Source organism: Ahaetulla prasina, chromosome 3, assembly GCF_028640845.1.
Source record: "Ahaetulla prasina isolate Xishuangbanna chromosome 3, ASM2864084v1, whole genome shotgun sequence".
NCBI classification, from domain to species: domain Eukaryota; kingdom Metazoa; phylum Chordata; class Lepidosauria; order Squamata; family Colubridae; genus Ahaetulla; species Ahaetulla prasina.
In genome coordinates, this window is record NC_080541.1 from 189,186,580 (window position 1) to 189,320,971 (window position 134,392).

At 40.7% G+C, this 134,392-nt stretch overlaps 2 protein-coding genes across 6 annotated transcripts; one reads left to right on the forward strand and one right to left on the reverse strand.

Annotated features, from left to right (window-relative positions):
• Positions 1-4,658: 4,658 nt before the first annotated feature.
• MYBPH (myosin binding protein H) lies at positions 4,659-30,848 on the forward strand. 4 transcript variants are annotated; one of them, XR_009154298.1, is made up of 11 exons: positions 4,661-4,901; positions 7,209-7,349; positions 12,164-12,331; positions 15,505-15,593; positions 18,214-18,412; positions 19,628-19,767; positions 21,334-21,493; positions 23,350-23,486; positions 25,489-25,675; positions 29,413-29,570; positions 30,115-30,846. XR_009154298.1 is itself a non-coding variant. In XM_058176122.1 (11 exons), exons 1-10 carry the CDS (start codon positions 4,754-4,756, stop codon positions 29,421-29,423), a joined length of 1,380 nt encoding a protein of 459 aa, XP_058032105.1. In that variant the 5' UTR covers positions 4,662-4,753; the 3' UTR covers positions 29,424-29,453; positions 30,115-30,827. The 4 variants fall into 4 exon arrangements, 2 of the variants coding, with proteins under 2 accessions (XP_058032106.1, XP_058032105.1); XR_009154297.1 differs by having other exon boundaries at positions 29,413-29,566; positions 30,115-30,845; XM_058176122.1 differs by having other exon boundaries at positions 4,662-4,901; positions 29,413-29,453; positions 30,115-30,827.
• A 14,976-nt stretch (positions 30,849-45,824) lies between these two features.
• On the reverse strand, positions 45,825-101,384 carry ADORA1 (adenosine A1 receptor). Of its 2 annotated transcripts, XM_058176125.1 has the most exons (4): positions 101,146-101,384; positions 99,526-99,824; positions 96,738-97,114; positions 45,825-47,237 (listed from the first exon to the last, which is right to left on the reverse strand). In XM_058176125.1, exons 3-4 carry the CDS (start codon positions 97,073-97,075, stop codon positions 46,628-46,630), a joined length of 948 nt encoding a protein of 315 aa, XP_058032108.1. In that variant the 5' UTR covers positions 97,076-97,114; positions 99,526-99,824; positions 101,146-101,384; the 3' UTR covers positions 45,825-46,627. The 2 variants fall into 2 exon arrangements, with proteins under 2 accessions (XP_058032108.1, XP_058032107.1); XM_058176124.1 differs by lacking the exon at positions 99,526-99,824.
• Between the last annotated feature and the right edge of the window lie 33,008 nt (positions 101,385-134,392).

Here is a 134,392-nt window from a genome sequence, read left to right on the forward strand (position 1 = left end):
GTTTGGGAAGGGAACTGGTCGTGAAAGCTTTATCAAAGATTATGCTTAGTGGTTCTGCTATATTAGTGGAAAGTTTTTTAAAGTATGCACATAGTCCATCGGGTCCAATAGATAGGGATGGTTTCAAGTTATGAAGAGCTTTTCCAACATTATCTTCTGTGAAATCTATATGTGTTAAGTCGTCATACTCATTGCTGGTACGATTTGGGAATGTCGGATATGTGTCATCGCTGTTAACAAAAACTGAGCCAAAGAATATGTTGAAGAGGTTTGCTTTAACTGTTTCGTCATTGCATTCTTTGCCGTTAGAATCTTTTAGTGGTGGGATGGATCTTGAGTCTATAATATAATATAAGAGAGCCTACAGAAATGTGAATCAAGTCTTTTCAAATACAATCTGTTACTGAGTTGAATGAGGGGCTCTCCCACAGGTTGCTATGAAGGAATGAAAAAATGACTGAGTTTCCTATTTTCTGAGAGTATAAATTCAAATTGTTTTTAAAAAAATCAAGGTTCTTTTCCTCCTATGCAAGATACTTAGATTAGTAAAAACCAATAACTATTCTTATAGTTGTGTATACTCAGTTTAGTTGTGTATACTCGGCTTAATTTTAAATGCTCTACCTATATTTCCTGTGTTATTTATTTACTACATTTTCCTTCTTTTTTGGAAGTGGTTCCTGTTTAAAATATTTCATCTCACAGAAGTCTGATTACAATGCATACAGTAGGTACAGTAGTAGCCAAAACTGTGGAAACCTTTTGGGAAAAGGTTTAATTTATTTATAATTAAAAATTAAATAATTTTTTTATTTAATTAAAAATTTAATTAAAAATTAATTGTAATTAATTTATGGACTATAAGTAAAAGAACCCTTTTTCAACAGCAACCACTGCATGATAGACTTTTATTTAAACATACGCCCTCGCATAAATCGTCTCAACATTAGTACTCCAAACTACAATTTCAAAAAAGCCAACTATGACCTTATAAACAATGATCTCTCTTTTCTTGACTGGCATAATCTATTCTCAACCTGTATCACTACAGAAGACCACTATAAAGTATTCCTACTTGAAATTAATAAAATCATCAAAATATATGTACCACAAATCATCACCAAAATCAAAAGAAAAGCAAATTTCCCATATCAATAAAAAAGCTGCAATCCAAAAAAAATCCCTCTGGAAAAAAAACAAAAAAGGCTATGTAGCAAACTTCAAAAACCGCTACAAAAATATTTGCAACCAAATAAAAACAGAATGTAACACTTACCACACTAAACAAGAAGAAAACCTTCTACGCACCAATTCTAGTCGTGCTTTTTATAATTTTGTGAACAATAAACTAAAAGAAACAAGAACCATTCCACCACTAAAAGAATCTAACGGTAAAGAATGTACTGACGAAACAGTTAAAGCAAACCTCTTTAACACATTCTTCGGCTCAGTCTTTGTAAACAGTGATGGCTCATATCCAACATTCCTCAATCGTATCAAAAATGTCAACAACGACTCAACACATATAGACTCCACAGAAGATAACAACGACCTAACACATGTAGACTTTACAGAAGATAATGTTGAAAAAGCCCTTCACAACCTGAAACCATCATTATCCATTGGACCAGATGGACTATGTGCATACTTTTTAAAAAAAACTTTCAATTAATATAGCTGAATCTGAATAAAGCATAATCTTTAATAAAGCCTTCAAAACTAGTTCCCTTCCAAAACTCTGGTCTCTAGCCACAGTCATCCCTATATTCAAAAAAGGAGATCCAAGCCTTGTTGAAAATTACAGACCTATCTCTCTATGTTGTATCTCATGCAAAGTAATGGAATCCATCATAAACCAATCCATTACATTCCATCTCGAAACAAACAACCTTCTCTCTAATAAACAATTTGGTTTCAGAAAAAAAATGTCTTGTAACCTACAACTTCTCCACTGCAAAAACATATGGACTACCAACCTTGATCAAGGAAAAGCAATAGATGCAATCTACATAGATTTCTGCAAAGCTTTTGATTCAGTAGTACATGATAAACTACTCCTCAAACTAAAATCCTACAACATTTCGGAACCTCTTCACAATTGGATAAATGTCTTCTTGTCAAACAGACAACAAGTGTTCAAAATTGGCAACGCTATATCTAATCCTGTTCCTGTCAAAAGTGGCGTTCCCCAAGGTAGTGTTCTTGGACCAACACTCTTCATACTATACATAAATGATCTCTGCGACCTCATCTCAAGTTATTGTGTTCTCTTTGCTGACAATGTCAAACTATTTAATACCACTAATAATACTTCTACCCTTCAAGAAGACCTCGACTTAATTTCCGATTGGTCTAAAACTTGGCAACTCCAAATCTCAACCAGCAAATACTCAGTCTTACATATTGGAAAAAAGAACCCTAACATCAAGTACAAACTTGATGGACATTACCTAACTGATGACCCCCACCCTGTCAAAGATCTTGGAGTTCTCATATCAAATGACCTTAGTGCCAAAGCTCACTGCAGCTACATAGCGAAAAAAGCCCTAAGAGTTGTAAACCTAATTTTACGCAGCTTCTTTTCCAAAAACTCTACACTACTAACTAGAGCTTATAAAACATTTGCCAGACCTATTCTTGAATACTGCTCATCCGTCTGGAACCCATACCACATCTCTGACATTAATACAATAGAAAGAGTCCAGAAATATTTTACTAGAAGAGTTCTTCACTCCTCCAAAAACAACAAAATACCCTATACCAACAGACTTGAAATCCTGGGATTAGAAAACTTACAACTCCGTCTACTTCGACATGACCTATGTTTAACACACAAAATCATCTATTGCAATATCCTTCCTATAAAAGACTACTTCAGCTTCAATCGCAATATTACAAGAGCAAAAAATAGATTCAAGCTAAATGTCAACCGCTTCAAACTTGATTGCAGAAAATATGACTTCTGTAACAGAGTTGTTAATGCTTGGAACTCATTACCTGACTCCATAGTCTCTACTCAAAATCCCAAAAACTTCAACCAAAAACTGTCTACTATTGACCTCACCCCATTCCTGAGAGGACTATAAGGGGTGTGCATAAGAGCACAAAAGTGCCTACCGTTCCTGTCCTATTGTTCCCTTCATCATATCAAATTGATATAGTTGATGCATATTTTTTTACATATATGTATATATTTTCTTCAAAATATGTTGTTTTATCTATGACAATTGTTTGTGTATACTGTTGTGACAAAAAGAAATTTAAAAAAAAGTGTATTTTTGAGGTTTGATGGCTAATAACACCACTTTTTTTTTTGAGTTTCAAGATAATCATATTTCACTGCTGGAATGGCCTGAGAATAGCCCAAACCTTAACCCAATTGAAAATCTATGGATCCAACTAAAGAAACTTGTTAGACAGGAGCAACCCAGCAATAAAACCCAGTTAATAGAAGCAATCATTCAATCTTGGTTTCACATTATAACAGCTGCAGAACTAAAAGACTTGGTTCATTCCATGGGAAGACATTGTAAGGCTGTAATTCGTGCTAAAGGTTACCTAACTAAGTATTAACTGACATGATAATTTTTGTATATCTCGTTTTTTCTATGTGTTTCACTTTTCTTCTTTATACTGTAACTGCTATTCTAATAGCAAATCCTTCATAAAAGTTATTGCATTACATTCTTGATTAAATTATCTTTCCATTGAGATATAATTTTATGGTACTATTCCCCCACAAAAAATGGTGTTATTAGCTAGTTTTAGAAAATACACTTTTCCCAAAAGGTTTCCACAATTTTGGCCACTACTGTAACTGTACTATTAAATATAACAAAGGCAACCAATGTCTGAAAGCCTTATTTAACTATCCCATTGGACTTGGTAAATTCTTTTAGACAACTATGAAGTTCCTTATATTTCAAGTTATTTCACAAAGTACATTATCTTAGCTACCACTCATTTCCGGTATTTGTTATTCCTAAAAGAGTGGCAATATATGAACAAAGTTAATAAATAAATAAAAGCTCATTCAAGATTAAAATATTTGCTGTGGCTTCAAATACACCATTTGTGCCCTGCTGGCTCTGTGGAAAGAAACTGGTGTGTTTGTGACTGAAGCTATGGCTGAAGACAGGTGTGTAGGTAGATATTTATTTTATTTCTTAGAGTTATACCTCAGCATTCGTCCAGAAGATCAAGCAGCTTATGTAACATTTAAAACGCTTCCAGTTTTCCACCCAGCAATAAGCCTGACTGGCCCAAACTTTTCCCAAGAATTTCCATGGCCCTGGATCCCTCCACCAGGTCTGGACGGTGATTGCCTTCACCATTTTATTTCCTTCATGAATTTTTATGTGAAACTTCTGAAGATCCATCAAGCCTAAGAATTTCAGAGCAGAGGCTGAATTTTCAGAAGAGGGTGGAAGGCTCCATTCCTTCCCTTTTAATCCCCCAAATTTCCTCCCAACGGATTGAAGAATAGATACGTCCATGCTTAGAAAACTGCCCTCGTATCCAGCAGCTACTCCTGCGGGGAGTAACTGAGTCCGCAGCTGGCAGCTGCCCGACCCTCTAATCCTGCAGACAGGTGGGCCGACGCCGGGCGAGGAGGGGGCGGTCCGGAGACGACTCCTGGACCTATAAACCAGCCTCCTCCGATAGGAGCAGGAGCACCCCGGGAGGGAAAGCGCCCACAGGAGCTCGTTTCCGCGAGCGGGAAACTGGACCGCTTGAACACCTCCGCCCGTCGATGTCTAACCTCGAAGCTGCTCCGGCGGCTCCACAGGTCGACCTGCCCGCGGATCCGGAGGAATCCCCGACAACTAACCTGACCGGAGCGAGAAGCCAGCCGGCGCCCGCTGCAGAGCACGCCCTGCCCATCAAGAAGCCGGAAGAAGGTGAGGGAGGCAGACGGGAGGCGGTGAAGAGAAGGGAAGGAGGGCTGCGTGGCCCTCTTTCCTCCAGGCCACCCAGCCAGGTGATGCGATGATGGGTGGCGTGCTGGGGGAATGGAGGGGTATTTCCCCCCCAGTCGACGTTCAAACAGCAATGTAAAACACTCATATTCCGATCATTTCCTGTGATGCTGGTGACAACACTCTTTTTAAAAATCATTGTCTTCCATGGGGAAAGGGGGAAAGGGTTATGGTAGGCTACAGCTTCCCCAAAGCTAAATGAAGATGATAAGCATTGTAAATGGGATGACATTAAAACGATGACAAAGTGCATTAGGAGACAGGCGCACAGATGCTGCAAATAGATGCTTATGTTAAGACATCTGACACCAGGACATATTTCATAGCATTTGTTTGAGTATGTCAGTGGGCACATGTCATTTGCACCCACTTCACCCACAGATGCCCATGATCTTCGTGCAACATGCTTGTCAAGTCTTTGATATCTAGATCAGCCTGCCCCATCCTTGAACTCTGTGGATAATTTAAAACTAGAGCTTTTAGATTTTGCATTGGCCATTCTTGGGAATTCTGTCAAGGGGCTAGAACCATAACTTCTAGAACCTATCAAGCTGGGGAAAACTGATCTAGGGAAAGCATAGATCTCGTTAAATAAATGTTTGCACATCAGTCACTCTTTAATTGCAGATATTAATGTCTGCTTTTAGTGTGGTGCCCAAATAACTGGTTGTACAGTTGAAAATGAGAAAGAGCCTATTATATGAAGTTTTAACTTTCTGTATGGAACGTTCACCCAGTGGGAAACTCAGCACAGGTAGATTGTTTGGTTCTATGGAAATCCCTATGCATGGATATGGGTTCACAAGGGCCCCTGGAATTTCAGTATGCATTGTCAGTTGGAACCCAATGATGGCATAGTTCTCTACTCATAAATTCATCTGAGACACTGATTACAATTAAAAGTTGTGTGCAACAAGTAGGGATGTGTTTATGTTAACCAGCAAATATTCTCAGCTTGTCCAGCTAAGCCATTCAGGGAGAACTGTGAGTTAATAGTTCAGCATTCAATACCATCATTCCAGACATTCTTCTAACTAAGCTAAACCAGCTACAGATACCGGAACAGACTTGCAAGTGGATCACAAGCTTCCTAACAAACAGGAAGCGGCAGGTGAAGCTAAGCAAGATCACATCAAATACCTGTACAATTAGCACAGGGGCCCCCCAAGGCTGTGTGCTCTCCCCACTTCTCTCTGTATACCAATGCCTGCATCTCCAATGATCCATCTGTTAAGCTACTGAAGTTCGCAGATGACACAACAGTGATTGGTCTCATTGGAGACAATGACGAATCCGCATATAGACGAGAGGTCAAACGTTGTTGTGGTGCAACCAAAACAATCTGGAACTGAACACACTCAAAACCGTAGAAATGGTGGTAGACTTTAGGAGAAACCCTTCCATACTTCCACCTCTCACAATACTTGACAACACAGTATCAACAGTAGAAACCTTCAAATTTCTAGGTTCTATCATATCGCAAGATCTAAAATGGACAGCTAACATCAAAAACATCATTAAAAAAGGACAACAAAGAATGTTCTTTCTGCGCCAACTCAGTAAGCTCAAACTGCCCAAGGAGCTGCTGATTCAGTTCTACAGAGGAATTATTGAGTCTGTCATTTGCACCTCTATAACTGTCTGGTTCGGTTCTGCAACCCAACAAGAAAGACAGACTTCAGAGGATAATTAGAACTGCAGAAAAAATAATTGCTACCAACCTGCCTTCCATTGAGGACCTGTATACTGCACGAATCAAGAAGAGGGCCGTGAAAATATTTGCAGATCCCTCGCATCCTGGACATAAACTGTTTCAACTCCTACCCTCAAAACGACGCTATAGAGCACTGCACACCAGAACAACTAGACACAAGAACAGTTTTTTCCCGAAGGCCATCACTCTGCTAAACAAATAATTCCATCAACACTGTCAGACTATTTACTGAATCTGCACTACTATTAATCGTCTCATAGTTCCCATCACCAATCTCTTTCCACTTATGACTGTATGACTATAACTTGTTGCTGGCAATCCTTATGATTTATATTGATATATTGACCATCAATTGTGTTGTAAATGTTGTATCTTGATGAACGTATCTTTTCTTTTATGTACACTGAGAGCATATGCACCAAGACAAATTCCTTGTGTGTCCAATCACACTTGGCCAATAAAAATTCTATTCTATTCTATTCTATTCTATTCTATTAATGCTTCTATATTTATAGTGGCAGCATCTTTCAGTGCACCGCTGAATTTGGCAGTGGAGGATGTGACTGACAGCTCTGTGACCCTAACATGGGATGGTCCTGAAAATGTGGGCCCTTCTGGTCTGGACGGATATGTAGTGGAGTACTGCAAAGATGGAAGTAGGTTTAGTTTTATTCCCTTGCAAGCATGAAAAATTGCAGCATTGGCATATCAATTAGTATGAATGCATTGTTTCTCCTCTTGATAGTTGGCAGCCACAGTCAAAGAGAATAGTATGGGAGGGGAATAGATTTGCTGTAATCTTCATTGAAATCTTGAAAAGTGTTGCTCGGTTGTTGTTTTTAAAAAATGAAATTGTTACTTCTGCTAAGTAGTAGCACAGTTGATCACCAAATTACATTCTTTCTCTTTCATGCCAGGGGTGAAATCCAGCATGTTCTGACAGGTTCTGGAGAATGGGTAGCAGAAATTTTGAGTAGTTTGGAGAACCGGCAAATGCCACCTCTGGCTGGCCCCAGGGTGGGGTGGAAATGGAGATTTTGCAGTATCCTTCCCTTGGAGTTGAGTGGGAATGGAGATTTTGCACGCCCACCAAGCTACACCACACCCACCAAGCCATGCCCACAGAACCGGTAGTAAAAAAAAAATTGGATTTCACTACTGCTTCATGCTATATAGTAGATAGGGTGGAACAACCACTTTATAGAATTATAAATTTATCTAGAATTTGACATGAGACTTGCTCTTGAAGAGTGTAAGGTGGGAATATATTTCACAGAGGTAAATTCTCCTCTGCAAGTGTTGCACTGGTTCTGCTCAACTGACAAGTAATACAGGCCAGAAATCATGTGCAAACATCCACATGAGTAATGTGGCATTACTCAAATAAGGGAAAGCAAGATATAAAAAATTTGGTTATTTGCTACATTTTTGTTACATCTTTGGAGCATGATTACACCAGTGGTGGGATTCAAGTAATTTAACAACTGGTTCTCTGCCCTAATGATTTCTTCCAACAACCAGTTTGCCAAACTGCTCAGAAAGTTAACAACTGGTTCTCCCGAAGTGGTGCGAACTGGCTGAATCCCACCACTGGATTACACCCCTGTTGAAACCCTGTTTCAAATAGAATTTTTGTAAGAAATCCTTATATAAGAATGTTAGATAACATATAATAGAAGCTGCCAAAATGTCCCACACAGGTATGCCATAGTTCAGGGGTGTCAAACTCACGGCGTCACAGCAGCATCACATGATGTATCAGGACTTTTTTCCCCTTCGCTAAATTGGGCCTGGGTGTGGCCACCAAATGATGCATCTGGCCTGTGGGCCAGGAGTTTGACAGCCCTGCCATAGTTGCTCTAAAAACACTCAGGTTATTTATTTATTTTTATTTATTTATTTTTCAAATTTATATACCGCCCTATCTCCCTAAGGACTCAGGGCGGTTCACAGGCAGTTAAAATACATATAAATACAGATTAAAAAACAATTAAAAAACTTATTCTATTGCCCCAAATTTAAATAGTATAAATAATAAAAACCCTTAAAACCCATAACTTTAAAATCTAATCCAGTCCCGCGCAGATAAATAAGTGTGTTTTAAGCTCGCGACGAAAGGTTCGGAGGTCCGGAAGTTGGCGAAGTCCTGGAGGGAGTTCGTTCCAGAGGGTGGGAGCCCCCACAGAGAAGGCCCTTCCCCTTGGTGTCGCCAGACGGCACTGCCTAGCTGACGGCACCCTGAGGAGTCCCTCTCTGTGAGAGCGCACGGGTCGGTGAGAGGTATTTGGTAGCAGTAGGCGGTCCCGTAAATAGCCCGGCCCTATGCCATGGAGCGCTTTAAAGATTGTCACCAGCACCTTGAAGCGCACCCGGAAGGCCACAGGTAGCCAGTGCAGTCTGCGCAGGATAGGTGTAACACGGGAGCCACGAGGGCTCCTCTATCACCAGCGCAGCTGCATTCTGAACTAACTGGAGCCTCGGATGCCCCTCAAGGGAGCCCCATGTAGAGCATTGCAATAATCCAGGCGAGGCGTCACGAGGCGTGAGTGACCGTGCATAAGGCATCCCGGTCTAGAAAGGCGCAACTGGCGCACCAGGCGAACCTGGTGGAAAGCTCTCCTGGAGCGGCCGTCAAATGATCTTCAAAAGACAGCCGTTCATCCAGGAGAACGCCCAGATTGCGCACCCTCTCCATCGGGGCCAGTGACTCGCCCCAACAGTCAGCCGAGGACTCAGCTGACTGTGCGGGATGCCGGCATCCACAGCCACTCTGTCTTGGAAGGATTGAGCTTGAGCCTGTTTCTCCCCATCCAGACCCGTCGGCTTCCAAACACGGGACAGCACTTGATAGCTTCATTGGGGTGGCCGGTGTGGAGAAGTACAGCTGGGTGTCATCAGCGTACAGCTGGTACCTCACACGAAGCCACTGATGATCTCACCCAGCGGCTTCATTTAGATGTTGAACAGAAGGCGAGAGAATCGACCCTGCGGCACCACAAGTGAGGCGCCTCGGGGCGACCTCTGCCCCTGTCAACACCATCTGCGACGGTCGGAGAGATAGGAGGAGAACCACCGATGCGGTGCCTCCCACTCCCAATCCTCCAACCGGCGCAGCAGGATACCATGGTCGATGGTATCGAAAGCCGCTGAGAGGTCTAATAGGACCAGGACAGAGGAACAACCCCTATCCCTGGCCTCAGAGATCATCCACCAACGCGACCAAAGCCGTCTCCATGCTGTCTCCGGGCGGAAACCGGACTGGAGCAGGTCTAGATAGACAGTTTCATCCAGGTGCAGGGAAACTGATATGCCACCATACTCTCTACAACCTTCGCCGGCGGGTTGGAGACCGACGATAATTACCTAAGACAGCGGGTCAGGAGGGCTTCTTGAGGAGGGCCTCACCACCGCCTCTTTCAAGGCGGCCGGAAAGACTCCCTCCAACAAGGAGGCACTCGTAATCGCCTGGAGCCAGCCTCGTGTCACCTCCTGAGTGGCCAGCACCAGCCAGGATGGGCACGGGTCCAGTAAACACGTGGTGGCATTCAGCCTACCCAGCAACCTGTCCATGTCCTCGGGAGCCACAGGGTCAAACTCATCCCAGAAAATGTCACCAAGACCACCCTCAGACGCCTCATCTGAATCGTCGCAATTTTGGTCTAGACCGTCTCGAAGCTGAACGATTTTATCGTATAGATAACCGTTAAACTCCTCAGCACGTCCCTGCAAGGTTATCACTAGGTGGAGCAAAGAGTGAATATTTGTTGCTATCTTTTAATGATCATCAACGTTTTTCAGCTTATAGAGGAGGCGCCTGTTTGCTTTTTTAAATTTATTTACATTTATATCCCGCCCTTCTCCGAAGACTCAGGGCGGCTTACACTATGTTAGCAATAGTCTTCATTCTATTTGTATATTTATATACAAAGTCAACTTATTGCCCCCAACAATCTAGAATAAAATGTCCAACAACAAAAATGTCCAACAACATTTTACCTACCTTATAAAGGATGGAAGGCTGAGTCAACCTTGGGCCTGGTGGGACTAGAACCTGCAGTAATTGCAGGCAGCTGCTGTTAATAACAGACTGCATTAGCAGCCTGAGCCACTCAAGGACCCATCATGTTACCATCATGATGGCCATAAAGCAGGTCACTAATGTGACTGACTCGATTTTAGAACATTTTTGTGGCAGTTGTTAAGCGAACCAATTGTTTGCTATGGTTTTGCTGAAAACTGAAAATATATGCCGGTTTTCTGCAAAAATATTGTAATGAAATCTGCTTTGGAAAACCTGGTTTAGGACATTTCATTTATGAACAACTCTATACAATAAGTAAATGATATATTGATGCCATCATAACAGAGTGGATTTTTTTTAAAAAAAGATTGTTTCACAACATGTTACAATGACAATAAATAATGAACAAAATCTGTTAAATTCATCTAGCATTGATGAGGTAGCAGCTGATTATTTCCCTTTTTTTAATTTGAAAAGCAGATGGTTTACAAAGATTGATTAGATGGGGTGTTAGAAATACAGGAGGATAAATAACTTCATATAAATACATTACATTGAATTTAGCTGTTGGCATTGCTTGCAGAGTATATTCTGTTTCAAACTGTTTATGGAATATTTCATTTTAGCCAGTTTCAGCTTGTATGACTATATTACTGTATTGCATAGCCACTTGATGTGTTTGGAGGGCTATTATATTTGCTCCCTGATTATATTTCTGATTGATTACAAACTATTAATCTTGAATCAAGTAACATTTTTGTCAACTTGATAAAAATGTCCACAAAAGAAGATCTAAATAATATCTACAAGTTTTCATGGTAACAATAAGGAAGTTGAAACAATAGGGAGGAAAATTGAGAGCTGAGATTCTGCACAGTGCGGTGGTTAAAGTGTTGGACAAGGAGCAAAGACACTCAGGTTCAAGTACACCCTTGGCTGTGGAATCTCACAGTGTAATTTCCAGCCCATCATTCTTGGTTATTTGAGGTCACAGGGTTGTTGTGTGGAATAATTGCAACAAGAAGTGCTATAAGGAAAATTGGAATATATCTATTTATAAATCAGTTAAAATATATATACTGTATTTGATCAGAAGTAAACAAATTATTAGACAATATGGCTTTTTATTTCCATGTGATAAATAATTTCAAAGAGCCACATCTCCTCTATACTGTACCTAGTTGAAAACATCTTCTTCTATGCTCAGTAGTCATCTTCAGTTTTCTTTTTTAAATAAACTGAGAGAACTTATTCAGTATTTCCAAACCTGGTGATTTCCATCTTCCATTATTCCCAAACCATGTCAAATACCTCTGAAGAGAATCAGACTTCAAAAGGCTACTTTTTTGGAAGATAATAAAGGTCTCAATGTTCCTGAACAGATTTTTAATATTAGTTCTTTGGTACAGAATTACTTGCTGCTGATCTTTTTCCACATTTTTGTTTTAGCAACAAACTGGGTGACAGCCAACAACAAACCCTTTCTTTGTATTCGTTACACAATCCACAATTTAATATGTGGAGATAAACTTCATATTCGAGTGAAAGCTGTGAAAGGTAATGCAGTTAGTCAACCAGCATTTCTGGACCAGCCGCTTCTCATCAGAAAAATTCTTGGTATGTATCTGTAAATGTGTGTGTGTGTGTGCATTGTGAGCACGTGCATGTGCATATACAAGATCAGTGCTTGGGAGAAGAAATTGCCATAATTTTTTTAGGTAAGTTGTCACTTGACCCACTAAGATAATCATTCTTTTCATTGAGTTTAATTTTTAAAATGGCATAGAACATAAAACAAAAACAAAAACACCTTGTTCCATGTCAATCAATTGTCCTCAAACTGGCAATCCATAGTTATGCATTTCAGTTTTTAACAAGCCAGAAGATCTACCACAGATTACCAGCACAACAACATTGACTCTTTATTGCAGCCAAAGGTCAGTCCCTTAAAATAGTCTGCAAGTACTAAAAAATCCAGACAATAGAAGACTACATAATAAAAGAGGTAGAGAGGGTGCTACAACTGTTGAGACAAATGGATTACCATTTTGTTGGCAACTATTCTCTGTCTGCAATGTTTCTTTGTCTGGATCTGAAAGAATGCAGTTTAGGATTTCACTTAAAACATTGACTGTATTAAAACATCACATTTATGTTGTCAGAGCTGAGCAGATGGACCATTTTAACAAGACGTTCTAATGTGAGCAAATGTCCTTATTCCTATTTTTGACAAACAATATTTGAAGCTTTCAGTTTCATGCTGACTTAGAAAAATCATAATGTGGGCGCTGCTTGATATAATCTAATACATGTAACTCATATTTTGTCACTAATAATATTAATGTTTCATCCGAACCAAGATTGTAGTGATCATAGTCACAATTGGATGTCATTTTCTTGCTCCCTTAGGATTCCAGGTTAGTTATTTGGTATATTTATTAAATGTGTATAAAACGTTTTTCCCAGTTTAACATGGTAATTTATAAAAAAACAAAACCTAATGCTGATGGGAGATTTAAAAAGGTAACTATAATCCCACAGTAAGCATGCAATGTAAACTTGATCAACTGCAAATGCAAAGCATCCAAGTATTTATTCCTGCAATTTCTATGCCATTTAGTTCCAGAAAAGCTCTGAGCTGTTTTCAAATGATATGAAAGTAAAATAGAAAGAATTAGAGCAGTGGTGAAGTGTAAAATTTGTTACTACCGGTTCTGGGCGTGGCTTGGTGGGGGGGTAATGTGACTGGGTGGGGGTGGCCAACTTTTTTTTTTTTTACTTTTAAAAGCATTTTTTTCTACAACCTCTTTGGCCGATGTCATCTCTTTGCAGCTGATAACGATGAAGACTGGTTTTCCAAAAACTCTGATAAGGCTATCCTGCAGTATATATCACATTGTTATATGCTTGTACAGGTAGTCTTCCACTTAAAAAAGTTTGTTTAGTGACCATTCGAAGTTACAATAGCACTGAAAAAAGTGACTTATGATCATTTATCATACTTACAACTGTTGTGGCATGCCCATGGTCACGAGGTCAAAATTCAGATGCTTGGCAGACTGACTCATATTTATGACAATTGCAGTGTCCTGGGGTCATGTGATTACCTTTTGGGATCTTCTGAAAGCAAAGCCAGATTCAGTTAACCGTGTTACTAACTTGACAACTGCCATGATTTATTTAACAACTGTGGCAAGAAAGGTCGCAAAATGGGGCAAAACTCAGCTAACAAATGTCTCACATAGCAACAGAAATGTTGAGCTCGATTGTGGTTGTAAGTGGAGGACTACCTGTAATTTAAGTGCTACACCATTTGCAAACAGAATCCAGAGCAAATTGTTCTTGCATTTGGCTGTTTGACTAATAAGATTGCTTTCTCTATACCTCTGGGAACCAATTAATGTAGAGTGCTTGCATTCTTCTATAGCAGCAATTAGGACCAACTGTGATGGTATCTTAAACCCTAAGGATTTTTTTATATATAATTAATTTTAAATTAGCTTTCTAATAGTATCATTTTTTAGCTCAACTAGGTGCTCTGGTTTTCAATGCCCAAAATGACAATAATGCTAACCTCATTGCAGTAGCCTATAATTATTGCTGTCTCCAAGTCCCAGCTTTTTTATTTGTTTATTTAATCCTTTTAAGAAAAAGAAAATCTTCTGGCAATGTAAAACATAAGAGTGGCAGATGAGAAAAATTAAATGTTAAAAATTAAATGTTCCAGATTTTCTTTCATTCTAAATCTCTCCCCCCACCCCCGCAAGAAGAGGATTTCTCTACATCTATGGGAAGCTTCAATGTAGAAATTCAGTTTGAAGACATTTCAGTCAAATCACTCCTTTAAAATGAATCTTTGAATCAACTTGGTCCATTGAATCAGATATCTTTGTACCAGCTTGAAGATTTAGCAAACCTTAAATCAATTTATATTAAATCAATGTATATCACTTTATAATGCCTTGGTAAGACCACACTTGGAATATTGCATCCAGTTTTGGTCACCACAATATAAAAATATGTTGGGGCTCTAGAAAGAGTGTAGAGAAGAGCAACAAAGATAATTAGAGGTCTGGAAGATAAAACATATGAAAAACAGTTGCAGGAATTGGGTACGTCTGGTTTAATGAAAAGAAGGACTAGGGGAGACATGATAGCAGTGTTCCAATATCTCAGGGATTGCCACAAAGAAGAAGGAGTCAAGCTATTCTCCAAAGCAGCTGAAGGCAGGCAAGAAGCAATGGATAGAAACTAATCAAGGAGAGAACCAACCTAGAACTAAGGAGAAATTTCCTGATAGTTAGAATAATTAATCAGTGGAAAGACTTGCCACCAGATGTTATGGGTGCTCCAGTATTAGAGGTTTTCAATAAGAGATTGGGTAACAATTGTTTCCTGCTTGAACAGGGGATTGGAATAGAAGAACTCAAAGGTCCCGTCTAACTCTGTTATTCTGAATCACAATCCTGAATTGAAAAGATTTGATGAAAATCATGTCAAAATAAATCTAGCTGATTCAATAATTCAAACTGACTCAGAAATTTTAGCTGGATCAATACTTCTCTATTTTTTTGTGTGAAAATATGAAAAACCATAGAAATTTCATAACCTGCAATTGATGGTACCTATTTTAATGAGAAAGTATAGTAAGTATTGATCATAAGGGGGAAAATCCAGAAGCAAAACAGGCAGTATCTTTATTGGGCCAACTAAAGTTGTACAAAAGTGTTGTTCACACAGCAGACTCCTACAAAATTAGTAACATATTGGTATCATTTTGCTTTGTCCAGAGCAGCCCAAGATCCGACTTCCACGCTACTTAAGAGAATTGTACCTGAGGACTGTGGGGGATACGATAAACCTCTTGATCCCATTCTGGGTATGTGAATTAGAATTTCTTTGCCATTATCTCTGCTCTTTTGGTCTTGTTTGAGGAAGAGTTTTTGAATTCTGTCATTTATTCTGGAGCACAAGGCAACACACATGGTGTTTCCTGCTGTTTTCCCCAGAAAGCTATGATGCGGTATTTGGAACAGAGAGAGAGACAGAGAGACAGAGACAGAGAGGGAAAGAGAGTAGGAGGTCCAAGGTCACCCAGTGAGCTTCTAGAGCTGTGGATGGTTTTAGAACCTGGGTCTTCCTGATCCCCGTCAAGCATTTTAACCATTATATCTCATAAACATCACTTAAGAGGCAAATGTGAACAGATAGTAGCATCACCTACATTGAAGTGAGTTGTAGTATACGGGATTTCACTGAGCAAAACAGAATTAGAGAAGAAGGAATTGACTTGATTTAAGTTTTGAAAGAAGTCTAACTGCCCTTGAAGATGTGTAGTACAACTATGGTAATATATGTGAAATTAGCTAAATGGAAAATAAATTGAAAAGAAAGTATATATGAATAGAAAATCGGGGCTGCTTGGACACCAGTAAGGGAGAGAGAATGGAAAGAGGAGTAGAGGGTAGCTAAGAGGGAAGAAGGGGAGAGAGGAAGAGAAGAAAGGGAAAAGGAGAGGAAGGAAGGAAGGAGAAAATAAAGTAGGCAAGAAGGTTAGAAAGGAGGGAGATATATATGTATATATATATTCTTTAAAAAAATGCGTAGGATGATGAATGAATTAAAATGAAAATGTAAAGAGTATATAAATGATTAACAATGGATAAGAGACTATATATGCATTTATAATATCTCTATGTGAAATAAAATAAAAAAACTTTTTTTCAAAAAAAAAGATGTGTAGTCGAATGAGAGGAAAGCTAATAGGTTTAGACAAACGGAAATACTAGAATTTAGAGGAGCAAGTTAGAACTACAGACAGAATGCTACACGAGCCATGAAATCCTAAGGTAATTCCCAAATTATTCTTTTTGCAGTCTGAATAGTTGACAAGTTTGGAGTTCATAAGAGCATTTGATTTGCATCTTGCCAGTCTTGTGAAAGCAGCTGATCGCTGAATACTGAAATGTATCCTCTTTTACCTAACAGAATCTCTTTTGTTAAAGGGAGGTTGCTATCTACATTCAGAAAGAACAAGCAATATTCTTCAGTCCAGTAATGGAGTAGAAGGTTGTAGCCCAATGTCTAAAATAGCTCTCTGCCAAAAATAGTAAATCATGTGGATTAGCACAGAGAGGCATTTCCTTGTTTCTTGGATATTTGCAGACTGGGTTCTACCATGGACCTCAACCCCTCCCTTCAAAGAGCAGCTGGAGCTCCAACTTTACTGGAGTCACATTTGTATTACTATTAGCTTACCTTAATTTTGTTATTAGTGTTGTTCTTCATAGCTTAGAATGCAAGAATTTTAGGTAAATGTTTTTTCACCATTATTTATTTTATCTAGATACCTATTTCAGAGCATGATACAATAAGAAAAAGAGTTTACCCAATTTTATTACAATCTGTCATCATTATTATCAATGCATAGCACGCGTAAAAGTACAGATAAAAAGTTTATCGCTTATTTGCAGATAATCTGCAGAAGTCTCTTGGTAGGCTGTATAAATTAATACATTAGATATAGCTATAACATTTCTGTAGTATCAGGTTGCTTTATACAACTCATCCAAGCAATCAGGAAAGGGTAATAAAAATACATATACCAATGTAGAATGCATATTCATGGAAAACAAAAAAAAGTTTTGGTGGTTCTATAATCACAGTAACAAATATATTCATTACAATGGGTGTTGTTAAATCTTCTGTCAACGAAGTAAATTTAAGACTTTAAATCACCAGAAATGTTTGGAAAGGTGGTGGTGTTGTTTTTCTATAAAATTGAAAAACAATACAAAAGAAAACATTTCTGTATTCTCCATGCTGAATTTTGCAACAGAGGCAGCTGTTTATTTATCTAAAGCAGGGATCTCCAACTTTGGTCCCTTTAAGACTTGTGGACTTCAATTCCCAAAGCTGGCTGAGGAACTCTGGGAGTTGAAGTCTTAAAGGGACCAAGGTTGGAGACCCCTGATATAAAGGGGCTATGAATTTCTATGAACAAGTCCTTCCCCATTTCCTGACTCACATACAGAAGTTTAAAACAAAAACAATGGTTTTCAAGTGATATTATATCAAAAGCTACTGACATCATAAAAATGGAAATATTCTTGCTTAAAACATTCAAGACTTAGATAATTCTAAAATAAATGCCTTCCTGTAAATGATCCACCTCTGAAAGAGTTTATGGAAAATGTGATTCAATATTATAGTTAAATCACAGACAGAGACTGAAAGCAAATTAATTTTCATTTTTGGGTAGAATTTGAATGTATTTTCCCCATGAGATTTTTAGTCTTCTAAAGTAGATTGGCTTCATCTTTGAAACTTGGTCTTAGATATCCTGCTCATTGGTATTTTAATAAGCACTGACCTATTGTTAATCCCCATGAAAAGCCCTAAACTGCATAATGCTGTGATAGATTAAACTTTGTTTGTAAACCTTATCTAAATACAATAATATTTAATATGATACATTCATTTTCATGCCCATTTCTTAGGGAAAGCCAAAGCCACAAGTGACCTGGACCAAAGAAAGCCAACCTTTGGACCCCAAACAAGTTGTTGTACGCAACACTGAGAAGGATTCTGTATTCTTTATTCGTGCAGCACAACGCAAAGATTCTGGAAAATACCAAATAAGTGTTAAGATCTTAGATGAATTTGAAGATGTGGCTACCTTTGATCTCCTGGTGATTGGTAAGGACAATTATTAAATTGGTGCCTACCATCCCTGTCCTATTGTCTCCATCTATTTGTATCCATTTCCTATATTCATAATAATGTTTATACTTACATCTGCTATCTTATACATGTTTGACAAACTAACTAACTAAATAAAATAAATAAACAATAAACTCTATGAGTTGATAAAGTATCTAATATTTAAATGGCATAGATGTTTCTTCATTGAAGCAAGCTTCTCTAAAATGGGAATCCATGCAGTACAATTTTTCATGGTACTATCTGGTTCTAGTATAATTGGACATTGGAGGATTGATTGTGATATAGTCCTTCTATTATATTCTTTCTTCTATTTACATAATTATTTAAATGAAAGTTTTAGAAAGAGTAAGAGCTGTTTTTGCTTGTATTAAAGCTATACCTCCCAAAATGGTTGAAGATGCAGAATCTTAGTTTGAAAGAGACAGGTATTCAGAAATTCTTATAGTCCTCATTTAACAGCCACTCATTCAGCAACCATTTGTAGTTACAACAACTGAATGAGTAGTACTTATGACCAGTCCTCAAAGTTCCAATCTTCTCAGCACCCCTGCAGTCACATAATGGTGATCTGGGCGCTTGGCAACTGACTCACACATATGATGGTTGTAGGGTTCTGCTTCATACAATCGTCATTTCCAGTCTTCCTTGCTGGCTTCCCACAAGAAAATTCAATGGGAAAGCTGGCAGGGAAGATTGCAACTATGCCTCTTCCCCCACCTAGCAGCAGCCACTTACAGTACCTGCCTGGTGGCCTGCTTGCAAACCAACCAACAAGGACCAGCAATCCTTGTTTAACAACAGCAACTAGGAGCCTCAGAATTGCCAGTACTAAACGATATGGTTATGGGATGTTACGCTTTACAATGGCTTCACTTAGCAATGGAAATTTGCATCCCAATTACCATTGTTACCTGAGGACTTTCTGTAGAGTATTTTGCTTTCTGTTAGAAAGTGAAGTGAAAGTGAATGCTAAAGCAGGCAGGAAGTTCCATGTTTAATCCTCAGCATCTCCAGAAAGGATTGAAAAAGATTCTTGACTGTAACTCTAGAAAGCTGTTTCCAGTCAACATTAACAGTATTGAGCTAGATAAATCAATGGTGTGACAATGTTTTGTCTTGCTATTTATTCTGTGCTTCAGGAGAGGTATGGTTATACTGTGTGTGTGTCTCTCTCTCTTTTCTTTTTAGAGAAACCAGGCCCTCCTGAGAATCTAAAGGTGGTAGACACCTGGGGCTTTAATGTTGCGTTAGAATGGAACCCACCCCAGGATAAAGGCAATGCTGATCTCAAGGGCTACACGGTCCAAAAAGCAGATATGAAGATTCAAGTAAGAGCTATTCAGTGTACAAAATGCAGCCTTTTTTAAAAAAGGTGGGGGGGGTTAGAATGGGGAAAAATTGAACTAAAAATCTTGCAAGCATTATGGTGGTTCTATAGCCATTCTCAATGAACATGCTTCAATGGATTTAGCTAACCTATTACTATGCCATTTATGATATGTTTTTACCTTAACCAAAACTTGGAATATGATTGATCAGCTGGTATAAGCCAGCAAATATCATTTATCTTTCAAGTAATATTCTTCCATTTAGTCTATATCTGCCTAGTCCCTAATTTGGCATAGATTGAGACTAAGGGAAGGAACCATTCTAGAATATTAGAAAGACTTTGGTAATACCTTCCTTTCATTACATAATTTTATTCAAACGTTATACAGGTAGTCCTTAATGTATGACTGCAATTGGGATCAGAATTACCGTTGGTAAGCAAGGTGGTTGTTAAGTGAGTGTTGTCCGGATTTACAACCTTCTTTTTTTTGCCATGCTTGTTAAATGAAACACTGCAGTTGTTGAGAATAATGCGGTCATTAAGTAAATCCAGCCTTTTTTGGAATTTCTTACTAGTCTTGATTTTGTTACCATCAACTGATAAGATCATCTTTGGTGTAAAATTAACTCCCACGTACCTACCATATATAGAATTTGCCCCCAGATGGATTACGGGGTGAAAATGAGGTTAGGAAATGAATAAGAGTAATATTACGTTATGGAAAATCCCTGAATAGTTGTTTTAATCTTTTAAAGATACAGTTAATTGGGTCAGTACCTTGGTATGGAAAATGAAGGTAAATCATGGTTAAAAAAATAGTAGTTAAGCTAATCAACTATATAAGTAATTTTATAAAGTAAAGTAAGTAACTTTATAAATCAATATCTATTCAGTCCAGCAGATACATTTCCCTTGAGAATCTTTTCTTCTTCAGTTCTCCAGAAATAATAATACGGCAATATAATTTGCCTTTTTAAGAGACATTGTTGCTGATTGTCCATTCAAAATCCCTGAAACAGACTTGGTTCCTCAACTGTTGGAGCATATGCACCAAGACAAATTCCTTGTATGTCCAATCACATTTGGCCAATAAAAAATTCTATTCTATTCTATTCTATTCTATTCTATTCTATTCTATTCTATTCTACTCTACTCTACTCTACTCTACTCTACTCTACACTACTCTATTCTATTCTATTTATTTCTTTCAACCTGGGATTGTGGCATGTTTGGTATACTTTGCAATATTTCTATTCATGTGTATGTCTTGAGATGTAGCATCATCTCACACAAAAACATAGATATATATATCATACAGTTAGCATATATATATATACACATATACATACATACACACACACACACACACACACACACGTACTTCTAAGTAGTAACATGTAACAGTTGTTTTTTTCCACCTCTATATGTAATTTGGGGGTCAAGGCTAAATCATTGTGCTTGCCTTTTTTAGGCCATGCAAAAAACATAACTATTTTGTGCAAAATGTTCAATTCCCTAAACTGGGTGCTTTAATGTTTAAGGGTCTTTCTGCTTTGTTCCTCAGCAATGGTTCACAGTTTTGGAACATTACAACCATACAAGCTGCACAGTATCTGATCTCGTCATTGGCAACAGTTATTCTTTCCGAGTTTTCTCAGAAAATCCTTGTGGTCTAAGTGAAACGGCTGCTGTCACAAAGAATGTAACGCACATAACAAAATCAGGTAAGGTTAATGAAGCATGATAGAAAAGTAGAAAAATACTTGTCGTGTCCCACTCCTCCTCTGACGGCCGGGTCTGGGAAGTCTGTATCAAGCGTGGCCACGAAGCCTCTGCAGCTTTGCCAAATTCCTGTCAGAGTTCTCAGGGCAGGCAGGAATCCAAGGTGTGACTTCAGCAACCAGATGAGACTTTGCCTGACTCAAGGAATGCCAAAAAGCAGATCCTTTATATAGGCCATGGGGTGTGGCTCCATGACTCAGCACAAATCCAGGCCTGCCCCACCCTTCCTTTTGCTGATGTCGCCTCTCCATTCTCCGGAAGCGGGGATCTGTCCACTTTTCATTCTCCTGCTCAGCTGCTGGCAATTCTAGCTCATGGCTGGCTTCATGCTCACACGCTGTAGGGAGGTTTGTTTGCTCAGTCTGTCTGGGCTTGGTGCCAGGGCTGGGGGCTGGAGGCATGCCAGGCCGTTCTTCTTCACTATCAGTCTCTGGCTCAGATAGCAGGAGATGGGAGGGGCCCGGCTGAGGAGAGGAGGGCGGGCGAGGCACAACAATCCTGCTCTTTCTTCATCACAGATGTGGGCAACTTGAGACCTCAGCGGTACAAGTGGCTCTCTAAACTATTCAAGATCCCAGATCTTCCCAGGCCAAGCCACCTCATTTTGGGAATTCGCAGTACTTTCTTATTGTTTTGAAATGAGAATCAAAAAATATAGTAAATCATTAGATATTAGTCCTTCGGGATAGGGCAGGTCATGGCTGGGTTAGATATTAGCCCAAGGATTACAGACATGCTACTTAGTTGTTGTAGTATGTAATGTGTGCTAATTTAAGGGTGAAACAATGTTGACTGGCGACCCCCAGGGGTAGGGCCTTCTCTGTGGGGGCTCCTGCCCTCTGGAACGAGCTGCCTCGCCAACTCCCCGATCTTCGGACCTTCTGCCGTGAGCTGAAGACTCTTTTATTTCATCGAGCTGGGCTAGCCTGATTAAGTAATTTTAAATGGGGTTTTAGTTTTCTGTATTATTTAGTTTTTTAATATTTTGGCCACTATTTATATAAATTTTTAGTCTGTTTTTAATGTGTATTTATTGTATTTTTAACTGGCTGTTAACCGCTCTGAGTCCTTTGGGAGAAGGGCGGTATACAGATGTAATAAATAAATAAATAAATAAAGGGTGGCAAAACATGCTTACGACACTGCCTTTATTGCATCTGGAAATGACTGCCCAGCAGCCCTGTTTTAGTAGACCAGGATCTTTTTGGGTAGGGAGGATTTTGACAGGTTGCTGTGAAGAATAGTCATATCATCTACCACACAAAGTCATTTGATTTTACTTAAACTTGGAATATGGCTAGGCAGATTCTTTGGAAATGAGATAAAAGACCTGTTATACAGGATGAGTTCGAGCTGGTTGATCCTGAGAAAATGGACAGGATCCTCATGGCTGAGAGTTCAGCCACCTGCAAAGCTGGCTGAGGGATTCTGGGAGTTGAAGTCCACAAGTTTTAAAGTTGCCAAGGTTGGAGACCTCTGCATTATACTACTGACCCTTATATTAAACTGACTGGTTATTTTGAATTTCTTTTCCAGGTCTGACTCTTTCTGGCCTTAACTGTTCTTGTGTACCCTTTTCAAGGTTATCTGTGCACACTTCTAAGTTAAGGAACCCCCCAAATTCGTCCGCAGAATCCCCAATTCTTTAAATATTTTGCCCCTTCATTATGAGTGAATCATTTGTTCTCATGTTTACATTGTTACCCTCATCCTCAATGAAAGATTATCTGCCCCTACTTTCTGTTGAACTACTTAATGATTCAAAACATCTCAAAATAAGGTCTCCTTGTTTTTGTAGGAATTGTGTACAAACCAGAGAAGTTCCATAGCCGGGATTTCTGTGAACCTCCCAAATTCACTCAGCCACTGATAGACAGAACCACCACACAGGGCTACAGCACCCAGCTCGTCTGCTGTGTCCGAGGCTTCCCAAAGGTGGGTCCTGTTGTAGGATGTGATGCCTACTAAACTGCAACAAGATAGGATACCATAGTAGGTAATAGGAAGAGTGGTAAATTGAGATAACTAATCTCTTTTTCCCTTAAAAAGAAAGAGGGATCTTTGTTGTGACCCATGTTCCCAGACTCGGACTCCTGGAGAAGGATGATTCAGAGAGTGAGCTGGCAAGGCCTGCTTCCCCTGGGCCCTCTCCCTCCCTGGCACCAACCCAGGAGGAGGAGGAGGGGCTGCAAGGCCAGATTCCCCCGGGCCTACTTCTGATTTGGCAATGCCCCAAGAACAATCTTGGCTTGAAGCGAGACTGCGCAGACGTGACCGGCGCGCGCAGCAGAGGAAACTTTGAGACAGGCTCAGGGAATGATGAGTCATGGAGCGACATCCACAGGGGATAAAGCAGGAGGCAGAGCTTCTTGGCTTTTTGTGTTGGACAAAGTGAATTTGCGCGGGCAAACTGTTTCATGGATGGAAGAATCTGTTCGTGAGTGACTCTTGCTTTATCTATAATCTTCTAGTTATCTTCAGAGATTTTGGCAGGCACGTGGGGAGACGTGGCCAGAACATCTCTGTGCCAGAAGTAATCCAGCCAAGTGTAAATAAACTTGAAGAAGGCCTTTGACTGACTTTTTGTTGGGAGTATTGGGAGGGGGAAACATTCTTTCTTACTTCTGGTCTATAATGCTTTGTCTTGTATTCAACATGCATTTCCATAATGGTATATTTTCTTTGTAAAGTTTTTTGCGACAATTTGCATTTAAAAATATCAACCTTTTTCTCCCCAAATATATATTTCTAAGTATTTTTCCTCAAAATACATCTTTTTCAATATATCTAAATTATATAAATAAATCTTGACAATACTTTATTGAATTGATACTGACTGACTGTATCACTGCAGGAAAGGTAATAATAATGGATAGCTATATTTAGATCTTCAGATTAGACTATATCCCAGGGGTGTCAAACTCAAGGCCCGGGGCCTAGATCCGGCCTGCAGGTTGCTTAGATCTGGCCCATGGGGCCATCCTGGAAACAGCAAAGGACCATCCCACGAAGGGATGGGTTCTACTTACCTTTACTACCAGTTCGCAATGGGACTGTGCGCTTCTGCGCATGTACAGATCACCAAATATAATGTCAGTGTGGGTGGGCGGAGCCTTCCGCCATTTTTACTACCGGTTCTCAAGAACTGGACAGAACCAGGAACAACCCACCACTGATCCCACGGCACCTCTGCCAGGCAAAAACAGAGCTTGGGAGGATTGCATGCAACCCCCCCCCCCCCGAGCTCCGTTTTTGCTGGCAGAGGATTGCAGGAGGCCATCACAGCTGAAAACAGAGCTTGGAAGCCTGTTTTCACTGGCAGACCGCTCGGGCCACCATAGGTACCCCCCAACATGAGTGATGTCATGCTGGCCATGCCCACCCTGGTAATACCCACCCCCGCCCGCAAGGTCAAACACAACCCTGATGCGGCCCTCAATGAAATCAAGTTTGACACCCCTGCTATATCCTCATGTTCTTCACATCAGACCTTGCAAAAGTCAAATTTCCCAAGCGTCAGCTTCCAATTTCTTTTTGCAAGTCCATATTTGCTTACATTGAAAGTGATGCATCCTACTTTCCAACCACAAATTCCACCTCTTCTAAAATTTTATGAAGCAAAGTGAGGCAAAAAATAAATTCAACTACTTGTAGACAAAATGTCTGCCTCCCTGGATACCTGACAGTTTCTCCAGAAATATAGTAGCTATAGAATTCAGATAGATATGTAGCTGTTACAGAGCAAATAGGGGAGGGATGATGCAAACTACAACAATACTGGCAGAAAACTTGTATAAATTAGCCTCACTGAATGCAGACAAGGGAGTTAAGAATAGAAATGTAATGAAGAGGAATAGTTTATATACCTATGCTATCTTATCCTGCTGAACTATATTTTGGGATATTTATGCACTTTCATGTCTTGTCTTTATTTTAGCCCAAAGTGATGTGGATGAAAAACCAAAGGGAGATTCAAGAAGACCCAAAGTATCTAGTACACATGGACCAGGGGATTTGCTGTCTAGAAATCCGCAAACCTAGCCCTTTTGATGGTGGTGTCTATACATGCAAAGCTGTGAACCCTTTTGGTGAAGCCTCTGTAGATTGCAAATTGAATATAAAAGGTATGCATGTATTTTATCTCTTGTTTGTGTTTCAATGCTTTGTTGCAATTCTTCCCCCCCTCCCAAAAAAGTTGTGAAACCTCTGAATGATTTCCACAGAAACTTACAATTCCATAAATTGTCCATGAATTATCAAAAAAAGAGTGATCTATAAAAAAGGCTACACTAAATAGTGATTATATAGTGCAGAGGAAAAAAACCCTAATAGATTATAATAATTAAATTGAGCCAAAGGAATAAAATGTCTTCATGCTTCCATTTCCTATAGACAGGTCGCCAATTCAAAGAAAGAAGCAACTTAGAACTAAGGAGAAATTTCCTGACAGTTAGAACAATTAATAAGTGGAACGACTTGCCTTCAGAAGTTGTGAATGCTCCAACACTGGAAATTTTTAAGAAAATGTTGGATAACCATCTGACTGAGATGGTGTAGGGTTTCCTGCCTGGGCAGGGGGTTGGACTAGAAGGCCTCCAAGGTCCCTTCCAACTCTGATGTTATGTTATGTTATGTTAATGTTTACTAGATAGAATTGAAAATAGATCTGCCATCTATTTATTTGATTCCTGCAATTATTTCCTTCTAGGTCATACATGGCAGATAGTAGTTCCAGGAGAGATGACCTCACATACAAAGAATATTATTTAATTTCCCAAGGAAGCAATACAGGGGAAGTGAGAGTATGGAGTATGGTGATATCCTTACTATAAAATAGGAGTGGTGCCATTTGTTGCCAGCCAACTAAACAAAATTTAACTTCTTGCACAACTCTTTCAACTATTCTTTTAAAGTGCTTTATGGCGGAACAGAATGTTGGACTCCCTCAACTACCTCAATTATTTATATATTTATTGATTTGGATTATATGCTACCCTGTGTCCAAAGACTCCAAGAGGTTTAGAATATATCAACATAATAAGATTAGGATTTTTAAAAATCATAACAACGGACTTAATTTAGTGTGCTGCTATTCAGATTTAGCATGATCCTCATTTATTTCCAGATGCCTTTCTGAAGAGCCATGTAATATAGCAGGAAAGAAGTTTGGTCCAGATAGTTGGAGGATAGGCTGTTCCAAAAGAGGACCCTTCTCTAAAAAGTTCAAATATGGTCCCTTTGTATGATAGTCTTCCATAAGGCCTCTCTGTCAGATCATATAATATAGTTATATTATATATATATAATTAACTCATAGAAAACTAACTTGGAAACTAACTTGTAGCCAGTGCCGCTCCTGTGGTACATAATGGTGTTGGACAAACTTTGTGTGTCTCTAACAACCATTTTCAGAGCGTATTCAATGGGAACCCCATGCGGATCAAGTTACATCAGTACAGTTGTAACTTGCTCTGCATAGGTTTCCAGTCTGCAGCTGGTGTACAAGATGTAATTGTACAAACCATCCACCCCCACCCCGTCATGATCTCCACTTGCTGTTCAAGCAGGAACCTTGATTTCAGAAGGATCATTAGATTGTGAACCAAGTTTTTCCAGTAAAGCATAGCTTTAGATTCATCTGGCTTTCAGATCCATAGCATTTGCAGGATTCAGTGTATGCCTATTTCCACCAATAGTTTCCAGGCACTGGATCAAGACATCAACTGTATCTCCTATCCACATTAGAGTGGAAATATATAACTGGATATCAACCACAAATGATGCTACTTCATCTGATAGCTTTATGTAGGTATCAAACAATGGGAGGGAGAGGACTGAGTCCTGAGCATTCCATAATAGATTATTTGAAGGTTTTCCCTCTCCACATCATAATTGACTTTTAATATAGATGGCACTTGGAGTTGTTTTTGAAAAAAGTAGATAGGAGAGTGTGAGTGACTTTCTCTAAACGCTTTATGACTCCAAGTATTAATTGACATGCCGTATTTTTTGGAGTATAAAATGCACCTTTTTCCCACCTAAAAGGGGGTGAAAATTTGGGTGCATCTTATACACTGAATGTAGCTCCTCCCACCCACTGGCCCCCATCCTTTGGCCTCTGCCTCACAGCAATTTATCTCCTTGCAGCAAGCAGCAAAAAGAAACAGCCAACAGGGATTGCCATTGCCTATTGCTGCGTGGGCCTCTGCTGCTTGCTGCAAGGAGGTAAATTGCTGGAAGGAGATTTTTTTTCTTCTTCTGCTAATCAAGCTATGGTGAAAACGAAAATGAAAGTAAAGCAGGCTGTTTGCTGTTTGCTGCAAGGAGGCAAAATCTGCAGAGGCAGATTTCTTTTTCTTGATTTCCTCACCGAAAAAGGTAGGTGCGTCTTATACTCCGAAAAATATGGTATTTTATGCCAAGCAGGCAGATTCGGGTAATCTGGTTCATCCAGATTTTTGGAACTATGACACTTGCAAGCCTTAACATTTGCCAAGATTAAAGTGAGTTGTAATTCATAGAATCTGGAGGATACCAGATTGCCCATTCCTGCTGATAGGATTGGCACAAGATGTCTTATTTCTCCTCCTCTCCCATCTGTTTTGGTTTCTATCATCTAAATTGCTTACAGCAACCATAACAGCCATCTCATTCACCTCATCCCCAAATTGGAATTACTGCTGCTGTACAAATAGAGACCAATTTGGATATACTCCAGGGACTTTATTCACAATCCATCATTCTAGGAAAAAGAAAATGAAAAATAGAGTGGATGGTTGTTTTCTAAGTAGTGGATCAGAGCACGGTGTAGTATCTTTTCTGATTTGCTGAACGAGCAATGTGGCTTGCAGTAACTTAACAGAAGGCTAGTGTTGATGTCATATCAACTTGGTTCATGGTGTTCAACTAGAATAGAGTAGGTTTTGATTAAGTGTCAGGAAATTCCGTTTATGGGCTTCTTGAAGCTCTCTAAGCCTGGTTGGTTGGTTGCAGATATTTTATTAGGTAACATCATCAGGCACTGATGATGTTACCTAGTTGGGTAATGAAGTGTCTGTATACAAATACAGGCTCAGAGAACGCAAGAATGCCAGAATTTAATTCCACAGTTCAACCCTGAGCTATTGATATTCTCTTCTACAATATTGAAATCCCATCTAGCAAAGAAGAATATCAGAGAAAGGTGCTAGCTGGGAAACGATTTATGATCAGTTCTTTGTACATTTTGAAGGTATCTGTTGGCAATGTGTTAACTGTGTTACTGCTTTTGTGTCAGGTTTCTCTACAGTTGAAACCTCAGCCACTATGTACAAATGCACATATATTCACACATGTATATACAGCAATATACAATAATATTTTCCAGATAAGATAAAGCATGTGCATGTCTTCTTTTGGGAGACAGAATAATGAAATAACATCTTGCATCTGATCAGATTTTCAGTGTAAGGAACGTCGCAGACAAGTGTTTCACTAGTAGGTTCCCTTTTGTCTAATTATGCAATTGATTTCTCTAACATTCTATAAATGACAAAGAAACTCCTATCTGGTGGTTGACTGGCCTTCATCTATAACAGCTCTAACTCAGTTCAATATTTCCAATATATTACCAGCATGTGATTTCTTCTTTCAGATCTCTTTCCTTTAACCCCAATTTGAAAAGTAAGCATCTCCAAGTGAACACCTTTATGATATCTTTCCGCATAATAGCCTCTGTATTTTTCTAGTTCTTTTTATCTTTATTAAAGACAAGCATGTTCTGTCATTAATATTGCCAGGAGGGCAAAAGACCCACATTGTGTAAAGGAATCTGAATGGATAATTAGATACTAGTTCATGGTGTTTTTTGTTATGTTTGCAGTTCCAGAATGATGATATCTGGGAAATCAGATGAAGAACAAGGTAGGATAAACTGCCACTTAAGTCTGTTGGAGAACATTAGATATCAACCTGAATGCAAGCTTCAAGAATCCATCTTAGACCTGATTACAATCCAGGACCACTAATGCACTTATGTTGGTACATTTTCTCAATGCAAAATAAGTATATCATTTTAGATAGAATTAATCAAAGGCTACTCCCCATCCTGGGATATGACTGAAAATCATAAAGTCCTGAGAGCATATTTAGCTACACCATTTGCCAGTTGTATTAATTTATAAAACAATGCTCAGCCTTCTGTTGTCATTTTAAAAACAGATCTAGTTCTTCCTTTTTGAATCACATGGTGAAATATTGTGATAAATCTCATTTATCAAGATGAATTATAGTCTTACTATCCTTGTTTACCGTCAAGAAAGATAAGTGTCATTTTTTTAATGTAAAGACAATCAGATCTAAATTCTTTGCTTCATTTTTTTAAGTATAATAGCATGAACAGATATTGGAAGGAATCTGGATTACGTCTGTAAGTCTCCTTATCTCATAAAAGGATCAAATTTATTGTTTATGTGCATGTAAGAGAGAAAGATTTCAGTTAGATCAAAAGCATGAATGTATATTTTTTTGGTGATTTTGGTGTGAGTTATTCCTTATCTGAACTGTTTCCTTACCTCTCTTTCAGCCAGGTCCTTGCAAAATTCTCTTCTGGGTTCTCAGCTCGGGAGAGTCCTTCACGGTTCCTAGGTGGGATCTGGAGCTTGGAAATAATTTTATCACTGTGGCTTTTCAAAAGCAGAAAGTTCACCTGCTGCTGCACTGGCTCTATAAATAGCAACTACCATGTTTCCTGTAATACCAAGATTGTCATCTATGCCTCTTGATATTTAGCCCTGCAGAACAAATACCGAATAAAGAAATATATGTTATGAGAATGAAATGATTCCTGTAGAAAATGTAGAGGGGGGCTGGAATGCTCCGATCAACCTTTCCTAACCTTATGTCCTTCAGTGTATTGGACACGCAATTAAGGTTAAAGAAGGGTATTCTGATTCATTACTACTCTGTGACTATGTTCCTTTTCTGTCTATTGTTATTATTACCTAACATTAAGCCAGGATTTTTAAACAAGCAATATTTATTTATTAAATTTATTTGCCACCCATCTGATTTCAAATGACTCTAGGTGACTTACAGCATTTTGTTAGTTGCAAAATCATGTCCGACCCATCGTGACCCCATGGACAACGTTCCTCCAGGCCTTCCTGGCCTCTACCATCCTCTGGAGTCCATTTAATCTTACGCACACTGCTTCAGTGACTCCATCCAGCCACCTCCTTCTCTGTCATCCCCATCTTCTTTTGCCCTCAATTGTTCCCAGCATTAGGCTCTTCTCCAATGAGTCCTTCCTTCTCATTAGGTGGCCAAAGTATTTGAGTTGCATCTTCAGGATGTGGCCTCCTAAAGAGCAGTCAGGGTTGATCTTCTCTAGGACTGACCGGTTTGATCGCCTTGCAGTCCAAGAGACTCGCAGGAGTCTTCTCCAGCACCAGAGTTCCAAAGTCTCAATTCTTTGGCGCTCAGCCTTCCTTATGGTCCAACTTTCACAGCCATACATTGCAACTGGGAAACCATAGCCTTGACTACACGCACTTTTGTTGGCAGGGTGATGTCTATGCTTTTTAGTATGTTCTCTAGGTTTGCTATAGCTTTACTCCCCAGGAGCAAGCGTCTTTTAATTTCTTAGCTGTAGTCCCCATCTGCAGTGATCTTGGAGCCCAGGAAAATAAAATCTGTCACTACCTCCATTTCTTCCCCATCTATTTGCCAGGAATTGAAAAGGCCAGATGCCGTGATCTTAGTTTTCTTAATATTTAATTTCAAGCCAACTTTTGCACTCTCCTCCTTCACCCGCATCAAGAGGCTATTTAGTTCCTCTTCACTTTCTGCCATTAAAGTGGTATCATCTGCATTGAGCTTTGCTGAACTCCTTTCTCAATTTTGAACTAGTTCCGTGTCCAGTTTTCACTGTTGCTTCTTGACCCACATATAGATTTCTCAAGAGACAAATAAGATGGTCTGATACTCCAATCTCTTTAAGAACATTAAACATTAAAACGTTAAAATCATTGAATATAAAATGACAGAACAGACAAAATAAAATCATTAATGTTAGATGGAAAAGGAGGGAGCTAGATATATGGTTTGGGGACAGGTGGGATTAGCTTTAAATTAGTCAACCACCTCCAATGTGGAAACCTCCCCTGTTGGGACCCAAGCCATCTGGCAGAACCAGGTTTTAAAGCTCTTACAAAAAGTCAGCAGGGTGGGAGCCAAGTTCACCTCAGGGTGTAAGATGTTCCAAAAAGCAGGAGCCAGGGCAAAGAAGGCTCTTCTGCTGCACCCCACCAGCCAAAATTCCTTGACCGATGGGATCTGCAGTATGCCCTCTCTGTTGGCATGGGTGGAGTGGACTAGTCTCACTGAGATGAGACAATATTCTGGACCCATGCCCTGAAGGGATTTATAGATGATTACCAACATCTTGAATTGCACCAGAAGCAAATTACCAACTAGTGTAGTTTGCGGAGCAGTAGTATAACATGGACCACCCTAGGGGCCCTAAGAACTGCCCACACCTCCGGACTATGTGCCAGCTATAGCTTCCAAATGCTCTTCAAGGGTACCCCATGTAGAGTGAATTGAAATACCCCATGTAGAGTGAATTGAAATAGTCCAAACGTGAGAATGTCAGCCTGACTTGCAAATGTGTATAGAATGCTAAATGTACACATGACATTAGGACAAAATAAGCTAATTTCTGTCTTAGCAGTCATAGACATCTATGAGGATAAGGTAAACAAATGTTTGAATATGTGAAGATATCAGCTAAATGTCATAACTTATATAGTTGTGTCAGATACCAGGGCACAAGCATGCAATGAAGACAACATCCTGGTTTGTGGTTTGCTGCAGACACCACTGGCAGTATGCATGAACTAGGCCTGTATAGGCCTGTATAAGTCCAGTAAATATAGTTGCTATAGTTTTCTTCTTGCCATATTCTGTAATTTAAACATTAAATCAGAAGCAAAAGCCTTCATCATTAGCCTCTGAAATTACCTGGTAAATAGGAGTGAATTGCCATAAAGCAGACTCTGTTCTTTATCAAAAACAACTGACTTGGTTTTCAGTTAAATTAATTTTCAGATATGTATTTCCTGTTATATTGTATAATCTAACATCTTCTGCAAATTGTTAGATTTTTCTTTCAACAATATAGCATGATCTGCATACAAAATGCATGTACATTCATGTCCCCAGTCAACATAGTCTAATGTCACCACAAGCATTTCTTATATAGTTATTCATAAAAACATTACCCAGTTAAAGGAACATCGCACCTCCTTTTTCAACACAATCTTAGTAAATTTCAAAAGAAGTTAAAAATACAAAACAGCAAAAAAAAAAAAAAAGGAGGGGGAGGGGGAAAGGGGGTCAAAAGCGAAGAAGTGGAAAAGGGGGGAATGGGGGAGGGGTAAACCGTTTTTTTTTTAAATGAAAGACTTTTCATTTTCCTCAGTAGAGATATAAATATATAATCAAATAATCTGTTAGACATAAAACAGCTAAGGGAACATCATACATCCTAAGTTTATTCACTGCTTTATCAATTCCCTCATAAACCGCTTTTATCACACTCAGGAACTAAACTTCATATTCTTACACAAATGTTTCATAATTAAAGGCTATTAATTTCATCATGTTCATTATCTTAATCAGCACATATACAATAAACATTTGTACAATATTTATTAAAACTATTATTCTATTGAAAAATTAAAAATAATATTAATTTTTATAAAACACATACACATCTGTGCTAGGATTATATAAACTTGTTCAATAAACTTGCCATATTAGCAGTGACAGACTTGCAGATATCTAAAATAAATCCTTTGCTGTTTGTGAACTAAATCTTCACCTGGTTTTTCATCCACAAATATTTTATATTTTTTGCTTATTAACACCTCAGAATTCAAGTAACAGCTCATCTTGTGAAAAATAAGAAGAAGCAGTAGTGTTTTTTTCTGGTTCTACAGCCAGAAAAATTTAGATGAATTTAATTCTGCTAATTGAAATTATAGGCATGGCATAATCCAGCCATCTCAATTTAGTAATCTGTAAATATGCAGGGATAGTAATTACAGTACTAAGACTTTCCCAAAGTATGCTATGCCTCTCAGGAATGTGGCATCTCCAATTTCCTCACACGATGGAATGTACCAAGTTGGAGAAAGCTAACTATCTAGTAATATTTCTTAGTTCCTATCTTCTAGATGTGTTGAGATACAAACTTCTGAAATTTCCAGCCAGATCATAAAGGATGGCGGCAGCCCTGTCATATCTGGAATCAATGGTAGAAATGTAAACCAAATAGCAAAGTATGTGAAATTATAGGGTACCCATCAGTTTTGTTCCTCAGCCTGCCATGCATTGGATCCTTAACTGCAGAATAACTATGTCACTAATGAGCTTCCATGAGCACAAAAACACACACAGAAACTTTGCTGGTTTGAATTGGAGCCGATTTTAGACTTTCCGTTTAAAAACCCACTACTGTAATGAATCATGCGGAGATGAGATGCACAACTGAATTATTTCTCGTGATATAAATCCAGCACAGGAAGTTAGTGTTTCTAGAAAATTATGTATGCTGATGTTCTAATTTTTGAAAGAACATTTCTGATGCAAACCCATACCTATGATTCTCCATAATGATAGATAATAGATCCAATATTTCACAATTAGTTTTTCTAGGCTGAATAACACACTTTTATTAATTAGGCAAACTATCAGTTATTTTAATATACTATTTCCTTGTAGAAACCAGTTTGCCTGAAACAGTCCCTATGTGAAAAATCACCATACGAATGTTATAGATATTTCATTGAATTATGGGTATTTCAATATAGTTACTTGCAATTCATATACAGGAGGAGAAGAAGATAAATGGCTTCCAATGTTACCATGAGAAACTAGATAGAAGTCAGCCCTATGCCTGACTTCATGTAAAGCGATTTACATAAAGAAATAAAGCAATTTATTTATTTTAATAGTATTAAATTTACAAGTAGAGGAAGGAATTGTTTATTTATTAAATCATCATTCACTCTTTCCCACATATCGGAAAAGTCACCTTTACAGAGTAAAGATCAGAATATTCTGGTTGAAGTTTCTTGAGAACATGAATGAGATCAGCCAAAGTTTATTAGCCTTAAGACCTCAGAACACCTTTCCAGATCCCCATTGGCATGTTATTTATATAACCAAACAGCTACATTCCACTGTTCATAATGAATTATAAATGTCTTTTGGGCTGCCAGAAAGGGAGCAAATTCCTCAGGGGATGAGGAATATAAACTTTTTTGATGGAAAACTTTAACCCTTTGCCTTTATTCCCAGGCAAAAAGTAGGTTGTAAAGGGCAATAGTTGCATTTTATATTTTTTTCTTCAGAAATGGCATTGTTAAATTAATGCAGTTATGTTGTCTTTGCTGTGATAAATATGGCCTTATCAGTGAATAGATGCAGGCTATACCTTCACCATGCATTAATCTCAAATGGTGAACTTCTGTGAATACAGTTTGTTCCAAAGTCCAAGACTAGGTTGATAAACGTTGTATGGTCCTAACCTCTGCTGAGCAGTGTGGATGGAAGAAGTAGGACAATCAAGGAGAGAAGCAACTTAGAACTAAGGATAAATTTCCTGACAGTTAGAACAATCAATAAGTGGAACAACTTCCCTGCAGAAGTTGTGAATGCTCCAACACTGGAAATTTTTAAGAAAATGTTGGATAGCCATTTGTCTGAAATGGTGTAGGGATTCTTGCCTGGGCAGGGGGTTGGACTAGAAGACCTCCAAGGTCCCTTCCAAGTCTGTTATTATGTTATTATGTTACATTATGACAAGCATCCACAGTCTTTTTCATGACCACATTTTGGCCATCCAACATATATGTTATCTGAATCTGGCAGAGGAGAAAGTTAGAACAGTGTAACATTGAACATGCATATTAGTCTTGTACAAATGTATTTATTTCTTTAATTTAAAGCGGTCCAGCACCAAAGTGGCTCTGGGCAGTATTACAGCTAAAAAGCCATCATAACAAATAAAAAAAACAACCAGAAGAGAATCCAAAAACAAACCAAAATAGATCAAACCAAATAGAACAAAAGCAAGCAAAACATGGTTATCTTAGCCACATATAGCCTGGTCTTACACAATTCAAATCATTCACATTGTTGAGTCTGTTTATATAATCAAATATAATCAAGTTCATTAAAATAATTATTTGATTTAGGAAACTGACCTATACATGTTGGATATTCAAACTGGTTTGAACTGAATGTGCAGATAAATATAATGTGATGGTGCACATGCACAAAAGGCATTTGGATTGGTCTGACTATAATCAGTTTGAAATGTCTAATTAGATTAGAAAATTGTAATTGACTTGTCACTTCAATTTAGAACTGAATTTGGAAACACAATGGGATGCCATCAAAGAATTGAAAACAAAACAAAATCCCAAAAAATGCATATAGGAAATGGACAGACAGCCAAATTACCAAGAACAAGTACAATCAACCTGAAACTATAGAATTTAGGTCAGGAAAGCAGTAGATCGGAATAAGTTTAGGTTAGTGAATAATGTTAAGAATAGCTACAAAATGTTTTAGATATGTTTGAAATAAAAGGGAAAAAAGCCGCTGCTCCATGAAGAAAGCAAGGCACTATTGGACTCTAATTTTGGCTCTCTCTTCACTATTGCAAGAAAAAAAATACTGTCTTTAACCAATAAATTGTGAAGAGGTGGATGAACAGCAAGATTGAAGCTTCTGGCTGATAAAAACATGGTCAAGAGAATACCTGCTTATGTTTAGTGATGTTACATTTTCAGGACCAACTAAATTACATATTATTTATTTATTTATTTTATTAAATTTGTTTGCTGCCCTTCTCACTGCAAGGTTATTTACAGAACTTCCTGATGATCTGGCCAAACCTTTATGAATTATCGTTAGAGAATGGGTGAAATCCTGGAGAACTGATGAAGTCCAGATGAAGGAGGAGAACAAATGTGATCTTTAAATTCAAAAAGAGGGGAAAGAAAATGAAGTCTGGCCCTGATGAAGAAATTCTAGAATAGATCATAAACAGATCAGTCTGAAACCACCCTGAAAACAATGCAGTAATTCTGAGAAACAAGCTTTCATTGTTTAAGAAAAAATTCTTGCCAAAAAATTTTTATCTCATTTTTTTCTAAAAATTAAGTAACTTCCTTCCTAGATTAAGGGGATGCTCTAGATACAGTATATCTTGATTGCAACAAAGCATTGATGTAGTTGCTTCGTTTATTCTGTTTATTCTACTTTAGTGGGACCATAGCTCAAGTATTTTAAGAATGCAGACAAACTGCAACTGGTTCAGAGAAGAGTAACATGATGATCAGGGACTAGAAATGAATTCCTATGGGGAAGGATCGAAGAAGTTGGATTTAGTCTTGAGAAAACATGACTGGAAATTTAAAAAAGTATCCTAACAATAAAATCAGTTCAATAGCGTCACCATTTACCAGGGTAGTAATGAGGGTTCCTCTTCACTGGATGTGTTCAAGTGGATGATGAACAACCTCTGTAGCCCAAATGGACCCTATGATTTCACAGAGTGTCTTTGAATCAAATCTCAGAACTGAATATTCACCCACATACTGCTGTCTCCATTGGAATTCATGGATGTGACTGAAAATATACTGTATACTACTATTTTAAAATTGAGACCAGGTGAGGATAAAACTAAAATCTGAATAGAAGAACTAGAGGTCATTCATCAAAGTCTACAGAGGCTTTGGGAAAAAAATAACCTTATTCTTGGGCTAGCTTTTTATAGAAAATGAGGGAAAATTGCATAAGATTGGAAAATATTGGCAAATAGATTTTCCAGAAGGTGAAAACATTTCATCTTGGATTTTGATTAATATTTTTATTAAGAGTACTAGCACATTGTTTTCCTCATTGTTTCAATGACTACGTTTCAGAAGTAGTTTTTCCCAACTTTCTGATATATATATTTTTTAATTTATTTACATTTATATCCCGCCCTTCTCCGAAGACTCAGGGCGGCTTACAGTGTGTAAGGCAATAGTCTCGTTCTATTTGTATATTTACAAAGTCAACTTATTGCCCCCCCAACAATCTGGGTCCTCATTTTACCTACCTTATAAAGGATGGAAGGCTGAGTCAAACTTGGACCTGGTGGGACTAGAACCTGCAGTAATTGCAGGCAGCTGTGTTTTAATAACAGGCTTCTTTACAGCCTGAGCCACACTGCAGCCCTCAGGTTATGTCTATTATTTTAGACGTAACCTGATTGCATCTAATTGGGCCTCTGGTGGCTCAACAGGCTAATGCAGCCTGTTATTAACAGCAACTGCCTGCAATATTGCAGGTTTATTTATTATTTATTTATTAAATTTTTATACCGCCCTTCTCCCGAAGGACTCAGGGCGGTGTACAGCCAAAAATAAAAACACAGAAATGTACAATTAAAACGACAATTTAAAACCGAGCATATTTAGAAAAAATGGCCATATTTAAAAAGTTTAAAATTTGAAATTATAAACCATATAATAATAAACCCCAGTTAAAATTCAAGTTCAAGTCCCACCAGGCCCAAGGTTGACTCAGCCTTCCATCCTTTATAAGGTAGGTAAAATGAGAACCCAAATTGTTGGGGGGCAATAAGTTGACTTTGTATATAGTATACAAATGGATGAAGACTATTGCCTGACATAGTGTAAGCCACCCTGAGTCTTCGGAGAAGGGCGGGATATAAATGCAAATTAAAAAAATAATTGAAATTACAAATTCCGTTCTGACATAGAGAAGAATCTGCCAATCCTTATTATTGGCATAATGATTGAACAGGAAAGATTCTGCTGAAAACATCAGGTTTTTCATAGGTCAAAGCTATTACTGGGGCTAATGCTGTGAAACATCTGGACATGGGTTGCACTCCACTATATTCTTACTCTCTAAAGGGTTAGAAACAAACAGTATTTATGACTCAATTTCCTGAAACAAATTGACTTATACAAATTTCTCTATTTAGCAAACCACTAAATAGGTAGCCTTGAATGATTGAGTGTTATGAAAGCAAGTCCACTAAGTAGGAAACACTCAGTGATTGAGCACTGAGTCTTTGCAATTCATATATTTACTCTGCTACAAAATAAAGTCAAACGCTGTTCCTGGCATCAGCACAAATGACTGCAGAAAGGATTTTCTGCAGCTTAAGAGATGCAATTAGTAGGTTTTTTTTATTGAAAAAGTTTTACAAAAAATTTTTCCCCTTCCCCCCTCCCCCCTTCCCCCTTCCCCCCTCCCTTCCCAAACCCCACTCCCCCCCCGCCCGATTTCCTGGAACAAACACAAGGTATAGTAAAAATAAAGCAAACATATACTAAAAAATTTTCCTTCCTAACTAAATTATAATCCTTCAATTCTCATCAATTCCTAACTTCCCCCAAAACAATCAAAAATAATACATCCTAATCATTCAAAGGCAGTCTGATAACTCTTAGTCTGATATCTGTTTTGAATATAGTCAATCCATTTTTTCCATTCACTTAAATATCTTTCTTGTGTATTGTCTTTCAAAAAGGCTGAGATTTTTGCCATCTCAGCCAAATTGGCAACTTTCAATATCCATTCTCCTATTGTAGGTACTTCTTTTTTCTTCCAATACTGTCCTATTAGTAATCTTGCCGCTGTTATTAAATTTAAAATCAACTTAGTCTCAATTACTGTACAGTCCGTGATAATTCCCAGCAAAAAAACTTGCGGCAGGAACTTTGTCTTCTTTTTCAGAACATTTTGTAGAATCCACCAAATTCTTATCCAAAAAGCCTTAATATTTTTACAAGTCCACCAAATATGAAAATATGTAGCGTCATCACAATTACATCTCCAACATTTTGCTTGCATATCTGGATATATACACGATAATTTCTTAGGATCTAAATGCCATCTGTAAAACATTTCATAAAAATTTTCCCTTAAGTTCTGTGCCTGTGTAAATTTAACATTTCTAACCCAAATTTTTTCCCAAGTTTCCAATAATATTGGCTCCTGAAAATTTTGTGCCCACTTTATCATACAGTCTTTTACCAAATCCCTTTCAGAGTCTATTTCAAGTAACACATTATACAATCTCTTTATATGTTCCTGAGATTGATTTCTAATTTGCTTTACCAAATTTTCCTCATTTAGTAGTTAAGTGCCTATACTGCTTCATAAGAAGTCATTCAGAAAAGCTTCTATTGCGTGTCCATTTTCTGAATGTCTAATAGAAGAGTATCAAGTACCATGAAAATCTTCTGTTCTTTATTTGTTAAATTTATATCCCATTTTCATCCAACAGCTTCAACCTCCAATTCTCCCCCATGTCATAAAAATATTCCAATAAAAGAAACAGGAAGCAGCAATATAATAAACAATTCTTACTTTAAGATTCAGAGATTTATTTCATGAGCAATTTGGAACATGAACAGCCATCATAACACAACTTATATCAATAACCCATTGCAATGAGATCCTGAGATGATAGTTAGGTCCAGCAAAGAATAGCTACAGCTGGTGGCCCTGAACTCATCCCAAGACATTATTTTTATATTTTTCTGCACGCATTTCACAACTTACTTCCTTGTGCTTCCTCACTGACAGACAATCTCCACATATACCTGTGTACATCTATTTATTTATTTTATTTGTTTGTCAAACATGTACAAGAAAGCAGGTATGAATATGAACATGGACATGAATGAAGGAAATGAATACAAATAAATGGGGACAGTAGGACAGGGACAGTAGGTACGCTGATGCACTTATGCACACACCCTTTATGGACCTCTTAGGAATGGGGTGAGGTCCATGGTAGACAGTTTAAGGTTGAAGCTGTGGGGGTTTGAGGATGTAACAATGGAGTCGGGTAGCGCATTCCAGGCGTTGACCACTCTGTTGCTGAGGTCGTATTTTCTGCAATCGAGTTTGGAACTCAATTGCAGAATCTGAGTGTAGATACAATTGAGTGTATCTATCAGCTGACAACATCTCAAACTTCTATCCATCGGCTACTTTCAATTCCCTATTTCTCATAGTTTCAACTTCTGATTCCAAATATATTTCCAAACTACATACTTTGCAAAATCACATTTCATAGCAACAGCTCAGCAGGGTTATAAATAGTTCTGATACACTTTAAAATATTTCTATCTAAAACTTTGGTTCATGTAGGTTTTTAGGGTCTGCTATCCTTCTGAGACCTATGGACTCTGGTAGTCCAATAGGCTATTTGTCCATTTCTCACACCCGCAATAAGGTGATCTATATAAGTCAATTTCTATAGCAATTGCATACAATAATGAGCTAACATTCCTTACATCATTTTAGTACAGGGACTCTCTTTTCAAAAGATACAAGAAATGGAGAAGTTATAATTTGGTGTAATGATCATCTACCAACTGACAACAAACACGTAATTTTTATTTAGTGTTTAGTTAATTTAGTTAATTAGATTTAGTTAATTATTATTGCATTCTGCCTTTTCTCTGAGAACTCAGTTGGGTGTACAGAAGAGTGGGAGGTCTCTCATTTTATCCCAACAAGACCCTTTAAGTCTGGTTGCGCTATGAGAGCAAGTAACTAGAGTCAACCAGTAAACTTTATGCTCAAATTTACCTCCTTAAATACTATACAACATTGCCCTTTTGGCTGTTATTTAACAAAAGGAGATATCACAATAAATGCTGGAGTTGTTTAGGGTGCCATCTCCTCCTTTATTACAAGCATTGTTAAATTTACTTCGAAGAATATTCTGTGTATAATTGATCTTGTGCTCTGACCTTTCTATTTTTTTTTAATTGATTCATTGCAGCATTCCAACCCACATTGAACTGACATGCATAATTTAGGAAGGAGCAAAGAAACAAATTTAATAGGCCACCAAAGTTAAACCCCATTGTAAGTGCTTTTGGTTTCATTGGGGATTTTATCCTGAAAGCAGCATTTCAAGCTATAAAAGAAATGAATACATAAAGCTTAGTGCTTTTTGAGGTTTTAGAAGCGCTTAACTGGCTGAGTGACTCTTTCCCACTTTTTTTGCAATGATTTCAACTGCTGTTAAGTATAAATCATTTACGCTGCTTAATTCAGTTCATTCCCATTCTAGCCCTAATTTAAATTGACTGGTTGCCATTTGGGTCCCAAGGAAAAGGGAGGGGTATTGTGAAATTACTGGTTTTGTTCAGGGGTGGGCTGCTATGGGTTCACCCGGATTCGGGAGAACCCATAGCTAACATTATGGCCGGTTCAGAAAACCTCCAAATCCCAACCCTGGCTGGCCCTGCCCCGCCCACTCCTCCCCTCCCAGGAGTGTACACGTTTTGGATGTAAGGTAAGGTGGCTTGGAGAGGGGTGGAAACTAATAATCATACGGAAAGGAAGTTTCAGACTCTAGTGCTACGATATGTGCACTGCTGGAAAGAGAGTACTTTGAAACAACCATGCAAATGGAAGCAGAATGCTATTACTTGTTAATTGGACCCCTGGTGCATACAGGCTTCTAACCATCCTTTGACCAGGCAGCTTCTGGAGCCTTCATTCTTCAAACTGCTGTACATTTGCAGTAAGGTTAGATAACCTAAAATAATAGGACTGTATATAACTTTGAAATCAAGGTTATTCATGTTCAGTAGAAGCAGGGAGAAATACAGCAGGTTATGACAAGTTCTGGAGAACCGGTAGCGGAAATTTTGAGCAATTCAGAGAACTGGCAAATACCACCTCTGGCTAGCCCGAGTAGGGTGGGAATGGAGATTTTGCAATATCCTTCCCCCACGAGTGGGGAGGGAATGGGGATTTTGCAGGATCCTTCCCCTGAAGTGGGGTGGAATGGAGATTTTGCAGGATCCTTCCCCTGGAGTGAGGTGGTAATGGAGAATTTGTAGTAGACTTCCCCTGCACGCCCACCAAGCCATGCCCACAGAACCAGTAGTAAAGAAATTTGGATTTCACCACTGAGTAGAAGCAAAGAAATATGTACAAGCCAGCCTACAATGATTATATGCTCTAAGGGAATGTTTCTCAACTTGTCAACTTTAAGACATACAGTATGGACTTCAACTTCCAGAATTCCCTAGCTAGTCAAGTTATGCTGGCTGGGGATTTCTAGGAGTTGAAATCCATATGTCTTAGAGTTGTCAAGGTCAAGAAACACTGCTCTGTCAGCTAATTCTCTTCAATTTTGTAGAAGTGATAATTTTGTAATGTGTAGGTATGTCTAGTCTGCATTAGTTAGTTGTACTCCTCAGATTACTAAATAGAATTGTTTTTCATGATATCAATTTATTACCTCTGATGAAAAGAAAGGAAGAAATGCTGCCTGCCTATATTGTTACCTAATCTACATCAAGACAGGAAGAAACTAAGAAAGGAAATACAAGTTACAATCAATTTTATGGCCTGGTCCTGTTTCGGCTTCTTGATTATGTCTGTTTTGCAATTCACTGATATTATTTGATCTGACAGTTCATTATCTAGCCTGGTGCTTCAATATTTATAGATTCTTTTCAGGGCCTCCTCTTTCTTTCCAGGAAAGCTACTGTGATATATGATTTGTTCTACTTATTTAGATACATAGGTAATCCTTGACTTATGACTGTAATTGAGCCCAGAAGTTGAGGCAGTCATTAAGCATCAGTCATATCCAATTTTATGACCATTTTTGTGTTTGTCATTAAGTGAACACTGCAGTAATTAATTGCATGCTGAAGTCATTTGCATGCTGCATTCATTTTATCCAATGGGCATTTGGGGGGGGGCAGAAACCTCAGAAATCTTGGGAAATCAGCAAAAAATGCAGTCACACGAATGTAGAAGAATACAAATAGCCCTAAATGCAAGACAATTGTCAATGGCCCAAGATACAATCACATGATAATGGGGGAGGTGTGGCCATTGAAATCAGACTGTAAGTACCTTTTGGGGTCTATCATAACTTTGATCACTAAGCAACTGGTCATTAAGTGAGAACTACCCATAATAAATTATTCCTCATAGATAGGGAAACTGAATTTAATCCCATCTGCATGTCTAGATCAGTTACAAAAGAGTCTGTTGACCTCTTCCTCCTGAATTTAGCCAATCATCCAGGATTCTCAAAATTGTAATCCAACATCTGGAATGGAGGACCTACTTCTTCCAGTTATTCACCTCTAGGAAGCTCACTGTAACAAATCAATACAGTTTAAACATTTCCCTGACTGCAAGTTTAACTGCAATCGTGATGCATGCATTCAAAAAGTGAAGATCGATGTTTTTGTTTGACAAAGTGAGTTGTCTAGATAAAGGAGGCAGATTTGAAGCAAATGGTCAATTAATTTAACATCTTAATCTTGCATTTCTGTAAAAGCATTTTTATCTTAAAATATCAAACGGTCCTTAGAACTGTGCATATCCAAATCTGTATTTGGTATAGATTTTATTGTTGTAAAGAGGAAACTTGAAATGAAATCTTAAAACAATTCCTTTGCATCAAGGACTACTAGATATAGAATAGAATAACAGAGTTGGAAGGGACCATGGAGGTCTTCTAGTCCAAACTCCTGCTTAGGCAGGAAACCCTACACCACTTCAGACAAATGGTTATCCAACATCTTCTTAAAAACTTCCAGTGTTGGAGCATTCACTTCTGGAGGCAAGTTGCTCCACTGATTAATTGTTCTAACTGTCAGGAAATTTCTCCTTAGTTCTACTTCTTTCCTTGATTCTTTCCTTGATTAGTTTCCACCCATTGCTTATTGTCCTACCCTCAGGAGCTTTGGAGAATAGCTTGACTCCCTCTACTTTGCGGCAGCTCCTAAGATATTGGAACGCTGCTATCATGTCTCCCCTAGTCCTTCTTTTCATTAAACTAAACATACCAGTTCCGGCAACCATTCTTCATATGCTTTAGCCTCCAGACCCCTAATCATCTTTGTTGCTCTTTTCTGCACTCTTTCTAGAGTCTCCTCATCTTGTTTACATCGTGGCGACCAAAACTGGATGCGGTATTCCCAGTGTGGCCTTACCAAGGCATTATAAAATGGCATTAACACTTCATGAGAATGATCTTGATTCTATCCCTCTGTTTATGCAGCCTAGAACTGTGTTGGCTTTTTTGGGTAGCAAAATTCTCTTTTGGGTAGAAAAAGTTTGGGTAGCAAAAGTTTGGGTAGCAAAAGTTGGGGTAGCAAAATTCCACACGATCACCAGGTGGCAGCAAAGAGACACAAAACCCCCAAGATGTGTTTGTTTGTTTGTTATTTATTTATTTTGACTTATATGGCACTCCAGTTGATAACAGCTCTGCATTGTTTACATTGTCAGTACTAAGATAAACTGCAATCAATTCCCATCATTCAAAATTAGAAAAATGTCATAACCCACAATCAGCTGGACCTAGCAAGAGAGCCAACTTTTATTGCCAGTGAATCCAAAAGGTTAACTGTGCCTTTCCCATGGCATACATAACTAATCTCAAAGTGCTTAATCACTTACGCTGTATAGTACAATGTCAGACTCCTTGTCAGCTGTCCTTGAGAGCGGATAAAAGAAAATTCCCTACCCAGAGAGGGGATGCCCCTGTGATTCTGAACTCACAAGAAACTACACAGCATTTACTCCTCCAGTGCTTGTATTATAGAAACCCCTGTACTAGCCTCATCTCACTATTATTACATAAATTTCCAGGGGACACAGACCAATTCTATACCTCCGTGCTGTTTTTAGATACTAAACTGCTATAACACACAATGTTGCCAGGTTTCCTACAGCAGTGCTTAAAACCCACCAGATGATCTGTAATAGATTTAGTTTGCCATATTTAACCATATGCTCTCCTTTACCAATCTAAAGTTTTATCCCTCCTTTTGAGCTTTTGCTTTTATAGGTACAATATATTTATTTTATAGTTTTTCAGCATTTTATAATTAATATTATTTTTAAAACTTTGACTTATTACTTCATTCTTTTAATTAACTGTACCCCGTTCTCTTTATGCTGATTTTTGACCATAGTAAATATTTGATTTGACAGTCAACTGGCACTGCCGGTACTCAGGACCATCATAGCTTACTTGCCCCAAAGATTGTCTAGAACAGGGGTCTCCAACCTTGACAACTTTAAGACTTGTGGACTTCAACTCCCAGAGCTTGCTGAGGAATTCTAGGAGTTGAAGTCCACAAGTCTTAAAGTTGCCAAGGTTGGAGACCCCTGGTCTAGAAAACTTAAGTTTTAATAGATATCAGCAACTGCAACAATGATGGGGCAACCCTACCTTCAGGGACATTCTTCTCCAGAAGAGGGGAAGCACCACAGAGAAGATTCTGGCTCTGGCTCTGGCTCCTTGATGAGTTAGGATCTGCAGAAGGCCTTTTGAATCTCACCAAGTTGGCAGAACCCACTGTTGTCTATTATTCAACTGTATTTTTGCTGATGTATTGAATTGATCTGGTATTATATGTGTAAAGATTTATGGCAGAAAGAAAAAAAAGTCACATAATACTTAGTGGCATCTGAAATAAGCTTGCAACTGGCACTAAGTTACTGAACATATGAGGATATGAATTGCTTCTCTGATTTTGCTCATACATACTCTTATTAGCTATTATACTTGCCAATATTAAATATAGATAGTGCCTATGTTTTACAACCATTGAAGTCAAAGTTTTCTTCCATATTTCCCTTTATTTTTTCCTCTGGATTATCTTATATTGAGGACTTCAACATTTGCTACACTATATAGCAAATCCCTACAGTAAAAACAAAACCACCGAGATTAATTTCCTCTTTATTGGAATGAAAGATATGTCACAGCTTTTTGTTGGTATATTTCTCCTTTAAATAGGTAAATAGATGCCAATTTAAGAACAGAATACCAAGTGGTACAAGGAATATTGCTAGTAGAAGTAATAAATAATACTTTTGGTTACCTCTGAGCTTTGCCTGCTCAGAGACCATGGACAATGAAAGGAATATTTCTAGATCATCCTGTACAGTGTGAAGGTTGCAGCCCCAAACCCTGCAGCCCATGATTCCTAAATAGCAATGTCAGTATTACCAATATTGTTTGCATTCCTGTCCAGTTTGCAATAAAAATACTGGTTCCAGATTTGCAGGAATGTGGTCCTGAATTTTTTAATCCTAAATGCATAAACAATGGGGTTCATGGCTGAGTTCCAATGAGTCATACATATAGCAATAGAGGTGAAGGTACGCAAGTGATTCAACTCAGGAGCTAATAGGGTGATAAAGTTGCAAATGTGCAGAGGAAGCCAGCACAGAGCAAAAAGAAATAGCACCAAGGCAAGAGACTTGGCAATTTGCAGTTCCTTCCCGTAATATTTTTCTGGGCATGCTGAATTGGATCCAAACTTTTTGCTGAGTTGTTTGCGAATTATCTTGAAGACAGCTATGTAGATGATGAGCATAAGGACCAGGGGAGGCAACACCCACCCGAAGAAATTGAAATACACCATGTATTTCATGCTGATGACTTTGTCAAATTGGCAAGTGACGTCGGAGGTGGAGTTTTCCTTTTCGTATTGGTTCCATCCAAATAGCGGAGTCATGCCCACAAGGAAGGAGATCAGCCAGCAGCATCCAATAGCAACCCCTGCACGTCTGGGGGTCACCACATTCTTATAACTGCGGAAAGAAAGAATAAGATTGTGGCATTACAGACATAACTACTCTTTGGTCTCAGTAAATTTCCCTTATTTCTAACCATCATTCATTTATTAAGGCAGAGTTTCTCTGTATGATCTGAAATTATTGTTTCTAGGTTTTCTGCCATCATGTTTGCTCTCAATAGTTCCCCTTCTATCTCTAGATTATTCACTTCCATTACTTTTCCAGCCTTCCCACAATCTCACACAAGAGGGCTGTTTTGTTTATGAAATTTTCTTAAAACAATATACAATCTTTTATTTTTCCTCCTTCCCTCCCTCCCTCCCTCGCTCCTCTAGAGCAGGGGTCTCCAACCTTGGTCCCTTTAAGACTTGTGGACTTCAACTCCCAGAGTCCCTTAGCCAGCAAAGCTTCTCCTGTGGAGTCCATTTCTTTGGGTAATTTCTGTAGAAATTACCCAAAGAAATGGACTCCACAGGAGAAGACTTTAAGTTCTCTATCTGCCATCATTTTTCTCTAAACCCAAACTGAAACGTACATCCAAATAATAACTGAAAATTGTATGGATTTGAAATTGTGTTTGACATTGTCAAAACCAAATGTTAGCCCAGAAGTTTTCTGCAGACTTTATTAGCAATTTTATGTAAACATGTTTTGTATTAACTAATGAACCAGTTGCGTTTAGAAACAAACCACATATAATCAATGAGTAAGGAAAATCCCAACACAATGCTTATTAAACATCTACATGTAATTTTCCAATTTGGTTTGCAACAAAATAAAAGAAATAAAAGAAAAGTGTGTGAATTCTTTTGATCTTTGTGTTAAAACACACATTGTTCACTCATTTCCTTTTTCATAGAAGCGAGTCATTTTCTTTCGAGTGCTGCCCATTTAATTCTAACATTTCCCTGTAATCTTTCCTATTATTACTGCTTTATGTGGAATCAGAATGAATTGCTATGAATGTATTTATTTATTTGGTAAATGCATATGGCTGCCCATGACTAATACTTAAATACAAAATAAAAATAGGATTTAAAAAAGCCAAAATGAAAAACAAACAACATCCCCATCAATTAAGTAAGGATATAAAATGAAAAATTAAGTAAGGATACAAAAGGGGTAATGTCATGCATGCAAATGGAGCCAGAACTGGAAGGGGTCTATATTTGGAAAAGGAACTAAGTTTATTCTTTTAATTAGATTTATGCTATCATGTTGCTTAGTTTCCTACATCAAAAGATAGGTGTAAGTAAGGCAATTCTGGGAAGTACAAGGAAGCTACATTTGATTCTGAAGATGCACCATCTATGATAAGCGAGTCATTTTGGATAGTGAGATAGCATATAAATTTAATAAATAAGATTATTTTCAAGAAATGCTGAAGATGGTGGGAACTCTGCATAATAGTCCATAGTTTTTGCCAATATTCTTGGTGCTAATGTTTAGATTTTAATTCCATAATCCCCACATAGCAGAATTACATGAGAGAAGCTGATAACCAAATCTGTGTGATGGTACTCTTGAGGTTTATGGAAATGAAAGAATTTCAGTTCCAGACAAGCACTGAAGCAAACATGCAAGATGAGCTGGAAGCTGATTGGAATTAAGGTTACCTAGACCGCTTCACTGCCAATAACAGTTCCCTACAGCTCAGAGATCACTCTGTGCAGTGCAAAAATCAGGGTACCAGCATCACTGAGAAAAAGAGGGCGGCACAGTTGAAATTTGCTGGCAGAGCAGCTAGTTCCAGATGGCTCAAAGAAGTAAGCCAAGTCACATATGGAAGGAGAGGAAAAAAGTCTTTAAAAAGAGCAAAATTATTTCCACACCTTGCAAACAGTTTTCAAATTCACTTCTGTGAAAATTCTTTAAATTAGGCAGAAAAAATAAGATATGTCAGAAGCCAGTTACTGCTAAAAAAATACAGCTCTTTATCCCACACATACCACCATCTGCTATAGTCCTGTTCACATTCTGAGAAAACTGAATTACCAGAATGCAATGTGACTAATCTAGCATAACCATCCTTAAGTGACAAAAGCAATTATTCTGTGGCTCTCTCGGACGTGGCTTCTCGGAGGCAAATGCTCATTTACCCCATAGAGAAGACGATGCTCTCATAGGGGAACAGCCCAAGAGAGCTCCACAATCAGGCAGAGCACAGCAATCAGGCAAAAGTCTTCTCTCAACGTAAGGTTGGGCTTTATAGAAGAACAATCATTCTAAAGCCTGAAACAAAAAAAAATGGGAATGGATTTTCCACCTTGCAAAGTGCCAAGCCAAAAGCAACAAAAACTAGAGGTTTTTTTTATCAGGGTCGTAATCTATCTATCTAGCTGCTGTGCTTCATCTCAGTGAGCTGCTCTGAATCATGGAGGTCAATCCTGTGTTCTTTCATAAAATTTTCTTTCATAAAATGTTACTCAGAGACCTCATGTTCCTCTCCTCTCCTTTCTTTTTCTTTAGCTGTCAAATTTGTATGGTTGTCCATCTCACACACAAAAAAAAACTGAGTAATTATTGCAATAATCTCCCCAAAAAGGGAAAATGTCTATGACAATAGGTGGCTCATATTTCTTCAGCTTGTGGTCTATGATGTTCTAAGGAAGGTGGTTTATGGTTTCAGTGAAAACCTGACTCAATCTTTAATAGCAAGCCTTAGCACAGATAATGGAAGAATCTTAGGACTTGAGATTTTTCAAGACCATCCCAGAAGCTACTTTCCTAGTTTAGGTGGGGAAGATGTTGGGTCTCAAACACCTAACAGGGCACCCATTTGGTGTTTGAGACTCAACACCAATTAAAAATCCTCGCAGCCGATTGGCATTTTTTAATGAGATGATATTCCGCTACTTCTCTGTCCTCCTGATTATGTGCTATTATCATCTCACTTTATGAGTAATTAGGGTTACTAAACCCTCCTGTTACTAAAAAAACAGGAAGCCCACTCTTGCCTTAAGGAGTACTTCCCGGATCTGGATAACTATCATCCACTGACTAGCCAGTAACTTTTTCTTTAGTGAAGAGTTAGAAAAGTGCTCCTCCTTACCTACAGACTTTAAGAAAGCTGAATATCTAGATGCATTTCAGTCTCACTAGAAATCTGGGTACTGCACCAAAATAATCTTGTTTGCTCTGATTGCGGCCAGAGAGAAATGGGGAAGTAGTACCATGTTGAACATCTTAGATCCCTTAGCAGGTTTTGTTAGCGATGACTATAATATTTTGTTATAGCAGAAAATGAAAACATTGTATTACAATTACTATAATCTGTTCCTGTTAGCTGCTTACTAATGACTCACATTCTGATCTTCTATTCCATTTGAATCGGGAGATGTTGCACAAGTGTTGAATAGTTGCTTGGAAGTGAAGACAGCCTGAATCAAAAGAAATACACTAATCTAAAAATGAATGTTAGCAAGGCAGAGGTAAATGGTTATTCTTGGACCTGGGAGCTAGAAAAGGGATCTACTTCACTTCCTATGAAGACACAGATATTACCTGAAGTTTCAGCAGAGCAGCTCGTTAATGTTTTTCCTCATGATCAATCAGGGAGCACCAAAATTGGCCTCCTGCCTAGACCATGCTACATGTTGCTGGGTTTGTACAAAGTCAAACCTTTCCAGAAACATGGGCACTGCTTGACTAATTACCCTTGAAACTCCAAGGTTAATTGCGAGGAAAGAAGGCCAAGAAATCATGAGATGGGGCTTATTAGGAGTTCATGTTAGCAAGACACCAGCCCAACCCTAACCCCTCTTTTTCATGGCTGCGCTCACCCTCTGGAATGAGATCTGCCCATTCAGTCCCTTGATAGACAGACAGTGAAAGCCAGGTCCTTGCCTTGAGCATTTGGGTCAGCATGATTACAGCTGCCATCTGGGAGACAACAATAAATTTAGTTTCTAAGCACTGAATAATTGCTTTGGTTTTCTGGTACTGTTTATTTTGATTTAGATATTTTTATTGGCTGATTTATTGTATTAGTTGTAATACTGCATTGTTTCAGTGGGCACTAAATACATAGCTAAACAGAACTTTCAAGACTGAAGAAAATCAATTCTGCTGCTTCACAGAGTATTTTGGAGATCTGGGGCAAAGCGCTGCTGTCAACCTGCAGTCAAAATCCCATGGAAATACAAAAAGAGGGAAATGCAGAAACATCAGAGAAGGAAAAAAAAATCAGGACAGCTGTTGCAGTTGTAACAGCTGCAGCAGAGTTATTTTCAAGAACCAGACCTAGACATTTAATTGATTTATCTCTAGTACTCTATGTATTGCAGCCATCAGGCTACATGTAATATGGGGGAGCAAGATGATACATTTAATTCTGTTGGTAATCTAGTCCAGTATTATCTGCTTTAGCTTATGATGGATAGATTTTTTTTAAGTCTTGCCAATTAACATTTTCCAGCTTGATGCCTTCCGATACTGTACAATGAATAATATTGTCTATTGGCCAGGAGCCATTAGCCACTCCACCCCCTCCTCCCCCATTCTGTATTAAAGATTCCGGGAAGTTCCGGGAAGATCAACTGTGAGTTGATTAATCAAGTTCTGGGGAGATCAACTGTGAGTTCATTAACCAAGATTAAATTTGCCAAGTGAGAAAAGGTTTCTCCTTAGCGCAATCCCACTGAAAATTTCCCTAAAGATAGTATTAACACCAACAACCTCAGTTGTTCCAGTATTCCAGTATTCTTTTTGGAGCAAATAACAGCTTTAGGTAGAAAGCAGCATGCATGGGCGGAAAGCAGTGGTGGGGATTCAAAATTTTTTACTGCCAGTTCTTTGGGCGCGGCTTGGTGGGCGTGGCAGAGGAAGGATACTGTAAAAATCTCCATTCCCTCCTCACTCCAGGGGAAGGTTACTGCAAAATCCCCATTTCCTCCCAATCAGCTGGGACTCGGAAGGCAGAGAATAGATGGGGGTGGGGCCAGTCAGAGGTGGTATTTACCGGTTCTCCAAACTACTCAAAATTTCCGCTACCGGTTCTCCAGAACCGGTCAGAACCTGCTGAATACCAACTCTAGTGGACAGGTATAATAACTCCCTCTCATCCTCATATGCACAATCCTGATTAGAGCATTTTTTATTCAAAACTTTAGGGCAGGGGTGTCCAAACTTGGCAACTTTAAGACTTGTGGACTTCAACTCCCAGAATTCCTCTCCTCAGCCAGCAAAGCTGGCTGAGGAATTCTGGGAGTTGAAGTCCACAAGTCTTAAAGTTGTCAAGTTTGGACACCCCTGCTTTAGGTGAATAAATTTCAGCGGATCAAGGGTTACAATAAGCTTCCTTCAATCAACTGGTGGGCTGCATGTGACATTAATGGTAGAGGGGGAAGCTCACAAGGAAGAGCATTAGTTATTTTTCCATGCAGTTTGTAACTTTTGCAACATAAATGAATGGGGATCAGACTGGAAAGGCTGTGAAAGGAGGACTCCAAATTTCATCCATACAAAATCTCCCCCCCCCCCACACACACACTCAGAATCACATTAACAAACTTGGGTAGCAAAATTATTTTGGAGCGGGGATACCGGTATTTTAAGAGTGAAAATAAGACCAGTTTGTCTCTCAGAGGGTCCTAATTTCCCCCCCCTTTTTTGAGAGCAACACAATATTTGCTATTAATAATTGCATATTCTACTATCAAATTTTGAAAACATGATCCTTAAGATATTAGGAGGCTGCAAGTGGAATGCTGGGGTAGCCAGATACAGTTATCCGCCCTGCATTAAGGGCTCAAATGTATCATATGCCTAGTATTTTTGTTTCACATCTCCTTCAGGAAAATATGGCTGAGAAATGTCAAACTTCTTAGTTTGTTCTGAATTAGTTGCCATAATAACCTTGTGGAGCTCCTGTGTACCATTCATAAGCAGCAGACAAAAGGAACATGACATGCAATTAAAGCAGCTGGAGGGAACAAGCTTGGTTCACCTTTCGTGACAATGAAAGTTCACCATTACTCCAGGATAAGGCCAGAGTCCTTTATTTTAATAACATTCGGCTTCTATCACTCTCTCATGCTCTCTGCACCTATTTGCTCCATAAATCATTGGAGTTTTAAAATATTCTTTATTGCATGCTTATGGGATTAAAACTGAATCATTACTAGCGAGAATGGCTATTCAGTTCAGGTTAATCTAATAAGAAAAATAATGGTTCTTATGAAAAAAAACCTTCTCTAAATTCAGTTAGACATGAGGGTCTATTGAAAAGGGCATATAAAATGACAGCTATAAATCCAGCATTAGGTACCAATTTTGGCTAGATGTTGAAGCTAAATGCCTGGCAATGAATGAGACAAATTAAGATCTGACAGAAGAGCAGAAAAACAGAATTAAATTGGAAGAGCCATAGCAGATATCACTGTTTAAACTAGCAGACATTCAGTAATGAAACAAAATTATCTTCCCAACTTATGACCATATTTATGATCGGTAGAAAGTCAAGGTTTTCCTTATTAATCCTTCATAGCAGGTTCACACTCAAGTATCACTTCTTGACCTTTGGGCTAAGATCAAGGTGTCTGATTCATGGAACAAGAAGAAGTGGATGAGTTAAAATTCAGAAAGAAGGGTAAAGAAATTGGTAGAAAAGAAAGTAGTTGTCTCATTCATGGCCAAATGAGGATGCAGTGGGACTCCAACCCAGTGCCTTGTTAGTGGGCAGAAACTGCCTCAGATTGAACCTTAGTAGTAGCTGTTTAATCAGAAGCCAACCGATTATCAGATTGTATCAAATTTGATTGTTATGTTCCCCCAGAAAGAGGTAGCCTACAACATGGACGTTCTCCTGGATTCACAGCTTTTTCTGAGAGAAATGTAAGTTGTGACTTTGCTCACCTTTCCTAGAACATTTTAAATGTGAAAATGTGAACAATGGTTGTTATGTATTAATGTTGTACCTTTAAATATTTGAGCGGGAAATCAGCACGTTGCTGATTGGTCAAAACCTCCAACAGAACTGTATAAAAGGAGAGGGTTTTCGCCCAGCCTGTTGCTGGGTTCACCCTATATTAAAGAGCTGTTGTCACTACCCTGGTCTCCAGCCTCGTTACTTCCCGAACTTAACATTGGCGACGAGGATGGGATTTCGAGGCTAAGGAGAACCAGAACCGAGCTGAAGCGCGATAGTTCCGAACCCAGCAAACTCAGGGCAGAAACGCGGAAATGGCAAACACGCCACCCGCACCGTACAACCCGGTCAAGGAGAAATGGGAACATATATGACCCGTTTGAGCTTTCTAGAAGCCAACGAACTACAGGGGATCCCTGATAACCGCAAACGGGCTTACTTCTTAAGCCAGTGCGGGCCGGAGGTAACCGAGATTGCGGACGCCCTGGCAGTGCCAACGCCGATACAATCGGTATCGTGGCCGACTCTGCAGACTTTGCTGAAGAACCATTTCGCACCGACGCCGTCCAAATACGTGCAGCGGTTTGAATTGAGAACGTAGACAGATGGAGGCGAGTCCATCGGTGACTACATGGCGCTTTAAGAAGAGCGTCCAAGGACTGCGGATACCGAGACCTAGACGAGGTGCTACTCGAGCAACTCGTCCGAGGGTCAAGGACATCCGTCTGGCGACGGCTGCTAGCCAAGAGCAACCTGACACTAGCCAACGCTCTGGGCGAAGCCAGAGCACACGAAATGTCTACTAAAGCAGCAGAGACCCTGCAAAAGCCTCTTCAATCCAAGGCGGCGCAAAGCCAACGCCAGTACACCAGGAGGAGATTCAGTCCGAATCCGGCGGTGAGGCGAGGATGAGGAAGGGTCTGCCGGACCGAGAAACGCGACATTGAGGACCGTGGCGAGTGCGGAAGCTGCGGAGGGCAGCACCAGCGCCAACGCTGCAGGTTTAAAGGCGCAACATGCGGCGGTGTGGGAAGAAAGGGCACTTAGCTCAGGTCTGCAGAGCGGCCCAACCTTCCGCCGAAAATTCAAATCGGCCAATCAAAACGCGGAACCGGAAAGGCGGCCCGCGATTGGTTCAAACAAGAAAGCGCAAGTCTAACCAAGCGACTGTCATTATAGGCGCGCCTCAACCAAAGTGGAAAGAAGATCTTCACAAAGCCCAAGATAGAGGAGTACGGTGCAGGCTTGAAGTAGACACGGATCAGCGATCACCATCATGTCCTGGGACACTCTGGCGAAGTCGCTGCCGTCCGTCACAAGCGCCACCTGCAAGCACAACGGCTACGAGTGCACGACTACCAGGGAATCGCATCCCTGTTCGAGGGACCACCTCCGTCCGAGTCGAGTATGGTCCACATAAAAGACCCTGCCCATCACGATCGTCGAAGGAACTCTGCCCAGTCTGTTGGGACTAGACTGGTTTCGTGCCCTGGGCATGGGAGTGACTGGCATCTACCAAGTGACTGTAACCTGAAAGACATTCTCTTTAACGAGTTCAAGATGTCTTCAAGGACTGCCTGGGCAAGTACAAAGGACCCCTATTTCCTTCAACTTAGACCCCAGGTAGCCCCCATTAGGCTTAAGGCGAGGAGAGTCCCTTTGCCCTAAAACCAAAATTGATAAGGAGCTGGATAAGCTCATTAATCAAGGGATCTTGGTGCCAGTCGATCACGCAAGGTGGAGACGCCAATCGTCACCCCATAAAACCGGACGGGTCAATTAGAATTTGCGCTGACTACAAGGCGACGCTTAACAAAGCCTTACAGAAAAGCGCTTACCTGGTTCCCGTGGTGCAACACTTATTGCACTCGTTGGGGCAAGGGTGTCTTTGCAAAGTTAGACTTGGCCCAAGCCTACCAACAACTGCCAGTAGACGCCCGCACAGCCAAGCCCAAACGACAGACGCACAGGGGTGCCTTCAAGTGCACCCGATTACAATTTGGGGTCAGTGTGGCACCAGGACTGTTCCAAAACCTGATGGAACGACTACTGCAGGGGCTCCCAGGGGTAGTTCCTTACTTCGATGATGTCCTAATTTCAGGGGAAAACATGGAGGAACTGGGGGAGCGGTTAAGAAAGGTCTTGAGCATTTTCCGGACAGCCGGGTTAAAAGTCAAGACAAACAAATGCCAGATCGGGGTCGAATCCGTCGACTTCTTGGTGTTCTGTTTCCCTTCCCCCAATACTCCCAGCAAAGAGTCCGTCAGAGGCCTTCCTTTTTTTTCCTTTTATTTACATAGATACATGTCCTGGCCACGTCTACCCACGGGCCTGCCAAGTTTCTGGAGATAACGAGGAAATTATAGATAAGGCCAGAATTACTCACGAATATATTCTTCCCTCCATGAATTAGCTTAAATTCATTGTTTTGTCCGAGACAAAAACCAGGAAGTCCGCCTCCTATTTATAGTCTCTGCAGATGTCACTGCATGACAATTATGACTTGGCTTTGTCCCAACTCTTCCGCTGCTGCACGCCGATCAAGCCTTCGTAACCTTGCGTCCCTCCAAAACTGTTCTTGGGGCGCTACAAATCAGAAGAAAGCCCGGGAGAATCAGGCCCCGCCGGCCCCTCCCTCTGAGTGGGTGCCAGGGAGGGAGAGGGCTCAAGAGAAGCAGGGCTTGCCAGGTCTTCTCCCTCATTTTCTGAATCATCCGAGTCCAGGAGTCTGGGTCCAGGAACCTGGGTCACAACACTTGGGCTACCGGATAGACAAGAAAGGAATTCACCCTACTGAGAGCAAGGTTAAGGCAATTAGAAAGGCTCCAGCGCCCAAAAACAAAGCAGAGCTGCAGGCATTCCTAGGATTGGTTAATTTTTACGCGGTCTTTTTAAAGAACAAAGCAACCGTTGCGGAACCGCTGCATAGGCTCTTAGGGAAAAATGCTGTTTGGTCTTGGGGAAAGTCAGAAATTAGGGCTTTTGAAGCAGTAAAGAACCTGCTTTCAAGTGATAGCCTGCTCATCCAATATCACGACTCATTACCCCTAGTGTTGGTTTGACGCCTCCCTTATGGGGTGGGGCTGTACTCAGCCATAGATTTCAAACGGCACAGAAGCCCCTATAGCGTTCTATTCGAGAACGATGTCCTCCCAGAGAGGAACTACAGCCAGTTAGACAAAGAAGCACTAGCCATTGTGTCAGGGTCAAGAAATTCCACGAGTATGTATTTGGGCGGAATTTGAAATCGTGACTGACCACAGACCGCTACTAGGAATACTGGCTGGCGACATCACCAACGCCTGTGGCACTTTCGCCACGATTGACCCGATGGACTATATTCTTAGCCGCTTATTCGCACAAGCTGCAACATCGACCAGGAAAAGAAGTGGGCACGCAGACGCGTTAAGCCGATGCCCACTACCTGGGGCGACCGAAGACCCCACCCAGGGACACCCATCCTACTTATTGACTCTTTGGACTCTGGCCCAGTCACATCTAAGGAAGTGGCTCGGGCATCATACCGGGACATTGTGTTAAGGTCTGTACTCGGTTGGGTACAGAGAGGGTGGCCCGCTGCAAAGGTTCAAAGAATTTGTCAAAAACGAGATGAGCTCTCAGCTCAAGGGGTGTCTATTATGGGGTGATCGTGTAATAATTCCTGAAAAGTTAAGGAAAGGTATTGGACCTCCTCCACGAGGGTCACCCAGGATCGTAAGGATGAAGGGCTAGCCAGAAGCTATGTATGGTGGCCACTCATGGACGCAGAGATTGCTGAGAGGGTAGGGAAATGTCAGGCTTGCCAAGAATCCAGACCTCTACCCCAACGGCCCCAGTCAGAGAATGGGAAAAGCCCCAAGGGCCCTGGTCAAGAATCCACATTGATTTTGCTGGCCCTTTCACGCCAAACATTCCTAATAGTTGTGGATGCATTTTCTAAATGGTTGGAGGTCATACTCATGAAATCCACTACGGCCGAAGCAGTAATCGCAACCCTGCCACCTATTCGCAACTCACGGATTGCCGGACACTCTGGTGTCCGACAATGGGCCTCAATTCACGGCAGCCCAGTTTGAAGAATACCTGGCAGAGGAAGGCATCCGACATGCCCTCTCTGCGCCTTTCCACCCGCGCCGAATGGCCTTGCAGAGCGTTCCGTCCGGAGCGCTAAGGAGGCATTGTCCAGGCTAAAGCCAGGTGACTGGCAAACAAAATAGACTTTTCCTAGCCATCCAGCACAGAACCCCAAGCACGGCCACCGGGAAAAGCCCAGCCGAATTGCTAATGGGACGGAAACTCCGGTGCCCACTGGACCGTTTGAATCCCCATTACACACCAGAGGGTTACAAGGGAAAACTAGAAAAGACCAGGGAAATGAGCATAGGCGACCCGGTGTGGGCTCGAAACTATGGGGACGGCCCTAGTTGGCTCACAGGACAAATAATTAAAGTAACTGGCCCAAAATCATACGTGGTAGAGCTACCCGACAACAGAGTGTGGAGGCGCCACATAGATCAGTTAAGGAAACGAATAACCGACCAAACTGAACCAAATGAAACATATCATGATCAATACCAATTTGATTCCACAGCCAACAATGACCCGGGGGAGGCGCAAGACTTAGCTGAGATCCCAGAGTTCCAGCGACGCCATCAGGTTCCCGAGGGAAGCGGCAGGGAAATTGAAAAAAGTAATCCAAGGCCCGATAGCCAAGAAAAAGAGTCGGCCAATAATCCGGAGCCCGTTGGCCCAGAGAAAGTGCTGGGGGGGGAAAACAGCCCCTCCGCCCAGCTCAAAACACCACCCAGAACTGAACCACGAGGTCAGAAAGGACTAGGAGACGCCCAGGTTATTTGCGTGACTACGTCGAAAAATAACATGTAAATATTTATGTAAATAGAGGCAAAGTGTTTTCTGGGAGGGGAGGAGTGTTATGTATTAATGTTGTACCTTTAAATATTTGAGCGGGAAATCAGCACGTTGCTGATTGGTCAAAACCTCCAACAGAACTGTATAAAAGGAGAGGGTTTTCGCCCAGCCTGTTGCTGGGTTCACCCTATATTAAAGAGCTGTTGTCACTACCCTGGGTCTCCAGCCTCGTTACTTCCCGAACTTAACAATGGTCATAAGTCACCTTTTTGTGTGCTGTTGTAATTTCAGTTGGTCACTAAATGAATAGTTGTAAGTGGAGAACTAATTGTATGGTTAGTTCAGGTTGACTCAGCCTTCCATCCTTCCGAGGTGGGTAAAATGAGGAGCCAGATTGTTGGGGGCAATATGCTGACTCTGTAAACTGCTTAGAGAGGGCTGTAAAAGCACTATAAAGTGGTATACAAGTCTAAGTGCTATTGCTATTGCTATTGTATTCATATTGTATCCTGTACTTACATATATATATTTTAGTTGTAAATCATGTTGCAAAATTCTGAAAAATTCCAATGTTGTACATACTGTACATGTTCTACATTCTCCTTCGTATTTTACAGGTTTCAAATCCGTATACTGTTTAGATAAAGTGAGCTTAGCTCTTGGATTTCAAAGACATGTTCCTACAATTATTTTAGAAACATGAATAACTGGTTCACCACTGCCTTTTTCCATATCATTTTTCATCTTTCCAGTCTAGCTTACAACTCTGGGATTCCTGAAAGCCACTTACCCTGACTCTGCTTAGCTTTTGCACCATAGCACAGCACGTGAAGGTCTGCTAAGGACTGCTGTGCTGCACTGTATCAATCAAAGGTATTGGCATCACTGTTATGGGGCCAACTCATAATCTTTTTTGGCTAAGGATAGGTGCCCTCAGATAATGAGTGACATCTCTCCCCCAGAAATGGGCAGAATCAGCCTAAAAGTAGATTTGGCTTAGCGTGAAACATGTAATTAAAAGTTAATTAAAACTTAAATCAAAGTAATTAATATTTTAACTTAGTACATGTAATGTATTTGAATTTTAGGAGGGAAATTTGGGCGGGAAAATGCACATTGCTGATTGGCTGATGCCTCAGCCAAAATACTATTTAAAGAGGGGTTTTTGCCTGTTGGTTTTTGCTGGGATCACAATAAACCAAAGAGCTGTTGTCACTTGTATCGTCTCCTGCCTCTTCATTGCCCGAACTTAACATTGGCGACGAGGATGGGATATTGAAGGCAGTGAGACTAGGAAAAGAGCTGAAGGAGCAACGTAACTTCAAACCCAGCCAGTATCAAGGGCGGATACATAGCGATGTCTAGCTATACGCCGCCAGCACCATTTGACCCAGCCAAGGAGAAATGGGGGTCGTACATGGCTCGTTTCGAGTGTTTCCTCGAAGCTAACGAACTGCAAGGAGTATTGGATAATCGGAAGCGAGCCTACTTCCTGAGCCACTGTGGGCCAGAAGTCTTCGATACCGCCGAATCGCTGTCAGAACCAACGCCGGTACAGTCGGTGCCATGGCAAACGCTACAGACGACGCTACGAGCACACTACGCGACGGTGCCATCGAAGTTTGTACAACGGTTCGAGTTGAGGCAAAGAGTTCAGCGAAAGGGCGAATCGATAAGCGTGTACATGGCCACATTAAGGAAAGCCGCAACCCACTGTGAGTATAGAGACTTGGAGGACTCTTTATTAGAAAAACTCATTTGTGGGGTCAGGGACATCCGACTACAGAGGCGGCTGCTGTCGAAAAGCAACCTAACCCTGGCGATAGCCCTGGATGAGGCCAGGGCACACGAGATGTCCACCAAAGCGGCAGAAACCTTACAAAAGCCGAACACGCCAAATGCCGCGGCGAAAGCAACGCCAGTCCACAGTGAAGAAATCCAGGCCGAATCGGACGGTGAAGAAGAGGAAGAGGTCTTCCACACCGGGAGGCCGGAGAGAGCGACTGGGACGAGTGCGTGAATTGCGGAGGCCAACACCAACGGCAGAATTGCAGGTTCAAAGATGCAATTTGTCGGCAGTGTGAAAAGAAAGGACACATAGCTCAGGCCTGCCGAGCCTCTCAACCTTCCCACCCAAAATTCAAACCGGCCAATCAACAGGGTGCCGGATCCGCGAGGCAGCCAGGGATTGGTCAGTTCAAAAAGGGCGCGAAGTTGAATCAGACCACTGTGAGAGTGGGCCACACATCGACACGACTAGAGAAGAAAATATTCACCAAAACACACATCGAAGGAGTGCAGTGTAAAATGGAGGTGGATACCGGCTCATCAATCACGATTATGTCTTGGGACACAATCGCAAGGGACCTACCAGACGTCGCGAAATGCCAGCTGCAACCCCAAAAGCTGAGAGTGCAAGACTACCAGGGGAACCGAATCCCTGTTCAAGGGGTCACGTCCGTCAGAGTGAAATATGGACAATTCAAGAAAACCCTGCCGATCACCATCGTAGATGGAAACCTGCCCAGTTTGCTAGGTCTGGACTGGTTCAGAGCCTTGGGCATGGAAGTAACCGGGGTTCACAGAAGCGGAGTCAACCTGAAGGATGAACTGTTGAGAGAGTTCGAGGACGTTTTCCAGGACTGCCTGGGCATGTACGTGGGGACCCCCATTTCATTCAATTTGGACCCCCAGGTGGCTCCCATTAGATTAAAAGCTAGGAGGGTCCCGTTCGCCCTAAAACCCAAGATTGACAGGGAACTAGACAAATTAGTAAGCCAGGGAATACTAGTCCCCGTCGACCATGCAAAATGGGAGACACCAATAGTGACCCCAGTCAAACCGGATGGATCAGTCCGGATTTGCGCTGACTATAAGGCAACGCTTAACAAAGCATTGCAAAAGAGTGCTTACCCCGTTCCCGTAGTGCAACATCTGTTGCATTCATTAGGACAGGGACAAAGAGGTTTTTGCCAAACTCGATCTGGCCCAAGCCTACCAACAATCACCAGTTGACGGCGAAACGGCCGAAGCGCAGATGATTGTCACACATCGGGGCGCTTTTAAATGCACTCGACTTCAGTTCAGAGTTAGTGTAGCCCCCGGGTTATTCCAAAACTTAATGGAACGACTCCTACAAGGTCTACCGGGAGTAGTTCCATATTTCGACGATGTACTGGTATCAGCAGAAAACTTGGAAGAATTAGGGGTCAAATTACGGAAGGTTTTGGGCATTTTCAGGTCTGCGGGGCTTAAGGTTAAATTCAACAAATGCCAGATAGGAGTTGAATCTGTAGAATTCTTGGGTTACCGGATAGATAAGGAAGGCATCCACCCAACTGAGAGCAAAGTGTGAGCCATTAGAAAGGCCCCAACCTCCAAAAACAAAAAAGGAATTACAGGCATTTTTGGGGCTCGTAAATTTCTATGCGGTATTTTTAAAAAATAAGGCAACGGTAGCCGAACTGCTACATAAACTGCTAGCGAAAAAATCTGTTTGGACTTGGGGCAGGGTTGAGGCTAAGGCATTTGAAGGCATTAAGAATCTCTTATCTAGCGATAGCCTTCTAATTCAGTACAATGGGACGTTGCCATTAGTACTAGTTTGCGATGCATCACCCTACGGGGTAGGGGCTGTCCTCAGCCACAGGTTACCGAACGGTTCAGAAGCCCCTATTGCATATTTTTCCCACACGATGTCCGCAGCGGAAAGGAACTATAGCCAACTAGACCGGGAAGCCCTGGCTATAGTTTCTAGGGTTAAAAAATTCCACGAGTACCTGTTTGGGCGGCAATTTGAAATAGTCACAGACCACAGACCTTTATTGGGACTCTTGGCGGGGGACCGTCCAACACCGGTTGCATTATCACCCAGGCTGATCCATTGGACTATTTTCCTGGCAGCATATTCGTGCAAACTGTCTCACCGATCGGGCAAAGATTTGGGACATGTGAACGCTTTAAGTAGATGCCCGTTGCCAGAGACTATCGAAGACCCAACCCCAGGGACGCCCGTCTTGTTAATTGACTCCTTGGACTCTGGCCCAGTCACATCTACAGAAGTGACTAGGGCATCTTACAAAGACATTGTCGTGAGAACTGTGATCGGTTGGGTGCAGAGGGGATGGCCCACTGCACCGGGGGATCGTTTCAAAGAATTTACAAAAAAACGTTCGGAACTGTCGGTACAAGGGGGTTGTCTGTTATGGGGGGATAGGGTGGTTATTCCGGAGAAATTACGAGGGCATGTGTTGGAACTATTGCATGTGGGCCACCCGGGGATTGTGAGGATGAAGAGCCTAGCGAGAAGTTACGTGTGGTGGCCACAAATGGATAAAGACATTAGCGACCGGGTAGGCAAATGCCAAGCATGTCAAGAATCAAGGCCACTACCCCCAACAGCCCCCATAAGGGATTGGGAGAAACCCCAGGGTCCTTGGTCCAGGATCCATATAGATTTTGCCGGGCCGTTCCATGGGCAGACCTTCTTAATTGTGGTAGATGCCTACTTGAAGTGGTTAGAAATTTTACTCATGAAAACCACAACAGCGGAAGCTGTAATCACAGTATTGAGGCATCTATTTGTGACACACGGGTTGCCGGACACTCTAGTGTCCGATAATGGCCCACAATTCACGGCCATTTGATGGCCACCCGTTTGAGGGGTACTTGGTACTTGGCAGAAGAGGGCATCCGACATGTCCTCTCGGCGCCTTTCCACCCGGCGACGAATGGACTTGCAGAACGTTTTGTATGCAGTGCCAAGGAAGCGCTATCTAGAATTAGCCCAGGAGATTGGCAATCCAAAATTGATACCTTCCTGGCAGTCCAACATAGAACTCCCTGTGTGACCACCGGCCGCAGCCCATCGGAGTTACTAATGGGTAGAAGACTCCAGTGCCCCCTAGATCGGTTAAACCCAACATACTCCCCTGATGGGTACCAAAACACAAAGGGAAGAACCAGAACAATGACAACAGGTGACCCGGTATGGGCACATAACTATAGTGAGGGCCCAGCGTGGCTAAAGGGAACAATTGTAGGAGTGACGGGCCCAAAGTCATACATAGTGGACATGGGGGATGGCCGAGTGTGGAGACGCCACATAGATCAATTACGAAAAAGAATACAAAACAATCCAGAAACCAAACAGCCAGACCCTGACTACCCAATATTTGAACCAACAGCTAACTCAACCCCGAGGCGATCGGAGGACTTAGCTGAGTCTGAAGAAGTCCAGCGACGCCAACCGGCTCCTCCAGAGGACAGCAGGGACGACTCTGCCAATAATCCAGGGCCGGATGGCCCAGAGGAGGAGCTGGGAGGAACAAACAGTCCCTCCGACCAGCTCGACTCACTCCCAGGGAATGAATTGCGCAGGTCAGAAAGAGTTAGGAGACGCCCTGTCTACCTGCGTGACTACGTGGAAAAATAACATGCAAATGTTATGCAAAAAACTATGTAAATATGGTACAATGTGTTCTGGGAGGGGAGGAGTGTAATGTATTTGAATTTTAGGAGGGAAATTTGGGTGGGAAAATGCACGTTGCTGATTGGCTGATGCCTCAGCCAAAATACTATTTAAAGAGGGGTTTTTGCCTGTTGGTTTTTGCTGGGATCACAATAAACCAAAGAGCTGTTGTCACTTGTATCGTCTCCTGCCTCTTCATTGCCCGAACTTAACAGTACACACATGAGTTAAAAACAGCCAACTTCTCCTTCCAGCAGATAATGCATGAAGCTGGAGACAGCTTCTAAGGCTTTTAATGCTATTTGTGCAGTTTCCCTATCACAGTAGCTCCAAAGATTAATCTCTAAAGAGGGCAGTTAAAAATAGAACAAGTAGTACAAATTATTACAGGAGTATGGTTCTCACCTCCTCATTCCAAATAAATGGCTCCCAACATCTTGAATGACAGCTATGGCACCAGAACCACTAGTCCAGGGGTGTCAAAATCATATTGTCATGTCGGTGTCACATGATGTATTGGGACTTTCCCCCCCTTCGCTAAACTGGGCATGGACGTGGCCAGCACGTGACACATCGGGCTCGAGGGCCAGGAGTTTGACAGCCCTGCATTAGTCTGTCTCTTGTCTTTAAGGAAGTGTTTCATCTGCAAAGGATCTATTGGTATAATTGCTAATTTGTTTATTAATTATTTATTAAATTTTTATCCTACCCATCTCACTATCCAAAATGACTCTGGGCAACTTTGTTGTTAGTTGTGAAGTTGTGTCTGACCCATCGCAACCTCATGGACACAGTTCCTCCAGGCCTTTCTATCCTTTACCTCTGGAGTCCATTTAAGCTCACGCCTACTGCTTCAGTGACTCCATCCAGCCACCTCGTTTTCTGTCGTCCCATTCTTCTTTTGCCCTCAATCTTTCCCAGCATTAGGCTCTTCTCCAGTGAGTCCTTCCTTCTCATTAGGTGGCCAAAGTATTTGAATTTCATCTTCAGGATCTGGCCTTCTAAAGAGCAGTCAGGGCTGATCTCCTCTAGGACTGACGGGTTTGATCGCCTTACAATGGCGGAAAAGCATAAATATAAAAGCACTAAAATTAACAGTGAGTAAATTTATTTTATTATTTATTATTTAAATTTGTATACCGCCCTTCTCCCGAAGGACTCAGGGCGGTTCACAGCCAAGTAAAAATACAATACTATAAATACAAATTAAAATACAGTTAAAAAACTTATTAAAATTGGCCACAATTAAAATTTAAAACTAAAACCCATTAAAAACCATAAACTTAAAACACTAACCCAGTCCAGCGCAGATGAATAAGTAGGTTTTAAGCTCGCGGCGAAAGGTTCGGAGGTCCGGAAGTTGGCGAAGTCCTGGAGGGAGTTCGTTCCAGAGGGCGGGAGCCCCCACAGAGAAGGCCCTTCCCCTTGGTGTCGCCAGACGGCACTGCCTAGCTGACGGCACCCTGAGGAGTCCCTCTCTGTGAGAGCGCACGGGTCGGTGAGAGGTATTTGGTAGCAGTAGGCGGTCCCGTAAATAGCCCGGCCCTATGCCATGGAGCGCTTTAAAGATTGTCACCAGCACCTTGAAGCGCACCCGGAAGGCCACAGGTAGCCAGTGCAGTCTGCGCAGGATAGGTGTAACACGGGAGCCACGAGGGGCTCCCTCTATCACCCGCGCAGCTGCATTCTGAACTAACTGGAGCCTCCGGATGCCCCTCAAGGGGAGCCCCATGTAGAGAGCATTGCAATAATCCAGGCGAGACGTCACAAGGGCGTGAGTGACTGTGCACAAGGCATCCCGGTCTAGAAAGGGGCGCAACTGGCGCACCAGGCGAACCTGGTGGAAAGCTCTCCTGGAGACGGCCGTCAAATGGTCTTCAAAAGACAGCCGTTCATCCAGGAGAACGCCCAAATTGCGCACCCTCTCCATCGGGGCCAATGACTCGCTCCCGACAGTCAGCCGCGGACTCAGCTGACTGTACCGGGATGCCGGCATCCACAGCCACTCCGTCTTGGAGGGATTGAGCTTGAGCCTGTTCCTCCCCATCCAGACCCGTACGGCTTCCAAACACCGGGACAGCACTTCGATAGCTTCATTGGGGTGGCCCGGTGTGGAAAAGTACAGCTGGGTGTCATCAGCGTACAGCTGGTACCTCACACCGAAGCCACTGATGATCTCACCCAGCGGCTTCATATAGATGTTGAAGATTAAAAACCAAGAGCCCGGACGGTAAGGGTGTTGGACTTTTGTCTCTCACCCAACCAAACACCTCCAGTATTCTGTGCCTGCATTGTTACAGGTAATACTTGGTTTATGAACACAATTGGGATTCATGAAATTCATTGTGTTCATGAAATTCAAATACTTTGAAATTGGAATTTCAATTGTTAAGCAAAGTGGTTGTTAAGTGAGTCACACCCAGTTTTATGACCTTTTTTGCCATGGTTGTCAAGTGAATCACTGCAGTTGTTAAATGAATCATGTGGTCATTAAGTAAATATAGCTTTCCCCATTGACTTTGCTTGTTGGAAACCATTTTCCAAATGGGAATGAGAAGGACATTGGCTTCCTTTTGCTAAAAAAGAAGAATTTGTAATAAGATATCCAAAATCTAATGTTCTAGTGTTTGTATGATACAACAGTAGGCTACATACCTAGCAAATTAATGGGAAACCAATAGATACATATTTATAACTTGGGGTGCAGTTCCATGCTTCCTTATCTTGGAGCGCACATTTCTCTTATTGGGGAACTATGGCCCAACATAGCTCCCCAGTTTTCTAGATCATGGGTATCAAACTCAAGGCCCGGGGATTGGATCTGGCCCATGGGGCTGCCCTGGAAACAGCAAAGGACCGGCCCGCAGTGCCTCTGCCAGCAAAAATGGAGCTCAGGAGGGCTGTGTGCGGCCCTCACGAGCTCTGTTTTCGCTGGCAGAGGATTGCAGGAGGCCGTTGCAGCCAAAAATAGAGCTTGGGAGCCACCACAGGAGCTCCAGACATAAGTGACGTCAAACTGGTCACGCCTACCCTGAATTGAGTTTAACACCCGTGGTCTAGACATTCTTCTATTCAAAGGGGGAGCATTTCATTCCTGCAGTTTGCAAGGTTTTTCTTCCTAAGGTCATTTCTCAGCTTCTCTGTGGTATTCCAATTTGCATTTTTACAAAGTTTAACCTCCTGGAAGTGATACAATTTGAATTTATAAGAGCAACTCTAAGTTCTAAGATGCATTAAGAATGCTGTTTTATGGTTAGAGACAGATTTGGTTTTTGTAAATGCCAGAGCCCAATTCTATTTTCTTAATTCTTGGATGAAATTTATTTTTTCTTCTGTGGGTCTGCATTGGTTCTCGGAGGCTGTTTTACAACATCCTGACCAACAAAAGCTAAAACTCCAACCCTTAGGCTTTCTTTGGAAAGTCTCTGTCTATTAGGAAATGATTCTCTGTCCTGAAAATGCCAGAAGCTATTTTAAACAATGTACCTGAAATGTTGATTTACAAACCAGTTTAAGTCTAGTATTACAGTTTATGGATTCTTCTCAAATAGGTGTGTGCCATTATTTTATCTCTCTTCAATTCTAAAAATTTAGAATAAGAGTTTAACTTAATTTAATTATACTGCTATTTTATATCATCATTTTTAAGGTTATTTGATTAAATGTATTTCTCTGATGTTCCCTTTAAATAAAGAATTCGTATTACGATGCCAACTTTATATTAATTGCCTATAGAATGTACGCTTAGAACCAAGATCTACACTGCTGTGCGTTCTCTCTCTCTCTCTCTCTCTCTCTCTCTCTCTCTCTCTCACACACACACACACACACACACACACACACACACTTTTCACAGTAAAATACAGGGTCAGCTTGCAATTACAGTCCTGGAATTCCCAGCATATTCAAGCTGCTATGTTGCATTCCAAAGAATGTGTCTGTAACTATCTCACACCTGGAAATATTATTCATTTCTCTCTTAAAGTTATCTTTTTTCCTTATCAGTTATAAGCAATTCTGTCCATTACGATCTACTTTTAGTGTACAGGCTTGCACAACTTTCATTTACTGTACATTCTCTACAAAATCTACGCAACTTTGGAGCTCTTGCTATAGGCTCACCTAAGTGTAAGAGACTAGTGACTTGCTATAATTTGTTAGCTTTGAAATAATAAAATAATTATTTGAATCCTTTCTACTTGTTAATGTTTCTTTCAGTGAGTTTTCTGCCTGTAATGATTATATCTTAACATACTGATCCTTTCCCTGTGGCCTAAAACCAGGGTCCCCAACCATTCAAGGCAGTGGTGGGTTTTAAAAATTTTTATTACCGGTTCTGTGGGTGTGGCTTGGTGGGCGTGGCAGGGGAAGGATACTGTAAAATCTCCATTCCCACCCAACTCCAGGGGAAGATTATTGCAAAATCCCCATTTCCACCCGATCAGCTGGAACTTGGGAGGCAGAGAATAGATGAGGGCGGGGCAAGTTAGAATTTTTACTACTTGTTCTCCGAACTACTCAAAATTTCCGCTACCGGTTCTCCAGAACTGGTCAGAACCTGCTGAAACCCATCTCTGCTTCAGGGCCACAAACCAGTACCATGCTGTGGCATGTTAGGAATGGGGCTGCCCAGCTGAGGTGAGTGGCAGGTGAGCAAGTGAAACTTCATCTGTACATGCAGCCACTTCCCAGCGCTAGCATCATTGCCTCAACTCCACCTTAGATCGTATCAGTCATTAGATTTTCATAGACTGTGAACTCTACTGTAAAAGTGGACATGTGAGGGATTTAGGTTGTGCGCTTCTCCTCCCCAACTTCAGTGGAAAAATTGTCTTCCACAAACCAGTCCCTAGTGGTTAGCAATTACTGGTCTAGAAGATGATAGAAAATACCTGTTTTGTAAAGCTTCTAGTAGCTATAATCCTATGCATTATAGTAACTCTTATCCTGTGATGTTTTTCTTATATTCTTGAGACTGTTAAATACAGAAATATTACTACTGTTCTTGCATGGTTTAATGTCTATTAATATCAAGCTGCTCTTAAAAGTAATTTAGAGCTAGAGAGAAATTTTTTGGAATTTTATAAAGAAGAAAACTCTGCTTAAAAGGCAATCTGCTCCATGGTCAGTTTGAAAGGAGAGCAGTAATCTTGACCAACCTTTCAGTAGCTATGGCCTCAACCACAGACTTTGCAGTATAATTAATATGGGTAGAATAATTTCAGTAAATATACTTTGATGCGAATGATAGTAGATTTTTTTTTACTGTGTATCTACTGTATACATGTAACAAAGGATGTGCAATTTTAATTTATAATTAATCTTGGGGAGGTGCTATTGATGTAGTCCATAGTGATCTGATCTAAAAAGTCTAAAAAGTGACATGAGAAACAAGCAGACCGTATGGATATTTTAACCATCCATAAATCTTCTAGAACTAACACTATTTCCATATGATTCTAATCCAATCTTAATTTCCAATCTAATTTTAGAGAAAACTAAATCAGAAATTTGCTAAATTAAAAAAAAACTTCTCCAGAAATTTGCTGATTTAATAAATCTAACTCTAAAAGCAGATTACAAAATAGAGAAGTATTCATTAATCCCTAATCACAGAAATAAAGAGCTGCAAGGAATCTTAGAAGTCACCTAATCTAACTCCCGGCATTTTCTATTGGATCATCTTTGACATCTTTGACAAGCCTTCATTTGAAGACTTTCTGTGAAAAGAATGCACGGGGCAGTCTATTTTATTGGTTGACAGCTCATACACTCAGGAATTCTTCCTGGTATCTATTGTGAACCTACTTGTTAAAGTTTTAACCCAGTGGTTAAAAGTGTGGTGTCCAGAATCAGATACCAGATGTATGCAATTACTAGATAAAAGATAGTCACGTTTAATTTCACAAGGATTTCTTAAGAGGAAACAGAAAGTACATCAATTGAAATTTCTTTAAGGCCATCACAGTGGATAGATTATACCATACAGATTAACATAATTATTAACACCTCCAAGAGAAGGAAGCCACTAAGCTGATAAACTTAGAAATTCTTTCTAAGAATCTAGAAATGACAAGATATACTGTATCTTGTATATACTTCCTTGAAATGTGTCCTAAGACATAGGTGAATTTTGTTATGGTAATTTAAAAAAAAAACCCAGATACAGTTAGTAAGTAAAATATTTTGAAGATTACATTACTAACAACAGTCTAACAAACAAAATGAATTTTCAGAAATTGAGTTAAGAAGTTGGCTGCACTCTAAAATAAGAAAAGCATGGGAATATTTATGGAGATTTTCAGTCATTCCAATCATGGCTGTCTCAAAGGTGCTCTTTCAAAAGGCAACTGGCCTGTTTTTTCCTTGAGAAAGACGTTTCAGTTCAGAACTGAAGAAGCTTCTAGGATGAGAAATGAAACATCTTCCTCAAGGAAAAAAAAATAGTCCAGTTGCCTTTTGAAAAAGCACCTTTGAAAAAAAGCATGGGGAAACAATTGGAGGAAGAAATGGCAAAAGCAAATAAGTAAAAGTAATCCTTAGCTCAAGTTTCTACTTCAGACACCATTGGATAGATGCCAATACTTGAGAATATGTTTAGGAAAAGGTATCTGGCCAGAGGTAAACAGAAATGTGAGAAATAACATTCTGGGACTAATCGACCTATTGCAACTAAAAAACAAATGGGTTTTAATAGCATTAGCCTACATGAAGCACACATGTGGTTTATTGGTTTCCTATTAAAGCTTTACACTGCATTAAAATTTATTTACCAGTACTTTCCAGAAAACTGAACATAGCCAATATAACAATAACTTTTTCAAACAGTTTCAGAAATCATTTAGAACATAGAGAATTATTAGCCTATTATCTCCTCTGTATAAATTGGTGGCAAGTTATATCAAAACTAAGGTTACCAGACATTCAGAAGTGTCTTTCTCAAACTTGGCAATTTTAAAATATATGTCAGTTCTCAGAATTTTAAGAATATGTCAGTTCCCAGAATTCCCCAGCCAACCTGTTTGAGAAACACTGTTCTAGAAGAACCAACATAGAAGGAGAAACATGGCTTCTGTTAAAAAAAAAAAAAAAGTTCAACCACATCAGCATTTTAGAATTCTTTGGAATATATAGATTTTTGGTAGTGAATAGATAACAAATATCTTTTCACAAAGTCTCCAAACTTTCAAAACTTTTGAGTAAATTTAAGTAATAATCCATCTCTGTATTGGAAACCCATTAAATAACAGGATATAGAGGTAGAAATAAAGATATCATTTTGACAATCTAAGCAAATAACCATTAGGATCCACTAACAATTGGAAGCACCTTGTCCATTGGCATCAGAGCTGAACATGGAAATAGCCAGTAGCAGACAATGACAAATTATTCTAAAATGGAAAAAGCCAAGAACAGCTCCAAAATGTCCTCATTTAACAGTATGTTTGGGAATCATTAGAACAGTGCCATTTACTTTAAATATATGTAACAATAGGTTTAATTTCCAAACTAGGAGAATGATTTCAAAAAAGGCTTTCCTATTTTTGCAAGCATCTGTCTTGTGAATTGGAGGAAAAGGAAAGCCATACATTGTGGATGCAGCATCACCTTAATTTATTGCAACAACGCTTTAGATAGTTTGTTAAGCAAAAGGAGGAACTCAAAAACAATTTCTATGTAAGAAAGGCTTTGATCTTTTTGCAAGGGGAAATACTTTCATTTGTTTAGTTTCAGTTATGTTATACTTCAGTATTGTCTCCCTTTGGGAGTATAGATGGACACATAAAGACACCAGTAATGTACTGTACATGAAGTAGGACCTCCACCCTATTCATTTACTTTGGCACAACTGTGATGGAATCCTTAGAGTATAATTAGCAAGACTAAGTGACATCCATCCAGTTAAACATACAATGCCCATACACAAACACATAGACTGAGAAACTTCTCTGCAGCCTTTGCATTACCCTCAAATCAGTTTTTCACCCTTTTGTTTCTATACATCATTTCCTTTTGGTAGCTGAGCCAATTTATTTCCAGATCAGCAGCTCTGGACTTTGTACATATAGACGTCCTAAGAGTTTTCTTGCAAACTAGAATAGACCATATCTATGCAGAAAATCAGTTATTGTACACTATGTAATAATCTATATGTGTGTGTCAATTCAAAGGTTCATTTGCTTCCACCTTGCCCTCAGACATGCATACCAGTGGTGGGTTTCAAAAAAATTTACTACCTGTTTTGTGGGTGTGGCTTGGTGGGCATGGCATGGCTTGGTGGGCGTGGCTTGGAGGGTGTGGGTACTATAAAATCTCCATTCCCTCCCCAATCCAGGGGGAGATTACTCAAAATCCCCATTTCCTTCTGATCAGCTGGGACTCGGGAGGCAGAGACTAGATGGAGGCGGAGCCAGTCAGAATTTTTACTACTAGTTCTCCAAACTACTCAAAATTTCTGCTATCGGTTCTCCAGAACTGGTCAGAACCTGCTGAAACCCACCTCTGATGCACACCCATCAGATTATCTCTTTCAGGATGATGCAAAGTGCAGAAAAAGTAAGAAATGGTAATCCAAAGAAATTAAGGCATGACATAAAACAATGAAATACATCTAAATCTGGTTTATACCCACACAAATCACTATACTTCTCTGTATTTTTCTATGATTGTAAAGTACTTTTCTTTTCACCATGTCCATGCACCATGTCCACCAGGTTGCCTTTTGTTCCTTATACTTCTCCTTTTTCTAATCTCAAATATCCAACATGGCATTGTCTGCATGCACATTCATATTCCAAACCAACTCTTCTGACATCACTACTTACACTATCTTTATATATTCATCCATAAATATCTAAGGAGACATTATACATCCTTGTCTGACTCCCTGCTAAAAGTTAAACCAATAAAGGGTAAGCATTCCCTTTATGTTCATGTAAGCTTTATTTAACTCCATTGGGATAAAAATAAAAGCAACCTTCAACTCCATATTCTTCCGATACATTCAAGCCTGTTTGCTTTACCATAAAATTTCTTTTAATCAACAAACATAGAATTAACTTTCCCATTTTCAACAATCAGCAACAGTCTGATCTGCACACTGGCTGCCCAGCATAAAACCACACTGAGCTACCCAAATGTTGCTTATTTTCAGGTTTATTTATTACACATTTATTTACTGATTTACATTTTACATGTATCTACAGTTCTATCCTGCCACAATCGAAATCAATCATGAACTATTGTATCCTTTCTTGTACTCCATTATTCAGAATTCTGACCAAAACTTTCCTAGGCATATGTGAAGAAACTAGTTTTTGAATTCGTTCTTGACATCTTTCCTTTTGTACAGGAGGGGTATAACAACATTCTTCTGACTATCCAATACTGATGAAGTCTTCACACATATGTTGAATAGTAACAGAGACTCTTTATTAGTAAATTGCATATTTATTTGAATATGCCTTTAGATATACTATCTACACCAGCAATCTTATCTTTCGTCAGCATTTTCACAGCACTTGTGACTTCCTTTTCATCATTTCTTTCTGTACTTTTAAAGCAGTCTTTGAGATGTCACTATCATTCCCATAAAAATCTCTATAATATTGTTGCCAACATTCCTTCACTCAACTCTTGTCTCATATAATAACTTATTCTTTACATGCATTCTGCCAAAAACCCAAATTTGGCTGTAATCCTCCACTTGCAAATATTTTTGCTTCCATCCAGTCTACTCTAAATTTTCTCTGCTTCTTTTAATCTTAAGTGTTTTTGCTCCCTCAAACTACTTCCCTTGCAACTCTCTCTATATCTTTCATCCTCATTGTTTCAAGCAACCATTTTTAAATGCTTTTTTTCTCATACCGCTTTCATTTCCTCATTCCATTAAGTTTTGTTTTCATGCTTCTTATTAATGTAACTCCAGAGAGGTGGGTTTTTTTTACTGTGTTGGAAACAACTTCTATATCATGTTTTCTTGCTGTACCTGCCCCTGTCCTAACATCAGTCACATTGCAATATAATAAAAATAAACCAGCAGGTATCTTGGGGAAGAAATAGAAGCATTCCAAGCCTGTGGATTTCAACTCTTGTAATGAAAATTAAATTTCACCCAAATAGTGGCAACAAACAGGTGAGGCAATATCAACTAGGGGAGCACTGTACAAACAATCAAGGCAGAACTGTCTGCCTTCATGATACAAAGAACAAGGTTGTGCTTTCATTTCTGTCAATGTGTCCGCAGTACTATCAAGGTTAAATTTTCTATCCCAAAGATGCTTTTCAAAAGGTAACTGGACTTTGATTTTTCCTTGAAGACGTTTTGCTTCTCATCTAAGAAGTTTCTTCAGTTCTAAACTGATCTTCACTCAGAACTGAAGAAGCTTCTTGGATGAGAAGCAAAACATCTTCAAGAAAAAAAACCCCAAAGAAAGTCAAGTTGCCTTGTAAAGCACTTTTGGGACAACCATGACCTGGATGACTAAGAATCTCCATAGACATTAAGTTTTCTAGGACTTTCATTTTTAGTTCAGGTAGTCCTCGTCTTACAACCATTCATTTAGTGACTGTTCAAAATTACAGCACTAAAAAAAGTGACTTATTAAAGTTTTTCACACTTACCACCATTGCAGCATCCCTACGATCACATGATAAAAATTTAGGTGCTTGGCAACCGACTCATATTTATGACAATTGCAGTGTCTCGGGGTCATGTGATCCCCTTTTGCCACCTTCTGACAAGCAAAGTCAATGGGGAAGCCAGATTCACTTTACAACTGTGTTATTAACTTAATAACTGCAATGATTCACTTAGCAACTGAAGCAATCAAGGTCATAAAATGGGGCAAAACTCACTTAAAACTGTCTCACTTAGCAACAGAAATGTTGGATTCAACTGTAAGTCAAGGACTACCTGTTAGCAAATCCATTCTTCAGAGACTATGATTCTCTAGCAATAGCTGATGAGCTTCACTTTTCACACGCTTGCTACTGTAAGTGAAATAGTTTCAACCAGGAGCAGGATTTTGGTGAAGACGTCCGAACTTGCTGAAATGGCAAAATCAACTTATCTGTTTAGAGAAAAGACAATATCTACATTCACTGGGGATTGGAAACCCTTTATGGACTATTTGCATAAAGAAGAAGAAAAACGAACTTATGATTTACAGTTTTGACAATTAGGCAGGATAGAACATATGTAACTTTAGGGAGATAAGTTAAAAGGCAATTGTACTTATAACCTTGAATATGCAAATGGTCCTGATCAGCTATATTGGATGGAAGAGCACAAATCATTTTCACAAGGATGCTAATATCTATGGTCCAACTGGCAGCTTTACTGCAGGCCACTTTTATATTAACTCCTCTTTCCATTCCATTAATTGTACCACCAACTTTTGGTTTCCCTGACTGACTATAACCTGAACATCAAAAGTGGCTTCTTTCAACCACTCTAGCAATAATGATGTAATTATAACCACTTTTATTCCATTTCATTGGATTGGGCATGGCATGCCAGCAAAAGCTTTAGAAATAATTTTTTCTATAGTACAAACTTGAAAAATGTGCACATTTTAGCCATTTCATGATGTTTTAGACTCTATTCCTCTTTCCTTTTAGACTTGTGAGCACCATTCAGATTATTGAGGCAGGGTATGATAGTGTACATAACCTAAATGGAATAAGATTAATAGCATTCCTGCCAACTTTTCCACACCGGACCACCCCAACGAAGCTATCGAAGTGCTGTCCCGGTGTCTGGAGGCCGTACGGGTCTGGATGGGGAGAAACAGGCTCAAGCTCAATCCCTCCAAGACAGAGTGGCTGTGGATGCCGGCATCCCGGTACAGTCAGCTAAATCCGCGGCTGACCATCGGTGGCGAGTCATTGGCCCCGATGGAGAGGGTGCGCAACTTAGGCGTCCTCCTGGATGAACGGCTGTCTCTAGAAGATCACTTGACGGCCGTCTCCAGGAGAGCGTTCTACCAGGTTCGCCTGGTGCGCCAGTTGCGCCCCTTTCTGGACCGGGAGGCCCTATGCACGGTCACTCACGCTCTCGTGACGTCTCGCCTGGATTACTGCAACGCTCTCTACATGGGGCTTCTCTTGAAGGGCATCCGGAGGCTACAGTTAGTCCAGAATGCGGCTGCGCGGGTGATAGATGGAGCCCCTCGTGGCTCCGCATAACACCATCCTGCGCAGGCTGCACTGGCTACCTGTGGTCTTCCGGGTGCGCTTCAAGGTTTTGGTGACCACCTTTAAAGCGCTCCATGGCATAGGGCCGGGTTATCTACGGGACCGCCTACTGCGACCAGATACCTCTCACCGACCCGTGCTCAGGGTGCCGTCAGCTAGGCAGTGTCGTCTGGCGACGCCCAGGGGAAGGGCCTTCTCTGTGGGGGCTCCCGCCCTCTGGAACGAACTCCCCCCAGGACTCCGTCAACTTCCAGATCTTCGAACCTTCCGTCGCGAGCTCAAGACACATTTATTCATCTGTGCAGGACTGGCTTAGATTTTTAAATTTAGAGGGGTTTTAAATTGATTTTAATATTTATATTTCTATTTTTAATAATTGGTATTATTAATTATTGGCATTAGAATAAGTCTTTTAATGATTATTTTAATTTGTATATTGATGTTTTTATATGCCTGTAAACCGCCCTGAGTCCTTTGGGAGATAGGGCGGTATATAAGTTTAAATAATAAATAAATAAATAAATAAATAAAATAATAAATATGTCAAGATCAGAAACTGGGACATAGTTATGCAATGCAACATTCATTTATTTATTTTGCAAACTAGCTGACTTGAGAAAAGGCATTGCATCAATAGAGATGTTTGCTTTTTTTCTCACTGGTCAAGCCTTCATTTTTATTAATATTTATTGAATTTATGGTCAAAGACCAAAAGAAAACACACAGCTATGATGTAAAACAATAAACAAAAATGAAGAATTAATGCATGACAGAAAGGGAGATGGTACCCAACTTTAACAATTATTGATTTTCTAGGCTTGGGTAACCATCTCTGCCTAACATACTGCAAACCATTTCTAATCATCTTGCCTCCTTCTTCTTCCTGCCTTTCTTTATTTATATAGAGAGATTGAGAAGAAATATATCCTTCTTTGCAGACACATGCGTTGAGTTCACCCAGGAAATATAACCAGATCAATCAGAGCACAGAGATATTCAGATGCCAAGCCTGTACACACAAGCCACTTTGAAGAATGGCGGCAGTGGTGGTTCACGGTGTCTTCTCAGGGGCATAAGGGTCCCCCCACAGGTTTTGTGAATGCTACAGCTACTGGATCTAAAATCCAGATGTCTGCTAGATCAGGGTCTCCTACCTTGGCAACTTTAAGACTCGTGGACTTCAACACCCAGAGTTCCTCAGCCAGCTGGGGAGTTGAAGTCCTCACTTCTTAAAGTTGCCAAGGTTGGAGACTCCTGTGCTAGATGACAGCAATGAGTTAAGAGACTTCTGCATTCCTTAGTTGCTACTACCAATTGTTTCAATTTCTGCAACTGGTAACACTAATCAATGCACAATGAAATCAGCTACTCTGCTCATTCAATCTTGCTTCTATCTGCAACTCAGTCCCCACCCATCATGCCACCCTAGACAAATGCTTATGGATGCACACACACAGCCTCCTTGCCACGATGCAAAGATGCCCCACTTATCATTTCACCCGGCCATGTCCTTACTGTGTAGCCGCCGTGTCATTGCCAGCCTATTATTGACGCAGACTGAAGCCACACAGTGATCTGGCATGAAAATGTTTTTCTAATTCTTGCAGCAGAAGACCTCCTATCTGGATAATCCACAGTGCATTGAAGTCAGCAATCTCTTCGGCTCCAACTAACTCAGCAGGACTGCTGTGGGACGGCCCCTTATCATCACGAAACTTTTCTTGCCAACTATTTTGTTCATGGAAGTAGAGTGGGACTGAGGGATTGAAAGTCTGATTTCTTCTAAGGCCAAATTCAGGTCAGTATTCTACTGGGAAGCAAAAACCTCCTGGATCTTTTTTTGATGGTGTGAAGCCTGTGTTTTCTCAGTTTGCAGGCTATTTTAAATCAAAAGGAACTGTCATCCTTTCAAAATAAGTTACACAACTATGCCTCCTTTGGATTATGATTGTGATAATGTTCCTTATTTATTAAACATCATTATTGTTTTCACTCCTTTAACTCTCTCTTGCGTGGAACAATTTCTCTTCTCTTAGCTTTATTTGTTACCAAGACATCTTATAGCTGTTCTATCCTACAACTCATTTTAAATTAAAAGTTACTGGAAGGATTTGAGGAAAGATGTGATGACAATGTGTATGTTGATCTTTTTATCTTTCTTTCTGTTTTGAGATGGTTATTGTTATTTATTCAATTTCTGGGCCATCTGAATCCAAGTGATTCTGGATAGTAATAATAATGATAAATAATAAAACCCAACAGATAGCATCACCTGAAGAGACCATCGATAGACAAAAACACACAGAAAGGCCCACCCAATCATTCTAGATGGTTGAATTGCAAGCTCATGTGGTATATTTGCTGTCTTCATTTTATTCTTTTAATGAATGCTATGTTGTTTTTGTTTTGTGCGAATGATCAACCTGTGTATGTGTGTGTGTGTGTAAGAATTATTCTTAGACTGATGTTTTGAAAATACAAACATATTTGCTGCCAAAATACCTAAAAAATTAAAATGGATAGAGCTGCAATTCTTTCCTTTGACATTTATAAGCTTGCTTATCAATAATCCTATAATCAGGGTTTAATTAGAGCCCCCAGATATTGACTGTAAATTCTAAACATTAGGAAAATGTCTAGATTTGGCTGCCATCTAGTAGAATTCTGAACTTTAGCAATTTGCTTAATGACCATAGTGGTTTTACATTATGACCACAGAAAAAAAGGTTGTTTAAATAATCGTGCTTAACTTGACTTAATAACTGCATCACTTAGCAATGGAAATTCCAGTCCCAATTGTGGTTGTAAATTGAGGAGATTGAGTATGTATGATCATGTGAAGAAAGAGGGTGGGGGAATTACCACCCTTTACACATGTGTTGGATGACCTCTGAGATCCCTTCCAATTCTTCAGATTCTGTGATAATATGTATAGCCAATATTTGCATAAGCAGACTGACTTCTGACAATTAATGAAATTGCCACAAGCAAAAGATCAAAGCAGCTGTAAAGAAATAGAAGCATTAGGCAGGTGCTTTGGAAAAGTGAGACAGAGGGAGAAAGAGAGATTAGTGGCTGTCCTCCTTCTGCACATTTATCAATCGCATAAATTGTTTACATCTGACAAGGCTCAGACCAATAAAACTTGGTTACACTCAAAATCTTCCACCATCACTACATCGTTATGACTTCCACTGCAGAAAACTTTCAGCTTCCATCAGCTTCTCAAAGGTCTGCAAATTGACAACAGCAGGAAACCTATGGTCAGGTAGCAATACTGTGTTTTCATTAGGACCAACCAATGTATCCAGTGATGGAGAGGCTTGCAAAAAGCCTTACATGCTGCCCTTAGAAACTCTCCAAAAGTTGCCACTAAATTGCAGCTTTTAGTTGGAAAGTGGGGAGGGGGATATCCAACAATCATGTTAAATGTATTTAATATAAAGATAATAGAATACATGATAATACATGAAATCACATTTAATTCTTGTGATGCTTATTTCTTTATTCTCATACTTATTGACACGCTGCATCCCACCAATACACTTTCAAATAGCCCTCTCCCGAGTTATGCATTTCTGTTTAGTAAACTAAAATGGGTAATTCCCACCTTTTAGAAAATTTTAAAATTCAGACAGCACAGCTTCTCATAGAAAACCAAGCCTGCCTGTCTCTTCCTCGATCTATGCAGTCAACCAGTTAGCCCATTAATTCAACAGACATTTGGGGCCATAGTCCTGGATGCCTGTATTACTTATTCTTGGCACAACAGTGGCCATATCTTTGGATCACCAGGGAATCTTAGGTTTCTGACTGTATATGAATATCCACATCTATGCAGTTATTTCAGTGACAAAGCAAAGTGCCATTCTGAAGCTGCTTCCTATGAACAAGCATCTCCCTAAATGCATTGTAACAGAAATATCAGAATCCCCAATCAATTAAAAGCAAAATTCTTCCTTTAAAAGATATCTGCAATGTGAGATGCCTCAGGGCTTGAGTTTCTCTTTTTCTCATTGATATCAACATGAAAGCACTGCACACCAGAACAACTAGACACAAGAAAAGTTTTTCCCCAAAGGCTATCACTCTGCTAAACAAATAATTCCATCAACACTGTCAAACTATTTACTGAATCTGCACTACTATTACTCTTCTCATAGTTCCCATCACCAATCTCTTTCTATTTATGACTGTATGACTATAACTTGTTGCTGGCAATCCTTATGATTTATATTGATATATTGACCATCAATTGTGTTGTAAATGTTGTACCTTGATGAATGTATCTTTTCTTTTATGTACACTGAGAGCATATACACCAAGACAAATTCCTTGTGTGTCCAATCACACTTGGCCAATAAAAAATTCTATTCTATTCTATTCTGAAAACATTGGGGGAGATCATTCATAAATATGGGTTGAAGTATCATCAGCTGTACATCTCTACCCCAGGCTGGGCAGGTGTCGCTGTTGTCAGGCTGACCAAGTGCTGGAAGTCATGAATGTCAAGATGGGAAAAACAAACCATGACTCAACTGTGCAATTCAATTGATTCAAATTTTTAATGGTTATTGTATTTTAAATTGTCGATATTTATGTTTTATTTCTGCTGTACACCGCCCTGAGTCTTCGGAGAAGGGCGGTATAAAAATATAAATAAATAATAAATAAATAAATAAAATAAATGTTTTTTTCCCTTCTCCTTTCCTTGGGTCTAGGGATATGTCATATTTGACTCAGGACAAGGTTGCACTTGTTCAGATAGAACTGATGCACAATCTGGGGTCCTCTTAGATTCACAGCTACTGCTTAATAATCATGTGGCAGCCATGGTTAGGGAGTCCTTTGCAAGGATTTGTCTTGCACATCAATTGATTCCCATTTGATTACTGCAATGCACTCTACATAGAGCTGCTCTCGAGAGCCACCTGGAATTTATAATTGGTCCAGAATGCAGCAGTTCACATAGTGTTGGGGGACCCTGGGTTTGCCTATAGCAAGGGTGTCGTCACGGAGTCGTCACATGATGTATCGTGACTTTTTTCCTCTTTGCTAAACTGGGTGTGGGCATGGCCAGCACGTGATGCATCTGGGTTGTGGGCCACGAAATTTGACACCCCTAGCCTACAGCATGCTGGCTAGGAATTCTGGGAATTGAGGTCCACAAGTCTTAAAGTTGCCAAGTTTGGAGACCCCTGGTCTATAGTACACCTCTGTTCCATGAGCTGCACTGGCTCCCAGTTTTCTTCTGGGCAGAATTCAAGGTGTTTGTCTATGGAGATCATCCATAGCCTATAGCAAGGGTGTCGTCTATAGCAAGGGAGTCATCCAGGTCATGGTTGTCCCAAATGTGCTTTTTTAAAAGGCAACTGGACTTTGTTTTTCCTTGAAATCAAAGCTTTCCTTCAAGGAAAAACAAAGTCCAGTTGCCTTTTGAAAAAGCACCTTTGGTACAATTCAAGTATTTGGTCATTACTTTTAAAGCCCTACATGACATAACAACCAGGTTATCTGTAAGACTGCCTCTCCCTGAGGACATATATCCATCAAACCAGAGTAGAAAGGCCCCTTCCCTTAAATATTGCCATCTTGTGCTACCTCAAAGGAGTGCTTTATATTGCAGCCCCTGCCTAATAGAACACACTTCCCCCTGAGATCTGACCAACCTCTCCCATTCTAACCTTTTGGAGAGCACCTGATACCTGGCACTTTCCCCAGGTGAAATAGGGTGAGGTCAGAGTGTGAGGAAAATGCGGCTGCACTGAAGAGCTGTGGCTGCAGTACCAAGTTTTCCTATTTTTATTTTTATTGCTATTGATTTTATATAGATTTATTGTGTTTTATTGACTGTAATCTGCCAATTGTTTTAAGACAGATGGCTGAATAAATGTTACAAACAAATATCTTTAGATTAAAAAAAAGAGGAAGAAGGAAATGCTTGAAAGAATATCTTGGAAACATGCCTATTTTTGGGGGGCAGGGTGGGTGTGGGTGCTGGAATTTCAGAAGTTACAAGTTAAAGCTTTGTCAGATTTAATGATGACAAGTTGACTGCTTTTCTTAGAACACATTTCTTTGCCTGGATATATTGTCCTTGATTTTAGAAAGCAGTGCCTTCTTTTCTTTTTCCTACAATAAGAAAGTAGCGTTTCAAATTATATCTCTTTGCATTTAACCAAGCAAAGCTGCCTATTCCGAGGAAAAAGGTGAAATCCATCTGTCTTATCTCATATTCATCCTTCTTTCTCATCTTAAAATTTTAGGAGTAGGAAATAAATGTTACTCACTCTCCAGAAATTACTAAATATAATTATAGCTATGATGAAGATTTGCTCTTGGCTTATCTCTCGCCTATCTCACAATTAAGCTGCAAAGCTGCCTAGCATTTTTCTTGACTCTCTACAGGACTGAACTATCTAAATTGCATCTAAATTGCATCTTGAAGGGGCTATTTGCTCTGCCAAAGTGAGAACAGGCCACCAACCATTCAGGAGAGCAGGAACCATGGACATCCACAAAACCTTGCTACTTTCATCAGAGCAACAAAAATAGAGTGTCAGTATTGTTCTGCAAACACTGCCCCTTTCATAGGTGCAGATGAAATCACAGCATTAATGAGCATACATAGTTATTTTGTTCATTCGGTCTCCCTTGGCCCCTCCCTAAGTTGTCACAGGGAAAAACAGAGAGAATAATCTCTTTTACTCACTTCCATCCCAGTGCAAATGTGACTTTTTTCTGGTTTTTCCTTATTCTGAGTTGAAAGTAGTATTTGCCAGCTTGTGCATTATTGCCTGGCTTTGCCCCCTGCCCTTTATTTTCTTCTAGAACAGGGGTCTCCAACCTTGGCAACTTTAAGCCTGATGGACTTCAACTCCCAGAATGCCCCAGCCAGCAAAGCTTTTTTTTGGGAGTTGAAGTCCATCAGGCTTAAAGTTGCCAAGGTTGGAGTCCCCTGATCTAGACAGACCCCTGCACTGCACTGTGCTGAGGTAAAATTGCTTTGTCATCTTATTTTCCCAGCTGGACAGAGTTTGCATAACAAGTCTTTCTCACTAGTTTACTGAAACAGGTAGAAGAAGTGGACCTAAGAAATGGGTTTGGGAGTGATCCGGGAGAACATTCTTTCGATCATTCATTCAATTTTCATTCCACCTTTATTGCTTTATAAGTAAGTGAAGGCAGCAAACATACATAACACTCCTTCCTCCCATTTTGCCCAGTACAACAATTCTATGAGGTGAATTGGACTGAGAGACACTATGGTAACTGGCCCAAAGTCACCTGGCTGGGTTTTCATGGTTAAGGCAAAGCTAGAGCTCACAGCCTCCTGATTTCTAGGCCTTAACCACTATACCAAACTAGCTTAATGAAGTCATCTTTCCCTTTTTAATTCCCAGCTTTTGTCTTCTCCTTCCCTGAGATACAGAGTTACTCCCTGAGATACTCATTTAGCCAGAGTTGGAGGAGATAATTTCTTTGGTAAAAGATTACTTTTTAATTTGGTCTTCCTATAGTAAAGTCCATACAATTCCTATTACTAAAACAAGATGAGGAAATTATGCTACAGATGATACTGAAGCTAAAGCAACCCAGTGAAACATCAGTAAAGAACAAGCAAGACTAGTCAGCCTCCCAACCTCACTTTCCCAGGAAGATCCCTGGAGAAAAACAGTCTCCCTATCAAATTGGCATTTTCTCCAGAAATCCATGATGGTATTTTTGCTGTTCATTAGCCGTTTGTGGTCTTCCACAACTCCTATATTTGTAGACCTAAACCTCATACATTTGTACTATGGAGAAGAGGGTGTTTCAAGCAAACATATCAGTCTTAGAAGGTGCTATACAAACTTGACAATAATACTTTTTTTGCATAAGGGACAACTGAGTGGCAATTCTTTGAACAGAAGAAAGAGTACAGAAACAAGAGTTACACAAAGTATATTATGGAATTGCATCTGAGCTGACATGTCTCACAGGGTTAGGTGGCTACATCCTGGGTAAGCAAAGGCAACAAAACATTTTTCTTGGCAGCAGGTTGAGGAGTGTTTGATATCATTTAAAACATTAGTTATGAAAGTTTGAAGTGCACATTAACTGAAGTGAGGAAAGATGACATACAAGCTATTTTGACCCCGTCAAAACCTTATCAGCCCTGGTAGCAGCACATAAGTAAAACTTGTACCTACAAAGGGACATTCTGGGGAACATAGAAATAGCCATTATGCCAGTACTGTGTATAGCACAGACCTCCATTATTAAGAAACCATATATGTTGGTTTTCCAAGTAGATGGAACCTTAGTTTTATCCTAGGGTTTATTCCAGTATAGTGAAATCACTTGTTTTTTTCTAATTAAAAGAATGACAGTGAGATATAGTCTCTTCAAGGCCTTGCATGCAACTCTCAATCAAGGGATATACTTTGACCAATTGTTGCTAGTTTTAAGCTGGCCTTTATAGCCAATCCATGTTTCAAATGTATTCTTGCCCCCAAAGAAACCATTTATTTTAAATTTTTCAATAAGATAGTAGCCCTAATTCTTTCTCAGAGGTTTCAAGATTCCTATAACCTAACCAGCCAGAGATCAGTAAGTCTGAAGTTAGGGTGGAAAGAAGTTGGCATTTTTGTAATGTCTCCTGGATGCTGTTTAAAAAATGCAGAAAGAACAATTAAGAATTAATTTTAAAAAGTATCAATGGAACAGAATAAGATTTGCAGAAGTAAATCGGAAACCATAGCTGCTGCTAGATTAGATAGGAAGTTACAGTTCCTGGTACATTAAACCATGCATGGACTTCCTTTCTTAAACATAATGTAGAGGAGAATGAATAGATATATTTAAGGGAAGTGGATATTTGGATTTTAGATAATTTTAAGCTGTTCTCAGAATCATCTTGTAAAATGATTCCTCATCCAAACATATTTTATAAAATGATTTAAGAACAGCCTCTTTCCCTTCACCCACACCTCAGCTCTCTTTGGTATATGCTAAACTGACCCCCTTAAAGGAAAGGAGAGATGTAGATCTAACACATTCCTTTAAAAAATAAATACTTGTCTAGTGCTGAATCCAACATTTCAGTACACTTATTTTACAATTCTAATTTGCATGGTTTACCACTCTATTTATCAGAGTTTCTTTTCTCCTTTTCCAATAATTTACAAAGATAAATAGCATTAAAATAATCCAAATATTTAATCATTTTTGGACCACTGAACATTTCAAAAAGCATTTATGTCTTTCTCCTCTATTAGTAAATACTTGGAGATAATATGGAAAAATATGTTTGTTAATCATATTTAAAATCCATAGCAGAAACAACAATAAGAGACATATGGTTAGCCAGCCTTTATATCAGTACTGTTGGGAATACAGCAATGGAAAAATAGCAGATGACCAACCTTAACTAATATTGTCAAAAGCTAAGCAGGATGGGCCTGTTTCAATTAGACGCTACCAAGAAATCTTAGGGTTCCATATTAGAACTGGAATTCAGACTAAAGAAAGACAAATTTTAAAAATAAGACAATGGCAAAAACTTTTGTTGTTCTGAAAACAACATGGACATGGACATGGACATGGTAGTCACCTCTTATTCAATTCAGTTGAAATGAATCTTTATATTGAAAATTGTTTAAGTAATAAGATGTGACACTGCCAACATCTAATATTTTTCCACCTTTGAAAAATCCAAAGCATGATTTGAGAGAAAGATTACAAATGCATAAGGAATCTAATTGGATGGCAACACCCAGTCAACTTAGATGATATTGGACAACCATATAGGCCAGCCATGGTTGTACTTAGATGGAAAGAAGCTCTTCCAGCAGCTCTAAACTAGATCTCCCTGCCCCAAAAAGGGCAGAAGGCAATGGCAACTAATTTTCGTAATTTTGTCAAATGAATTGAATTGAATTTTTAGGCAGTGGGGCTAGAAAGTAGACTAAAAAATAAGTATTCCTTTATTATTGCCTCATTTTTATTTACATATTTATATTAATCCAGGAAAGAAAACTAAGAATCCCATGTCTGCTTGTTTGCAGCATAACTCTGATTAATGGGACTGTCAGATTCTTCTAAACTTTCTTAAGTACATAAAGTTGGCCTCTTCACACTTTATGTACTTAAGAAAGTTTAGAAGAATCTGACAGTCCCATTAATCAGAGTTATGCTGCAAACAAGCAGACATGGGATTCTTAGTTTTCTTTCCTGGATTAATATAATATTTAATAATTCAATTCAATTCATTTGACAAAATTACGAAAATTAGTTAATTTTTGCTTCCCAGTTCCCTCTAATCAAACATGATTAGAGAACACAGACAAACCCCCAAGTGGCCTCAACGACTCATTAAAAATAATGCAAATGACCAACTGTCTGCAAGGAATATAAATCCTTCCATTCCTCACTATCTAATCAAAGCTGAAGAAAAACAAGAAAGTCCAACTGCCTCTTGAAAAAGTACCTTTGGGACAACCGTGATATGGATGACTGAGACTCTCAGCATTTTGCAGATTTCAAAACCAAGAAACCTCTAACCATAGAGGAGTATGAGGAGTGATATCTCTTTCTTTTCATTTTCAACATGTTTTGGAAATATTCTTTCTGTATTAGAGTGGACCATTCTGAGATACGGTCTCTTCCTCTCTTTCTGCATGTGTCTGTGGTTATACACATTTAGGGAGTCTCTAAAGATTGTTGCCATCTATATTATCTCGTCTTTCTTTTATGTTGGGGCTGAAGGGTAGCTTTTATTTTATTTCCAGGATACATCTTGTTATCCTTTTCCTCAATCAAGAGGTACAATTTTTAGAGCTTCTAGCTGTTTTCTTTTAGACAATGAGACTCCATATGGATTTCCTGCAGGCATGGCAGAATTTAGCCAAAAAACAACAGTAGAGAGATGCATGTGAGGGATGGCCAAGAAAACACTTCTTCGTATTTACATCCCAGAAATGGGTATGGATTTTCCTGTTTGGGAGACTTTCCCGACAGAGTCTCTCCTCCCTTCATCTCCAATCACTTTGATTTAAAAATTGGACACTAGGATTTGCATGCTTTGTCAGCAGCAAAGGAAGACAGATATAAAGTGTATGCATGAATATCCTTGTGTGTGTGTTCATATATTTGGAAGAGAGAGATCATCCAGTAAATGAAATAGCTACTTTTATTCTGTTTGAGGACATCTGTACTCATAAACCTTTACAGCAAGTGTGGGTAATGTATAGCTTTAGGTCACATGCAATTTCAAACTTCTTTTTGTGACCTTCAGAGCTGTTTGTAAACAGGGTTGCTAAAAATTGTGGGTCAGTTTCTTCTTGTTTTGAGGCAGTTTGGAAAACTGTGCTTTGAGAGAAGATTCTCTAAACTTCCTCTGCAAGTGAAGAAAACAGCACAAACGGCCTTAATCATACCCAATGATGTGTTATGTTCTTGACCATTTTGCATCATCATGACATTTTATGATAGCTGTCAATTTTTCTCAAAAAGTGTGGTCACTGATCACCCAAAACCTTCCCAAAGCATCGTTGGAGAATATAAAATATACAATAACAATGTTAGAAGGGACCTTAGAAGTCTTCTAGTCCAGGGGTCTCCAACCTTGGCAACTTTGCTGGCTGAGGAACTCTGGGAGTTGAAGTCCACAAGTCTTAAAGTTGCCAAGATTGGAGACCCCTGTTCTAATCCAACCCTGCTCCAGAAGGAGACTCTATGCCCGTGATTGTGAACCTATGGCACGTGTCGCGTGCCAGAAGTGGCATGCAGGGCCCTCTCTGTGGGCACGGGAGCCATCGCCCCAGTTCAGCTCCGCCGTGCATGTGGGTGCACCTCCCGCCAGCCAGCTAGTCTTCAGGTCTCTGCTGTGCATGTGGGGGGGGGGGGCAGGGCGCATGCGAGGGGGGGGGACACATGCATTGCATTTTGGGGGTTGCACATGCTTTTGGCACTCAGTCCAGAAAAGATTAGCCATCACTTCCCTATACTATTCCAGACAAATAGTAACTTTCTTTAAAAACCCCAGTGATAGATATTCAAAACTTCTGGAGGCAAGCTGTTCCACTGATTAATTGTTCTCATGGTCATAAAATTTCTTCTTAATTCTAGATTGGATCTCTCGATAAGTTTCCCTCTCTTACTTCTTGTCCTGCCCTCAGGTGCTTTGAAGAACAGGATCACCCCCTCTTCTTTGGACAGCCCTCCAAATATTGGAAAAGTGCTATCATGCTAAAACATTCTGTGTTGCGAGGGAACCTCTTTCCTCTTTACAGTTTTGAACAAGAAAACTTCTTCTGCAGTTTCAGGAGTTCCTTTTGGGTCTTTTTATGAGACATCCCATACAGGAAGGAGTCCTCATTCAAAACGTGCTTCAGTAATTGAAGCACTCAAATGGATTGGCTTCTTCATTCAAGGCAGTGATTGATCAGATAAAATATAATTTCAAGTGCTTTTTCAGTATGTAAGTTTTCTTCACAAACTCCTTTGAAGGACAAAAAACAGTGGAGAGAAAGGGATCTTGACATGGGATGCAGGAAGGAGAGAGGCCGGGGCAAATTAACAGCCCTCCATTCATGGGATTTTACAGAAAAAGACTGGACAAAGTTGTTACAACTGATCAATAATCAGAAAGAGGGTGACAGGATAATTCCTATAGCTGCCAATAAGAAAACACATCCACAATCTCACAGGAGACACAACACCGCTCTTGGAATCAGTCATCTGCCAAAATTCAATTAAAGGCCAGTCAAGCCAAGGAGCTTTACTCTACTTCTATCTTCATTTACATGGAACACCTGGAAGCAGAGCCAATTTTTCCCCTCTCTCATTAAGCAGCTGCCCCACTGTGTTTACTGTATTTGCCATGTGACAAATTCTTAAAAAGCATCCATCTCTCACTGCAGGCAGCTGAGTGGAAATGCTCAGGAAGGGAAAGAACCTCCCCACCCAAGGAATTGGCAGAAGGGGAGGAAAGAGAAAGCAAAAGGAGGAGAAAACAAGAAGAGAAATTTGAAATCTTGCTAGACTACCTTTTTTACCAACGTTTCTCAACTTCAGCAATTTTAAGATGTGTGGATGTGAATTCCCAGAATTCCTCAGCCAGCATGAGGATTCTGGGAGTTGAAGTCCACACACCTCGACGTTGCTGAGGTTGATTAAAAAAAGATAGTCAAGCAAAGTATGTTTTTTCCTAATGTCAGCAGCACACAACCTTGTATCAGGCTTAAAATAAAAGTAGTTCAGGAGAACAGAAACCTTATTGCAAGAGCAGGTCAAGTCTTTAGATGTTTGCCTGCTCAGGAACATCAGAAGGTTGGAGGCAAAAAGTATAGAGGTCACAACTGCAAAGATGAAGCTTTACCCCTTTTATATTTGCATTGCAGAATGTGACCCAGGCAAAAATGGGTGTGCGTGTGCGAAGCGTCAGTCTCATGGTCAGGCATATCTGCTTGTCTGGTCAAAAAACTTGAGATGGTACCTGGACCTTTGATCAAAGTTCTGCCTGCTTTTATATTTATTACATGAGTTTTGATAAGCTTGACCTCCCTACAGACTCCCCTACTTTAAACTTCAACTTCTTTCTCCCTTTGTCTTTGCTATGCTGGCTTAGACTGATCGGATTTGAAATCCACAAGTTCAAAGGGGCATCAAATGGCCTGTTCCCAGGGTATATTTGGGAGAAAAGTCAAAAAAGTCAAAATGGTGGCCATATCTGAATCCCTAACCTTTTTTATGTAGCCCACATGAGAAAAAGAGGTGAGTGTCTGCTATCACCTTGACTCTTTGGGGATTCTAACAGATGCACTGCCTACTCCCTCTTTATTGGTCTTAACTACCTTCCTTTTTCACTAGAAAAAGGAGATATTATTTAATTATTTATTTAAATTTTTATACCGCCCTTCTCCCGAAGGACTCAGGGCGGTGTACAGCCAAGATTAAAAGAATTAAATATACAAAATTAAAATATCAATTAAAATACATATTCAATAATGGCCAAATTAAAACCGTCAAATTGACCCAACTAAATTACTAAAAATTCAAAATTTGAAAATTTAAAAATCAAGCCAGTCCCGCTTGGGTAAACAAATAAGTTTTCAATTCACGGCGAAAGGTCCGAAGGTCAGGTAGTTGGCGCAAACTGGGGGGAAGTTCGTTCCAGAGGGTAGGTGCTCCAACAGAGAAGGCCCTTCCCCTAGGGCCTTCCCCTCATATCTGAAATATGAGATTCATTTCCATTTAATTTTCCTTAGTGAAGTCAATGCACGTTTTTAAGGATATGATTATTAAGTTGTCACTCTCAAACCTGATCTGAAACAAGCAAGTGATAATCCAGCTGGCACTGCTGGTGATCTCCGTTCTTCTTTCTCACTTATTTGTTTCCAAGTGTGATTGAAAATGGGCTCCACCAGTATATTTCTACAAACGGCTCTGCTGTCTCATGTGGTTGCTGTCTCTGCCTCCCAGGCAGAAACATTTATGGCATGTCCATAAATAACACTGCAGTAGAAGCTTTTTGACAAGTGGTGTGGAGAAGAAGGTGTGGAAGAAGCCAGCAAACAAATGACTGCTTCTCTGACTACTGTCTTAACCCAAGTCAAACTTTCTCTGGCTTTATTTATTAGGAGCCCCAAATGTTGTGGTGCTGATTATCAAACATTTCGGAGCAGACAAAAGGTGTGCTTATGCAGGAAAAAAATAATCTGTACAGAAAGTTATACCACAGATTGATTCAACTGCAGAAGAAAATTAATGCTTCAAATTCTGCTCTGATGATCTAAGCCACGTGATCTGAGCCGAGAGAGCTTTGCTGTTTTTACTTTATATGCATGTTGTTGTTGTTTTAGTGCTGAGATCTGAATCAAGAATAGAAAGAAGCCAACCCCTATTATCAGCATCTCCTCCTCAACCACCGATAAGGTACCTACTGCAAATAATCTGTTCTCTCCTGCAAACAGAAAAGGGCATTCCAAAGCAGCCCAGCCTTATAAATGGGATCAGAATAGTTTCATTGACATCTGGAGGATTTGGCAGCAAGAAGCAAAACTGGACACAAAGCAATAGGCAGACTTGTGAACAAGACTGAATTTCTAGGGGGGTCTGTACAGGAGCCCCCGCTCGCTGCCCTACCTCTTGTAGATACTGGCCATGAGCAGTGGGTCACTCTGATCCCTTTCTTTTTTCCTCCCTTCTCAACTTACAGGACTACATTATCAAATTTTGGGGACAAGTTATGAAAAACATCCTATTTTTAAAGAAAAAAACCTGGGGGGGGGGGACATAAAAGAGGCAAAGGCAGCCCCAAAAGTCATCTTATCGCTACCAGGCCTCCGGTGGCCATCAGAAGTCAAAAAAAAAAAAGAAGAAGAAGAAGAAGAAGAAAGTAAACTGGATCAAGGGCAACTCAGGGTTGAAAGGTGAGCTGCCTTTCTTTTAGAAGAATATTATACTCAATTCATGTCATTGTCTGGGCAGAAAGAACCTGAAATTCAAAAAATTGAAAGGGAAACCACTGATGTGAATTTGCTCATAAGTTTGATTCTTAGAAATCTGGTTTCAATCCTTGGTTGTTTGGTCATGTTTGCAATACTCAGATTCACCAGAGAGAGTGTGTTTGTGTGTGTATGTCAGACGTGAGTTTCAGCAGGTTCTGACCAGTTCTGGAGAACCGGTAGTGGAAATTTTGAGTAGTTCGGAGAACCAGTAAATACCATCTCTGACTGGCCCCGCCCCCATCCATTCTCTGCCTTCCGAGTCCCAGCTGATCAGGAGGAAATGGGGATTTTGTAGTAACCTTCCCCTGGAGTGGGGAGGAAATGGAGATTTTACAGTATCCTTCCCCTGCCACACCCACCAAGCCATGCCATATCTATCAAGCCACGCCCACAGAACCGGTAGTAAAAAAATTTGAATCCCACCACTGGTGTGTGTGTGTATGTGTGTGTGTTCAAAATAGTCAAGATGGCAGCTACAGGGTTTTTACAGATGAACATATTGCCACAGCCACATTCTTAATTTTTTATACACCCCTCCTGAGCTTGTGAACATTCCTGCACATTAAGTCTTCTTTTGTGAACATTCCTGCACATTAACTCTTCTTTTGGCAGGGTCCTTGGTTTTAACAGTAGGAGCATCACAAATTTCTCCACAAATGGAATAGAAGAACCATTCACTTATTTTAAAACATCAAACAGAGGAGAAATTGTTCAATTCCACATGTGGGCAACTTTTAATCTCTTTCTCATTCCACTTATTTTCTAAAGGTTTGGTCTGATATGATACAATATTGTATCCATCTCTTTTAAGCATGTAGAGGGATAATGTTCCACCACTACTGAACAGCACAAATAAATCTTTCCATGGACAAAGAGACCTTCATCCTTTGTGAGCCATGACCTGTAAAGCAAAGCTCATTCAGGTAAGCCCCTGAAACTGGACTAAGCTCTATTGCCTGATGTTAAAATGTGTCTGGATATGAGTCATCATTCTTGGGATTGCAGTAGCAACCAGGCACACTGAAAGAGTCTCTCCTACTATCATGCCACCTGCAGGTTGCAGCCAGTCAGCCAAAGACAAGCTCCAAGCAGCACCCAGTCCAAGGAAGCGAAAGAGAGATGGAGCCCACTATACAATTGAGAGAAAGTATATGACAAGGAAAGCTCTTGTCCTTTTGATGACATAAGCAGACAGTTTTCCCAGTTGTCTGCTGTGAAGAATGCCTTCCTGTTTCAAAACAAATCAGCAATCTCTTATAAGGCTGAAAGCTACTAGTGCCCAGGAGAAGATTGATTAGTTTCAGAATAGGAGGCTATTGGGCAGCCAGTGATAATGTCCTTGCCTGTGGCTGACTAGATTTGCTCTTCTCTTTATGCTGCCAACCAGAAATCTCACAAGCAGAAATATTTAGGCTTAGCTTACGTAGAGGAGCGTACCTGGATCAGAACAGGCCAGCAACTATATTTGGAGGACAGAATACTATCACATTGCCTTCTATTAACCTCCCACTCATTATCAAAGGTCAAAGCAACCTCTGGTATGTTTTTCGGCTTTACTTCTGGAGCATTCTTTCCATATGATGTCATCTCAAATGATCCCATTCGTTTTGGGTAGCACACTTCATTTTTTATAACCTCACTGGTCCACTTCACAGAGCCAGCAATGACTATTCAATTGACTCTATGGTTGCTACAATTTCTAATAGCTTTTAGAGTTACCAGGAATGCTGGAAAGTCAGAATGATTACACTTTCCTTTTAACAGAAGGGTGCTGGTTTGAAATCTGACAGATTGTATAGTTTAATATGTATTACTATGTTTTATTTCACTGAGCTACCTTATTTTTGCTGTACCATCTCCTAATTTGTCCACTCACCTGAGGTAGAAGACTTTTACCTCAGACTCCAAATATTTCATAGGATGTTACATCTACCCAGTGATGGGATTCAAGTAATTTAACAACGGGTTCCCTGCCCTAATGATTTCTTCCAATAACTAGTTTGCCAAACTGCTCAGAGAGTTAACAACCAGTTCTCCCGAAGTGGTGCAAACTGGCTGAATCCCACCACTGCATCTACCTATACCTATACTAACACACACAGGCTTACAAATGCAAAAGCATAAGTCCAGTAAGATTAACCCACAGGAAGAAAAGTGATGGGTGCTTGTTTGTGGAACAAAAAGGTAGGAGGACACAGCAAGAAAATTGTCCAATGGAAGGTAACCTGCTGCCTTGGCCAAATACCTGCTGTTATTAAAATGTCTTAGTCAGAGTTAATGTTTCACATGTATTGTATATTTTGGGCATGCTCATAAAATGGCTACTAGGGAGGGCACCAAGCACACATTTACCAGAAAATAAAACAGGTAAAGTTCTCTCCATCTCAACTCTATCATGCTAGGAAGTAATCCATCATCTCAGGTTTTCTTTTTCTTTTTTTCTGGGCAGATGGATATAAAGAATACTAAACTGCAATCAATCACCATATTATTTTTTGGAGTTAGATGAAGAATACAGTATATTTGCAAAGCAAAGCACCAACTTTCTAAGTGTTTATTTATTCAATTAAAGTAAGGTAATAAATAGGATTTATTTTTTGCTTCACAGAACAGACCGAAGAAGAAAAGGAAATAATTTTTAACTGAAAAGATAAGAATCAGCTGAATGTTCTTCTTGCAAACTAGCATGGACACCATATTTGCTACGAGTAAGATCTGTGACAGAATACCTTTACAACTTTAGTTATATAATAGAGAAAGAGCAGTATGTGCCATGTGTTTTGCAGTCCTGACCAATGTAGGAAACAATCTCATTTCATTATTGAAATTTGGTTAGATTCATACTTGGTAGAGGCTCAATACTGCATTACAAAGTTATATATATTATTAGATTGAATTGTAATCTTGTTTACTCATCTTTACTGTTCTTTAATTCTAAAGCTGTACTGACAAGAGGCATCTGTTTTGTCATTTGCCTACTCCTTTGGCTCTATGTACCCATAAATAAATTCTGTATGAAATAGTTTTCCTACATTAAAAAATCTACAACTGCTAAATTTCTGCATACAAGCAGATTTTAAAGATCCGGAAACCATCCATTATTATATAGATAAAATCACATCCTTTTGTTCAGTGTTAATTATTGCATGATAACATCCTTTTCTCACCCACACACTCAAAAAGATGTATTTAAAAGGATAGTGACATACTGATATGTTATCCTTTGCAGTACAATTAGCACTTGGGGGAATAATTTATAAGCTCCTTAACCCTACCCCAGTGCCAGTAAATATCCACATATTACAATCTGATCCCAATCCTGGGTTCATTTCCAGGCATGTTAGCTTCCTCAATTTCCTGTATCAAAATCAATTTGGCTGTAAAATGGAGACTAAAATTGTTTCATATAAATTCATGGTTGCATATAGTACATCAGTTATTGCTTAGTTGTACTTGAAGAGGTGACTGACTAATGTGTTTTTAAAAATTCTCTCTGACCTTAAATGTATTTTCATCGTTGTTCTCTTCCCATTACTATTACTTCCCTATCATCCAAACTGGGCATCCTTTGTTCAAGAAACTCACTAGTCAGAATATAGTTAAAAATATTCTGCCTCCGAACCTCACAAAGACTGACAGAATCCTTCTCTCAAATCAGACAGTCATATTTTATATTTGGATCTCCCAATATTTTCTATCTGGAATTCTTTAGAAAAGCCATACATAGAATAATCAGAACTTAATCCAGGCCTAATACTTACGACAGAACATGCCAAACACCAGAAAAACCTGAAATCAGAATAGAGAAATGCAATACAAGATGGAATAGATTCATCATATTATCATTTATTTGTATTCTAGGTAGCCCTCGACTTACGACCAAAACTGAGCCCAAAATATCTGTTGCTAAGTCAGGCAGTTGTTAAGTAAGTTTTGCCCCATTTTATGACCTTTCTTACCACCGTTGTTAAGTGAATCACTGCAGTTGTCAGGTTAGTAACACAGTTGTTAAGTGAATCTGGCTTCCCCATTGACTTTGCTTGTCAGAAAGTCACAAAAGGTGATCACATGACCTTGGAACAGTGCAACCATCATAAATGTGAGTCCGTTGCCACACATCTGAATTTTGATCATGTGATCATGAGAATTCTGCCATAGTCGTAAGTGTGAAAAACAGTCATAAATCACTCTTTCAGTGCCATTGTAACTTCAAATGGTCACTAAACAAACTGTTTATAAGTTGAGGACTGCATGTACTATCTGCGGTTCATCAGAAAGTAACCCAGGACTGCAGGGTGTATAACCAACTCTTGTCTGCCCTGATTACATGAAACTAATTTTAGTTTTTTGAAATTTTTGTTTTACTAAAAATATGCCTTTCTTATTTTCATTTCTTTTTATTTATATATAAAGCACATGTAAATCCAATGGTCATCCATGCATTGTACAAATTTATTAAACACTTTATTAACAAAGTTCAATAAAATCCTTTTGAAAAGATATTGTGACATTTTTAAAATTTTGGCTCCTTGCTGTGCAATGCAATCTTAGAAATATATGAAAAAATTCAACTCCCATCTCTGACTAGGACTTATCTTTCAGGCTTTAGCTCTTACCGGATAGGAATCTTGACTCGGAGATAGCGATCCACAGCAATAGCCAATAATGCCAAAATGGAGCTTTCTGTCAGGATGAGGAGAGGACATATCAACATCAGGCAGCCGTAAAAATTCATTGTTGGTCCTTGGTAGATAATGATGGCCAGAGGAATTGCAAGTGTTCCCACAGCTGCGTCTGCCACTGCCAGAGACACAATAAAGTAGAAGGTGGCATCCCGGAGAGACTTGTTCACTTTGACAGCCCAGATCACCAGGATATTCCCGGGGATGGATATGAGGGCAATCAGCACCTCTATGCAGATATAAGCAGTCTCGAACACTTTGCCATCTGACATGATGTCCTGATGCGCACTAGCTGCAGACCCTTAAATTGCCTGAAATGATTAACGTAGACATAAGATATGGTCAAAATAGCTACCATAGCATTTCAAGCTATCCAGTTACTTTACAGAGTGTGGCACAAAAATATGATCAAATATACACATTTTTCACAATCTGTATTTACAAGCAAATTTTACAAGGCAAAGGAGTTTCTACAATTAAGGCTGGGTTCTTCCTCACTGCTTCATTTGATCCCAAGCATTCTGTTCAGCAACCATATAGAGTTCATCTGATAACATCTAAAGGACCATTTCTGAACTCTGCTGATTCACAACAACAATTGTTACCTCCTTGCCTTCAAGAGCAAGGAAATTCCAAAATGCAACAACTCCTTGGAAGGACTTCTTCACATGTCTGCTTACCTGAGAAAACACCACACTCAGATAATAATGCAGGGACTGGGGCATGCAGGCTTATCTCCCAACAGTTTCTTTACCAATCTGATCCCTGCCTGACTGCATTTGATGGCACTTCTGTTATTTTGGTATCTTAATCCCAAATAAGTCATTATTTTACTCATGATTTTATTCCCTCATTCTGTCAGTTATTCTCTCTCACCTTACTAGGGATTGAAAGCCACATATCTATCAACCTGCACCAGAGCACTGTAGGAGATTACTGTCCATGATTATCAATAAACGATCCCAAGTAGGTGCACCTTAAAAGTCATAGATTTTGAACTGTAAAAACAATTCACTAACTCTATATATTTTAGCAACAAGCAGTATAATTAATTAAAAGGGAGGGAAATACTATTAAACATATTCAGATATGTAAAAATCAACAGACAAGAACATTAAAAATATGTAATTGTAGGGGGAGGCCTGTGATTCAGCTAGGCATCCGAAGTCAAAGATTATGGACAACTGATATGCGTAAAAGTGTCCTTAATGTTTATGAGGATAATGAAGAAGGCTAATAGGTATTTGACCCTGTTGCATAATTTTTATTATACTAATGAGGAATTACTTCAGGGCTGTCCATGGGGTGTCCAAAAAGTCATAGTAGTGGCTATAACCATGTGATTGAACTCTTGTTCCTTTTTTGCATGCACTGCATTACTGCAAAGAAAAATTGAGAACTCTTAAGATTGTATATAAATTTGTGCATCGTTGATCTATGGAGCTAAGATGTGCAACTTTTTCAGGATAAAGGCCCTCATATTGCCTTTGAGTGCAAGGCCTAAGATTACAATATCAAAAAAGTAGGTACAATATTTAATTCCCCCCCCCACTTCATATGTATATTTTATTTAACTAAAAGCACTTCCACATAACGGATTTACATTTTTCCAAAATAAGTTAACAACCTACATTACCTCACGCTGTCTGTGTTCTCAGGCAATTTATTTCCAGCTCAGTTGCAACATATCCAAAATCACAAAAGTGGAATCTTTTCATTTGCATGTTGAAACTCTACAGAACCTGTCAGCATAACATTATTTCATTGGCGGGAAGTTGCTTGACTGTACCTTCCAGATCTTGGGCTCAAGCCCACGTCTTCCTCCTTCTCTCAGAGGTTTGGCTGCCATGGAGTCTTAGCAGCTTTGCATCTCCCCTTCCCCAATACTATTGTTTTGCTTTCATTACTAGCTAAATACACAACTGCACAAACTAAAGATCTAGAAGGAAATACACTGATTGGTTTTCTTGGGCTCTGTTACTGCAGAACTGAAAGAAAGAACTAACCTCAGCATTTCAAGTGCTGACCTGAGACATTGGGAAGTAGAAAATATGCTCCTACATGAAGAAGTACAAGTTGGTAACAAGCTGAAGGCCTCTGGGGCTCACAAGTGAGATGGGAGACCCTGGTGCATATATAGGTTATTACTCAAAGAAATTTACAAAAACAGGATGTATACTGTCATAAAAACAGGAGCAAGAAATTTATCTAAAAGGCAGCCAGCAACTGTTACGGTATGTCCCAAATACATGGCAAAAGAACCAAATTTTAAAAGCAAAGTGGTTCGGGGTATTCCCTATCTCAGGAGGCAGAGCATTTCAGAGGAAGTCGTGTCATTTTGCTGCTTCCTCACTCCCTGCCCCTTTACTTCACAAGGAATGGGTACCCTCCATAATCTGCCTCTGCGAAAAAGACTCGGAACACCTTACATTCTGCAATGATACCTCTAACACGTCAAACATCACCATCTGCCTATCCCAAGTCCTTAGGAAACATTCGATAAGTAGATAAAAATGCCAAATCCAGTCTAAACATCTGGCTGATTGTGTGATGAACAATAAATATGGATAGTCTCATAGGTCCTTAGATTTTGATAATAATTACTTTGGGCAACCCGGATCTAGATAACCATCAACATCGTTCCAACACTTTGATTCAGAATCATGGTTATTCCTCTATTTATGAGCTGTAGAACAATTTTAAGATGTGAGCTGGCAATTACCTTATTTTTGCATGTGATTATTATAGATTTTAAAACAGCACTGCTATTAAGTAGATGGACAGCAACTATTTCATCCTTTCTTCCCTCAAAGATGCCAGCAAGAGTTGAACATGAATATTTTGTATTTTGTATGCAGTGCATATGCTCTACCAATGAGCTACGCCATTCTTTTATGATGGATCTTCTCATCCCTCCTACAAATGTAGCAATCAGAGAAGATTTCTTCATCCTATAAATATAATACAGTATCCTGTCCCCCAGATAATAGGTAGAGTTCATAAACAGGCTGCAGTTTCCATCTAAAAATAAAATGGGAATAATATACAAATCTTCATAGGAAATGAGAAACAGAGCAGTCCAAAATAACTATAACATAAACAATTCCTAAACAATGGCCAACAAGAAGTGGTATAATTTGTAATTAATCATATTAATTATTAAATAGTCACATCAATAGTTACAAGCAACATATTGCAGATGTTGGTAACAACAGCAACAAAAGCATAACTGAGGGAATGAATAATTACATTTCTCCAGGTATGACAAGTTGTGCTGTTTATTCTTGAAAAATGTGATTCCACTGTGAGACAATGACAACCTTGGAGGGAAGAAAAGCGAATTATGCATAACAAATGAGATGCAAATGTGGATGGATTAAGCAAAGAATAGGCTTTATCGAAATATAGACTACTTGGTGCTACACAAGTTCCTTTTTTGTCCCATTAAATAGTTTCTCATTAAACTGATGTAGCATATTTTCAACCTGTACTGGGAAAGGCTATGCATTACGGAGAGGCAGAAGGAACAAAGCTTCAGGAAGATGTCAGCAAATGTCGCAATAGATAAGCTCAAGATATTTTTCAGCAACGAAGGCACTTCTTGAATGAATCCTCAAACATTACTTGTTCCCATTTCCACTCCAGAACACATTTGAACCTGTATTTTTTTCCCTTCTGCAGAGTTCCCTCCACCACAAACAGTGCATCACCAACCTTATTTTATTACATCCTCCCTTTAGGATCTGGGGGAATAACTGGTTGCATGCAATCTAAGAGCTAAACAAGGCTCAGTGACAAAATCCTGCGAATAATGCAGCATCTCTAAGATACTGCTGCCCTTTTGTGTTTTCTCCTTCAAATACATTCATTTGGGGGTGGGGGGAATATCAGAGTAGCATCATTCCTGGCCTGGTGCTGTTGAAATCTTCCGGACTACCTTGTCTATCAAGCAAAGGGGTGTGAAAATGTAATCTATCTGAAAGGCATCAGGTGCAGGGAAGGCTGGGAAGCACTTCCAGAGACTGACACAAATCCTCCCGCCCTTCAGAGAGAAGTTTGGTTAATGGGAAGAACGACCACGGCCTGACCTCCAGCCTTCCTTTTTTCTGACAGTCGCCCCGTTAATCTGACTGTCCCCCAAACTCTCTCTGCCCTTTTCCCGTCCGGCTTACTCATCTCAGAACAAAGGCGCCCCCTGCATTCCCTGCTTCCCTCTCTTCGCTGCTGCGCGGTCCCGGCCACGAGATTAAAATCTTCTGATTTCAGGCAACCCAGAAAGAATCGAGGTCACCAAGTGCCAGAAAGCGCTGCGCCCCGAACCCGCCCGCGCTCCGAGGCTCACCTGGCCTCCCGTGCACTTTCTTCCTCCAAGCGAAGCCTTCCCACTCAGGACAGGCTGGCAGCTGTAGCGGCAGCGGCTGCGGGAGAGATGGGGCGGGAGCATCCTCCTCTCGGGCGACTCGGTTCCTGGGCTCCTGTATCTCTTGGCATCTCGGGATGCAAACACAGCCCGCCTGGCTCTCTTGGCCGGGGACGTCTGGAGTTGGGGCGGTTCAATGCGGTGAATGCGGACCCCGATGGAGGCAGGCGGCTCTCATCCCGAAGTCTGCTCTTCTCTCCCTCCCTCCTTCCCTCCCCCCTCGCCGCTTCCCGCTGCCGACCGAAGGCATCACATGGTCCCGCGGACTGCACCGAACAGGGTCCTTGCAGTATTTTAAAGAGGAGTCGCCTGCTTTGAGGGTCGGTGGGGTGCAGTGCGCAAGCGCGCGGGTCCGGGAGTTTGGGTGTGTGTTCGCAGAGCCCAGAATCTCAACAGCGCCGCTGCACCAGAACCGCGCCGCGCCGCTTTCCTCTCTGCCCCAGGAGCTGAAAGCCGGGGCTAGAAAGCCAAGGTGCCTGAACTGAAACGGAGCCTGCTCGGCTCCTTGCTCTCGAGTTGCCAGAAGCCTTCAAAGTTACCCAAAGCTTCTAAGAGCCAACTCTGCCCCAAGCCCCTCCGTTCCTTTCTGCGTCACCTGTGCCGATTTGCATTAGGGTCAAAAACAAAAACAAAAAAAAAAATCAAAGCAGAAGGCTGAAAATACTCAAGGCTTCCGTTAGTGTGAAGCATTCTCTGCTGTGTTGGCAGGCGAGAGAAAGGCTTCCACGTGAGCCCCGGGCCCCGAGGTCTTGAGTCCCCTGATCCCAACTGCCTTATCTGTGGCATCGGTGAGGGGCTCTCTTAGCTCCCAGTCGGCGAACCGTCTGATCTCTAGGAAAGACCTTTTGGCCTCCTGGGATTTAACCCGGTACAGCAGGTGGTTCTGCTGGTTTTAACTCCTGCTCTTATTGTTCTGCACTTATGCTTACAAAGAATTTGCGCTTACAAATTCTGCATTGTTTTACAAAGGGCCTCCGGATCCGAACTTCAAAAATAATGAGTCTTTGTGTTGTGAAATAACATAGTCTCTGGCTGGTTGGGAGAGATTGTAGGACCTTGGGAAGGATCTCAAGGATCTTTCTATATATGCAAGAAATCTACCTATATGGTATTGAAATAAATAAAAAAATAAAATAAAATATACTTTTACTGAATGTTACTACAATGAAAATTTTGGCCAGAATCGGATCAGCAGCGGAGTGAGAAAGATCTAAAATTAAAAACATTGAATTCCATAAATAAGATGTAACAGTTATTTAAGAATGTCAGCAAGCAAATGCATGAAGATTATGTAGAGAAGTCCACAAAGGCTCTGGAATCACTTTAGCTAAGGATCTAAACACTGTTCTTTGTTTGTTTGTTTGTTTGTTTGTTTGTTTTGTATGGCTGCCCATCTCACCAAGCGGCTCTGAGTGGCAAAAAGAATTTAAACAATACAAACAAATAGAATAGTGTGAATATATGAATGTACACAGTAGCCAAGAACAAAGCACCCATCATAATGATTAAATGACTAAAAATATTACCTCTTACCAATCTGTAATTTTTGCAAAGGAGAAATGCAAACGATCAAGTTCCTCAATTACAACTTTTGAAACTAGCATTTTAATTTTTTTCATAAATGCTCTAGAGAGTTCAGATAAGCAATGGTACAACCATGTCTGCAAAATAAGAAAATGTGTAAGTAGTATAAAAAGATTGTTGCAAACTGTATGGTGAAAATAATATTGGAGCAAAGTGTACTTTAAAGAATGTCCATTATGGCAAAAAGACTTTAAACAATACAAACAAATAGAATAGTGTGAATATATGAATGTACACAGTAGCCAAGAACAAAGCACCCATCATAATGATTAAATGACTAAAAATATTACCTCTTACCAATCTGTAATTTTTGCAAAGGAGAAATGCAAACGATCAAGTTCCTCAATTACAACTTTTGAAACTAGCATTTTAATTTTTTTCATAAATGCTCTAGAGAGTTCAGATAAGCAATGGTACAACCATGTCTGCAAAATAAGAAAATGTGTAAGTAGTATAAAAAGATTGTTGCAAACTGTATGGTGAAAATAATATTGGAGCAAAGTGTACTTTAAAGAATGTCCATTATGGCAAAAAGACTTTAAACAATACAAACAAATAGAATAGTGTGAATATATGAATGTACACAGTAGCCAAGAACAAAGCACCCATCATAATGATTAAATGACTAAAAATATTACCTCTTACCAATCTGTAATTTTTGCAAAGGAGAAATGCAAACGATCAAGTTCCTCAATTACAACTTTTGAAACTAGCATTTTAATTTTTTTCATAAATGCTCTAGAGAGTTCAGATAAGCAATGGTACAACCATGTCTGCAAAATAAGAAAATGTGTAAGTAGTATAAAAAGATTGTTGCAAACTGTATGGTGAAAATAATATTGGAGCAAAGTGTACTTTAAAGAATGTCCATTATGGCAAAAAGACTTTAAACAATACAAACAAATAGAATAGTGTGAATATATGAATGTACACAGTAGCCAAGAACAAAGCACCCATCATAATGATTAAATGACTAAAATATTACCTCTTACCAATCTGTAATTTTGCTAAGGAGAAATGGGAACGATATGACCCGTTTGAAAGCTTCTAAAGCCAACGAACTGCAAGGAGTTCCAGATAACCGAAAAGGGCTTATTTCTTAAGCCACTGTGGTCCGGAGGTCATTGATATCGCGGAAGCCCTGGCAGAGCCAACGCCGTTGCAGTCGGTGTCGTGGCCAACTCTACAGACTTTACTAAAAACCATTTACCAACGCCGCCCAAATACGCGGCGGTTTGAATTCGGAGAGCGAAGGCAGATGGAGGGCGAAACCATCGGTGACTACATGGCCGCCTAAGAAAAGCGTCCAAGGACTGTGGATACCGAGACCTGGGCGAGGTGCTCCTCGAGCAACTCATCCGAGGTCAAAGACATCCGTTTGCGGCGGCGGCTGCTAGCAAAGAGCAACCTAACGCTGGCCACGCTCTGGGCGAAGCCAGAGCACATGAAATGTCCACCCAAGCGGCGGAGACACTGCAAAGCCTGTCCCACCAAAGGCGGCGAAGGCAACCCGGTGCACCAGGAGGAGGTTCAGACCGAATCCGGCGGTGAAGATGAGGAAGGGTCTGCCGGACCGAGAAACGCGACAAAGGGGACCGAGACGAATGCGGAAGCTGCGGGGGTCAACACCAGCGCCAACGCTGCAAGTTTAAGGACGCGACATGTCGGCGGTGTGGGAAGAAAGGGCACCTAGCTCAAGTTTGTCGAGCGGCCCAACCTTCCCGCCGAAAATTCAAATCGGCCAATCAGAGCGCGGAATCGGCAAGGCGACCCGCGATTGGTTCAAACAAAAAAGGCGCGGATTCCAACCAAACAACTGTGGTCATAGGCCGCGCCTCGACCCAAGTGGAAAAGAAGATCTTCACCAAGCCAAAAATAGAGATGCGGTGCGGCTTGAAGTAGACACGGGATCAGCGATCACCATCATGTCCTGGGACACTTTGGCGAAGTCGCTGCCGTCCGTCGGACGCCACCTGCAAGCACAACGGCTACGAGTCCACGACTACCAGGGAATCGCATCCCTGTTAGAGGACCACCTCCGTCCGAGTTAGTCACGGTCCACACAAGAAGACCCTGCCCATCACGATCGTCGAAGGAACTCTGCCCAGTCTGTTGGGACTAGACTGGTTTCGTGCCCTGGGCATGGGAGTGACTGGCATCTACAGAAGTGACTATAACCTGAAAGACATTCTCTTTAACGAGTTCAAGATGTCTTCAAGGACTGCCTGGGCAAGTACAAGGGGACCCCTATTTCCTTCAACTTAGACCCCAGGTAGCCCCATTAGGCTTAAGGCGAGGAGAGTCCTTTGCCCTAAAACCAAAATCGATAAGGAGCTGGATAAGCTCATAAATCAGGGATTTTGGTGCCAGTCGATCACGCAAAGTGGGAGACGCCAATCGTCACCCCAATAAAGCCGGACGGGTCAATTAGAATTTGCGCTGACTACAAGGCGACGCTAACAAAGCCTTACAGAAAAGCGCCACCCGGTTCCGTGGTGCAACACTTATTGCACTCTTTGGGGCAAGGGCAAGTCTTTGCAAAGTTAGACTTGGCCCAAGCCTACCAACAACTGCCAGTAGACGCCCGCACAGCCAAGCCCAAACGATTGTAACGCACAGGGGGCCTTCAAGTGCACCCGATTGCAATTTGGGGTGAGTGTGGCACCAGGGCTGTTCCAAAACCTAATGGAACGACTACTGCAGGGGCTCCCAGGGTAGTTCCTACTTCGATGATGTCCTAATTTCAGGGGAAAACATGGAGGAATTGGGGGAGCAGTTAAGAAAGGTTTTGGGCATTTTCCGGACAGCCGGATTAAAAGTCAAGGCAAACAAATGCCAGATAGGGGTCGAATCCGTCGATATCTTGGGCTACCGGATAGACAAGAAAGGGATTCACACCACTGAGAGCAAGGTTAAGGCAATTAAGAAGGCTCCAGCGCCCAAAAACAAAGCAGAGCTGCAGGCATTCCTGGATTGGTGAATTTTTACGGTCTTTTAAAGAACAAAGCAACTGCTATGGAACCGCTGCATAGGCTCTTAGGAAAAATACTGTTTGGTCTTGGGAAAGTCGGAAAATAGGGCTGTTGAAGCAGTAAAGAACCTGCTCTCAAGTGATAGCCTGCTCATCCAATATCACAACTCATTACCCCTAGTGCTGGTTTGCGATGCCTCCCCTTATGGGGTGGGGGCTGTACTCAGCCATAGACTTCCAAACGGCACAGAAGCCCCTATAGCTTTTTACTCTAGAACGATGTCCTCCCAGAGAAACTACAGCCAGCTAGATAAAGAAGCACTAGCCATTGTGTCAGGGGTTAAAAATTCCACGAATATGTCTTTGGGCGGAATTTTGAAATCGTGACTGACCACAGACCGCTACTAGGATACTGGCTGGCGATTCAACGCCTGTGGCACTTTCGCCACGCTTGACCCGATGGACTATATTAGCCGCTTATTCGCACAAGCTGCAGCATCGACCAGGAAAAGAAGTGGGCATGCAGACGCTTAAGCCGATGCCCACTACCAGGGCGATCAAGACCCCACTCCGGGACGCCCATCCTACTTATTGACTCTTGACTCTGGCCCAGTCACATCTAAGGAAGTGGCTCGGCATCATACCGACATTGTGTTAAGGACTGTACCGGTTGGGTACAGAGAGGGTGTCGCTGCGCCGCTTAACGGTTCAAAGAATTTGTTAAAAACGTGATGAGCTCTCGGCTCAAGGGGTGCCTGTTATGGGGTGATCGTGTAATAATTCCTGATAAATTAAGGGAAAGGTATTGGACCTCCTCCACGAGGTCACCCAGGGATCGTAAGGATGAAGGGTTAGCTAGAAGCTATGTGGTGGCCACCATGGACGCAGAGATTGCTGAGAGGGTAGGGAAATGCCAGGCTTGCCAAGAGTCCAGACCTCTACCCCCAACGGCCCCAGTCAGGGAATGGGAAAAGCCCCAAGGGCCCTGGTCAAGAATCCACATTGATTTTGCTGGCCCCTTCCACGGCCAAACGTTCCTAGTGGTTGTTGATGCATTCTCTAAATGGTTGGAGATCATACTCATGAAATCCACTACGGCCGAAGCAGTAATCGCAGCCCTGCGCCACCTATTTGCAACTCACGGGTTGCCGGACACTCTGGTGTCCGACAATGGGCCTCAATTCACGGCAGCCCAGTTTATTTTTATTTTATTTATTTTTTATTTATTTTATTTGATTTTTATACCGCCCTTCTCCCGAAGGACTCAGGGCGGTGTACAGGCATAATAAAACCGACAATACAATATACAAATTTAAAATACGATTTAAAAAACTTATTTTAAATTAGCCCAATAATTAAAATTTACCATACTAAGAAAACCCCGTTTAAAATTAATGAATTTAAACATTAAAATCCCAATTTAAGCCAGCCCTGCGCGGATAAAAAGATGAGTCTTGAGTTCGCGACGAAATGTCCGAAGGTCGGGTATTTGGCGTAAACCCGGGAAGTTCGTTCCAGAGTGTGGGAGCCCCACAGAGAAGGCCCTTCCCCTGGGGGCCGCCAGCCGACATTGTTTGGCGGACGGCACCCTGAGAAGTCCCTCTCTATGGGAGCGTACGGGTCGGTGGGAGGCGTGTGGTAACAGCAGGCGGTCCCGTAAGTACCCAGGTCCTAAGCCATGGAGCGATTTAAAGGTCATAACCAACACCTTAAAGTGCACCCGGAAGGCCACAGGTAGCCAGTGCAGTCTGCGAGGAGCGGTGTTACATGGAGCCACGCAGTAGCTCCCTCTATAACCCGCCAGAGCTGCATTCTGGACTAACTGAAGCCTCCGAGCGCACTTCAAGGGAGCCCCATGTAGAGAGCATTACAGTAATCCAAGCGAGAGGTAACGAGCGCATGAGTGACTGTGCATAAGGTATCCCGATCAAGGAAGGGCGCAACTGCGAACCAGGCGAACCTGGTGGAAGGCCCTCCTGAGACGGCCGTCAAATGGTCTTCAAACGACAGCCGATCATCCAGGAGGACACCCAAGTTGCGCACCCTATCCTTTGGGGCCAATAACCGCCTCCAACAGCCAGCCGCGGCTGCAGCTGACTGAATCGGGTGCCGGCATCCACAGCCACTCCGCCTTGAGGGATTAAGCTTGAGCCTGTTTCTCCCCATCCAGACCATAGCTTCCAAACACCGGGACAGCACTTGACAACTTCATTGGGGTGGTCTGGGGTGGAAAAGTACAGCTGAGTGTCAGCGTACTGCTGGTATCTCACCCCAAAACCACTGATGATCTCACCCAACGGCTTCATGTAGATGTTGAACAGCAGGGGCGAGAGAATCGACCCTGTGGGACCCCACAAGTGAGGCCCCTCGCGGCCCACCTCTGCCCCCTGTCAACACCGTCTGCGACCGGTCAGAGAGATAGGAGGAGAACCACCGATATACGGTGCCTCCCACTCCCAATCCCCAACCGCGCAGCAGGATACCATGATCGATGGTATCGAACGCCGCTGAGAGGTCTAATAGGACCAGGGCAGAGGAATATCCCTGTCCCTGGCCCTCCAGAGATCATCCACCAATGCGACCAAAGCTGTCTCCGTGCTGTATCCGGGTCGAAGCCGGACTGGAACGGGTCTAGATAGACATCTTCATCCAGGTGTTGGGGCAGCTGTCGCGCCACGGCATTTTCTACAACCTTCGCAACAAAGCGAAGGTTGGAGACTGACGATAATTACCCAAAATAGCTGGGTCCAAAGAGGGCTTTAAGGAGGGTCTCACCACCGCCTCTTTCAAGGCGGCAGGAAAACCCCATCCAACAAAGAAGCGTTGATAATCCTCTGAGCCAGCCTCGTGTCACCGCCTGAGTGGCCAGTACCAGCCAGGAAGGACACGGGTCCAGTAAACATGTCGCCGTGAAGCCTCCCCAACAGCCTGTCCACGCCCCTCGGAGCCACAGGGTCAAACTCATCCCAAATGTGCTCAACAAGACGTGCCTCCTCTCCTCGCTTGATCATCCCAAATTCGTCCAGACCGTCCTCAGCTGAGCGATTTTATCGATAGATAACCACTAAACTCCTCGGCTCGTCCCTGCAAGGTCATCCCGCACCTCCTGATGTAGGAGAGAGCGGGTCACCAAACAGGGCGGCCGGGCGGTTATCTGCCGACGCAATGAGGGTGGGCGTAGGGCGCCTCGCTTCCTCATTGCCACTAGGTAGGTCCTAGAATAGGTCCTAACTAGTGTCCGATCAACCGGGCGACTGGACCTCCAGGTGCTCTCTAGGCGTCTTCTCCGGCGTTTCATCTCCCTCAGCCTCGGAGAACCAAGGCCGGACGAGATCTACGCGGGTCAGAGGCGCAAAGGCGCGACACGGTCCAGGGCCCGGCGTGGCCCGCTCCCAGGCCACAACCAGTTCCTCAGTCGTGCTGGGCCAGATCCTCAGGGAATGGCCCAAGCTCCGTCTGGAACCTCTCAGGGTCCATCAGGCGCCTGGGGCCGGAACCACCGTGTAGGTTCCGTCTCCCTGTGGTGGTGAATGGCGGTTCGGAAGTCTAGGCGAAGGAGAAAATGATCCGACCATGACATTGGTTCTGTTACTAAATCGTCTAATACCAGATCATTTAACCACTGTCCAGAGATATAAATCAGATCCAGCATGCCTCCCCCCATGTGCGTAGGGCCATCATTTACTCGAATCAGGTCCAAGGCCGTCATGGAAGCCTGGAACTCCCGAGCTGCCGTCGATGCCAAGCCAACTGATGGCAAGTTGAAATCCCCCATGACTATAAGTCTGGGGGTCTCAACCACAGCAGCAGTACCTCCAACAGCTCGGGCAGGGCTGTGGTCACGCAGCAAGGAGCCAGGGTACGCGATCAACAAGCCCAACTGATTCCTATGGCCCCACCTCACATAGAGGATTCACAGCCGGCAATCTGAGGAACAGTGGCCTCCTCGGCTCTAGATCTTCCTTAATAACAACCGCCACCCCCACCTACCTTGGGCCTCGGCTGATGAAATGCTCGGAAACCTGGAGGGCACAACTCAACAAGGCACCCCTCCGGCCCAACCAGGTCTCCGTAATGCCCATAAGGTCCGCGGACTCCCCTGAATAAGATCACAGATCAGGGGCTTTTTAACCACGGACCGGCATTACATAACATCAGTCAAGATCCAAGCTCTGAGGATCATGGCCTCCTGAGGAACGGTAGGAACTGAGGGGCGAGCACGTGATCGCCTTCAGACATCGAACACGTGCTCCCAGGTCTCGACACGCCTCCGCCATATCTGCCTCTCCCACTAACCACACAGATGGAACCACAATTGTCACCTGGAACATCACCTCCCGGAACCTTCGACTAACACTCCGCAAACATGCGCTAAAATCCCTAAGCCTCCTAGATTTCGCATGCCATCTCTCGGGGTTCCAAAACCCGTCCTCAAGATGTGCCCTCGATAATGTGGAGGCCAGACCTCAGAGAGGGAGTCTCGCAGGGCAAGAAGGTCCGTTGAAAATCTTAGCATAGGTAAATAAAAAATACAAATACAAAACTGTCAGCAGTCCATCCAGGCCGGTGAAAATGTCAAGGTGTTATTGTCTGGCTGGCGAGATGAACCGTGGACTTCAGGGCTCCATGGGGCCGTTATTCTGTCCCCAAGATGACTAGCCATTCTCCGTCAAGTCAATCAATTGGTGTTAAAGTCAATATAGGCCTTGATGTCAGGGGCTCCATACCCAGTTGCTCCGACACTCCAGGCCAGATTGAACAATCCTAGGCCGAGCTGCCGAGGGTCTAAAAGAGGGCCAGCCACACCTCCGAGTCCTCCTCCGAGGGGCGAAACCCTCCAGATGGCTACATCTGACCCTCCGCCACTACCACTCAGCGATCGATCTTCGCCTCCTCCTCCCTGGCATTGATGGAATTGATGGAAAGACCGTTCTCAGGCATTGTTGAAAACCCTCAGTCCTCGGGAGTGGGGGCCACCTACCGCCGCTGCCATCGCGCCGATACCCGGAAGCCAGAGCGGTTGCCGTGGCCATCACCCCAGCCAGAGGCCCAGCAGGCCCGACAGAAGTCCAAGGGTAAGCCGAGGAAGCGCCAGGCTCAAGGGAGAAAAGTCCGGCCAAGTCCCATCCAGCACTGTTGGAAAAAAAAAAACCCTAGCCCTGGGACGCCCGCCGACAAGGCCCAGCTGAGGCGCCCGCCTGGCTGCCACCACCCCAAGGAAGGTGGGGACGCCGAGGGAGCTGCCGGGCCGCCGAGGGGCCACTGAGCCACCGCAAGGCCGCGGACCGCAGAGCCGCAGGGCCGTCACTGGGCGATCTTCCCGCAGGCCCAGGCAGACCGTAGCCAACACGGGGTTGAACCGCCATAGAGCAGGGGCAGAGCCGCTGAGTCAGGGCAGGGCAGGGCAGGGCAGGGCAGGGCAGAGGCAGGGCAGGGCAGGACAAAGCCGCCACCGAAACGCCCAAAGAACCACCAGGGGGTCGGGCCTAGCCAAACAGCCACCGCCCGGGAGACGCTGAGGAAAACCGCCGAGCCGCCGCCATCCTATCAGCTGTTCCGAGGCTCGCGGCTCGGGCCGGCCAGGGCAGCCCAACGCCTCCTCTGATGTTCCGCTGAAGGGTCTGGGACCGGAGGGCTAAAAAAGACCCCCTCTCGGTCCCAGACCCCCTGGAAAAGCCGCGGACCGCACCGCGAAGATCGTCACCGCGCCATCTTGACGCATGCGCAGAAGAATGTTTGAAGAGTACCTGGCAGAGGAGGGCATCCGACATGCCCTCTCTGCGCCTTTCCACCCTGCGTCGAATGGCCTTGCAGAGCGTTCCGTCCGGAGCGCTAAGGAGGCATTGTCCAGGCTCAAGCCAGGTGACTGGCAAACAAAGATAGACTTTTTCCTAGCCGTTCAGCACAGAACCCCAAGCACGGCCACTGGGAAAAGCCCAGCCGAATTACTAATGGGACGGAAACTCCGATGCCCACTTGACTGCTTGAACCCCATTACACACCAGAGGGTTACAAGGGGAACTAGAAAAGACAAGGAAATGAGCATCGGGTGTGGGCCCGAAACTATGGGGACGGCCCTAGTTGGTTCGCAGGACAAATAATAAAGATAACCGGCCCAAAATCGTACGTGGTAGAGCTACCAGACAACCGAGTGTGGAGGCGCCACATAGATCAGATAAGGAAACGAATAACTGATCAAACCGAACCAAATGAAACAGATCATGACCAATACCAATTTGAATTCACAGCTGACAATGACCCGGGGGAGGCGCAAGACTTAGCTGAGGTCCCAGAGTTCCAGCGACGCCATCAGGTTCCCGAGGGAAACAGCAGGACAGTTTCAAAATAATCCAAGGCCAGATGGCCAAGAAAAGAGTCGGCCAATAATCCGGAGCCCGTTGGCTCAGAGAAAGAGCTGGGAGGAGAAAACAGCCCTCCGACCAGCTCAAACACCACCCAGAACTGAACCGCGAGGTCAGAAAGAACTAGAGACGCCCAGGTTATTTGTGACTACGTCGAAAATAACATGTAAATAAATATGTAAATAGAGGCAAAGTGTTTTCTGGGAGGGGAGGAGTGTTATGTATTCATGTTTGTACCTTTAAATATTTGAGCGGGAAATCAGCACGTTGCTGATTGGACGAAGCCTCCAGTAGAACTGTATAAAAGGAGAGGTTTTTCCCCCAGCCTGTTGCTGGGTTCACCCTATATTAAAGAGCTGTTGTCACTACCCTGGTCTCCAGCCTCGTTACTTCCCGAACTTAACAAAACCTCACTCCTTACTAGCCCTGAGATGTTACCTAGTTTGGTAATGAAATGTCTACAAGAAAACAACCAAGCTCAGAGAACACTAAGACCTCACAGTTCAACCCTGAGCTACAAATTTTCCATCAATTATGTTAATAATTTGAAACAAAAATAAGTAAATAAAAAACATAAAGCTGCCAAGATTTAAATAATTTTAAGTAACACCCATATTTATAATTTAACAATAATTAGATTTGAAATACCTTTTTTCCACATCACAAAAAGGCTATTTTACAGCTGGGAAAAGATAGTAGACAACCTCAGGGGTCTGACTCTCCTATGAAGAAAAAAATTTTACATTTGCATTTTAGAAATAAAAGATAAGAACTTCAACAGACATAATAGAATTGACTGGACTAATTGCAGAGGAAATTTATAAGCATGGGGAGAAAGTTTATAAGCATGGGGAGAAAATGGAGAAAGTAACATTTTCTATCTCTCTTTCATCATTCTACAACCTACTCAAGAGTATCAAATCTAGCATAACAATGGATGATTCCAGACAAATATCAGGGGGGAAAATTTTTCCATGCAAATGACAGTAAGAACAATTAACCAATAGAACGATTTGCCTCCAGAAGTTATGGGTGCTTCAGCATCGGAAGTTTTTGAAGATATCGGACAACCATTTGTCTGAAATGATATACAGTTTCCTGTTTGAACAAGGTGTTGGGCTAGAAGACCTCCAAGGTCCCTTCCAACTCTGCTATTCTTTTAAATAATATAGAGTTCATTAATCAGATACATTAGGTGAGGAGGGCATCCGACATGCCCTCTCTGCGCCTTTCCACCCTGCGTGAATGGCCTTGCAGAGCGTTCCGTCCGGGCGCTAAGGAGGCATTGTCAGGCTCAAGCCAGGTGACTGGCAAACAAAGATAGACTTTTTAGCCGTTCAGCACAGAACCCCAAGCACGGCCACTGGGAAAAGCCCAGCGAATTACTAATGGACGGAAACTCCGATGCCCACTTGACCGTTTGAATCCCATTACACACCAGAGGGTTACAAGGGGAACTAGAAAAGACAAGGAAATGAGCATAGGCGACGGTGTGGGCCAAACTATGGGGACGGCCCTAGTTGGTTCGCAGGACAAATAATAAAAGATAACCGGCCCAAAATCGTACGTGGTAGAGCTACCAGACAACCGATTGTGGAGGCGCCACATAGATCAGATAAGGAAACGAATAACTGATCAAACCGAACCAAATGAAACAGATCATGACCAATACCAATTTGAATTCACAGCTGACAATGACCCGGGGGAGGCGCAAGACTTAGCTGAGGTCCCAGAGTTCCAGCGACGCCATCAGGTTCGAGGAAACAGCAGGACAGTTTCAAAAATAATCCAAGGCCACTCCAACCAACACTGACAGGGCAAGCCACTAGTTAGTATATAAAATAAGAGCAAACCTCACTCCTTACTAGCCCTGAGATGTTACCTAGTTTGGTAATGAAATGTCTACAAGAAAACAACCAAGCTCAGAGAACACTAAGACCTCACAGTTCAACCCTGAGCTACAAATTTTCCATCAATTATGTTAATAATTTGAAACAAAAATAAGTAAATAAAAAACATAAAGCTGCCAAGATTTAAATAATTTTAAGTAACACCCATATTTATAATTTAACAATAATTAGATTTGAAATACCTTTTTTCCACATCACAAAAAGGCTATTTTATAGCTGGGAAAAGATAGTAGACAACCTCAGGGGTCTGACTCTCCTATGAAGAAAAAATTTTTACATTTGCATTTTAGAAATAAAAGATAAGAACTTCAACAGACATAATAGAATTGACTGGACTAATTGCAGAGGAAATTTATAAGCATGGGGAAAATGGAGAAAGTAACATTTTCATTCTCTTTTTCATCATTCTACAACCTACTTAAGAGTATCAAATCTAGCATAACAATGGATGATTCCAGACAAATGTCAGGGGGGGAAATTTTTCCATGCAAATGACAGTGAGAACAATTAACCAATAGAACGATTTGCCTCCAGAAGTTATGGGTGCTTCAGCATCGGAAGTTTTTGAAGATATCGGACAACCATTTGTCTGAAATGATATACAGTTTCCTGTTTGAACAAGGTGTTGGGCTAGAAGACCTCCAAGGTCCCTTCCAACTCTGCTATTCTTTTAAATAATATAGAGTTCATTAATCAGATACATTAGGTGGTCATGCCACTAAAATAACGTAGGTTTTAAACAGAGAGAGATTCATTCTTGGAGGATATGTATGGTGTGATTTTTCCAATGCAAGATCGTGAACAAGTGACAGAGAAGCAACTGCCCGAAGGAGACATGGGCTTCATAGCTTAAGGCATCTCAGAGGCTCCTCAGAGGCAGCTGCTGGCCAGTCTTTTTGAGAAGCAGGGGGGACAGATTAGGCTTTCAACACTTTCTTATATTTTTAAATAGTATCATTTTGGTATAAACTGGGAGTTATCTAGATTGGGGCTACAATTTTAGATATGATGACAGAGATTTGTGAATATCCATCCTCAGTCCTATAACCCTCTGCAGGAAACACCCACTCAGATCCCAGCCTAGATTTGGGGGAAGTGGGGGGCAGCAAGAAGAATTTTTTAACCACATGTTTTTATCAAGTAAATACTCTCCACACTTCAAGTTTCATGATATAATTAGAGACTTGGATGAATCTTGAGTAGCTTTTTTCCCCTCCCAGCCTATTCCACTCTATGTAGTGGCTGTTCAGATAATTTGGGAATGGGTAACGGACATATATGGCACCATGTGGTCTGTCAAATGCAGTATATAAATGCAACAAACAAAGGAACATCAGAGCAATTCACAGAATGTTAGCTATATTTCTGTCACGTCATAAATGGCTTCATTCCTAGGAAGGGATTAACATAACATAACATAACATAACATAACATAACATAACATAACATAACATAACATAACATAACATAACATAACATAACATAACATAACATAACATAACATAACATAACAACAGAGTTGGAAGGGACCTTGGAGGCCTTCTAGTCCAACCCCCTGCCCAGGCAGGAAACCCTACACCATCTCAGTCAGATGGTTATCCAACATTTTCTTAAAAATTTCCAGTATTGGAGCATTCACAACTTCTGCAGGCAAGTCGTTCCACTTATTAATTGTTCTAACTGTCAGGAAATTTCTCCTTAGTTCTAAGTTGCTTCTTTCTTTGATCAGTTTCCACCCATTGCTTCTTGTTCTACCCTCAGGTGCTTTGGAGAACACCCGACTCCCTCTCCTTTGTGGCAACCCCTGAGATATTGGAACACAGCTATCATGTCTCCCCTAGTCCTTCTTTTTATTAAACTAGACATACCCAGTTCCTGCAACCGTTCTTCATATGTTTTAGCCTCCAGTCCCTAATCATCTTTGTTGCTCTTCTCTGCACTCTTTCTAGAGTCTCAACATCTTTTTTACATCGTGGCGACCAAAACTGGATGCAATATTCCAAGTGTGGCCTTACCAAGGCATTATAAAGTGGTACTAACACTTCACGTGATCTTGATTCTATCCCTCTGTTTATGCAGCCCAGAACTGTGTTGGCTTTTTTCGCAGCTGCTGCACACTGCTGGCTCATATCTAAATGGTTATCCACTAGGACTCCAAGATCCCTCTCACAGGTACTACTATTGAGCAAGGTACCACATATACGGTACCGGTGCATTTTGTTTTTTTGGCCTAAATGTAGAACCTTACTTTTTTCACTGTTGAATTTCATTTTGTTATATAGCGCCCAATGTTCAAGTCTGTCCAGATCCTTCTGTAACTTGAGCCTATCTTCTGGAGTGTTGACTATTCCTGCCAGCTTGGTGTCATCTGCAAATTTGATGAGTTCCCCATCTATCCCCTCGTCCAAGTCGTTGATGAAGATGTTGAAGAGTACTGGGCCTAAAACAGAGCCTTGGGGTACTCCACTGCATACTTCCCTCCATGTGGATGTAGTTCCATTGAGGACTACATGTTGAGTGCGGTTGGTCAGCCAGTTACGAATCCATCTGGTGGTGGTGCTGTCTAACCCACATTTTTCTACTTTATCTAGTAGTAGGTTATGGTCTACTTTATCAAATGCTTTACTGAAGTCCAAGTAAATTATATCGACAGCATTCCTCTGGTCTACTAATTTTGTCATTTTGTCAAAGAATGCGATAAGATTAGTCTGGCATGATCTGTTTTTGACAAACCCATGTTGGCTTTTGGTTATTACTTTGTTTGCTTCTAGGTGTTTGGTGATTCGTTGCTTGATTATCTTTTCCAGAATTTTCCCCGGTATTGAGGTCAGGCTGATAGGTCTGTAGTTTCCTGGATCTGTTTTTTTTCCTTTTTTGAAGATGGGAACTACATCAGCTCTTTTCCAGTCCTCTGGCAGCTCCCCTGTGCTCCAGGATCTTTGAAAGATATAGTTCAGTGGTTCTGAAATCACGTCTGTCAGTTCCTTCAGAACCTTGGGGTGTAATCCATCCGGTCCTGGTGATTTGAACTCGTCTAGGGTAGACAGGTGTTCACTTACCATTTTTTCCCCTATTTTAACTTGTGTTTCTAATCTGTTTTTTGTAATGCTGTTTTTGATAGGTTGGATTGTTTTTTCCTTTTGTGTAAAGACAGATGCAAAATATGAGTTAAGTAGATCTGCTTTCTCCCTGTTGCTTGTCATCTTCTTGCCACTTTCTCCCAGCAATGGGCCAATTGTTTCCTTGACTTTTTTCTTGTTTTTAACATGTTGGAAGAAGCTTTTTTTTTATTTTTTACTTTTGTCGCTAGCCTTTGTTCATTGTGAGCCTTAGCTTTCCTCACTTCATCTTTACAGGCTCGGGCTATTTGCTGATATTCTGCCTTAGTTATTTGCCCCTCTTTCCACTTTTTATATTTGTCCTTTTTGTCTTTCAATTTGTCAGATAGTTCTTTATGCATCCATGCTGGTTTCTTTTGAGATCTATTATTTTTCTTCTTCATTGGTATTGTGTTAGACTGCGCTTTTATAATCTCACTTTTCAAAATTTCCCAAGCTTCTTTAAATTAAGACATTTCCTGTTAGCATTTTTATTGCAGAGACAGCATAGATCTAATAGAATTCATTATCTGTTGTAATCAGATGCCAACCCTTCCTATAAAATCACACACATACATTTTGCTTCAAGTCTCCACTGTATGCATGTTTTTAAATTTGTTATTTTTAAAGATATGTAACGTAATTTTTAAAGCTATGTAATGTGTGGTACATACCGTAAGAATCACCATCACTCATTTGCTCCAATGTCAGGAGATACTTTCCTAAGCAAAAATTCTAGGCACCACGATGAGCACATATATGTAAATCAGCAACTTACAAACTGTATTGATCATTGCTGTATTATGCGCATAGTACATTCTGATGCTTAATTAGGGCTATTTATCAAGAGACATACCACAGCTGGACTTCCTGTAAATGCTTCTGGATTTGTACATTAAGTGGAGCCACGTGGAGCTAAGAATCAGATGATGAGATTGTGTAATTGTTTGAATATATGCTTTATGTATAGTTGAAGTTAATTTTAAGAACATATCCCGCTATAGGTAGACTGTGTTTAAAAGATGTTATAGAAGAATAAGTTTTATCTGACAAGATTGAAATTGATCTGAAAGTACATTTTAAAAAGACAGGCTACAAGAATTGTGTGGAAAAAATGCTACACTGGACTTAGAAAAAAATCTGGCTGATACCTTAATAATTAAAAGGAGCATATAAATAACAGTCCAGCTTCCTGGATAATTTGCCTATACTAGATTTTCAAAAGAGTCTTGTTAAAGCCTTGAGAAGAAAATGAAAGGAAAAGAACAAAAAAGAAAAAATAAATCAAGTTTTAGGATATTGTTTGAATGGCCTAAAGATCAAGATTGTTAAAAGGAAATAATATGAATTCAGTATATTTTATCAAGGCTAAAATACCTATGTTATCATCTCTGATTAGGACTAAAATGACAAGTTTTAAAGAATTTAATTATAAGAGATGGGATATGGGAAGAAGAGATTATTTGCTGTATTTTAAGAGAAGGCGATAAATTTCTAAAATGGTTTATACTTGTAATGAAGATAGAAGTCATAACATAACATAACATAACATAACATAACATAACATAACATAACATAACATAACATAACATAACATAACATAACATAACATAACATAACATAACATAACATAACATAACATAACATAACATAACATAACAACAGAGTTGGAAGGGACCTTGGAGGCCTTCTAGTCCAACCTCCTGCCCAGGCAGGAAACCCTACACCATCTCAGTCAGATGGTTATCCAACATTTTCTTAAAAATTTCCAGTATTGGAGCATTCACAACTTCTGCAGGCAAGTCGTTCCACTTATTAATTATTCTAACTGTCAGGAAATTTCTCCTTAGTTCTAAGTTGCTTCTTTCTTTGATCAGTTTCCACCCATTGCTTCTTGTTCTACCCTCAGGTGCTTTGGAGAACAGCCCGACTTTCTCTTCTTTGTGGCAACCCCTGAGATATTGGAACACAGCTATCATGTCTCCCCTAGTCCTTCTTTTTATTAAACTAGACATACCCAGTTCCTGCAACCGTTCTTCATATGTCATTTCTTCATATAAGTCATTTCTTTATATATTTCTTTTCTTTTTCTTTCCTATATTATTATTTTTTTCTTTCTGTTTCTCTAGGCTTGGATCTCTGCTGAAAGTTTATATCATGACATCAACCACAAGTATGTTCAAAAAGTAGTAGGTACTCCCAATGTGCTACCTGCAACATAGTCATGTTACATTCTGTTTCTACAGTATTAGTTAATTGTTTCGAGAACTTTAAACAACCCTCATTCACCATTCAGCTTCAACAAAACAAACTAGAAAAGTTTGTATGTCCAGAAGCCTCCCTCATATTTTCTGCTAAGCAAGAAGGCTGGGTCAAATTCATGCAATTATTGTCATCAGAAGATTACAAAGGTGCTTTTCAAAAGGCGACTGGACTTCCTTTGTTTTTTTCTTGAAGACATTTCACTTCTCATCTGTTGTGGTCCGTCAGCAGCTTACGGAGCTGACAACGGAATCGGACAGCAATGAGGCTGAGGTGAGGCCAGGGCCATCGGGAAGTGAGGTGCGGACTCCAGAGCCTCCAGAGACTGAAAGTAGTGAGGCAGAGGAACAGGAGGAGCCTGTTTCTAATGCACGTGTGAGAAGAGCTGCCAGAAGGTAAGAGCAGCTCAAGCAGAGAGGACAACTCAGGAGTAGGGCCAAGAGATGATTGGTCCCTCCCATAAGGCTTAAAATAGACCAACACTGGTGTTTCAGCTTTGCTGGAAAACAACGTTGTAGCTGCGTCTTCTGCTTCGTTCTCTGCTTCGTTGTCTTTGTTTTTGTGGCTTCTGGACGTTTGCCAGGAAGGGCCTTTGGCAGTTTGCTTAATCAGACTAGGTTTGTGAGATAACAGAGGAATTTGTGTTGGGAGGCATTTGTTTTACTTTGAGTTGAACGACGCTGGGAATGAAGTAGTTCCCAGCTGTTCAAATAAAGTTTGTTTTTCCACAGACTAAGTTTATTTTATTTATTTATTTATTTATTTAATCATATTTATATACCGCCCTATCTCCCGAAGGACTCAGGGCGGTTCACAGGCACTTAAAAACACATAAATACAATATAAAAGCAATTAAAAAACTTATTCTAAAAGCCCTTTAATTAAAATATAAAAATAAAACCCAATTAAAACCCATAAATTTAAAATCTAGCTCAGTCCTGCACAATTAAATAAGTATGTTTTAAGCCCGCGGCGGAAGGTCCGAAGGTCCGGAAGCTGACGAAGTCCGGGGGGTAGTTCGTTCCAGAGGGTGGGAGCCCCCACAGAGAAGGCCCTTCCCCTGGGCGTCGCCAGACGACATTGCCTCGCTGACGGCACCCTGAGGACCCTCTATGAGAGCGCACGGGTCGGTGAGAGGTATTCGGTAGCAGTAGGCGGTCCCGTAAATAACCCGGCCCAATGCCATGGAGCGCTTTAAAGGTGGTCACCAAAACCTTGAAGCGCACCCGGAAGGCCACAGGTAGCCAGTGCAGTCTGCGCAGGATGGGTGTTATGCGGGACCCACGAGGGGCTCCATCTATCACCCGCGCAGCCGCATTCTGGACTAACTGTAGCCTCCGGATGCCCTTCAAGGGGAGCCCCATGTAGAGAGCATTGCAGTAATCCAGGCGAGACGTCACGAGTGCGTGAGTGACCGTGCATAGGGCATCCCGGTCCAGAAAGGGGCGCAACTGGCGTACCAGGCGAACCTGGTAGAACGCTCTCCTGGAGACGGCCGTCAAATGATTATTACTACCTACTTGGGCCTGGGTCACAACATCATCCAAGAAACTTCTTCAAGTCTGACTGAATGGTTGGGGGATGAGAATGGAAGGATTAATATTCCTTGCAGTCGTCTGGTCATTAGTACTCTCTCTGAGAGTTGTTGAGTCCACTTGTGAGTTTATCTGTGCCGTCAGGGTCACAGGAATCAGAATGCAAATGGGTGTGGAATCTTCTTGGAATTGCTGAAAGGACTGTAGTGTAAACAGGAGATAAGTTGTTTCTTATCCTGCCCCCTCTGTTGAGAGAGGACTGTTCAGTTTTAATGTAGATGGCCTTTCTGACCCCTCTTTCAAACCAGTGGGAGGACTACTGGTTTGAAAAAGAAGTCAAAGAGGCCATCTACTGGTTTGAAAGAGAAGTCAAAGAGGCCATCTACATCAGATACAGCCAGAAAGGAAAAAACGAAGAAAGTCCAATTGCCTTTTGAAAAAAACGCTATGACCTGGATGACAGAGAATGTCCATAGACATCAGAAGACAACTTTATCTAAATAAAGATGAGTGATCCAGCTTCCTTAATGAATTATCAACATTTTTCCCTTATCTTTTGAAGTATTCTAATACACATGAAAATCCTTTCTCCCCTAAAAACTAGTTAATATAAAAATGCTTGTGTGGGAAGAAATAAATAAAAAAGAGTTGACTTTCTGGATGAAAAGTTTAAACAAACACATTGTTTAAAAAATATAACCTTAGCTGATATATCCAGGCAATGCAACTAGTCATACGCTTCATATAGGAAAATTCCTTCTTTCTTCCCCTCCCTTTGCAGCCATCTGGGATAATTTTTTTCTTCTTTTCCTAGTTCCCCTCTACTTTTGGAATAACCTAAACAAGCTACACTTGGAGCCTTACAATCTGAAGGAGCCTTTCAAAATGTTCTTGTAACAGTTTTATTTGCATTTCACAATGAAAATAATATAAACCCTCTTCTATGCTTCACATGACCCACATTAATTACTTCAGAAAGTGCTTTATTCGTGCTTTCTTCTGCACATATTCATTTTCCACTTAAAGGGGGCTATTCTGCACCTTGTCACAAGGTTATTACAGGTAGTAATAACCTCAAATTACAACTATTTATTTAGCAATCATTCAAAGTTACAACAGCACTGAAAAATGTGACTCATAAGCAACTCTCACACTGTAGGAAGTTAGCACCCACCCCTCTCCTAGAAGAATGAAATATTTTGGGAAATATTAAAAAAGACAGAATATATTTCCCTGGGTGAGAAATGGAGAAACATGTTTTAAAGACAAAGCAGCTCCCACCTTCCGGCCTCCCCCCACCACCTTTGTCAATGGGCCAGAGGCAGAAACTCAATTTCCCAACCCCCTCACTTTTGTCAATGGACCATCAGCTGAACACAAAGGAACCATCTAGCAACAGAAACTCCGTACATGGCACCTGGGAAGATTTCATCAGCCAGCAAAGCTAGCTATGACTTCTGACAGCAACCAATCAGGATACTCTCCCTGTGCCCCAGGACGTTCAAAGTCAGAGAGAGTATAAAATCCAGGGACTCTCAGAATCGCGGCCCCTTTTCTGCTCAGGAACTCAAACTGTGTGATCCTGTCCCCCATTAAACCATCTTTCCAAGCAGTCTCCGTGTTTCTAGTGTTTTTTCCCCCACTTGGAACTGAAACCAGATGGACATTTCTTCCAACAATTTGGCACTCCAGATGGGACTCCAAGCTAACCTAACCAATGGACCTGGCCCAGGTAAGCCTCCCTTGCTAGCAGCAGACCCATTGAGTCTGTAGGTCAGTTTTCCTGGACCTTGGCCATTTGGAATTAAGTTTTAAAGGGGTTTTGAGTGTTGAGCTCAAAGGCTGCTTGGAAAGAAGGTGAGTACCTCTAAATTTTAATTTTAAAGCGTGGAAAAGCATGGGAAATGTGTGTATGCCTGCATGTGTGTGAGTGAGAGGGCCCTTCTCCCAATCGCAGCTGGATCTTGCTTCCTGTGTGCATTTCCTAACCACAGAAAGACCAACAGTCTGGAAAGCATGGGGATTTGCCAGAGCACAGGACCTTCTGTTAGGGAAGGAGGAAGTGTGTTTGTGTGTGTATGTATGGGATTTCACCCAGACAACAGTCTGATTCCACCTCTTTGACCTCTAGCCGGACCTCTGCCCATTGCTGGCTCCACTGAGCCATGACTGGTAGGATAGAGAAAGCAAGGTGCGGTTGCCGAATGTGGGACTTTGTGTTTAAAGGGAACAGAAGCCGAGCGAACATCAAGTGAAAGTGAAAAGAGTAATAAAAGGAAATAAGGGAATCCCCAGTGTATCTCAAGAAAGCATAGCCCTGTTGTATGTGTATAGAGTAAGAAGGTGCCAGTACTCACTGCGGGGAGGCAGCAGGTCCTCCCGGATACCTTTTAGATCCGAAAATCTATGGCAGAGTTCCCTACAGGAAGGGGCCCATACTTCATGAGAGAATTTAAGTCCTTCCCAGAGCTTTTTTTCTGAAAACTGACAGCAGGCCACCCGGCTAAGTTGTAGCGATCCTTATACCTAAAGGTTCATGGGTAGCGGTAGTTCATGGGTGGCAGGAACCCCCCTGGGAGAATTGCTTGAGGCCTGGGATGCCAGGCGCATGCCAGTCTTAGTTGGCATGAGTAAAAAAAAAGTAAGAAAATTGTGTAGAAAATGGGCTTTGCTAGTAGATGGCACTGGGAGACAGATTGGGCCTGACAGCAGTACTTTTGATATTAAAACACCAAAAGCACCACAGGAAAACCAATTTGGTTAAATAAAGGTACTTAAAAGAAAAGGAAAATATATAAATAGGAATGTTGGGGTTTTTGTTTGTTTGTTTGTCTCTTTCTCTGTCTTCCATGCAACCACGTGGTATGTTTGTGGTTACTTTTCCTTTGCTTCAGGAAGTTCAAAGCCAGAGCAGGTATAAAACCCAAGGATTCTCTGCATCTTGGCTCCTTTTCTGCTTAGGAACTCAAACCATGTGATCCTGTCCACCATTGAACCATCTTTCCAAGCAGTCACCATGTTTCCAGTGTCTTCTTTCCCCACTTGGAACTGAACTCAGATGGACATTTCTTCCAACAACTCTTATAATCGTTGCAGCATCCCCATGGTCACATGATAAAAATTTGGGTGCTTGGCAACTAGCATGTATTTACCATTGTTGCAAGATGGTAAATGTGATCACCATTTGCAGCCACTGACAAGCAAAGTCAATGAAGACCAAATTCACTTCATGACTGCCAGAATCATCTAACTGCACTGCAACAAGTCACTAAAAAGTTGTGAAAAAAGGTCATAAAATTGGGCACAACTCATTTAACAACTGCCTTGCTTAGTCATGGAAGTTATGGTTCCATGTGTCTCTTGTGTATACTATTCACAGAAAAGGCAGGATCAGAAATTAGGCTGTTCAGGCAGGGAAATGAAAGTTACATGAGATAAAAAGGAAGAAGCATAGGAATATCCATAGACGGAGAAACAAAAAATAATGAGAAACACTGCAACTGTATAACTTCTGCTTGCTAGATAATACATAGCAATTCAGCTGTAAAGGTTAGACAATAAACATCAAGAAGTTGTTCAGAAATCTGCTAGAGGAGAAATTAAAACATCAAACTAATTCCATGAGCAGTTAAGTAACATGTCCCTTAGAAACTTTCGTCAACAGGACTAAAACCTCTGTGGAATTAATGCAAAATAAGTAAATTTATGAAGCACTAGGAAGTAGTAATATCTTGGTATTAGAACAACTGCTCTTAGTACAACCTTGACAATGCCCTATCCATAATCAGCAACAAATTATCTTGGATAAGTTTTCTCTGTTTGATTTACTTGCAGCAACAGACTTCTTTTCTCACTTTTCACCTACAGTCCTTGAGCAGTGACCTCTGAATCCAAGAATTACATGAATGTATTTGCAGCAGGAAAAAAACTGGTGTAAAACTCAACTTTTCCTTCTTCTTGAAATCAATTTATATAAGAGGACTCTTGTAATTTTAATTCTTTTCAGTCACATTATTCATCTTATCAGTTTAAGAATAATACAGAGTAGTATTCATAATACCATTCAAAAGCAATATAATGTTTGCGGAAGGGCAGGAGGGGACTAAACCTTTCCATCAAAAGTATCAGCATATAATCTTATTTACGGAATAAAAATTTCAATTTCATCAGTGAGACAGTATAAAGGAATATCCACTCACAGCTCTTACATCATTCTGAGACTTTTAGAGGCAATAATAAACAAGCAAATAAATAAAAGTGAAGTAGTTGTCTGTTTTTACCTCAGAGGATAGGTGCAGAGTGGTCTGTGTTCTCTCATCTCCAGCTTGAAAAAGGACAGACTCTTCTAGGTGGAAAAAGCAGTAATGGTACATTTGAGAGGGGAAAAAATGAACATCACTAGACTTTTCTGTGGAATTCATGTAATTTGCCAGAAAGATGGTTAGGAAATGCACTTCCTTTTTTCAAGAATATATGCTAGCGGTAATCTAGAATTTACAATGAAGTGCCATTCAAATTTCACCACAGTAATGTGATCTACACACTAGAGGATCAGAGTTTTGAAGGGGCTGGATGAAAGCTGATTGCTAGAATCAGGAAATAATAAAATATGTAAATCTAAGTTGTTGAGTGTGTCAACAGATGAGGAAGAGAAAGAAGCAGACATTTTGCAAGGTCACACTACACAAGAGTTTGAATGACTACTGTTGTGCAAACAGTCCACAATTTAAAAACAAAAATGAACTACATGCTCAAGAAGCTGGACCTTATTTGACTTTAAGCCTATGCCTGGTAGACAGAGACATAAAATAAAAATAACGTAACTTCCTTTTGTTGGCTGTCTGGCACCCTAGCCCCATGATGGCTAACCTACGGTACACGTGCCGGAAGTGGCACGCAGACCCATCTTTCCAGGTATGCCTGCTGTCACATGTTGCTCTTCCAGGTTCTGGCGCTGGACTTGTCACCCGTGGGAGTGCCAGAAACTGGAAGAGCAGCTCCCTGGCGTGCGTGCGTGTGCCAAGAAGCTAAACTTCCAGTTTCCGGCACACACATGCGCACCTGCCAGCTGCTCTTCACCACATGCATGCATGCCAGAAACCAGAAGACCAGGTGACCAGTGCGCACGTACATGCCGGAAACCAGAACTGTGTTGGCTTTTTTTTTTTTTTTTGTTTACATTTATACCCCGCCCTTCTCCGAAGACTCAGGGCGGCTTACAGTGTATAAGGCAATAGTCTCATTCTATTTGTATATTTTTACAAAGTCAACTTATTGCCCCCCCAACAATCTGGGTCCTCATTTTACCTACCTTATAAAGGATGGAAGGCTGAGTCAACCTTGGGCCGGGCTCGAACCTGCAGTAATTGCAGGCTACTGTGTTCTTAATAAGCCTTAATAACAGGCTTTTACCAGCGTGAGCTAAACCGGCCCCTTTTTGGCAGCAGCTGGCTTATATTTAAGTGATTGTCCACTAAGACTCCACGATTCCTATAATATATAGAGAGAGATAATATATAGAGAAATATAGGTCTCATTCTATTTGTATATTTTACAAAGTCAACTTATTGCCCCCAACAATCTGGGTCCTCATTTTACCTACCTTATAAAGGATGGAAGGCTGAGTCAACCTTGGGCCGGGCTCGAACCTGCAGTAATTGCAGGCTACTGTGTTCTTAATAAGCCTTAATAACAGGCTTTTACCAGCGTGAGCTAAACCGGCCCCTTTTTGGCAGCAGCTGGCTTATATTTAAGTGATTGTCCACTAAGACTCCACGATTCCTATAATATATAGAGAGAGATAATATATAGAGAGAAATATAGGTCTCATTTCATGTCACTGATACCATATTTTATATCACATTTTATGCCAACAGAAATGGCAGTTGCTTGAAGCTTTTGGAGCAGAACATGTGAGGAGGCATGTTTTATATGAAGATGTTTTATAGGATATGAAGATGTTTTATAGGATATTTCGTTTGAATGAGTTGGCAAGTTTTTTCAGGTTTGGAGAAGAAAGATGGTTTCATCTATGCAGATGGAATGGTTGAACAGTGGAAGGGTCAGCCAATGCCTCTAGTTTCTCTGACAAATATGGTATTTCTAGAGAATTCTCAGGAATTAATCTTTAGAGAGAAGATGCATTCATGTTAAAAAGTAAAATGATATTTCTTCCCTCCAAGATACTCCACTTTCCTATCTCTAGAAAACTCTAACCACAATTGGCCACTGTAATTTCTGATCCTCTTCTCTAAATCATGTTATGCCACTTGGTTTACTTTCAAGAATAAACAGCCAGTTGAACAAGTTGGCATAATCACAATCATGTTGCTTTAGTAACTTTATAGATCTCTTTTGATAAATCAGTAAATAGGTTTGAATGTTTTGTGGTAGCACATGATTTTTATCTGGACCTGTTTCCTAAACAACGGAAACTACTATACATAATTTTCTGAAAATTCCTAGAATCAAATCTGATGTTGCAGTTCTATGTCCGTAATTAAGCCCATTAAATATAGTGGCACTGATTTCTGTCTAAAAATACACCACATCAATAGGTAAAAATACAGTTAGTAGATATAATTTTAATGCTACAGTGCAGCCTTTCAGAGGAGAGTATTAATAGACTTAAAAAATATTTTTTTTAAAAAGAAAAGAATACCACTTGAAAGCCTGATCCTAAACTGAGGCCATATTTCTTCATTTCCAAATGTTCCATGATAGGCTTCTTTAATATGTAAGAAAGCACCCAGAGAGATGTTTTGCTTGCCAAGAATGTCCACCTCCACCAGCAATTAACAAAATGGATCAGAAGTGACCAGTTATGACATAGTTTAAAGGATGCTGAGGAACACAGTGTTGAGGAAATTATTGTTTCTAAATCACATGTATACAACAGGAGATCTAAGGAGTGCTTAGAATTGATCGCTATCAAGTTTAATAAAAAATTGAGGTAGTTCTTTAGTATACTAGTTAGCCTGAAAAAGCAGGTAATATGTGAGCTCATTAGCATAGAATCCTAACTTGCATTTCCTAAGCATCCTTCTAGATACTCAGCAAATTACATGAATTCCACAGAAAAGTCTAGTGATACTTTCCCCCCCTCAGATGTGTACCACTACTGGTTTTTTTTCCCTTTATGGGAAGTCCAAGTGAACAAGATTTGGTCATCTTTGGCTGATTGTGACATAACCATAATTTTGGCCAAATATACAGCTCATTATTTTAGGATTATAAACTATCAACTTCTAATAGTGAAAAATATAAATTTTATAGAAAAATAATATATAAACCTATATGACCATTATGTTTTCTCCAGAAGCCCAACTCATTGTTTAATAGGTAAATACTGTATACAAGACAGTTTGATCAATGCTATCCTTTAGGAATCTCTCCCCCCCTTGTTTTTGTTTTTTTACTTTTAATATAAAAAAAAGAAAGAGGGATCCACTTTGTTAGTTAAAGTTGATTTGATTCTTTATATTTCAAATGATGTTTTCAGACTTGTCTGGTTTTATTGTGATAAGCAACCTGGCATTCAGTGCAACAATTAAAGAAAACCGAGAGCACCCAATGCCAGGTGAGGTTTCTTGTGTCCTTCTACCTCAATGTTGTCACATTGAGAGATTTCACACAACTTTCACTTTATTTATTATAATCTGATCCTTTTTTTTTATCGTAGAATTTAATTTGGGATCCTTCTGCATAAGTGCCATCTGTTTTACTATTGTGCTATGGTGCTTTCCCTTTATATGTATTAGATACAAGCCATACTACTCCAATGCAGGATAAACAGTATTATGTGAAGTGCAGGACCAAAGTAAGACATTAAAAAAGAAAGAATGAAAATGCAAGTAGGAAATAAGGGAAGAGAAACTGTTATTTTATTTCTCTTCCATATACAAAGCTGCTAAGTTAAATATGAACAAGACAGTGTGATTATCACACAGTGGGTTCTCCACTGAGCCCATAAGAACTCAGTTTGGGCTGATTTCCATAGGGTGCTGCTGCTCTCTTGTGATATAGCATGGGATAGCAAGGGTTGGTAATACAGGAAAACAGCTGTTTTCAGATGATGAGAATTCGGTATACACAGAATTCTGACTTAACTGATAAGTCCTGAAATTACACAGTTTGTACTTTTCTGCCAGTTAACCAGTTTTTGCTACAAAGTATGACTCAGTTTTTATTGGAGGAAGTTTTGTCACTTCCTGAAAAACAAAGTTTATTCTGAGAACGTAATTGTGTCTTTCTTAACTAGAATGGTGAGCAGGCACCTCCTACTTATTTCAGACCTAATTTTGAACAAAAATAGGAAGAAGCCTAAACAAAGCTGAGTTGGGTGACCAGCCTAATCAGACTCAAAGAGCGTTGTGTGAATGCTATGCTTATATGAAGGGGGAAGAGAGAGCTGCCAGATAGTGAATTAATTTTACCTGTCATTAAAATGAATACATTTTATATAAAAATTCCATATAATTCACCAACTGCATCAGCAACCTTATTCTATACTTTTCTTTTTATCTAAATTCAAAAGCCAGCTGACTTTTCATGCTACATCCATCTGAAATATTGGGGTGTCCACAAAACCCTTGGACCTTGAAGCTTTTTGCTTTTGAAGCCATTTGTATGTTACCATAAATATTGTTATGCTCCATATTTAATATATATAGATATAATAGAACATAAAAGATAGAATTATTCTCTCACTCTGGCCCAGTATTAATTGATGTTTTTGGTTGCCATGATGTAAAAAAGATGTTGAGACTCTAGAGATTATAGGGAAGCACAACAAAGATGATTAGGGGATTGGAGGCTAAAACATATAGAACAGTTACTGGAATTGGATATGTCTAGTTTAATGAAAAGAACTAAGGTGACATGATAGCAATATTCCAGTAATATTCCAGATCCGTGCAATATTCCAGACCCGTGCTATATTCCAGCAATATTCCAGACCCGTGTGCTCTCACAGGGAGGGACTCCTCAGGGTACTGTCAGCCAAGCAATGTCAGTTGGCGGCCCTAGGGGAAGGGCCTTCTCTGTGGGGGCTCCCACCCTCTGGAACGAACTTCCCCCAGGACTTCATCAACTCCCTGACCTTCAGACCTTTCACCGCGAGCTGAAGACATATTTATTTATTCGCGCAGGACTGGCATAGAATTTTTAGAAGTTTTACTATTCGGTTTTAAATTTTATTTAGTGGGTTTTATTGTTCTAAATGCATTTTAACTTGGGGCCATATTTAATAAGTTTTTTAATTATTGTTTTACTTTGTATTTATTCATTGTTGTTTTATTTGGCTGTGAACCACCCTGAGTCCTTCGGGAGAAGGGCGGTATAAAAATTTAATTAATAAATTAATACTAAATAAATCTAAGGGATTGCCACAAAAAAAAGAAGGTCAACCTATTCTCTGAAGGCAGGACAAAAGCAATGGGTGGAAACTAATCAAGGAGAGTAGCAACCTAGAACTAAGGAGAAATTTCCTGACAGAACAATTAATCAGTGGAAGGACCTGCCTCCAGAGATTGTAGGTGCACCAACACTGGAGGTTTTTAAGAGTTTGGACAACCATTTGTCTGAAATGGTGTAGGCTGGGATCTGCAAATTTGGCTCTTTTAAGACTTGTGGACTTGTGGCTGAGCAACTCTGGGAGTTGAAGTCCACAAGTCTTAAAAGAGCCAAGTTTGCAGACCCCTGGTATAGTGTTTCCTGCTTTAGCAGGGAGTTGGACTAGAAGACTTCCAAAGTCCCTTCCAACTCTATTATTCTGTTATTCTGTTAACCTCATCATTTTAGTGAAAGACCAGGTCCACATGTGAAGATCCAGTTAAACTGATTTATTGCTATAGGAATCTTCTCAATTAATGGTTAGCACCTGTTTAGAGTTAGATAAGGGTCAATGGAATTCAAGGGGCGGGGTTGGACTTAGTCCGCTTGTGACTTTGTAGGGATTCTAAACTGATTCCTCTTTTGATTTGGTCCCCAGGTTCTGCTACTCCTTCTCCTATATCGTGTCAGAAAAAGTCCATTAAGAATTATCAAAATAACAGGATACTTATCTTGATCAATTATCCAATTTTATATTCTTTCTTTTTACTTTTAAGAATCTCATTTTTAATCTCTTCAAATAATATCCTAGAAATTGATTTCTTTTTATTTTTTCTTTGTTTCTAAAAAAAAAAAAACAAGTTTCCAATGGGAAAGTTTTTAAAGAATTAATTCCAAAGTCTTATTTCAAAGTTATCTGGCCCCTTAAGTCGATTTGGAACTGTTTAAATCAAAGTTTTAGTCACTTTTTGGCTGTTTATTTCCTCCACTCCCAATTATTTTAAGTTCTTAAACTTAAAGAAGTTTAAGTAATTAAACTTCTCTCGCTAATGTTTGAAGAAAATTCATCTGGTGCTATAAAACATGTTGATCCAAAGGTTCTTAATAGCTGAAAAGCATTAACAAGCAATTTCTAAGAGTGATTTAAAAAGGAAGAAAGCAAATGTGTTTTTGAGCAGAACAATCCTACATTTTGTTTCTTGATAAATGGGTTATGAGAAAGACGGGGGTGGGGGATCTTGGATGTCTCTGCTTTATTGCACCTGGCCTAGTTTGCATTGCCATATCTAACTGGAATTAACATATGTGACACTGTTTTGCGCAATAAGCTAAAAATGATGTGCTAATTAATTCACATCTTTGCAAATGTGTAACAACCCTGCATCATAGTTGAGCTAAAGTGGCAGCTAGCTAAAAAACACAAGTATTTTAGAAGGCTAATGAGGATAACCTGGCTAAGACATAATTTGCCTGAAAATTCTAACAGCAGCAGTGAAATCATTGCTCCTTTCTTGCAAGTCCTTTAATCAGTCTTTTGTTGTTTATTCCTCCACTCCAATTATTTTAAACTTGTAATTAAAACTCCTTTCACTAAGGTTTGGGGGGGAACCTCACCTGGCGCTATAAAACATGTTGATCCAAAGGTTCCAGTAGCTGAAAAGCATTAACGAGCAATTTCCAAAACTGATTAGAAAAGGGAGAAAGCAAATGTAGTGTCCTTTCAAAGATGCCAACCTTTGTTTGAGCAAAATGGCTAGGGTGGCTTTTCTTCACCTGATATATTCTAAAAACTATTGGACCTCAGTTTTCCAAATCCACAATTTCACATGTTGGGGGATTATTGGAATAGAAATCCCATCTATCTGTGGGTCACCCAATTGGAGAAGATATTTTCTGTTGCATATACATCTTCTGTTACCTCTTCTTGACCATAGCAGTGGAAAAGCAAACAACGATTGGCTTATTCTAAACTTTTTTATATACATAGTTGTGCTATAATTTAATTTAGGAGAAGAGTTTCCATTCTGGGGGGGAAAAGAAACCGAGGTGGAGGTGGGATTGAGGTTGAATAGAAAAATAAACCTAAGGAAAACAAACAGTAACTTCTCCTACTTTTTCTCCATACAAATGTAATGCATTTTGAGGATGTTCTCAAATGGCTGATTTCTAAATCAACTAGGAACTATACAGCAAAAGTACTCATAATCAAAAACATTTCCAGATTACCATTTTATGCCATTTTCAAGTTTTGCTAAATACAATGTCAAATATATACATTCTGATATAAACTGCTGTATCTTCATACTTATTTCTGTTCTGACATTCATAACGTTATGCTTTGCCCGTTGACGGCTGTGTGCCGTGCAAAGAATGTTAGCATGTTTACTGCGTGAACTGACTCCTTAAATTGTTCCTGCTGTTTGTCTGCAGATCCTTTCCCTTTAGCTTTTACAGGTACTGATACATCTCTCTGCAGCAAGGCCAAAAAGAAACTAGGGGTTTGTTATCCCTTCCATAAAATAATCCAGTTATTTGTTTATTCTAAACAGGACCACAGGACCCTTGAGAGCTAGCTAGTTGAACAAAATAGCACAGTTGAGTGCATTTTAGAATGAATGAACTCCTTCTATCTAGAGGAAGTGAAAAGAATGGTAGAATATAGTGATATTTCAGTGAAGCCAGACATGAGAGTTGGTGGAGGAAGCACTGGAGTTCTGAAGGAAAAACACATTATTGGATGAGGTTAGCATCATCAGGACAAGCAGCAAGTTTTGTATGAATGAGATATTTTACTGGTGCAATAAATTGGTCATCTTGTACTGTTTCTTCCAAAAAGATCAAGCCTTTTTAAGCATTTGAAGTGAACTTTTTAAAAGACAAATTTTTTTTATTTTATCACAACAGTATACACAAGCATCAACATAAAACAACAACACATCATATAAACATATATATGAGCAAAAGTTAGTAATAACTATATTAATTTGATATAATGAAAGGAAACAATAGGACAGGAACGGTAGGCACTTTTGTGCTCTTATGCACGCCCCTTATAGTCCTCTTAGGAATGAGGTGAGGTCAATAGTAGACAGTTTTTGGTTAAAGCTTTTGGGATTTTGAGAAGAAACCACAGAGTCAGGTAGTGTGTTCCAAGCGTTTACAAAAGTCATATTTTCTGCAATCAAGATTGAAGCGGTTAACATTAAGTTTAAATCTACTGTTTGCTCTTGTATTATTGCGATTGAAGCGATTGAAAATGTTAATGATTTCCAAGATTTCTTTGTTTGTTTGTTATTTGTTCCCTCCTTATTATCCTTATAAATAATGAAAGGCCTAATATTCCTAATACCTAATATTCCTTCCTCCTATTTTCTCCACAACAACAACTCCATGGAGTAGGTGTGAGCTGAGAGAGAGTAACTTCCCCAACATTACCCAGCCTTGCCTTCAAGCCTAAGGCAGGACTAGAACTCAGTCTCCTGTGCCACTTTATAATGCCTTGGTAAGGTCACACTTGGAATACTGCATTCAGTTTTGGTTGCCGCGATGTAAAAAAGATGCTGAGATTCTAGAAAGAGTGCAGAGAAGAGCAACAAAGATGATTAGGGGACTGGAGGCTAAAACATATGAAGAACAGTTGCAGGAACTGGTTATGTCTAGTTTAATAAAAAGAAGGACTAGGGGAGAGATGATAGCAGTGTTCCAATATTTCAGGGATTGCCACAAAGAAGAGGGAGTCGGGCTGTTCTCCAAAGCACCTGAGGGTAGAACAAGAAGCAATGGGTGGAAACTGATCAAGGAAAGAAGCAACTTAGAACTAAGGAGAAATTTCCTGACAGTTAGAACAATTAATAAGTGGAACGACTTGCCTGCAGAAGTTGTGAATGCTCCAACACTGGAAATTTTTAAGAACATGTTGGATAACCATCTGTCTGAGATGGTGTAGGGTTTCCTGCCTGGGCAGGGGGTTGGACTAGAAGACCTCCAAGGTCCCTTCCAACTCTGTTGTTATTATTATTGACTTCTAGGCCAGCACATTCACTATAAAGAAAACTGGATCCCATAGTGCAAAGTTATTTGATGCAATTTAGTGCAAACACTTGGAAATGCTTGG

Excerpts from the sequence above, each read along its gene's own strand:
- MYBPH (XM_058176122.1), top strand. The coding sequence starts at position 4,754 with ATGTCTAACCTCGAAGCTGCTCCGGCGGCTCCACAGGTCGACCTGCCC. Across the intron at positions 7,350-12,163 it reads GGAGTACTGCAAAGATGGAA|CAACAAACTGGGTGACAGCC; the intron begins GTAGGTTTAGTT and ends TTTTTGTTTTAG. Across the intron at positions 15,594-18,213 it reads ACCTCTTGATCCCATTCTGG|GGAAAGCCAAAGCCACAAGT; the intron begins GTATGTGAATTA and ends CCCATTTCTTAG.
- ADORA1 (XM_058176124.1), bottom strand. The coding sequence starts at position 97,075 with ATGTCAGATGGCAAAGTGTTCGAGACTGCTTATATCTGCATAGAGGTG. Across the intron at positions 47,238-96,737 it reads CGAGTCAAGATTCCTATCCG|TTATAAGAATGTGGTGACCC; the intron begins GTAAGAGCTAAA and ends TTCTTTCCGCAG.